Source organism: Maylandia zebra, linkage group LG15 (assembly GCF_041146795.1).
Source record: "Maylandia zebra isolate NMK-2024a linkage group LG15, Mzebra_GT3a, whole genome shotgun sequence".
In the NCBI taxonomy this organism is placed as follows: domain Eukaryota; kingdom Metazoa; phylum Chordata; class Actinopteri; order Cichliformes; family Cichlidae; genus Maylandia; species Maylandia zebra.
The window spans coordinates 40,557,623-40,693,406 of NC_135181.1; the positions used below are offsets into that span (position 1 = coordinate 40,557,623).

At 41.3% G+C, this 135,784-nt stretch overlaps 12 protein-coding genes and 1 long non-coding RNA gene across 20 annotated transcripts; 5 read left to right on the top strand and 8 right to left on the bottom strand.

Annotated features, from left to right (window-relative positions):
• The first annotated feature begins 4,490 nt into the window (after positions 1-4,490).
• On the top strand, positions 4,491-17,135 carry tomm70a (translocase of outer mitochondrial membrane 70 homolog A (S. cerevisiae)). Its single transcript, XM_076874455.1, has 12 exons — positions 4,491-4,844; positions 6,320-6,493; positions 6,948-7,074; positions 7,170-7,279; positions 7,372-7,520; positions 7,796-8,003; positions 8,266-8,400; positions 8,485-8,592; positions 9,644-9,760; positions 10,123-10,220; positions 10,316-10,438; positions 15,468-17,135. The coding sequence occupies exons 1-12, from the start codon at positions 4,611-4,613 to the stop codon at positions 15,619-15,621; spliced, it is 1,737 nt and encodes a 578-aa protein (XP_076730570.1). The 5' UTR covers positions 4,491-4,610; the 3' UTR covers positions 15,622-17,135.
• LOC106674580 (uncharacterized) lies at positions 11,268-15,150 on the bottom strand. Its single transcript, XR_013093276.1, has 4 exons — positions 14,352-15,150; positions 13,831-13,983; positions 13,382-13,469; positions 11,268-12,800 (listed from the first exon to the last, which is right to left on the bottom strand). It is a non-coding gene; the product is annotated as an uncharacterized LOC106674580 (long non-coding RNA).
• A 1,721-nt stretch (positions 17,136-18,856) lies between the features above and the next one.
• On the top strand, positions 18,857-35,127 carry tbc1d23 (TBC1 domain family, member 23). 2 transcript variants are annotated; one of them, XM_076874457.1, is made up of 19 exons: positions 18,857-18,947; positions 20,532-20,643; positions 22,775-22,880; positions 24,137-24,341; positions 24,425-24,548; positions 24,825-24,949; positions 25,027-25,073; positions 25,161-25,264; positions 25,366-25,488; positions 25,602-25,694; positions 25,778-25,948; positions 26,236-26,278; positions 26,669-26,775; positions 26,910-27,052; positions 27,423-27,467; positions 28,180-28,268; positions 28,392-28,527; positions 31,949-32,143; positions 32,254-35,127. In XM_076874457.1, the coding sequence occupies exons 1-19, from the start codon at positions 18,910-18,912 to the stop codon at positions 32,336-32,338; spliced, it is 2,091 nt and encodes a 696-aa protein (XP_076730572.1). In that variant the 5' UTR covers positions 18,857-18,909; the 3' UTR covers positions 32,339-35,127. The 2 variants fall into 2 exon arrangements, with proteins under 2 accessions (XP_076730572.1, XP_076730573.1); XM_076874458.1 differs by lacking the exon at positions 27,423-27,467.
• A 1,209-nt stretch (positions 35,128-36,336) lies between these two features.
• nit2 (nitrilase family, member 2) lies at positions 36,337-42,144 on the top strand. The gene is made up of 10 exons (XM_004561519.2): positions 36,337-36,427; positions 36,537-36,655; positions 36,993-37,113; positions 38,167-38,255; positions 38,333-38,426; positions 38,507-38,581; positions 38,661-38,739; positions 38,995-39,093; positions 40,144-40,199; positions 40,496-42,144. Exons 1-10 carry the CDS (start codon positions 36,400-36,402, stop codon positions 40,594-40,596), a joined length of 861 nt encoding a protein of 286 aa, XP_004561576.1. The 5' UTR covers positions 36,337-36,399; the 3' UTR covers positions 40,597-42,144.
• On the bottom strand, positions 41,064-48,677 carry LOC101479838 (T-lymphocyte activation antigen CD80). Of its 3 annotated transcripts, none has more exons than XM_076874459.1 (5): positions 48,540-48,677; positions 44,191-44,514; positions 43,168-43,446; positions 42,510-42,680; positions 41,064-41,315 (listed from the first exon to the last, which is right to left on the bottom strand). In XM_076874459.1, the coding sequence occupies exons 1-5, from the start codon at positions 48,565-48,567 to the stop codon at positions 41,242-41,244; spliced, it is 876 nt and encodes a 291-aa protein (XP_076730574.1). In that variant the 5' UTR covers positions 48,568-48,677; the 3' UTR covers positions 41,064-41,241. The 3 variants fall into 3 exon arrangements, with proteins under 3 accessions (XP_076730574.1, XP_004561575.3, XP_004561574.3); XM_004561518.4 differs by lacking the exon at positions 48,540-48,677 and adding an exon at positions 44,856-45,064; XM_004561517.4 differs by lacking the exon at positions 48,540-48,677 and adding an exon at positions 44,590-45,064.
• Positions 48,678-48,728: 51 nt separating this feature from the next.
• gtpbp6 (GTP binding protein 6 (putative)) lies at positions 48,729-54,375 on the top strand. Its single transcript, XM_004561523.3, has 10 exons — positions 48,729-49,128; positions 49,411-49,548; positions 49,626-49,696; positions 49,796-49,926; positions 50,029-50,099; positions 50,817-50,975; positions 51,090-51,298; positions 52,089-52,237; positions 52,386-52,538; positions 52,613-54,375. The coding sequence occupies exons 1-10, from the start codon at positions 48,729-48,731 to the stop codon at positions 52,737-52,739; spliced, it is 1,608 nt and encodes a 535-aa protein (XP_004561580.3). The 3' UTR covers positions 52,740-54,375.
• plcxd1.2 (phospholipase C, X domain containing 1, tandem duplicate 2) lies at positions 52,789-57,296 on the bottom strand. Of its 2 annotated transcripts, XM_014413725.3 has the most exons (6): positions 56,926-57,296; positions 55,697-55,833; positions 54,348-54,476; positions 53,865-54,020; positions 53,593-53,776; positions 52,789-53,522 (listed from the first exon to the last, which is right to left on the bottom strand). In XM_014413725.3, exons 1-6 carry the CDS (start codon positions 57,005-57,007, stop codon positions 53,257-53,259), a joined length of 954 nt encoding a protein of 317 aa, XP_014269211.3. In that variant the 5' UTR covers positions 57,008-57,296; the 3' UTR covers positions 52,789-53,256. The 2 variants fall into 2 exon arrangements, with proteins under 2 accessions (XP_014269211.3, XP_014269212.3); XM_014413726.3 differs by lacking the exon at positions 54,348-54,476 and having other exon boundaries at positions 56,926-57,293.
• Positions 57,297-59,177: 1,881 nt separating this feature from the next.
• zgc:113223 (tetraspanin-33) lies at positions 59,178-67,170 on the top strand. Its single transcript, XM_004561525.4, has 9 exons — positions 59,178-59,271; positions 60,249-60,405; positions 62,347-62,404; positions 63,433-63,557; positions 63,633-63,707; positions 63,782-63,877; positions 63,968-64,096; positions 65,745-65,906; positions 65,992-67,170. The coding sequence occupies exons 2-9, from the start codon at positions 60,349-60,351 to the stop codon at positions 66,130-66,132; spliced, it is 843 nt and encodes a 280-aa protein (XP_004561582.1). The 5' UTR covers positions 59,178-59,271; positions 60,249-60,348; the 3' UTR covers positions 66,133-67,170.
• A 5,275-nt stretch (positions 67,171-72,445) lies between these two features.
• Positions 72,446-100,360, bottom strand: slc1a8a (solute carrier family 1 member 8a). 2 transcript variants are annotated; one of them, XM_076874461.1, is made up of 12 exons: positions 100,057-100,123; positions 93,775-93,936; positions 86,825-86,904; positions 85,097-85,312; positions 83,111-83,153; positions 82,825-83,032; positions 79,225-79,324; positions 78,000-78,233; positions 77,656-77,850; positions 77,317-77,451; positions 77,118-77,220; positions 72,446-75,915 (listed from the first exon to the last, which is right to left on the bottom strand). In XM_076874461.1, the coding sequence occupies exons 3-12, from the start codon at positions 86,866-86,868 to the stop codon at positions 75,751-75,753; spliced, it is 1,443 nt and encodes a 480-aa protein (XP_076730576.1). In that variant the 5' UTR covers positions 86,869-86,904; positions 93,775-93,936; positions 100,057-100,123; the 3' UTR covers positions 72,446-75,750. The 2 variants fall into 2 exon arrangements, with proteins under 2 accessions (XP_076730576.1, XP_004561583.2); XM_004561526.5 differs by lacking the exon at positions 93,775-93,936 and having other exon boundaries at positions 100,057-100,360.
• Positions 100,361-101,516: 1,156 nt separating this feature from the next.
• Positions 101,517-102,703, bottom strand: LOC143412542 (uncharacterized). Its single transcript, XM_076873585.1, has 3 exons — positions 102,587-102,703; positions 102,126-102,412; positions 101,517-101,997 (listed from the first exon to the last, which is right to left on the bottom strand). Exons 1-3 carry the CDS (start codon positions 102,594-102,596, stop codon positions 101,983-101,985), a joined length of 312 nt encoding a protein of 103 aa, XP_076729700.1. The 5' UTR covers positions 102,597-102,703; the 3' UTR covers positions 101,517-101,982.
• Positions 102,704-103,714: 1,011 nt separating this feature from the next.
• LOC143412543 (uncharacterized) lies at positions 103,715-104,918 on the bottom strand. The gene is made up of 3 exons (XM_076873586.1): positions 104,786-104,918; positions 104,325-104,611; positions 103,715-104,198 (listed from the first exon to the last, which is right to left on the bottom strand). The coding sequence occupies exons 1-3, from the start codon at positions 104,793-104,795 to the stop codon at positions 103,869-103,871; spliced, it is 627 nt and encodes a 208-aa protein (XP_076729701.1). The 5' UTR covers positions 104,796-104,918; the 3' UTR covers positions 103,715-103,868.
• Positions 104,919-112,532: 7,614 nt separating this feature from the next.
• On the bottom strand, positions 112,533-113,736 carry LOC143412544 (uncharacterized). Its single transcript, XM_076873587.1, has 3 exons — positions 113,604-113,736; positions 113,143-113,429; positions 112,533-113,016 (listed from the first exon to the last, which is right to left on the bottom strand). Exons 1-3 carry the CDS (start codon positions 113,611-113,613, stop codon positions 112,687-112,689), a joined length of 627 nt encoding a protein of 208 aa, XP_076729702.1. The 5' UTR covers positions 113,614-113,736; the 3' UTR covers positions 112,533-112,686.
• A 12,573-nt stretch (positions 113,737-126,309) lies between these two features.
• On the bottom strand, positions 126,310-132,896 carry LOC101482634 (zinc transporter ZIP3). Of its 3 annotated transcripts, none has more exons than XM_004561527.4 (3): positions 132,798-132,896; positions 129,521-129,866; positions 126,310-129,226 (listed from the first exon to the last, which is right to left on the bottom strand). In XM_004561527.4, the coding sequence occupies exons 2-3, from the start codon at positions 129,725-129,727 to the stop codon at positions 128,480-128,482; spliced, it is 954 nt and encodes a 317-aa protein (XP_004561584.3). In that variant the 5' UTR covers positions 129,728-129,866; positions 132,798-132,896; the 3' UTR covers positions 126,310-128,479. The 3 variants fall into 3 exon arrangements, with proteins under 3 accessions (XP_004561584.3, XP_076730577.1, XP_076730578.1); XM_076874462.1 differs by having other exon boundaries at positions 129,521-129,830; positions 132,798-132,890; XM_076874463.1 differs by having other exon boundaries at positions 129,521-129,827; positions 132,798-132,878.
• Positions 132,897-135,784: the final 2,888 nt, after the last annotated feature.

Here is a 135,784-nt window from a genome sequence, read left to right on the forward strand (position 1 = left end):
CAGTAATAGTCACCTGCACACACAGATATCCCCCTAAAATAGCTAAAACTAAAAACAAACTAAAAACTACTTCCAAAAACATTCAGCTTTGATATTAATGAGTTTTTTGGGTTCATTGAGAACATGGTTGTTGTTCAATAATAACATTATTCCTCAAAAATACAACTTGCCTAATAATTCTGCACTCCCTGTATTGTTTGACTGATGGCCCTTAATATAAAGACTTCGGACTTTACGTTTCCCAATTTTTGCTTTAAGTTATTTTGTTAATTACATAATAATGTAACTAACCTAATAATGATCCTTATTGCTGTTTTAGAGAGGAGCAGTGCTTCAAAGGATAGCTGCAGATTTCTGTCAGAATCTGCAGATTATACAGTACAAATAAAATGTTCACGTTTCTCCAACGTTGTCTTCCCAGCAGTTTCACCGGATGGTCAGGAAGCGTTCGCGATGTCTTCTCGGGCACTTCACTGGCGCTGATAGTTGGCGTCTGTCTTGTGTCGGTGACGTAAAAGATGGATTTAATGCGACTTGACCATCAAACAGCAGTCGCTTTCTGAAACATCAGATATGTATCGGATTCAGCACCACATACGAAAGTGACCCAGATCGGATTTGTGCCGTTCACACTGTCACACCATGATCGGATATGGGTCGCAGAGGGTCAAAAAAATCGGATTTGATGCACTTTCGCCTGCAGTGTGAACGCAGCCTAACTGCCATTCCTTAACTGTGATTCCTCCCCTGAGCATCCCTCTGTTTTTATCCAGTTTTATGTAGACTGCACAGCTTTTCAACCTTAGTTATCACACAACACAGCCAACAAAGAAAGAAATGTGTCACTGCAAGTCAGAGGTGAAAGTTGAGCTGAGAAGACAAAGCGGTGCCATCCAGTCTCACGTTCAACATTCAGTCTGGATTGTAGAAACTACTTCCTCCCACATAGTGTGAGTCGGAGACTGTGCCACAATCAATTGTTTTTTGTGGGGTCTTTTATTATCATAGAATTAATTATTAATCTGAGAATGATGGTTATTTTAAACCCTATTTTTTCACATTTTCCTGCTGTGTACCTCTTACTTTAACCTCAGCAGCCCAAAGCAACCCCTTGTATTTCTTGTCTGATCAAATTGCACCATGTGGGACCTCTGTGACAGGGGACTTTTATCTAAAAGTTACATGTAAGAATCCTACATTCCAATTTACTTTATGAACAGTACAAAAGAATTAGCAATGAATTAAAAGTAAGTCACTAAATGTTAGAATTGGCTGGTTGGTGTGTGCTGAACAGGGCTGATACTTTATACATGCATGGCTTCATAAGACTGGTTGAAACAGGCAAAGTAACTGACATGTATGTTTACATTTACTGCATGTTTTACTTCTCAGAGTGAAAATGAAACGTTCACTTTTAGCAACTGCATTTTGCGCATGCTTTCAAAACTACTTAGATTTTTGTTTTGTAATGTAAAAGTATGAACACCACACTGTACACTGTATACAAGGTTGTATGCAAAAGAACTGCATTCCATACATGCGTGTAATTATTTTTAGTAAGTGCTGGGGAAGTATCAAAGGCTTGATTGTCAGACTAATAATTCATTTTTGTTGACTTAAAGTAAAACATCAAAGTGATTAAATTGATTAAAACAGCCTGTATAAGTGAAAAGATGTGTCACGAGTTTAAAATTGATCAGGTTTAAAAGTTGTACCAATGCACCACTGCAATGACCATATTATGTCTGCCAGACCCCCACGACCCCCACCTCCTTATTGTGATATTTTGCCTCAGGCTTTCTGCAGGTCTTTGGAAATACGTTTTTAACTCATTTTCAGTGCGGTCCTTGTCTCTGACCATGTCTTTTAATTGTTAAGCCCCTTCACACAAAACTAAGAACCATTCAAACATAAGGTACCTAACTCAAGGGATGAACTGGTGTTATGTCTACACATAAGACAACTTGCTAAAAAGAACTATACATAGTATCTTTAGGCACTTTTCTTCTTAGCAGCCTGTCACAAAACAATAAAACAAAACATAATTTGACCCCATTTCTTTAGTTGAATCGATGAAAATTACCGATATGAGGGCAGATGTGAAGGAACTATCAAGAGAAGTGGCAGTATATAAAAATGCATTTATAGCAGATGAACAGTATCTGAAAGTCATGTCTTTAAGCAATAGAAAACAAGCCAGATCTGAGGTCCAGATCCAGACAGGACCTGAGAGATGCATCTTGCAGTTGAGCCACTGTTTGCTGTAGTCTCATCAGAAATGATCTGAGTGGAAGGGAAACGGAGAAAAGGCCCCGGTATGTCAAACTGCACATAAACTTGACTAAAAATCAACAAAAGATGTTAACTACTCGGTTTGAATGATCGTTAATATGTAAGGAAGAGATCAGGAGAGCGGTACAACAGTAACTGGAAAACACAGTGGCGTCTTCTTTTTTTAGCGTGACAATTATTTCAAACACACAAAGCAACACTATCAGTCATGGATTCATCTCTACAGAGTCTGGACCTCAACGTTACTGAAGCAGTGTGGGATCTTGGCAGAGAGCAGAATAAAAGGCAGCAACATCCAAAGAAGAGCTTTGGATGTCCTTCAAGAACTGTTCCTGAAGACTACTTGGAGATATAACACAGTCGTAGTTTAACAGCTGATTATCTTCCATCTGCCATTACCAAGCCCAAACACCGGCTCTACAGTGGTGCCCTCTAGAGCTCAAACGCTCTGCTTACAAATAGTGTTTCTTTCTGAGGAGGTCGGATTTGTTAGTTTGTACGTAAACAAGATTGTTTTGGACACAATTAGCTTTGCCTGCAGCTCAGAAAAGATAAAAACAAGAACTGAGGGCTTGATTTTAAAAACAAAATGAGACATTAAAACACTGATTACAAAAAATGCATCATGGCATTATATCACACTAGCCATTGAAGTGTACATGTAAACACACACACACACCACAGATGGCTGAGCAGTTACTTTCTGGCAGATTTACTTAAACAATGGAAGGGTGGCCGTGCTCATCCACACCGTACCACCTTATTTAAGCTTCCAAAAATATATTTTGCAAACTTACAGCAATATTATACCGGATTAGTCTCTGCCATTCATGGTAAAAGTTGTCTGATCCACTCGTCATGAGCTCCTTAATTCTGATCTCTGTGACCTGTGAGCGGGATTAAAGAGACTGTCGACAAATACACGGTAAAGCTTAAAAGAGCTCAGCCATTTACACTGACGTGGCAAAAAACAGAGTCTCAAGTATCATAAAAGGGCTTAAAGAAGGCTTCTCTACAAAACTCAAGAAACTCTTGATAATAGAGGACCAAAAAGTTTTAAATGATACTCTCACATAGATAATGACTTTGTTTGAATAGTCCATGTTCTTTACAACTAAATGCACAGAAACAAATGCTAATTCAAATTTTAAATAATAAAGTTTCTCTCAAAATGAATCTTTGATGATGCTAAAAGGTAATAAATGCAGGTTTTTTGCTCCACTACAGTGGTGCTGATGTATAAATCAGTCATGCTGCAAAGGCAATTGAAAGCCCCAGTGGGGCAGTGCATTATAATGCACCTCCATATATTCAACAGCAAGTACAACAAAATTAAAATCTTAAAAAAAAGTTTTCAGATTTAAACAATAACAGAATGACTTCCTTGAAAAAGCTTTGAATCTGTAATAACAATCCCTATCAGTACAAATGCGTGTACTGATGTGCTTATTTAAAAAAGAAATCAAACTAGACTGGTGCAGGGGAAACATGTTTAAAGGGATTGAAGGAACTTCAGAGATGCACAGTACTCTGACACACATGTCAAACTCTGTGTGTGTGTGTGTGTGTGTGTGTGTGTGTGTGTGTGTGTGTGTGTGTGTGTGTGTTACTTGTAGCGTAAGTCCATACACAGAACAATAAGAGTTAACTGGGTCGCTCCTACTGCTGTTGTTGAACTGCTGATCTGCTGTGCACACTTCACCCACAGTACACAACAGAAGGGCACAAAACCCCTATTAAATATCAATCAGATTTCAAAACATTTAAAACAGTCAGCAGGGTACTGCTGCCTGCTGTGATACATCCTCTAACACTGGCTTCCTCTCACAAAACATCCAAGCTGACTGCTTGGATGCTCCAGACGTGACACGCTTTTTTTTAAAAAATGCTCCCAGACTGTAATCACTGGCAAGTAACACTGCTGCTATTTACATTAGCTCCCTCGCTGATAGCTAAAGTGTAGCGTAGCCATCACTGTTGATTGTTTATGAAGTCTTAATAATATAGCAGGCGTCGCTGTAATATCAGTCAACAAAGTGCTTGGTCCACGTGGTCAGTGGTTCATAACAAACCTCTCTGTTCTAGCCTACAAACTGCACTGGAAAGGCGGTAGCTGGTGGTCTGGAGATGTTTGGACTACAAATCGTCGATATAAGACTGCAACTACACTCAGCCCCGTGGGTTCCCCTTCTCTTAGTATCCCATGATTCCTTGGTGTCTGTGACCTCGCGGAGCACGGGAAGAAGAAGCCGAGCTCGGTCACGCTGTATGCAGGAGGTGGTGCTGCTGGCTGGTTAACTATTGCTCACTTGTACATCATGGCTGCTTCGAAGCCAGTCGAGCCGCAGTCTGGGACTGGACTACCCCGGTGGCAGCTGGCCCTGTTAGTGGGGGCTCCCATAGTACTCGGAGTCGGGGCGGTCTACCTATGGAACCGCAGCAGGACGAAGGAAAAGAAGGGGACCGGGGAGCGGAAAACACCTGAAGGCAGCGCCAGCCCCGTGCAGGGCCAGGACGGCGAATCTCGATCCGGCCGAGAGCAGGAGAGCATGGTGACGCTTCTGCCGCCCTCATTTCACTCTTACCACATTAGCATGATGGGTGTCCGTGCAGTGGGTACACTCTTCTGACTAACCGTGTCATTGCCATAAAAATACAGTCAAGGACATCGGACGTTACCGCCTCCAAGCAGCTGCTCTACCTCCGCAGTGCAAGGCCGGCAGCAGCCGGTCCACTGGAGCCAGATTAGCTTATGCTAATCGCTAGAGAGCTAGCACTCAAGCTAACAGTAGCTAGGTCAGCATGCCTGGCTGCAAATGTTTGCGTCAAAAGACTTGAAAAACGTCCGTATCTGACGCCAAAATTCCCGATGCTGAGCGGTAAAATAGATATCAACCACATGATAATAATAATTACCCGAAATGAGGTTTGAGTTTTGTAACTAATGTTTAGCTGGCTAAGGCTGCTTTCCCAGAAAGTGACGTTGGGCGGGGATGGTTCGAGTCTGTTTTAGGTAGAGACAGTGTAGCAGCCAAAGGTGACTGTCACCTCATTTACTCTCCACTGTCATGCATAATGTCCTCAGTGATGGGCTGTATTTGCTAAACAGTGTAATGAAGCCAGTGCGTTTTAAATAGATGTTAAACATTTTCGGTTTACTTTCTGTTACATGTACATCTTACTAAAGTTTTTACATGATCTTAAAACGGTGTGACACACATGGGTAGGACAATTCTAACTGAACTGGATGAAAGACCAACGTTTTATTAGGTAGATACAGAAGTTTCTGTTCTTAGTTCAGGAAAATCATCAGGACCTTAATAAAACACATGTTAAACTCTTTTGTTTTTGTAAAGTAGGATTTATTTACTTGAGCGAGAAATTCATTTTTGTTTATGAAATAGACGTAAATAACCAAAAAATGCACATATTTCTGTTAAGTATGCCTGTAAGCCATTCCTGGTTATGTGTATAATCAACCCTGATGTCTTTTTTGTGGTCATACTAAATATTTCGTACAAACTCTGTTTTTGCCTTACATACTTTGCTGCCACATATTTCCCAGTATAATATTAAGAAATTATGAGTGGCTCAAGACATGGCACAGGACCTACTGTGCCTTTCCAAAGGCCTCTAAAATGATCACACTAATTGCTCTCGACACAGTGTAAAAGTGTAGATAAGAGTTCTGTATTTATTCTAGCGAAAGGAAGCATCCAGGGTGAAATTACCAAGACTGCATGCTACTGAGGTTTTGGGTGAAATTAATTGCGTGTACTTAAAGTTTTTGGTTGTATGCTGGTGTATGGTGGGGAAAAGCATTTGTGCATGCAGTGCATAATCAGGCATTCAGTGTGCCCTTGGTGTCAATAATTACTGCAGCAGCTCACCAATTTGTTCGGCAAACCTCAGACTGTCGGTCAGTTGTTGCGTAGTTGTCATAAATTTTTTTTGTTTCCTTGGTCACGTTTCCAGTTTATTGGACAAATCAATAATTGTCCTTCTCTCTCTTTGTTTTTTCATTTAGAGTCCTTTGGATCGGGCCCAAGCATCTAAGAACAAAGGCAACAAGTACTTCAAAGCTGGAAAGTATGAAAACGCCATACAGTGCTACACAGAGGCCATTGCTCTGTGCCCCACAGAGCAGAAGTCGGATTTGTCAACGTTTTACCAGAACAGAGCTGCAGCCTACGAACAGCAGGTTGGCACAACATCCTGTAAACTATGCAGAAGTTGTTGTAGAGTTTAAAAATAATTAAAGGCACATTTTCAGAAGCATAATGTGTACACTGAGCTCCAGCTACCCCAGTTTAAGTGTTATTACTGTTCTCAGTTAGATATTGTCCCCAGAGATGTTCACTAGGTTAAGCTGGTTGGGTTGGACCTAAAATGGCTTTAGTTAAAAAGTCCTGCTGTTCTCACACCCTGATGACATGCTAAATGAAACAAACTGTGGTTTCTGTCGGCTCCTGCAGAAGCAAACGGTTCGTGTTCTTTGGACAAGATTGTGTTTGAGTCTTAACTTTCCTCTTTTATATTTGAGGATTTACCGCACAAAGTATCTCATTTTGTCTCAGCGAGAGGTTAAAGTGATCTCTCATTGAGACACAGCAGGGATGTTTCAAATTAAAACTTAACTGAACCTTTGATTTCAGATGAAGTGGACAGAGGTGGTACAGGATTGCAGTAAGGCTGTTGAGCTGAATCCACGCTATGTGAAGGCTCTGTTCAGGAGGGCTAAAGCTCTGGAGAGACTAGAAAACAGGAAGGAGTGTCTAGAGGGTGAGATGTTTTTATAAAAATGTTTGTTCCAAGTTTAACTTTTGAGGTGCAACTCTCATTGACAGTCTGCTGCGTTTTTCTCCTGTGATCTCCAGATGTCACAGCGGTGTGTATTCTCGAGGCCTTCCAGAACCAACAGAGCATGCTGCTAGCAGACAAGGTGCTAAAGCAGCTTGGGAAAGAGAAGGCCAAAGAGAAGTACAAGGTGTTTGTTCACTTTCAGACACTTTCAGTTTTCTTTGCCTTTATCTTCACATTGAACTTTTTTTTCTTTTTCCCAAAAACATTTTGTTGCAGAACCGTGAGCCAATGATGCCTTCGCCTCAGTTCATCAAGTCGTACTTTAGCTCCTTCACTGATGACATAATCTCCCAGCCTCTGCAGAAGGGGGAGAAGAAAGACGAAGACAAGGATAAGGAGGGCGAGGCAGCAGAGGTCTCAGAGAGGTTGGCATATCTTCTTAATCCAAACTTTTTTCATAACCTACGGTTTCTGTTGTTACAGAACAATGTAAAGAATCTGTAGCACTGTGTTTATTTATGGCACCATTCTTGAGAAGAATAATTCAAATCTAACCTGCATGTTGTCGCACGTATTTAGACTAACGAAAGCAGGCAGGCTTAATTAGACTAAAGTTGTCATGGTATGCTAATTTAAAAACTGGTGGTGTGTGCTCATTAGGAGACATTTCTGTAGGTAATAGTTTTCCCTATATGCTTAGCTCTGGGTACCTGAAGGCAAAACAGTACATGGAGGAGGAAAATTATGACAAAATCATCAGCGAATGCACCAAGGAGATCGAGTCAGGAGGAAGATACACCGCTGAGGCGCTGCTGCTGCGCGCCACCTTCTACCTTCTGATTGGAAACTCTACTGCTGCTCAGCCCGACTTGGATCGGGTCATCAACATGCAGGACGCCAACGTGAAGGTACAGACGATTTATTATTGGGGTATTTTGGTTGTTTGTGTGGAAAGACTAAAAAGTCAAATAACGGTCTCGGGTAATTTTATTGTACTTCTTGCAGAATTTTGCCTGACAAGCTAGGTTTTAACCAGAAGATGAATAGGCTTACCAAGTTGTGACTTTGGGAGCATGCCTGTTTTTTAGATCACATAATTTGTAAGCTCCAAAAACCATTTCTTTACAGGAGTCTTAAAAAGCCTTCTGTACTCTTATCTGAACTTTACAGCTGAGGGCCAATGCGCTGATCAAGCGTGGAAGCATGTACATGCAGCAGCAGCAGCCAATGCTCTCTACACAGGATTTCAACATGGCCGCAGAGATCGACACGCGGAACCCTGATGTGTATCATCACAGGGGGCAGGTACGAGTGAGGGTAAACTAGTAACCTGCTGTTGATTTGGTGTAATAACTGTTAACATCCAGTTATGCATGTATTCTCTCTCAGCTGAAGATCCTGCTCGACCAGGTGGATGAGGCAGTGGTAGACTTTGATCAGTGCATCCTGCTCAGGCCTGACTCTGCTCTGGCGCAGGCACAGAAGTGCTTTGCCCTTGTAAGTAACCAGATAAAGGCAAAGTTAAAAGCAGTGCGGCTCTTCATATGTAACAATGCACAGGTTCAACCACTATCTGAAACTATTCAAAAATCACAGAAGGTAAGATTGTTGGAGAGATCAGTCCACATCAGCACTGATTCAGAACTGGCACACACCAGCAGGGTGTAGGCAGAACTCCACAGGTCACCCTGCAGTCCCAAAGTGATGGTGACAAAATAAAAGGGACAACAAGACAGTGCAGGGTTCCTTAAGCCTTTAGACGGTGTGTCTGAGTAATCTACATATATAATATTATAAAGCAGCGGCCCCCAACCACCGGTCCGTGGCCTGGTCGTTTGGTACCGGACCGTGAGAGTTGAGGCTCGGGTGTGAAAGTTATGGTTTTCAGGGCTTTTATCGTTAACCCGGTTTCCCTGGGTCTAATCTCGTGTTGTAGTTGTGCGTCTTATTTTGAAAGAAATATTTACATATTACCATAGCGACCAGAGTACATTAAGGGGCAGAGAGGAGGATGTTACTCTCTGTGTTGTTGGTGCGTTTTAGGAGGACGCTGCTAATAAAGTTACACAATTACACAGTGAAGTCACGTTTATTATTATTGTAGTATTATTATCGTATCGTCTTATTTTGTTGTATTTATCCGCAACAGCTTAAAGGTCTGGCATTAAACCGTCCATGGCACAAAAGGTTGGGGAGCGCTGATATAAAGTCACAATAGAAGAGAGAATTTTAGGGTAACTTTTCCAAAATAGCAGGAATGGCTAACGGTATGAGGAGACCTGGAAGATATGCCAGAAGTCTTTGAAAGTTTGGATGCAAGTCATGTTTGAGATAAAGCCTGAAAAACCTGCTCTCTGGTCCTCAAGCATATCCCACTTTTCACTGATCACTTTCAGTTTCCTCTTAATGGTCTGAGCGTCCCAGTTCCTGCTGTCTGTAACTGCCTGATTTTGCCTTAAATGTTTAATTATTTCTATTCATTATATGATCATATGGTGATTTTTGTCTGTGCCATTTATCATTTTCATTTGACTCTTCTGTCCTTCAGTACAGACAAGCATATACTGGAAGTAATATTTCACAAATACAGACAGCCATGGATGGCTTTGAAGATGTTATCCGGAGGTTTCCAAAATGTGCAGAGGGCTACGCTCTCTACGCTCAGGTATGCTCGGCTGGAGATGGATATAAACAAAATGTGACAGGCTGTAGTGTTACATTAACACATGAAATAGAAATACCGTGTGTTTCTGTTCTGTTTTAATACTTGTTTGCAGTCTTCTATTTCTCTGTGATAGCTTATTGTAACAAAACTGCTTATCTTGATTTGGCCAACTCCTCATGATATGTATTCAAAATAGCCATAAATCCTTAACATTTCCCACATTTGCTTGGAAATGTGGTTAATATGTGCACTGATTTATTTTTAGTAATTTTGTGAAAGCATTATAATCCTGTTGGGATGGGAAAGTGTCGCTTTCATGCCTGGTGGGCACGTTTTTACCAGTCCTCCTGTGTACTTCTCAGGCTTTGACTGATCAGCAGCAATTTGGAAAAGCCGATGAAATGTACGACAAGTGTATTGAACTGGAACCAGACAATGCTACAACATATGTCCACAAGGGGTAAGGGTTTCTCCCCTGTTATGTGGCTATATTGATCCATATAATGTCTCTGATTTGTTTGTGTAAATGTGACATGTTGTTTGCTCTGTCTGCAGTTTGTTGCAGCTTCAGTGGAAACAGGATCTCGACTTGGGTCTCGACCTCATCAGTAAGGCAATTGAGATCGACAACAAATGTGATTTTGCCTATGAAACCATGGGAACCATTGAAGTTCAAAGGTGAGTCACACAGTATGTGAGTGTTTGTTCCCAGGGATGATTTCTCTGCTGCTTTGTAATGTTTTCACTTGTACAAAGATAAAAATGGTAGCATGCTGGTATTTCTGTCAGGATGTTTTTAGGAGTCCCATAGTGTGCATTTTTCTTCTTTATAAAACACTAAATGAGAGAAAGCAGTCAGCTGCTGCGCTTTGTGCTTTTGTGTTGCCCCTAAAGGAATATATTTGTACCATTTTGAACAGACTGGTTGAAGTGTTACAAACATCATGTTTGCGGTTTAAGGATCTGATTCTTACTTCAGGTGTGACAGGTTCCTGGGTCTGGATGAGCCCTTGTTAATGTTAGGAAAAGGAGGAATAGGAAATATTGTAATCGTGTAACCAGTCTGTCTCAATCTAGACTTGCCCGTGGTGGGAGGCTGTGGGCTGGGGTGGGCATCTTAGTATTCCCTCAACTTGCTCCCTGTAAATTGGGGCTTTTCACGATTGACAAGAGGTTTTTTTTGTTTTTTTTTCCCCCTGCACCTTTGGGTCAGGGAACGGGTGCTGACTGTCCTCTGCACTCGCCTAAACAACAGTTCAGCGTATCGGGAGCGCCTCAATGCTGAAGCTGCTGTACTGAGCTGTGGTCACAAGGTGTTTGGCGCCTGTCGTGGGCTGTCTGGCCCGTTGCTAGGAGCCATTCGATCTGTATACAGCCGTTGCAAGAGCTTGGTATGCTTAGCCGACAATAAGTCGAACTCATTCTTGGTGGGTGTTACTCTACCACGACTGCACTTTGTCACTGATTCTGTTCATGATCTTATGGACAGAATTTCTACACTGAAAAAAATATGTTGTTGGATTTACTTAATTCAATGGTGGACATTTGTTGCACACAGATGTTTTGCTTTGGCAGCAACTTAAACAATTGAGTTAAATTAACACAATTTATTCATGTTCAATAAACCTGTGCAATTTGTGTTGATAAAATGTGACTTAAACATGTTTTGATGAAGTAATTTGAGCTCTTGAAATATTTTAATCCTTCACAATTTTCTCACTTTATCCCAACACCATTCAATAACTTTTACCCAATACTACTTGGTCACTTAAATACTACATGTTATCTTCAAATTACATTTTGCTATTATATTCTAGTATCAAATACACAATTTTCAAATGGAGGCCTTATAACAGATTATATTGTTCTCTTCCAAGATGGTTGCTGGCATCCACCAGTAACCTTTCAAAACAAAATGTCTAATTTCACTGCATTGACAGTAGGTAAAGAATTAAACTGACATTACTCCACTACTGAATCTATATAAACCAACAGTTAAATAATGTCAGTTCTTCCGTGTTCTCTGGAATCAATCACAGCAAAGAAATTAGACTGTTTCTTTTGAAAAATGTTGGGAAAGAACAATACAAAACATTCTATTTAAGGCCTCTGACGTCAAGATTCAGTTAAACAACAATTATAACTAAACAATTTGAGGTAATGTTAGTTTCCATTAACATTAAATTAGGTTACTGAATTGGCAAACACCTTCCTATTAACATTACCCATTTTACCCCAATAACTAAAGAAATTAGCACTTGCAGGTCAAAACCTTTATTCAAGAGATGCAAAAATAACATTGATACAGTGACTGTCAAAAATTACGGCACTGATCATACTGTGACATCTTGGTTCAAAACAGCAAGCTTAGAAATATTCAACGTTCCTTACTTCAACTGAATGAAACTGAAAATACCATTTCACACGGCCCATATGGGATATTTAGACTGCATAACTGTTCATGCTACATCTCTTCACTAGTAAAAGAAAGAAAAAAATACAAAGAGAAATTTAAAAATGCTGCCAAACAGACAGAGAACTTGTACAGAGCAAAAGGAAAAACAAACAACAACAACAACAAAAAAACGGCTCGTCCTCATGGCAGTTGCAGTGTATATAAAAATGAACCCTGCGATCTGTTCCTGGAATTGAGCTTCAAAAATGCAGCAGAACAAGTGTGAGATTTAAATGTCTTCTCACCTAGAGCTGGTCACCTCACATGCATAACAGTGAGCTTCGTTGCAGGAGCAGTTTTGTCTTAGTTGTGAGCTTTTCTTGAGAGCTGAGTTGCTTCCAACTCCATTACCACCCTTTGAATCACCTCAAAAGTGTAGCAGAGTTGTGATGGGTAACTCATATTGAAGGAATAAAAAAGGTCCAAACAGCATGGCTACTGCAAAGGTCACGTTATCCGGATCTTGAAGAACTACTATACCCTCGATGATGATGCCAACGTCAGAAAAGTCATTGCCTGGTGCATCCTCTGGAGACAGATGTTCATTGTGGTTTTCTCAATCTGTGCAGTGGCCTCAGTCAAGTCCTGGTTAAAAACAAAACATTTCTTTAAGATTCCTTTTTAAACTCATCTCTTTTGAATCTACCAGTTCTAATGTTAGAGTAATTTAAACCAATGCAAGCAACATAGTAAATAGCTATAGCCAAAGAGTGGCCTGCCATGCTGCCATTCATGGTCTAACAAAGTTTCTAAGAGAGGGTGAAAAACATAATTTCAAATGCTTTACATTAGTTTTTCTTAGAAAGACACCGGCCCATCAGAAATCCAGGTTTTGTCACTCAGAAGATGTTAGAATTTAGACTTTCAGCCCCACAATTTGGTTAGCTGTTGGTCTTTTTTTTTTTTAAACAAAAGCTAATGTAAATATTGGTGGGATTTTCCTTTGTTCACTAGAATGACAAATTTAAAGTTTTTTCACACTGATGTGACCCCTAATACAGGGGTGGGGCCTCAAGGGCCGGCGGCTGAGTTCACTACCAGGCCTCATGTGAACTTCAAATTATTAAAGAGGACTACTGGTCCTAACTGGTCCAATGAGGATCAAGTGGATAACTAAATGCATTTTTAAATGTTGCAAAGCCACAATCTACTCATAAAACACTCACCATGAACTCCTGCACCAAGATGTTGCAATTGTCTTTCACACAGATGCGGAGCACTTTGATGAGACTCCCTTTGAGCATTAATGTCATCCTAAAGTATTATAACAAAGAAAACAGAGATTTGTGAACTTTTCAGTAGCACAGAAGAAAATGATCCCAGACCAAAACTTAAACCAGTCAACATGCAACACCAGCATCTACAAAGCAATATCAAAAGTTCCTGTTTGACATCAACTTTATGGATATATAGTTTCCAGAACATTAATTTTTTTTAAAAGATCAATTTTTCTCAGTGGGCCAGTAAATGCATGACGAAAATTATGGCATCCTTTCGGTGGAATCAGTACTCACAGGTAATAGTTGACTGTTTCAATGGATGCAGCATAAAAATCTTTTACTGACCTAATGCAATACATATACACTTTGTAGTTAAAGAATTTTAAAGTTCTTACTGTCATCATGGCAGCTACATCCTTTAGCTTTGTGCCCTGTTCCCCCGATCACTTTGCAAACACTTTCAGCAGACTGTCAGAGAGAAACTCAGCTCCGTCAGAAACCTTGACTGTAAAGGCATGGTTGGGATGCACTGGAATGCTGCATTTCATCTGAAATGACATAAAATTATTTTGAAATAACAGCAGGCACTGTGCTTGGTTAATAATCAGTAATGTTTTGTTGAATAAAAACTGTGTTTCCAGATCTTATGGGATTAAAAAAATGTTTATTTCTGATTTGCAACCCAAGAACCCACAAGTTACAACCTCATTTTAGTTCAAGTGTGCATTAATGTGAGTCCAGTAATCACCTTTCTGACAATACATACAGGTATAAGTTAAACCTATGGCAGATTTTGGATTTCTCAGTTGTATTAATAGGGTGGTCTATTTGAGTATGCATGCACCTAATAATTATAAAAAACCTATTATAATTAAGTTACAGAAACCTTAAGCGAAAATAGAATATACTTTCTTACCATAACACCTTGAACCCACAATCCATCAGCTGACTCCTGGTGAAATGCAGAATAGATGTGGTCTCTCAATGTGCATCAACAAAAACAAAAACAAAAACAAAAGGACAGCAGGTGAGGGCAGGAGGGGTAGGGATGTAAGCTAGCATAATGCCGCTGATGATATTAGCTAAAGCTGTTCAATGTCCAAAATCTCACTAACACCACGGTGCAGTAAATACACAATGTAACTGAAGAGTCAGTTGACAAATCTATTCACACAGAAAACCAAATTATGTTATGAGTGCCTCGTAATTAGGTTTAATGTGATATTACGGCTCTTGTGCCAAAGACAAATTCAAATGAAAAAGCGCCAATTCTTTGATAACAGATAAAACAGCAAATAAGCTAACGGCTCTTTTTTTAGCATGTTACATGGCGGCACTTTAGACGTTTAACTACATTTGGCTGAAATATGGTAAATATTAATTCAAAAAATCAAGACATACCAAAAAACGTAGAGTTGGCTGCTCGACTTGACTGAGATGGATGCATTTTTTAAACCACGATCCAAAGCCCGCGAGATGAAATCACGCGTGGTTTCACGAGATTTAACGTTGCTATCTTATTGACTTACTTCACCTGAACATGATATGAACAATTTAATACACCCTTTCTGCATATCATGTAGTTTTTACACTATATAGTTACATTTATCTTTAAAACATGAGGCAATTGTGTTAAATACATGCAAGATGCTTACATAAATCCAAGAGATGGCCAGTCCCTTTTTTTCAGTGTAGGTGTAGCCAAGTGAAGGAAGGCTTCTGCTTGGGCGGTCTCAGAATCTCATCTCTGCTTTTCTTAGATGATGTGGTTCTGTTGGCTTTAGCAGGTGGTGGCCTCCACCTCGCACTGCAGCAGTTCACAGCCAAGTGTGAAGCTGCAGCTCCACACTCGGCTTAGTTATCTTACATTATGGGACTCTTTTGGGAGTAAGATGATGCCTCCAAGAACTTAAAACTCTGATGACTGCTATGGAAACACAGTCCCTGGGAAAAAATTCCTGTGGTGGTAAAAATGATCAAATCTACACATTTTTCAAGTGCTTGGTATAACTGGAGTGTTTTCTTTTTACAGGGGCAATCTTGACAAGGCGATCGAGATGTTCAACAAAGCAATTAACCTAGCGAAGTCAGAGATGGAGATGGCCCACTTGTACTCGTTATGTGACGCCGCCTACGCCCAGACAGAAGTGGCGAGGAAGTACGGGCTGAAACCTCCGACTCTGTAACCGTTTTGCCAATGGATCGCCAATCTCAGTCTTCATTGTTGAATCTAACTGTGTTAAAAGTGCAACTGTCTGACTTCACTTTGATTTGTTAAAAAATAAATACTGGATGATATGGGGGGGAATTTGAAAAAAAGGACGAACCCTGAATATATACTGTTTACGTCACACTGAAGGGGATTATTTTCATGGAAACCAGATTTGTACTCAAAGTCAAACCGAGGCTATGATCCTGGTCTCTGGTAGACTCAGTGGTTTATCAGGATGTGGGGTGGCTGGGGTGGGGGGTGGATTTTAACCAACACCGCCCTTTATGCTGACACTTAATTCCACAATGGCGTCATTGTCAAACCTTTGCTTTTTATGGCTCAGAATGAAAATAAAGGTTGTCATTTATGGAGGGAAAGTGTAGATGAGTGAGACGTATACGTGTCAGAAGATGTAGAGAGAATTGAAATGTTCAGTCTGTTGAACCCACAAGGGTTTGGAGACACTTTTAAATCGACAGACAATACTGTGAGAGCTTTATAGTTCCAATGGACTGTTCACTTGTTACTTGATGCTGATCTAAAGTGTTTGTGTCCACCTACTCCCATATTGTAACATACAGTATCAGTTCTGAATGCAAGATTAAAATTATAGTCAAATGTACAATGTCTGTATTGAAATGCTGGAGTTGATCCCAGGATACAAGCCTACAGAGTTTAGGCAAAGTTTTTTTTCTTTCGTTTTAAATGGTGGGATTGCCTGTTTGCTTTTTTTATATACTTCGTGCAGCATGTTCACTTTATAAATTAATGTAAATGCAATGCTCGTGCTGTCTTGAACACTAGGAAAACCCTTTTTGAGGCTTTTGTTTTTTTGCAGAACACTGATTAGACAAACTTAGCCAACTTTGTTTTTAGTTTTTTTTCTTCTTTTTTTAAAAGAAGTTGCCTCTTGTGTCAGAAGGGTATTTAGTGGTTTTTCCCCAGCTCATGTAAATTGGGAAACCTGATTGTTTTTATAGTTTCTGTGATTTTTTTTTTTCTTCTTCATGCTACATTTCCTTTTACTTTTGACTGAATACTTAACACGGTGGTTTAATTCTAATTTGCTTTTTTCATCTCTCCTTTTCAAACAACCCGAGCCTTATTGTCTCCAGCCTATGCAGCTCTGAGAATCTCTTGGTACGGTGTGTGGTTTGGTTCTCAAGTAGCATCTGTGCACCACTGATGATTGTACGTCTGGAGCATTTTTAAAAAAAATGCAACAAAAAGCTCCCGTTCTCTGTGACATTCATTAGTCTCACCCCCAGTACACTATCACTGCATGTGTGGTGATGCCAAGGAACCAAATCATGCATTTTGAGCTGCAGCTGGTGAGACGGACTCCAACTAAAACCATATTTACTTAACCTTCAGAACATGGATGTGAACTAGATTTTGGCTGTTTGATATCACTGACATTCTGCATCTACCATACGTGTGGTGACCAAAGTGAAAGAATGAGTCCTAATAAAGTTATAATTCTTGGAATGAGTTTTACATCTGATCATTTCTGTTCACCCGGATTGTGCAGCACATTGTTTTTAAACCCCTGTAGTTAGAAACGAAATTTCGTTCTGATTATCTGAAACTTTGATAGAATTTTACAGTTTTTCTGATTTTCTTGCTAAGTAGCACACGTAAGTATTAAAGATATGTCTATTGAACAGACTATAGAGTCATTTCATAGTATTTCCTAAAAGGCCTCACAGCTGACCTTCCCAGATCTGTTTAATAGGAATTGTGCAAACTTTCCTGTGAGGGATTTTATGAAGACAGAGCTGTTTTTAGATCTTTTTCTGAGGGGCCATTTTAAAATTGCTAATCTATTAAAACACTTAAGCGTGACCTTTCAGATGCTTTAGGGTAAAGCTCTGGCACCATAAATATGAATGTGGACTCTTGGGACTGCTGCTCCATGACGAAGTTGAAACCCCTAAAATATTTGGATGTCTGACCACTGACAGCAGCTCCTGGATATCAGGACATCCTACTGATATTACATTGGATTGATAAAAAACATCACTGTGATATTTCCCCAGACAAGATATCCAATTTAACATTTCATTAAGAGCAACTTTCTGTTATTATTCGAGTCAAAATGTGTGATGGTGTTTGCTCTCTAATATGTATTTAAGTATACCAGTAATTATGTGCAGAAATATTTTAGGAACAGCTGTTTGGGAGGTAAGGATATAACAGTGAAGTAGTTTAATACTGACTTATGTTACAAACTCTGTATTAAATTTTCTATATTTCTTTATTGTGTAAAGCTGTGACAGCAACTTTGACAGTTTGCCAAGGATCTGGCTCCAGGTGTTGCAGATGCTGGCAAGAAAAAATATATATCTGTGAATGCATTGCTACTAAAATGAAAAGATGGGCAGCAGAATAAATAATATTTAACTATTAGTTCATTAGAAAAAAGAAATATTCATGTCGTCTGGTCTATATGTATTTGGGCATGACACAATTTTTGTAATTTTGTCTTGAAAATAGGTTTTATTTGCTTTGTTATTTGTTATAGAATAACAAGAGAACAGGCCTCACTTTTCCATGAAACAGAACCTAAGTCGACTGTACAATTACTGCTAATCCTCTGGCAATGGCTTTAATTTACAAACATTTCAAACAAGTCTTGATTGTTCAATTTAAAATCAGCTGTTGTGGTGCACACAAGGAAAACTATTTAAAAAACATGTTTACATTTATAACAATACTTACAACTATAATGTATATGCAAAGACTACCACACAAAATCTAAAAAACAAACTTAAGTTTCCATTTATGATTATCTGAAGTTAGGAAAATTTACATTCAAATAAAAATAACTGTCATTCACACGATCAGAGCCAAATGTATAACCTATTTGCATCGATTGCATATGTTTATGTTTTAAGTGAGATATAAAGAATTTCTGACTCCTGACTTTAGTGATGTGTCCCACACTTTCTCACACAAACACAAACTTTGACCCACGTTTAGGATCGTGTCACTGTGTGTAAATTGTTTCTTCATCACACAGGAAGGTTGTTGGGATTAAACTCTGAGGTCAGCACATGTTGATGATGTTTTCTGTTTTTCTCTGTTTGTTGATCAATTATTAACTTTTAGCGCCCAAAATCAAAGCAAACAAGTAGTTTTCTCATCAGTTTCTTATCGCACTTTGATTTCACTTGTCAATCTCGACCCCTCGTTGTTCGGTGACGTCACCGCGCATAACGCGCGTGTTGACGACATCTGACGTGTCTCCGTCAACACAACAATGGCGGATGCCGTGGAGGAAGCTCTTCGGGGCAGCTGGTGAGACAATTTGTTGTTCAGTCAATATTTTCGGAGCCTTTGTCTCGATTGTCAGACAGTCGCGTCGGATTTCTGTCGCAGATTTCCGTGTAAAGTAACTAAAGATGAGTTTTTGTGTTTAAAATAGTGTTGGAGTTTGGTGACGTTACTGCTTACCAGCTAGCCAGCTACATGACAATTAGCTAACCCGGTTCTGATAAATTAACGGTCGATAAATCTCAGACGGATAAAATAACAGCTCTTAAGTCTGTTCGGTGACGAAGTCTACATTTTTATCGGTTTCTCTGCCTCAGTGGGAAGTTTAGTAGCAATGTTAGCCGGACAGCTAATATTTAGGCGGACAGCCGCTTCCCTTTAATCTACCCCAGCCTCACTCTGTTGTTCCAGTTTTATTTTACTCTGAAATATAGAAAAGAGTTTATAGAAAAGTGCTGGTTATATCTAAAAACTTTTAAAGCAGCTGCCATTAAGATGGTTGGCATCGTGAAAGAGGTCTTCATGTGTCAGATTAAAGGAAAAACCTGAACGATAGACCAGCAGAGAGGGCTCTGGTAGCTCTGTTGGTGTGAATGGTGCGTGTCCATTCAGATCTATCGTGAAATGTTTCTACTTTGTTAAGAAAGACCTCTTCTGTGACACTGCCATTTGTCACAGTGCACGGGTCACTGAGGAGTTCCATGAGTATAAAAGTGACCTGGATTTTATACATATGTATAAATGTGTACATACAATCATCGGAGATTTTGAACAAATGCGTTAGACATTGTTCTTCTCCGGCTTCATCAAAACGTCAGATGAGGAAATATCTAAAAATGGTGTTCATCTCTTTGGAGATTTGGAGAACCAACACACAGATTCACAGGGAAGCTGTGAATGCCCCCTTTTATGATGTTGCTGTATTGTTTTCCTCTTGAGTTTGTCACCTGTCTGTATGCGGAGTTAAATTAACATGTATTTTAAAAAAAAGATTAAGATGTAAATTAAGAGCAATAAACAACACAGGGCATTTAGTAAAAGCTGACATAATTTACATAATTACACAGATGTGAATAATGATTGAGTTAAATATGAAGTTAATAATAATGCATGTTGTTAACCCTGTTGCCTCACAGCGAGAAAGTCATGGATTTGAATCCACCATCTGACCCTGTCTTTCTTTGAGTTTGCATGTTCTCTGTGTGATTACTACTCTCGCTTCACCAGTTAACTGCTGTTTCTAAATTGCCCATAGGTGTAAACATTGTCTGTATGTCTTTGTTAGCCTTGCGACAAACTAGCAACCTGTCTCTTGCTCTGTAACATACACTGCAGCCCCCTCGGGAAGATGGATGTATGAACTTAATAAAACGTAGTGCTGGACAGTACAGCACAATTTTGAAGATTGGCAGTTTTGTCGTTTATAGTGGTATTATTAGTAATAATATTGTTTCTGCATCAGTGAGCCTTTGCATGGGTTTACTCTGAACCTTGGTGTAATAATTTACCTTAAAATGAACTCTTCAAATCTTATGTTTTGTTTTCAGCCTATGAACTTTTATCTTTATATTTTGTGGGATTGTAACTGTGCCGTTCGTTACTCTTCAGGGACCAGGATCTCATTGACGCTCTTGACTCTGGTGGCTCAGACATGGAGATGGAGAGGGGCACCATCCAGGTCCAGGAGCAGTCAGCTGAACACAGGGCCAAGATGTGGAAGGTGAGAACGTTGCAGCAGTTAGATTGTGGTTTCAAACAGTTATTGGACATGTACAACATACTTTGTACGTCTGTGGACAGAAGGCAAGCATTCTTACGTTAAGGTGTGAGTAGACTGGATCATCCCTTATTGGCACACCCAAAGAAAAGACTTCAGTTATGTCTTACATCACATAACAAGAGTCAGTATTGTATGTCAAGCATGTGGATGACAATAATGATGCTACTTATAGGTGACTGACTCGTCTTGGCTTCGCATGCAAAATACCAGCCTGTGAAAAGACACGTCATCGGCTGCACCCAGTTGTAAAGCAGCTTTGAATGGGATGTTTATTGTGTCTGATAATAGGCTGTTTGATAATATCATTAGGAGACCTTTTAGTCACTGTGTAAAGTTCAGAGAGCCTTTAATTTTACACCTCATAAAATTGAATAATTTGGTTTATTATAAAAAAGTTCAAATAATGCTTAAAGTCAAATCAAACACAAAGTGTTTATCAGTGCAGGAGAGCAGATGCAAGATTTCTTTTTTCACTTTAGGAAAACCTTAAAAATGAGAATAAAGTAGGTGTAGTTTTGTTTGTGTCAAATTCTGAAAACATTCGGACCTAAAAGTAAAAATTTGCACTTTGCTCCATTAATCATCGTATAAGTCATAGACTATAAACTGAAATTCACTTGGGCCACACGTGAAATGACAAAAAATATCATGGGCCAGACATTTACATTTGATTGATATGTTATATAATAGTTATTTATTTTTAAAGCTAAGCACTCCATTTACCAAAACAAAGTAATGGATTCTGATTTTAAACAACCTGTTTCACAAGCCTGAATATAACAACTCTGTGGAGTGGGCGTCTGTTTTGTGATAGCACGTCTAAGCCATAATTCCTAGACCTCCTCCTCACCAGTCACTTTCTTTAGCTCCTCCGGGAGTCCTGGGTCTGCCTGAGGGTCATGTCCTAGTTGGACATGCCTAAAACATATGACATGTCCAGGAGGTATCCTGGTCAGATGCCCAGATTACCTCAAAAAGCTCCCCTAGAGCAGGAAAAAAGAAGAAAGCTCATTTCTACCATTTGTATCTGCAGTCTCATTCTGATCATAAGTGAGAGTGGGAACGCAGATTGACCAGTTAATCAACTGCATTCCCTTCATGGTCAGGTTTCTCTTTAACACAACACACTGGTACAACCTTCGCATCAAAGCAGATGCTGCAATCTGGAGCGTTCACTATGGTCTTCTCATTCCTGCAGCTTCAACTTGATAACTCTGTGGTTGTGTGTTTGAAAAAAAAGAAAAGAATGAAAAGTCTGTAATCGTGTGGTTTCCATGTTACAGCCTGGAGGTATGAAAATGACTGCTCATAAAAAATCTAAAGATATCAAATGAACTTTCAAAGTTGTCGGTGAGTAAATATGGCCTCCCTAAGGGAGACATGAAGAAACGTATCTTTATCACTTTGTTACTTTTCAAAACAAAAACAATTATTTGCTTTAGCTGCGTGCCACGTTCATTGAGATCTGGAGCCTGTTTTACCTGTTCATCGCTCTGCAGCTGTACTGGGGTAAACTGGAGCAGCGGTCTCCAACCTTTTTTGTGCCACGGACCGGTTTATGCCCGACAATATTTTCACAGACCGGCCTTTAAGGTGTCGCGGATAAATACAACAAAATAAAACTAGTACCGGTACCGAAAAAAAGAAGATTTATTCATAACACACGTGAAAAGGCCCAGGAAAACCGAGTTAACGATAAAAACGATAACAAAATAACGCTGAAAACCGATAAAAACCCTGAAAACCAGACATTTCACACCTGAGCCTCAACTCTCGCGGCCCGGTACCAAACGACTCACGGACCGGTACCGGTCCAAGGCCCGGGGGTTGGGGACCGCTGAACTAGAGGGTGCAGAGATTTTTTTTTTAAATTAATTTCGTTTTTTTTCTCTCAAAATGTTCCAAAAATAATATCAGCAGCTTCTACAGTATTTTCTTCATGTGTATGAATTTGTTGTCCATCAGTGCAGTGAGATTTTGGCCACTTATAGCAGATCAGTCTTTATTTCCTGAATGTCAGGTCTCCTTTTCTCCCCGTGCTCAGCACTGAATCCTTGTTTTGTTTTTGCAGATTGCTCTCAATGTCTCCGGAAAAGGCGACAGCCTGGCTTCCTGGGACGGTGTCCTCGATTTACCAGAACAGAAGCTCATTCATAACCGGAGTCAGCAGCTGATCGGTGAGTAAATGTCGGTGCCTCTGAATACGTTGACACAGTCCTGACTTTTGGATTTGCAGTGAGTTTCTCAAGTGTTTTCTGGCACATCCAACTTGAGAATAAATTTTTAGTTCAGTAAAAGTCAGTGCATTATTTGTGTCAGGAATTTTGCTCTATTTTGTTTTTTGGCTCCATATCTCAACATTTAAGATCCACTGGGTTTGGCTGGTGAGGTTAAGGGGCTAAAATTCAAGAAAAAAAAATTATAGGCTGTTTGAGTTTAAAGTTGGATATTTGTGGGGGAAAAACAAGCTCGGCTTAGATGAGATTTATTTTTAAAATTAGGGATAAAATTCACATATTTGAACTCTTTGGATTATTAACTCATAAAGCATGTTAGGTCTTATCTTTAAGTCAGAAAAGAAACTAAAAGCTCATTTTCATTAAATAGAGTTGCTCTGGACTAATAGCACTGGTCTCTGTGTGCAGCTGGCTCTGAGACGACCGTCTACAAAACACAAAGTATTTAGTAATAACATCGATCTGCTGTTTGCAGTTTATCTTATTGCAACTCTTGTCTGATATGATGCGCTGCTAATGGGCTGAATATGAGAGTTTGTGCCTGTGTGATGTTGGTGATCTACTGCTAAGACTTCTGAAGCCCTGATGATCCTCCAGAAATGTTATGTTTGGTTTAAAAATACTTTCTTTAAAGGTTTAAATCTTCTCCCTAATCTCAGTTTCCTATCATGTTCCTGTGAGTTTCCGATGCTGGTGTGGGAGGATACTAACGCTTCCTTGTTGTGGTAGCATTGTCCGCCCTCCATAATGCAAAAACGCCTCAGTGGAGCAGCACTCTTGCTGCTGAAGAGATGCAGAGGAGTTTATTTACCACTTCCTACATTAGATAGAAAAAACGGGGAGTTATACCATCGGGGTAGCCTCGTGAATCATCTAGCCTGCTCTAACTTTGTACTTTTTTCCCTTCTTGTTCAGTAGAATAGCTCCCCTCCCCTCCAGTCTTTGTCACACCCTCCTCTAATTTGAAATTCAAACCAAAAGTCCCGTCATTTATTTAAAGGAGTACGGAGCTGTGAGCATGAACGGCTGTCACAAGTTTAGATAATATGCTGACGTGAAACTATGGGGAGAGATTCAATTGAATAGAAATCTGATAATAATGACATCATTTAATGCATCAATAGGAAAAAAAAAACTTGACCTATTTGGAAAAGATAACTAAAACTGCCGACCCCCTCCGTGTGTCCCATGTTTAGACCAGCTGGCAGTGTCAGAGGAAGAGAGGAGTGAAATGGTGTCCGACGTTGAGTCAGTCATCACTTTCTACTGCAAGTCGCGTAACATCACTTTCACCCCTGAGCTCAGCTGGCCGCACCTGCTCAAACCGCTGCTGGGGCTTCATCTACCCCGGAGCGACCTCTACAACTGCTTCTATGCTATCATGAACAAATACATCCCTCGGTGAGTCATCTCAGCCTCCTTGTCCCCTTCACCCCACTCACACAGACCCGCAGGCTTTGACTGTAAAAGCTTTCCCGTTTCAGGGACTGTGTGCCCAAAGGCCGACCCTTCCACCTGTACAGACTACTGCTGCAGTATCACGAGCCAGAGCTGTGCTCGTTCTTGGACACCAAAAAGATCACACCAGACTCCTATGCCATCAACTGGGTATGTTGCCTCATGTTAAATAAGTTTTACAACATTTTTGCCCCATTTCAGAAAAAGATTCAGTCAAAAACAATTAACGGCATACAGCTTCAATTTTGGTGAAATAAAAGTTGGTACCAGCATTTTTACCCCTGCAGAAGTGATATTCGTTCACATACATTTACTCCATATTTTTTCATCAGCTATTCTCCACCTGTGCAGCTCTAGAGCTCAAGTAACACTGCTCTTCATGTGGCCATGGCAAACGATGCGTCTGTGTTTGTCTCTGTTCCACAGCTGGGTAGTCTGTTTTCAAGCCACTGCCTTCCTGAAGTTACCCAGACATTGTGGGACTCGTACCTCCAGCAGGCGGACCCTTTTCTCATCTTCTTTCTCATGCTTATCATCCTCGTCAATGCCAAGTATGCAGCCAGAAAGATAATCCAGCTCGTGGCTGTTTGTGCCAGCTCTGAAAGTTTGTTTTTGTTTGTATCCTCAGAGAGACCATACTTACACAAGAGGGAGAAAGCAAAGAGGACATTATCAGTGAGTTTGTTCCTCTCTTCTCATTTGTACAGTTTTTGAACGTCTTTTTAATGTAATTAAATGTGGGGAAAAAAAATGTCATCCCAGAAATGCTGGAAGCGTCTCCTTCTCTCCTGGAGTCTGAGGACATTGAAGACTTGTTTTCACTGGCCCAGTATTACCAGAGCAAAACCCCTCTGTCGCTCAGAAAGGTGAAGCAAATAAAAACTGAGCAGTGCTGAATATAAACAAAGAGACAACGGCAGCATCTAAAAAAACCTCATTGTTTGTTTCCCTTTGTCTGTTTCTGTAGATGAATCAGAATCTGTTTGGTAGCAGTTTGGTGGCTCTCAAAGAGGAGGACACTGACCTCAGTCAGGCATTGTGCCTCCCTGTGTCTGTCCCTGAAATCCTGCAGGCAAACCAGCTGCAGCAGGTCAGTGACACTTTGAGTGGGAAATTATTAACTGTTCTCAAGTTTGCCCTGTGAGTTTAAGGAAGAAAGAGGATGTGAGGAAACTGGACTTTTTCTTTTTTTTTTTTTTTTAGGATGGGGTACGTTTCTTCGTGGTGGATTGCCGGCCTGCAGAGCAGTACAATGCTGGCCATCTGTCCACAGCCTTCCACCTGGACTCAGACCTGGTGAGGGACAGGGGCTTTAGGGATTTGTTGAAAAATATATTTGCAGTAAACGAATATAAAACAAGCTTTATGTCTTCTTACAGATGCTCCAGAACCCATCTGAGTTTGCACTCTCTGTGAAGTCCCTCCTGGAGACACAGAAGCAGTCTTTAGAGTCGGGGTCCATCGCCAGCGGAGAGCACCTGTGCTTCATGGGCAGCGGGAGAGAAGAGGAAGACATGTACATGAACATGGTGTTGGCACATTTCCTGCAGGTGAGCTGTGAAAGCGGGATCCATATATAACGATTACAAACGTTTCCTTTAGATTTTTTCAAACTGTCAAAATCTCTGTTTGCTTATAAAATAAAATAAACGAAGCAGAAGCAGGAAAGTCATTATAATTCATGCTTTAAAAAAAGTAGTAATCACTGGAAGTTTTAACTGGAAAAATGAGAATTGTGTGACCTTGTTTGGCAAAACAAATGATTTTGTGATCTTTGTGTTGCAATATTATGGATGATATTCTAGCAGATCGGCTAATTTCAAGCTTTCTGTTACAGAAAAACAAAGAGTATGTCAGCATCGCAAAAGGAGGTTTTATGGGTGAGTAGGAAAATGACAATACTGACAAGCACATTAGTCTGCATACACACAGAGAAGTAATATGAACATGGAGAGGCCTATTTTTGCGTGTATGTGTAAGTTATAGTTTTTGTAATGGTTACATCGGTGAGGTGATGCAGCAGTGGCTGTCAGTGATTTGTCAGGATCTTGTTTGGACAAATCCATCATCATTTTTTAGCATGAAATAAAGTTAAAATACTATATTCATTTCTTGTACATATATGTATGTATATAGGGTAGATAGATAGAGAGAGATATGTTTCTGAGAAACTTGTACACATCCACATTTTTATATATCTGTCTTTTGGTCACAACTGCAGTACAGAAAATTGTGAAAGCTAAAATTCACAGAGACACGTGTACTTCCAGCTCTTCAGCAGCACCTGGTAGACATGAACGTCGAGGGGCTTGACTCCTCGTACGTCCACTGGATCGTCAGCACATCTGGATCTCACAGCAGCCTCAGCTCAGCTGATGTAAGAAGTCAGGGGAGCCAGCCAACCCCCTTTATCATAAAGGACATAAACATCACAATATGCTCCACACTGGAGGTGTTAAGAGAGATCTTCTGTCTGATGGCACGGATTGTTACATTTTTCCATGAATACAGGGAGAGTCTCTGAGCGGCCCTGGAGACAGCAAAGGTGTGAAGTCCCTGGTCAACAAAATGACATTTGCTCTCAAGTCCAAGTCGGTCAATGTTAAGGAGAAGATGATCAGCTTCATTGAGAATACCTCTGCCCCCGTCGACAGGTGAGAAACTAGTTCCTCAAAACATTCACCACTGAAGCTCACACTGCAACACACACTCTCAATTTTCTGTGTAAATCATACAGTTCGCTACAATAACAGAATGCAAATTAATATTATAACACTGAAAAAAAATCAAGTTTGTGATTCTTCTCACATATCAAATACTAAAAACCAAAGTACCAGAGCGCCTTCTGAGAGCCAACTGATCCCTCTTCAGATGAAATTCTACCAGAACAGTTCAAATTTACCGTTTTTTGACATCCTGCTAGTTTGGGTTTAGTGCATATTTACACCTGACTGAAAACACCATATTTGCTTTTCCATATTTCCTGTCATGAAATTAAGTTCCTTGTGCCTTATCCCATAATAGAATATCTTTCAATCTACCCTGGCCAGAGAAGGTGATTCCAGATCGGTAAGAGCTCCCAAACATCCAGATGTTTATCACTGGCATGCCCACTGGCTGTAGACCCGCACCACTCCCAGGATGTTTGGAGACTTTTAACGCATGCTTAGTATCAGCATCTCCGCCTACACCTGCCTACACTCATGTAACAACACCACACGTTCCCATACAGTACGGGCAGCAGGCTGTCTATGAGATACCGTTTCTTAGAATTTCTCTTCATGCTTTCACTAACAACATAAAACTGCTGTTTTGTCTGCACTGTCGGAGCTGCTCCAGCCTTTTAGGAAGCATTGAGTCATCTTTACATCCACAAGGTCGTCGTTTTCTAGTCTAACTCACCGAGGCCTTTGACTTCACCTTTGTTTGCTTGGAGATGCACTGAAAAGTCTGTCTTTCCATTTCATTATAGTTCTTTCAGATGATAGTCAGGGCTATGCAAAACCATAAAATAAACTATAATTTGCTTTAAATAGCCCTGAATATCATACAACCACTAATCTGTAACCCAGATGTCGAGCTAGAAATGTCTCGTTTAACCTCTTCCTTTTTGTATTTAACAGCACAACCTGTGGCAGTAGTGGGCTAATATTTTTTTTTACTGCAGGCTGGAGGTCTTCATGCCATTGATGTTTGTGTGCAAACTGTTTAATGCACTTAATGTATAATTATCTAGTGTGACTATAATGCTCTGACCTGCCTTGTTGCCCTCTGTAATCAGGCATGTGAGCAGCAGCGACCGCGTCGGCAAACCTTACCGGGGAGTGAAGCCTGTGTTCAGTATTGCTGATGAAGAAGAGTACGATACAGGTAAAATTACAGCTAACACAGATTACAATTAGAAGAGGGTATTATTTTGTGAAATATTTAAGCATTGTGAGGGCTTTTATTTTGAAGAACAAAATGATTACTTCCATCTGATCTTCCTGCCAGATGAGATAGACAGTTCCTCCATATCTGATGATGACCGGAAGGAGATTGTCAACATTCAGACCTGGATAAACAAACCTGATGTAAAACATCATATTCCATGTAACGAGGTGAAAGAAACGGGTCACATGTTCCCCAGGTAAGCTGTCAGTTTTGTTTAGGAAACGTTTTAAATGAGTACAGTGACCTTGAAGCATATTGCATGGCAGCCATAATAAGGGCAGGTTGAAGTCTTTAAATACTAAGGTAAGGTGCTTCACTGCTTCCTGAACATAGTTCCTGATTTTCAGAGGCTCCAAATTAATTGAACAAGCTAACATACGTTTAAATACAAGGATTGTTTTTAATAGTTGGATAAAGTCTGGAACCCATGAACATCAATAAATCCTGTGTTTCCTCTGCCACGCCTACCGCGTCTGCCTTCACTTGCTGCTTGTTTATGGGACTTTCTGCTTTCAGTTTTATCTTCAGTAACTGAAAAGAGATCACGTGACTGACTTGGCCATTTCTTTTCCTTCAGAAACTCTTGGGTTGGCTTTGCAGGAAGCTTTGGATCATTATCCATCTGCGCTATAAAATACCATCCCACATGTCTTGCTGCATTTGACTAAATTTGACAGCATTAATCGATAGGGCTGTTCGATATAACGATATATATCGGACGACGATATAAAAACGTCTATCGTTTCATTTTACGCTATCGTTTGTTTCGTGGTGTCGCAAAATAAACTGTTTACAGCAATATTTGTCATGGTTCTGATGGTCACTGTAGTGGCTATATTAATTTCTTAAAGTTCTCTCTTTCTCTTATATTTTATATAACCACACTGCTGACGGACAAGCGCCTGTTTTTATGCGTTGTCCTTAGCAACAACGACGGTAACACCTTCGCGTGTCCGCTTGTTTATGTTCCACGTAAACCTTTCACAATAAAGCTCAAGATCCCGTTGAGACTTTTCAAAATAAACTGAATCACATGAAAGAGCAGATTATTTACGGATGAGAAGTAAAAAAGAGCCGCCAGGTGCTAAAAAATAAACCTTAGACTCAAACGTTAGAACAGGCTTCTCCCCGCAGCACGCCGTGTAATAAATACTCACAAAGAAAATGGCGGCCGTTAAAACTTATGTCTAAAAATGTATCGTTTCATGCATCGGTTAAAACACTCGACTCCAGCTACATGACGCGCAGCTGGAAACACTTCACACAAGTCGAGCTGCCCGAGATTCACAGACTTTACAGAAAATGTTACATTTTTGTGATTTATATCGTTATCGGACGATAGATGTCTGATATCGGGATATGAGGTTTTGGTCGTATTGCACAGCCCTATTAATCGACTGAATATTAAGAAACTCATTGCAAGTGTCCTGGGAACTCTCAGGATTTTCAAAGTAAAGTGTATGTCTTTGCAAGAAGAGGAGAAAATGTGAATGACTAACATTTCTTGATAATTTAATTTTCTTCACTGAAATCGTGATGCTTCCCATTGAGGTGAAAGTATGTTTTTGGCTTCTTGAGCACAGTTTTTGACATCCTTCCCTGGGTGTCAAAATTCAAATTTTATTTGTCACGTACAGTCATACACAGTACGATATGCAGTGAAATGCTTACACAACTGCTCGTGACCTAAAGAAAAATGAAAAGGCTATGAATAAGATAGGAAATAAATATGAAAATTAAAAAGGGTAAATTTAACTAGGAAGGAATAAAATAAGATAAAATATATAAATTAAAGTTGAAAATAAAATAACTGTACAACAAAATACACAGTATAGAAATATATAAGAATGTATGAAGAAATATAAAAAAAACCAAAAAACACCCAGCACGCCCTTGCGGGCGGTTTATCCTTCAAGCTCGGGTCCTCTACCAGAGGCCTGGGAGCTTGAGGGTCCTGCGCAGTATCTTAGCTGTTCCCAGGACTGCGCTCTTCTGGACAGAGATCTCCGATGTTGTTCCCGGGATCTGCTGGAGCCACTCGCCTAGCTTGGGAGTCACCGCACCTAGTGCTCCGATTACCACGGGGACCACCGTTACCTTCACCCTCCACATCCTCTCGAGCTCTTCTCTGAGCCCTTGGTATTTCTCCAGCTTCTCGTGTTCCTTCTTCCTGATATTGCTGTCATTCGGAACCGCTACATCGATCACTACGGCTGTCTTCTTCTGTTTGTCTACCACCACTATGTCCGGTTGGTTAGCCACCACCATTTTGTCCGTCTGTATCTGGAAGTCCCACAGGATCTTAGCTCGGTCATTCTCCACCACCCTTGGGGGCATCTCCCATTTTGACCTCGGGACTTCCAGGTTATACTCGGCACAGATGTTCCTGTACACTATGCCGGCCACTTGGTTATGGCGTTCCATGTATGCCTTGCCTGCTAGCATCTTGCACCCTGCTGTTATGTGCTGGATTGTCTCTGGGGCATCTTTACACAGCCTGCACCTGGGGTCTTGCCTGGTGTGATAGACCCCAGCCTCTATGGATCTTGTACTCAGAGCTTGTTCTTGTGCTGCCATGATTAGTGCCTCTGTGCTGTCTTTCAGTCCAGCTTTGTCCAGCCACTGGTACCTATCACCTCCTCTATCTGCCGGTGGTACATACCGTGCAGGGGCCTGTCCTTCCATGATGGTTCCTCGTCTCCCTCCTCTTTCTTGGGTTTCTGCTGCCTGAGGTATTCACTGAGCACTCGGTCAGTTGGGGCCATCTTTGTGATGTATTCGTGGATGTTCGTTGTCTCATCCTGGACTGTGGTGCTGACACTCACCAGTCCCCGGCCCCCTTCCTTCCGCTTAGCGTACAGCCTCAGGGTGCTGGACTTGGGGTGAAACCCTCCATGCATGGTAAGGAGCTTTCTGTCTTTATGTCAGTGGCTTCTATCTCCTCCTTTGGCCAGCCTATTACCCCAGCAGGGTACCTGATCACAGCTTTTCTAGCGGCCTCTTCATGGTTCCCATTCGCCTGCGGGATCCCCAGGTACTGGCGAATACGAATGAAAAAAAATAATATATATATATATATATATATATATATATATATATATATATATATATATATATATATATATATATATATATATATATATATAAATAAATATAAAAAACACAATAACAGCAGCTGTGCAAGTATTAAATGGACGTGAAGAAATAATGTCCATGTTGTGCAATCCACATTATGTCTTGTGCAGTGCAAATATGCTTAAAGTGATTTAAGTGATGAAGTGAAAACAATGTCCAGAAAGTCCAGTGTGTGTGTAAGAACCATATGTGTGGGTCAGTACTGTGTGGTGGTGTGATTGAGAGACCGTATCGCCTGCGGGAAGAAGCTCCTCCTCAGTCTCTCTGTGTTGGTCTTCAGGGAGCGGAATCGCTTTCCTGACCTCAGCAGAGAGAACAGTCTGTTGTTGGGATGGCTGAGGTCCTTCACCATCTTCCTGGCCTTGGTCCAAGGGTGGACGAGTTTGGCTTCGATGTGCAATGAGAAACGAATAAACAAGCAAGCGCTGCGGCCACTTATTAAACATTAACTCCTAACACTGATTCTTCTTTTGTGTTTCCAGTCATTTGTTGATCACAGCCACTCACATGTACTGCCTGAGGGAGATCGCCACAAGGAAGGGCTTTGCTTACATCCAGTCCAGACAAGCGCTGAACTCAGTGGTGAAGATCACATCCAAAAAGAAGCACCCAGAGCTGATCACGTTCAAGTTTGGAACCAACAATTCAGCTGGAGTGGAGATTTCAGTGGTTGAGAGGTGCTTGTCTGCACGCAGATGAAAAACTAATCAGACATGAATTTTAAAGTAGTGGCTTTACGATTTATTAACATTTTCCCTTTCAGCTAATGTCTTTTTCTCTGTCTCAGATATTTGATTCCCAATGCGGGCGATGCCACGAAGGTCATCAAGCAGCAGATCATGAAAGTCCTGGATGCCCTGGAGAGCTCATAAATGGTGGTGGTGAGCTCGTTTTGGGAGATTAATACAAACTGTAGGAAGAGGCTCCGCCGGTGAAATCTACTCTCCCTCCTGGACAGATCCCAGTGCAGTGTTGACTGTGAAGCCCCGTGTGTCTGTCTTTGGGACATGTGGGCACACTGCTGACTGCAGACCTGTGAGCCAGGCTGCGAGTGTTGAAATATTTAGGTGCTCCGCTGTCATCCAACCATTATATTATACTTATTTAAAAAGAAATATTGGTTGTAGTGTATGTTCTTCTCTACTGTTAGTATAAAAGGGGATCTCATTACAGAGGAGCTCCACTCTGATGAGTTCCCGCTGGCCTTAACGTAGCGTACTGACCGACCAGTGGCGAACTTCTTTCATCCACACGTGACTGACCTTTTCTTTTCCACCTGAGCATTTTGATGATGACCCATTCTTTTGATGTGAGCAGTATTGAGTTTCTCGTAACATGTTGCGTAGATTTAACGATCATCTGGTCAGCATGAGTCAGCCAGCTCGGACATAACGATGCACACCCCCACCCCAGAAAAGCAGTACTGGCACATGAAGCAGATTTCCTACTGCAGTAACTGTTTTTGATAACTTTACTTTTCCAGCAGGCAGCCTTAAATATAAACTATTTGGCAGTTAGTTTATAAATATGTAATGTGTATATATATATTGTGTAAACTGCTCTGTATACAGACCTTTGCAATGTCATTTTGAAAGCATATCCTGAGAGAATATGCAGTGAAACTTGTAAACTTTGCCAGGTTTGAAGTTCCCCTTCTTTCTGATTTTCTGGTTTTATGAAAATTGATTAACCTCATCTCATAGCAGTCTGATGTAGCTCCCAGAAAGCCTTTCTGGACTACATTATGAGCACCTCAGTATTTTCTCGTCCCAGTCAGATTCACCATGTGAATGACATCCCCCGCTCCCCCGATGAGTAAATTATATCCAGAAGGCTGAAACATTAGGGAGAATGAAAACATCACACTAACGAGCTGCAGAGGTTTGAAAGGAATGGACCTGATATGCTCATTTGCAGCTCTATTTTTATTTTTGGATTCAACTAGAGTAGCTTTGCATGACTGGCAGTGCAGAATAATCCTTATTTATGTTGTCCTCCAGCTTCAGTTCATCTGTTGTCTAAAGTTCCTCCTCTTTTAAGGCAACTTGTATTCTGATTGGCCCCCGAACAGCACTGATGTGATCTCTTTGACATCATACAAGTCAAAGTGTGTAACCCCGAGCCCTGAGAGCAGTCGGAAGTCTGAGCTTGGGCTTATGGGGATTACGCGGACATAGCTGATGTGATTATTTGAAAGTGTGGCCATGTTTCATATGTTTAGTATTCGTGTATGACAGGAAATAAGTAAAAGCATATGAAGTCCACTTTAAAGACGGTTTTCACGGTGCACAAAAAGCTGATCTCATTTCTGACCCACATGAACAACTTTTCTGTCCACACAGAATAGAAGAGCAGCACAGGTGGTTCTCAAACTGTGGTGCACAGATCCACAGGTGATTATGACCAGGGGGGAAACATGGGGTTAATCCACCGTGGATGAGTATGATTTTTTTTTTTGAAAGTACAAAAGTAGACAAGAGTTTGGTGTGGTTGTGGTGACATTTATTTCACTAAAATTCAGATTAGATTTTTTTTTATTGCTATTGATCGTCTCATGTTTTTGAGTGGCAGGCGTGCTACAAAAAGTTTGAGAACCGCTGATGTGAAGTTATCACGACTACACTGATAAATGGGCCGCTGTTGACTTCTGATGGATGTTTCCCACTTACAGGCCCCAGTGTTCATCTGTGCTGTCACAGGATTTTTCGTGCTGACTTAATTTCCAAAGTGATGAAAAGCTTTAAAAAAATAAAAATTATTTTTACAGGGTGAAGATTTGTTTCCCTGGGAAAAAGGCAACATAAGAGGAAAAAGAAAAACGTCATCTATCAGCCAAATTTTTTTGTAACATCAGTATCCAATTTCATAATCGGTGCATCCATATTTATATATAAATATATATCTCTGTCTGTCTCATGTATTAGCTAAAACCATATACTGTGTTAAGCAGTCTGCAGTCCATACTGAGCAGTTTCAGTTTGCTTGCCACTGTTGCCTTCGGCCTCATGCCTGTGACGTGCGATATGGGCACCAGCAGTGGCGTGAAGATCCTCTAAAATCGCGGTTCTGTTCGTAGAGCGGTGGTGTTTAAGGTTCGGCTGAACGGTTTTATTTTGCATGCTTTAACAGCTCCACATGGGTGTCACACTAATGTGCGATTGGTCTGTTTCAGAATTGCCACGCCCCCCTCGATCGCCGTATCTTATTCTTTAGTCATGAAATCTGCTTGGACTCATTCTTGCTTTCTTCCTGCTTATTTATTTGCTTTGAAGTCTAGTTGTGTGTTCAGCCTCCCACAGAGACCTCCAGTGTGACAGTTGCAGTTTAAACTTCAGCCCAGAGGGCATTGGCCCCTTTCTCAGACTGAAAAGCACATTTAAACTATGAGCAAAGTAGAATTCAAGACAAAATCTGTTCCCGACCCTCCCTCCAGTCTGAAGCATTCCTGTGTAATCCATGCGTTGTTGTGCTTTTCTGATATTTTCCCATTGACTGGAACATCCTCGACTGGGAGTCTTTACATTCTCTGTAACATCACTGGATCAGGCTGTCAACCACTAGTCCAGAATGCAACATGTCTCAAATGTAATTTGCACCTTACTGTACTGCTGTTATTTTCTAAGCATTTCTGTTTTTAATAAATGGAGATTATTTGACTGCACGTTTGGACACACTCATTGTGAAACAGCATTTGACATGCAGTTGTGACCAAAGGTTTTTGGACATTAACTTTAATTTTTTCTGTACAGCAAAGTGGATTGTAAACAAGATGTGATTGAAGTGAAACTCTCAGCCTTAATTCAAGGCTTTAACAAAAGTATTGCAAAATAAAATATTAAACTACAGCCTTAAGATGAACAGTATCAAGTAGAAAGTACGTTATTTGCATTGAAAATATTGTCCAATAGAAGTAGAAGGTAATGTAATGTGAAATTACTTAAAGTACAAATACAATGAAACATTAAAAGTTTGTAAGCATGTATACTAAATTACCTTTCTCCGTGAGTCCTGCCTGTGCTGACTTTGTAAGACGTTGGTAAGTCAGTAAGACAGCAGGGGTGGGTGGTATGACCCCATGCCACCCCTCTGGACACGCCCCTGTTCTAACAACCTGGAGGAAAATTTCTCATCCTAATTTTTTTTGCTGTTTAAATCTTTGACTAAAAATTATTCAAAACCTGAACAAAATTAATTGTGGTTTTAATCATGGCCCACACTAATTTTTTCTTCATTTACTTTAGTATTATTCTGCAAAATATATTTTTCTTAGTTTATCATATTAGTCAAATAAGCAAAAAACAAGAAGCAAGCAAAAAGCAACTTATTTGTTTTATGTCCAGAGAAAAAACATTTAAAAATCTTAATCCTTTATATACTTCAAACAGGGTCACAGTCCTCCTTTTGAATATTTTTGTTTTTCCTTTCCTATATATAGCTTAGCTATTCTCTCTGCAGTGGAAGGTTTGACACTATTTGTGTACCCTGAGTAATCCCCCTATTTTTTAATCGCTGAGGTTCATTAATGCTAGTTCATCTTATTTTTTATTTTTTTTACTTGGAAATACATGTTATATTTAGGAACGTTATTACTGAGCAGAGCCACTGAGATCCTTACATCATTTTTATTGTTTATTAACCAGAAAAGTGAATAATAATGACGATCTTGTGCTGAATCGACCCACCCCCTGTGACGTTACACCGCCTTAAATCTTCACGTTTAACGACCTCAGTTTTTCATAAGCTTAAATTTATATTGTCAACTCACCTAAAAATAACACTTTCGATTTCAAAAACAGTCAATATTTTTTAGTACTCTTTATTTATTTTTTTATGTTAAATCAAGAAGGTCTCTTATTTTGAAAACCAATCCGCCACCCGGAATCACATGACCGGACTGTGGCGCGGTGTAGTGAGCAGATAGTCCTGTGTGTACATGTCTACTTTAGCCAAAGTCATGTCCAGTAAGTACAGAGGTCTCCGTGTTTCGCAGTTTAATGTTAAATCGCTGAGCGCGGTTTTGAAGCCTGCGGCTCTCCGTCACTCGCTGAAGTTCCGTGTTTGTTTCCTCAGAGTTCCGTCTGGCGGTGGTTCAGCTGCAGGTGAGCAGCGTCAAAGCAGACAACCTGAGCAGAGCCCGGAGGCTGGTGAGGGAGGCTGCAGGACAGGGCAGCAAAGTGGTGCTGCTACCGGTGAGGAGGAGGAGGAGGAAGGGCGCCTCACGGCTGCTTGTCAGCAGTCTGAAGTGCTTATTTTAAAATACAACCAACTAAACAAGCCAGTGTCCGGGGACAAATACAGCTGTAGATTTTATTTAAAAGACGTGTCCTCTGAGAGGACGGCGCTTTACCATTAACGCGGTGTCGTCTTTGTGTTTTTATGAACTGTTTGTTCCCTTTTCTGGACATCCGTTAGTGCAGGAATGAAATATTTCTAAAAAGTTCCCAGCACAGGACCCTCAGATGACCTGCCTTTTTGGACTGCTCAGATTTACCCTATGAGCTTATGATCTCCCTGTCGTTAACACAGGAATGCTTCAATTCTCCATATGGGACCAGCTTCTTCTCCAGATATGCCGAGAACATCCCAGGAGAATCCACCCAGGTGCTGTCGGAGGCAGCAAAGGAGAACGAGGTGTATCTGGTGGGAGGTGTGAAAGCACCCGTGGATTTAAAGCTATTACATAGAGTACATTAAAGTTCCCTTCTAATGTTACTGTAAAGGAGCTGATGATGCTTCATGTAGTTCAGCTACAGTAAGAGTTGTGTGTATCACGCTGTGGTGTTAGATCCTCAGAGTTAAAAGCTCACCAGTAGTAGAGTTGATATATAACTCCACTGTGTTTCCTGCTGTGGGTTGTCAAGACGATGTGGAAAATGTAATCTGTTTCTGGGTAAACTGTAGGAAAAATAGTGAGAACTTTGCATGTTTAACTCCTGGAAAACAGCTGCTCTGCTGCTTGCACTCTACCGTGTTTTATCCTCTAAGTGTTCCATCAGAAACCTTTTTAACAGATCCATCGCACTAACAAGCTCAAGGTTTCGTTTCACGAGGTCGGTGTATGTGCAAGTAATCCTATGAGATAAAATCTCAGGTTTAAGACTTTTTTTTAACTCTTGGATGAGTACGATGTCACAAAGACTGATCTCTGCTGTTCAAACCTTCTGTTTCCAAGAGGTGGCCAATCAGAAGAAAGGAGAGGGGAGGCGCTGGTCTCAGGCAGAGGATGGACTGATGGGCTTCACCACGGACAGTATAAAAATAGAAAAGGCGATCTGACCTGTTGAAGTCCTGTTTTTTTTTAAGCATTGAGTTGAAAGTTTTCTCCGTCGTCATGCTGGGTGCAAAGTACAGCAGGTGACGAGGTTTTACAGAATTCTCCCAAAGATTTATTTCTTTGGTTGTCGTGTCTCTTTCATGTGTCTCTGTCAGAGGATAAACACATGGAGATGGTAATGATCGTAACAGGGCCACTTGCCACCCAAGCGTGGTCATCGTTTAAGAAGATTGGGATAACTTTAAATCCAAGTTCAGTTCAAACTACTTTTCATTATGTCGATGTAGGTTTCCAGTTGTCCAGGTCATTGGGGTCTTAACTGAACCTTCTTTATGTTTGTGATGACATCCGTCTCTCTCGTCCAAGAGCCTTTTCATTTGAAACCTCTGGAGTTTTTAAGCTCTTACGACTCGTCATCATCCACAGGATCCATTCCCGAGGAGGATGGTGGGAAGTTGTACAACACCTGTACAGTGTTTGGCCCTGATGGAGAGATGATTCTTAAACACAGGAAGGTATGTGTGGGTCATATACAGTGTGTGGTCAGTTGCAGAGATGAATCCTCTTCATCTTTTTTCTTTCCTCCTCTAAGATTCACTTGTTTGACATCGACGTTCCCGGAAAAATCCGCTTCCAGGAATCTGAGACGCTGAGCCCGGGGAGCAGTTTATCGCTGTTTGACACACGTGAGCGACAGCCGCAGACTCTGGCTTTCTGCCTCGCAGTCTGGATGAGCATACATTGATCTGATGTGTTCCTCCTGCAGCGTTCTGCAAAGTGGGTGTTGGGATCTGCTATGACATGAGGTTCGCGGAGCTCGCCCAGCTCTACAGCAGGAAGGGTAAGCGTCTGAAAGGAGTGTTTAGATTTTGTTTTCCTGTGATGTACCAGAGCTGATTGGACTGCGCTTTTGTCCTCAGGCTGTCAGCTGCTGGTTTACCCCGGAGCCTTCAACATGACCACAGGCCCCGCCCACTGGGAGCTCCTGCAGAGGGGGAGGTCAGACTGAGGGTCATAGTCACCCACTCCCAAAAGAATAATTTACTGCAGACATGTTAGAGTCATCTTTCAGCCACATATCTGATCTGAGGGTTGAGCTTTCGTTAACCAGACATGTTACTTATAAGGCACAAGAACGCCTGAATGAACACAAGCTGAATAATAAACGCAGCATGACGAGAGCTCAGTGACTACAAACTGAGATCTGCTGCTGTTTAAATCTGCAACGAATCATTTTAATGTCTCTTTATGCAGGGCGCTTGATAATCAGGTGTATGTGGCCACAGCATCACCTGCCAGAGATGAAGCTGCCTCCTACGTGGCCTGGGGTCACAGCACCGTCGTGAACCCGTGGTAAGAAAATAAGATCAAAAATGCAGGGCGTGATAAGGCGGTTAAAGTTTTCAGAGGGACAACTTGAGGCCGTAAAAGTAGAAGAATTCAGGGTTTTAACAATGTAGAGCAGTTGGGGTGGAGTACAGATGTAGAATCAGCAAGCTGTTGTCAGAGTTTATCTCACTGCCGTCTCTGGGTAAGCTGAGGAACTCCAGTAGGAACAGTAGACAAACTTGAAAAGCAGCTTTTTTCAGACGCAAATTCATTGTAACTTTGTATTTCATGAGCTTTAAAAACTTTGTCACAAGGTTTAAATCCAGTGAAGCCTTCCTACGCTGAGCCGTTTATTGTTCGGATGCCATGCACACCATGTAAAGTGTAACTCGGGTAACAGGAGGCAGGTTAAATAGCCCACGGTGGTTTTTTGATTTGGATCTTGGCTGCTACACAAACGGCTTGAGGGAATATTTCACGTTGGCAGGCGCGACCAAAGAGCTTTAAAGTTCATCTGGGAATTTTGGCTTTTCCAGGTGTTTAGTTTCTTTCTGATGACTCCACCCCGTCGTGTTACCTGAACCTTCCTGCAGCTCCTCTGCTGTCATGTGTGGGTTTTGTTTGTCTGTCTGAGGAACAGACGTGTTTCTTTAAGCGGAGGTTGTGTGCTGGGAGCAGTTTGTTATCTTAACCTGTTCTACGGGCATCAGCTGCTGACGTCGAGTGAGTGTCACCAAGAGGTCTGAAGAGTTACTCATCAACTCTGAAAGTGTCGTCAGCTGAAAAGTGTCCAGCGACACGTCCCTGCCTGCCTGTGAAGAATCGACGGCTTACGTCATGACCGTACAAAACAGATGAAACTTAAAGCTTAACTGTGCGTTAGCATTTAAAGTTTTAATGTGTTTCCTGCAGGGAATCTATATGAATGTAAAATAAAAAACAACAACTAGCTCTTATAACATAGAATAAATTATTCAATACTTTTTTGTAAAAATGAAATAAGAAAATATCAACTGTGAGGAAGTTTAAAGGAGCGTTTCTTGTGCTGATTTGTGAATAATTCTGTTGTTACAGGGGGGAAGTCATTTCCAAGGCTGGACCAGAGGAAGCTGTTATTTATGCCGACATCGGTGAGGAAAAGCAGAAGTCTGCTTGTCTCTGTGGAATGTGAAAGTCATTTACAGTTATGTAATCTTTGATCAGCTGGTGAGGAAAGTGGAAAAATGAATTTCTGCTCTGAGAAGAAGTTTTAGTTCACTGCTTTAATGATTTCCTCTACAGAATAATACTAAAAAATGAAGACCTGACAATGTAAAACAGAGAAAGCATTTCAGTCTGGCACAGCAGCAGTTACTGCACAGTGCTCGTGTTTACTCTGCCGTTGCTGTGATTGTGTCTTCTCTCTAAATGTGTCGCGTGTTTTCAGACCTGCAGTATTTGGCCGACATCCGGCAGCAGATCCCGATCACATCTCAGCGTCGGGACGACCTCTACGCGGTGACGTCAGTGCAGGAAGGCTCGAGCTGAACTCTGAACCTCGGGTCCAGCTCTTCAAATCGAGCCAAAAGGATCCTGTAAAGTCTCATCCATGTGATTCTTGTTAAAGTGGATTGAAGAGAGAAGCAGGCCTGCAGCAGCTCGCTGTCTCGCTGTCCAGCAGAGGGAAACATGAGAATCACCTGGACAGTCGCTGATTGGCTGTTTTAAGATAACTTGAATGAAGAAACGTTGCATTAAAAGCTGTGACTTTTGTATCCAGTGCAGATCTAGTTAAAAGCTTTTTGATGAGCAGTGACTCATTTATCATTTCTGGTTACAGATGAATGGGAAGACTGGCCGCTTGTTTGTTTTCAGAGCTTTCTTTGTTTCTGAATCAGTGCTCAAGAATAAAAAAACAAACCTGAAATCCAATGCAGCTTTCTTCTACTGTGAAAGAAATATGAATTCACCTCTCGTACGCCTTATAGATCTATGAAGTAAAAGAGGGCTTGGTGTCATTTTGGAAGTCTTTATTAAATCTTCAAATAGGTTCAAAAAAAAAAAAACTAAAAACAACCACCAAGAATTGTTCTTGTACAGTATTTTAAAAACTGTATATTTAAATGGTAATTACAACAAACATATTTACACATCAGTGCTCTGTGGCTTCAGTTTTTTAAGTGACCGTCAGGCTCAAACATCCGTCTCCCTTTGTTCCTGGTTCATCAACTCGTCTTCCAACCTGAATTGATACCGTCTTTTGTATCCTGATGGTGACAAATAAACAAGTTACAAAAGCACAACAAACAACCTGACAGCTGTTATACTTTCTCTTGTTATGTGCCATATAAATACTTTTAAAAGTGGTGGATGCTCATATTAAACAGGTTTTATACAGTGAGGTCAGCTTGCATACAAGTGATTGCTGAGGGAAAAGCTCAGACTTCAGACTGCTCCAGGGTCTCCAAATCATCAGCTTAACAATGAGCTCTTTCAAATTGCATTTTACTCCAGTACAGTACAGACACTTCATTGGCTCCCACCACAGTATAAACTTCCCTTTAAAATTCCTTTTAATAGTTCATAAAACTCAATGGTTTGGGCCCCAGTACAGCAAGATGCCCTTAGATCAAAACTCAAAAGCTTTTGTGTTCACACAGGCTGCCATTCAGCAGCTCATCACTCATCCATTTTCTTTCTGTTATCCAATTCAGGGTCACGGAGGGCTGGAGCCAATCCCAGCTGACATAGGGTGAAAGGCAGGGAACACACAGACGTCACGGTCAGTTTAGAATCACCAGTTAACCTGATCCCATTAACTGCATGTCTTTGGACTGTGGGGGGAAGCCAGAGTACTCTGAGAGAACCCACACATGAACTCCACAAAGAAAGGCCCCAGGTGGGATTTTAACCCACGACCTTGCTATGAGGTGCTAATCACCGCATCACTGTGCCGCGCTCAACACTGTAGTTTTTCTGTAAAGTTTTATTTTGAAGTTTTCACTGCCTTAAGGTATTTTAAACCTTCACAGGTTTTTATGTGTTTATCATTAAGCACATTGAGTTTATGTATAAATAAATAAACTGCTCTAAACACTTGATGTCAGGTGTGATTTTCTACATCCAGCTCTGTGTGACGTCTTACAGAAGACGTTCCTAATGCTGTGATCTCAGGCACACGTCTTACAGCTCTATTAAAGGAGGCACAGATTTGCTTTGCAGCATGACAGCATGCTCAAACATTCATCCAGACTCATATAAAAATAGAAGCTAAGAGCCTCTTATCAGGGCATTTTTCCCAGTAGCAAAAACATAATTTCCATAATTTCTCCATAAAGTCCACCAAAAAAAACCAACTCCACAGGTTCCAGTCTAACGGCAAAGGCTGCAAATATTTGATTTAACTATTTGCACTATTTTCTATTAAATTCACTGATAAACAAACACATTGATCTGCTTACCTCTCCATTGTTGTTTGTGCTCTTCCTTCTTCCTCTTGTTTATTTTGTCCAGGTGGATCTGATACACCACTCCAGCTATCACCATGATCCCAACCACCACACACAGACCTGTGCTGAACATCCACATGGCCGACGATGCTCGATTCGTCACAGGCCTGGCCTCCACTCCATCTGAGCAATCATCAGGAAAAAACAATAGTAAAAATGTTTTCAGTGTGCCATAGAGCCAAGGCCAATAAATAAAGTGTAAATAAATAAATAACACCTGACTCCAAAAAAAACCTGCAATAAAAAAACACTAAAGAAGAAGATTTAAAATCCAAAGAGTCCAAATCCATAAACTGTATTTAAAAGATGTACATCGTCAAGGTGACTTTTAAAATTTTTGACTGATTGATTAACTGATTGATCCAAAAGTGATAAGATTTAAAAAACAAAACACAAAACTGTCTGTCTTTACATGTTAAACTAGAGCTTTCAAAAATTCAAAGATGATAAAAACTGGACTGGTTTGCTAATGTTAATTAATATCAAACCAGTCAGACACGTGACATTACCCAGTACAGGGAACCAGCTGATAGCAGAATTTGCTTAACTATGAGTTTCACAGATAAGGAGAATCGTGCTGCTGTGTCTGAACACTAATGACTGCACTTACAGGTTGACATCACGGTTTGGTTCATAGATTGGTTATCAATGATGCACGACACAATGGAGTCGTGGGAAATGTTGAGGGTCAAGTGGCTGGTGATGTTGTAGAGATTGTCTGGGAGTGATGTCATCTGAGTCCTCACCGACCCTGCGGGGGGCTCCTCGCTGTCGTTGATGAGCCAGTACACTGCAGGTGTGGGATAACCTCCAGTGGAGTGACACAGGAAGACCTTCTCATCGCCCTGCACTGCCTCTTCCTTCTCCAGCTTTGGGGTGCTGAAACTGGCTGCAAACATGTGTTGATTCTATATTTAGTAATATTTAGAATCTCTTTTCCTCCAGTAATTACATGAAATAAGCTGAGGGATTAGAGAAAGCATTAAGACATTACTCATCATGGAAACAATGCCTCCAACACTCCCACAATATGATTGTGAATGTTTTCATGCAGCAGTTTATTGTTTTTTATAGTCTTCTAACTACATATGGTACCTACAAATCATTACAGACACGTGTGGCATGTTATAAATGTGCAGGAGTTTTGCTGAAACACATCTGAACTGTTACAATTCAGGTGTTTATATGATAAGATCATCTACCAGTGATGTAAACAGGTGCAAACAAGCAACAAACGTGACCTTATATTATATTCAGAACTCTTTAAACTCTGACTCCCATCTGGACTCAGGCAAAGAGGGAAGAAGAATAAATAATGTCTGTAACTGTGTTGGTGCAAAGTTAAAAGAAAACACTCACTGCATTATATTGCAACGTATATTGAACTGGAACCTGAATGTTGTGTCTGTGCATGAATACAGAGACTTTGGTCACAAACACATCTAGAAAACGTTCAATTTTGTTAATTAAAAAATCCCTAAAATACAAAAAATAAGTGTCTTGTGCTTAAAATTTACGGCTTTTAATGTGTCCTCATTCCGACAAAATTTACAGCCATGGCTGCCACCAACCACCAGAGACTGGACTTCTAAATATCCTTCTTCTGCTTCCCCCTGAATCCCGCGGGACTTACCTGCTGTCCTGAGGCATGTGGTGCACAGCCTGGCGCTCTGATTCTTCCCTAACACCATGAAAAGGCTGTAAGACATTTGGTCTTCAACGGGACGAACCGCTGGCAGGTTTAAAGACACGTTTCCAGTCAGAGGAGCGTCAGCTGGGACTGCGACTCTGTTATTGCTCCATGTCTCCACACTTCCATCGGGCTTCCATACCGACCTGAGTACCAACTCACTGTCTCTCATCCACTCAATGGTGACATTCTCGGAGTTGACTAACTCAGGGAGAACGCAAGGCAGAGACATTGGCCGTCCCACGATCCCCAGAACACAACTGTCATCTGCACACAAAAAGGAGACACGCTATTTACTGTCATTATGTCACCGTGTGATCTGCAGACAGTCAGGCATCTTACCCAAACAGGCGCGCAAACTAAATAAACTCAACAGAAGTCCTGCGCGTAAAAGTGCCACCGGCGTCTCCGGATTTGGGCGCATCTGCGCACAAAAACTAGAAAATCTATCAACAGACGTTTTTCTCTTCAGCTTGGAAAAACAAAACTCGCTCATTTCTGCGTAATTCAAAAGTCAAACTTCACTTCCTCGTCCTCTGCTCGTTCCAACCCCGCGTACACCTCCGACCTCATTAATGTCAGTCATGCGGCGGCCTGTTGTGCCATACCTGCTCTCGCTGCCTCTCTGGCTCTCTCTCTCTTTCTCGCGTCTTTTCTGAGTTAAAAACGTGCAAAAATACCGCTGAAGGATTTAAAAATAAAACATAAAGTAGAAAAATAAAAAATCAAGCATAAATCTCGAGGACGGTTAGTTTCTGTCAGCAGTTTCATGTCAGGTAACACACACCCAAACATACGACACGAAACGTGATGACATCTGACTCTGTGACTCATTCACAGCATCTGGAGAAGAAGCTACAATCAAACTTCCTGTTATTGCGGTTACGTTCGTTTCATCCAGAGGAAACACAACGAGTTTGTGTTTCATTCTTTCACCTGATCGCGACTGTGAAACGGAGAGTATCATAAAAGTAAAAGTAGTCATTACTTAAGTACTGTACTCGGTTCTAAGGTACTTGTAGTTTACTTTCATTTTCTGCTAACTGAACGTGATGGACACGTTAATCTACACACAGTTATTAGCTAATCAAAAACATTATTCTGAAACTTGTCTCATTTTAATACTTGTGCCAGTAGATTACTTTGAGTGTTATTCAACCCCACTGGATGAAAGTACTTACTTAATATACTAAGTTTACTTATGAAGTTTTAATTTACTTTTAATTTATTTAAACAGATCTATCTTTGTTTTATTTCTGTTCTCCTCTGTACTTCTACTACTTTGGATGGAAATATTGCACTTTGTACTTCGTACCTTTTATTTAAAATCTTTGTTTATTGTTTAGGAAATTTCAAAATAAAAGTTTTTTTTGTTTAATTATCAAAGAAAGTATCAGCAGTATCCAAGCAGTTAAAAAAAAACCCCAAAAAACGTGATAAATACAAAAATTAGTCATTTTTATGAGTTTACATAATGACTTTTACTTTACTTGTGTCATTATTTACGACTTTTACTTCAGTAAAGAGTCTAAATACTTGTTTTATCACTTAAAACAGATAATCAGTATAAAATATTTGTGCAACATAATTTTTCATGTAAAATATCCATAATTAAGGCAAATGGTTTTAAATGAGCCCGGCAATTTTTCTGAACCAATTTTCTACACTTTATTTATTTTTACACTTCACTTCAACTCCATTGCAAAACAAAAAATCCTGGTAACACCATTTTGCCTAAATGAAAGTGTAAAGCCTGCTGTTTGTTCTAACATACTGTCTGTCACTTTAATCTGTAAACGACAGTATATAACTGCTGCTGTGTTTTTAGAAGCTTTGTGATTTTATTGGGAAAATACATGATTTCATATTTTATTTTAAAAATCTCATAGTGCAGTGAAAGCATTTCAAATTAAATGCAATTAGAGAAACAAAACTTTAAAAACATCAACAAATGAAATGTACATTCTGAGTGAAGCATTATTGTTATTATCTCACTTTCATATACCCAATTTGATCTTTCAGTTTATTATTTTATTAATACAGTTTTCTTCAGTTGTTATTGTGCAAGAATCATTTATACTGTGCATACTATAAACATATACATATATATACAGCAGTATAGGATGAAATCTGAAATAAAATGAAGCTACCTTCATGATATATATGTATGTATGTATGTATGTATGTATGTATGTATGTATGTATGTATGTATATGTATATATATATATATATATATATCATGAAGGTAACTACAATACGGCAGCAGGGATCAGTGAGATGCTTGGCTACAAGTTGAACAGCCACAAGGAGCAGTACCCTCCAAGGCTGAGATCAATGTAGCACGGAGGGAGGTTAGCCAACTATCGGAGTTGCAGAAAGGCGCGATGAGGAAGGTGCCTAAGAAGTACAGGAAGCTGTCCATACCTGATTCCTTGGAAACTGCCAAGCAATGACTCACAGCCTTGGCCAGCCGCTTGAGGAGGTACACCAGAGAGATAGAAGGCAGGAGAATAAACCAGCTGTTCCAAGGTGTACTCTCAGTGACAAGGGAACAATATGAGAACAGCACCACCAAGGCTGGAGGCAGAACAATACTGGAAGAGCATATGGGAGAAGGACGCAACCCATAACGGCAATGCTCAGTGGCTAGTGGATCTGAGGGCAGACCATAATGACCTCCCCAAACAGGGTCCAGTAACCATCACAGTGGCAGACATCCAAGAAAGGGTCTCCAGTATGAAGAGTTGGACAGCACCAGGGCCCGACATGGTTCACGCCTACTGGCTGAAGAAGCTGACTGCACTCCACGAGCGCCTGGCAGCATAAATGAACCAGCTGCTAGTTAACGAGAGACACCCGGAATGGCTAACCGAAGGTCAGACGGTCCTGATCCCCAAGGACCCCAAGAAGGGACCGGTCCCCTCCAACTACCGACCAATAACCTGCCTCAGTACTACATGGAAGCTCCTGTCAGGCATCATATCGGCTAAGATGAACAGGCACATGGGTCAATACATGAGCGGGACACAGAAAGGGATTGGCAAAAATACCAGAGGCGCAAAACACCAGCTACTGGCAGACCAAGCAGTCAGCCGAGACTGCAGGACCAGACTGACCAACCTGTGCACTGCCTGGATTGATTACAAGAAGGCCTATGACTCAATGCTCCACAGCTGGATACTGGAATGCCTAGAACTATATAAGATCAACAGGACCCTAAGAGCCTTCATCAGGAACTCAATGGGAATGTGGCAACACTGGAGGCCAACTCCAAGCCCATAGCACAAGTCACCATCAAGTGCGGGATCTACCAAGGAGATGCTCTGTCCCCACTGCTGTTCTGCATAGGCCTGAACCCCCTCAGTGAGATCATTAACAAGACTGGCTACGGATACCGACTACGGAACGGAGCAGTTGTCAGCCACCTCCTGTACATGGATGACATCAAGCTGTATGCCAAGAGTGAACGAGACATCGATTCACTGATCCACACTACCAGGCTATACAGCAATGACATTGGAATGTCGTTCGGACTGGAGAAGTGTAGTCGGGTGGTAACAAAGAGAGGGAAGGTAGTCAGAACTGAGGGGATTGAACTACCAGAAGGCAACATTGCAGACATAGAGGACAGTTACAAGTACCTGGGGATCCTGCAGGCGAATGGGAACTCCATTCGCTCCAGCAGATCCTGGGAACAACATCGGAGATCTCTGTCCAGAAGAGCGCAGTCCTAGGAACAGCTAACATACTGCTCAGGACCCTCAAGCTCCCAGGCCCCACATATATATATATGAACTCAAACTAAGTGAAAGTTAAATCGATGTTGCGCAGTAACGTTTTAGGGGGCGGAATAAATCACAATATTGTGAGTGAAATCAGCATACCTAAAAACACTGAATATAAATATTAAAACTGTGTTTTTAAATAACCTTAAACTCTTATTTTGACAATCAGCTGTGTTTTAGAAAATTGTGGAAACATAACTACAGAGGAAATGACGCAAACAGGAACTACTGGTAAGACATACTTACATCCCCGGGTTTAGTCTTCCAGGAAACGTTTTCTTCCAGACTGGATCAAAAAAAATCTTATTGCGCTATTTTTCAAGCGAATAATCTTAAATGTAAATGAGGTTTTATCCCATTCAGGTGTCTCTGTTTAGCTTAAAATCCTTTACTGACGGTAAATTTGTCGTTTAGTGCGAACTCATGGAGGAAATGCTAACTGGAAGGCAAAACGCGGGGACCAAAAAACCCAAAAGCCCCACGAAACTCAAAACACAGCTACTCACGGGCTGATCCTGGTGTCCTTTCGCTCATAATCAGTCATAGTCCAACTTTTTGTATATTTATTGAGATAAATTATGTTTTCTAAACCAAACAGGAAGTGTGATCTCTACAGGTGAGCCTGTAGAAGAACGACGTCAGCAGCGCGCGTGTGTGACCTGCGGTGATCCACGTTGTGTGAACTTCAGGGTTTGATGAGCTTCCTGACAGCCCTGAGGAGGATTAGCTCGTGGATGCCCGTCCTGCAGCGATCCTGCACGAGGAGCTGTCAGGTAGGGGCACGAGCCACCTGCAGACTGCTGCATACACCTGATCACGCACATGCAGTCAACACCTGTCAGCGGCAGAGAGGGGCAACTAGCCTGCAGACCAGGGCATTTGAGCTCTCCGCGTTCAGGCCGAAGAGCACAGATGACCTCGGCAGCAGCAACGGGTTTCATGAGGAGGGCGAGGATGAAGATTTCTTGGAGGACAGCGAGGTGGAGGAGCTGTTCCAGCAGCAGATTCCTGCAGGCATCGGAGAGGAACAGCACAGGGTGTTCATCGTCCACCCAGATGTGAAGTGGGGAAGCAGGAAACAGCATCTGACTACAGGTAACAGCACACACATGCTCAGATGAGCCAGATGGAAAAAGTAGATTTAAATGTATGTTTTTCCTTATTTTCTGACTAATGTAGGTGTCATATTAAACACTGCTAGAGCTCCACCCATGTGCTGTTTAAAGCTTCTGTTTGTGAGAGGCAGCCAAGAAGAAGAAAGTCTGGCAGGCTGCAGTGAGAGCATTTTTAAGGCAATTATCCTGAGCTATGATTGCTCTCCAAGAACAAAGATACACCAGTGGAGATTATCACAAGTTTGCACCGTTACATTTGCAGCTGAGCTGATGATGGCCGAGGCTGAGGGGCTTGTGAACACCTTGGAGAACTGGACTGTGGTGGACAAGATGATCCTCTCCACCAAGACTCCAGAGAAGAAGAGGATATTTGGGAAAGGGAACTTCCAGACTCTCACAGGTATGATCCACTCCGGTGAATCAGAAGGTCTAGACCAAGTGCTGCTTACATGTGAATTACCTGCTGTTTCCCTGCAGAGAGGATCAGGCAAACAGCAGGAATCACTGCTGTGTTCGTCAATGTTGAGCGTCTGACTCCTTTGTCTGAGGTGAGCATGTCTGAAAACTCTGGCTGTGTTGAATGAAAGGTTTCTTTTGTTGATGATTCTTTTTCTTCTTCTTTATTTTTCTTACTCATTTCTGTTTAGAGGGACTTTGAGGAAGTCTGGGGGGTCAAAGTGTTTGACAGATACTCAGTAGTCCTCCACATTTTCCGCTGCAACGCCAGAACCAAAGAAGCCAAGCTTCAGATCTCACTGGCAGAGATCCCTCTGTTAAGGTACCTTACACTGCTACCTGTGGGTGGCTTGTAAAATGTTTCAGTCTGTTATGATGATGCCTTCCTATCAGTGTTAAGTCACATTTGGTACGTTAATGGCAGATCACGGCTGAAAAATGAAATGGCAAACTTGGATCAACAGGGCGGAGGATCGAGATACATTGGCGGATCAGGTGATGCAGCATCCACAGTGGAAACGAGTCTACCTGTGTGTATAGATGTCTCTTTTTGATTGGTTGTTACCAATACTGTATATAAATCATGGACATAATATCTGGTTCTGAATCCATAAAGCCCTTACACCAATTACCCACATTGAAATAACTTATTTTATATTGTTTCCAGTTAATTAAAATAACTCTAATCTCTAATAGTATAATAAACTCTAATAGCTTTTTAATCTAAATCTAAATTTTATACCCCTGAGGCTGGCTGTGCATCTGCTCCCAGACCGAGGAGCTGTCACATGTAAGGTGGTAACCACTACACCATGGAGCTACCTTCTGCTTCACAAACCATGCCAGGACAATTTTAATAATATATGATCAGTTTTCTTCAATTTGGATCTGATACAGTTATATGTTCGTGCCATTATTGAGGCATGCATCTTATTCCCATATTTTGCAGTCTTTCTAACAGCCAGCAGGGGGCGTCAGGTCTGGTTTGAGCTTCAGCTTCAAACACAATTGGCTTTACAATCAATCTTATCGACCACTTTGTAACATCATGGTGGCTAAGTCCATCTTTTATATACAGTCTATTTGCAAAATAGGAAGTGAGCATTAGGCGCTCCTACGGTGGCTGTGTTTCCCGGCCAGATATTTGTATCAGTGATGAGCAGAAAGCCGTACTGCTGGGAAATGATGATATAAAGTCTCTGGTCCTTTCAGGAGAGACGCTGTACGAGATCCAGCAGAGGCTGTTGAAAGAGCGGGAGATAAAGATCCGCTTGGCGCTGGAAAGACTTCGGAAAAAGAGGCACCTCCTGCGATCTCAGCGCAGACACAGGGAGTTCCCCGTCGTCTCAGTGTTGGGATATACCAACTGTGGTGAGAGGCTGGAAACGTAGAAGACCAGTAAAAAAGCAGATTGTTTTCATATAAAGTGTTAAATGTTACAGCATCCACAACAGTGACACGTTTCTTCTGATTTCATCTGTCCAGGAAAAACGACTTTGATCAAAGCTCTGACGGGGGACACCGGCCTCCAGCCCAGAAACCAGCTTTTTGCCACACTGGACGTTACCGTCCATGCTGGCCAGCTGCCGAGTCACATGACCGTTCTGTATGTGGACACCATCGGCTTCCTGTCCCAGCTGCCCCACCAGCTCATCGATTCATTCGCTGCCACCCTGGAAGATATTAAGCATTCGGTACGTAGCAAACCGAGGTTTATCACACACTCGCTGCAGGAGTAAAACTAAGAACTAAAACGAGGTGTGAAAAACATTTTAGCGATCCAACATAAAAATCTAAACTTGGCGTAAACAATAAAAAATGAAACAGTTCAGGCTGTTGATACAGGAAAGGATGCTGCTTTCATTTTGTTCGTACCAAATTCTGTCCCTAACCTCTGAATGTCGCGGCCGACATCAAGCCATGTGTTTCCACTTGTCTGTTGTCCAGGTTTGGTGCCCTTGTGTGACTTTGGTTAACTGTTCGTGGCAGTCGAAGCAGCCACACCATCGTAAGCTTTAATTAAATTTAAATTCACCCCTGAATAAAAACTGTAGGGGCCAAGCCGACTTTTAACGTCTTTGTTGAAAGATTTTATTATGTTTATGTATAGAAGTACATTTCATTTGAGGTTCTCTAGATGTGTTTGCTCTTTGTACTAGAGAAGTTACACTGTGCAAAGCAAAGCTCTCTACCTTTGTATGTTATCTCTTCCACTCATGGGTCTGTGATCGTTATATGTTATCTCTTCTTGCATGTGACTGTGACGCAAACATGCTTGAGTATAAATAAAGGGTGGCAACTGCTGCGGAGTGTGAGTCTCCGTTTGAGCTCTCACCCGTGTGCACGTTAAACCTGCAAACCTGTCTGAGTGTCATTTATTCTGACCTGAGTTGCATTACAGGAAAACTCCTGACAGTCTTCTAACTGCTGTAAAGTTGCACATTTTAAAACGGGAGACTGTGGTTGTGTTTCTCATCATTTCAGGATCTTCTGATTCATGTTAGAGACATCAGCCATCCAGAGACAGCGAGTCAGAAGGTGAACGTGCTGAATGTCCTGAAGAACCTGCAAATGCCCGACAGGCTGATGAACTCCATGATAGAGGTCCACAATAAAACTGATCTCCTCACCAAGTAAGGGCAAAAACCAGCTCACCTACCACTGTCATCAGCACATATATACAGTAACTTCCATCAGGACCTGCTTATAATGTACTACGTTATTATTGGTATTATGGCTGACATCATATTTCTGACCTGTTTTGTTATGGTTGTCTCTCAGTTACGAGTCTGCAGAGCTCGCTGCTCTGCCTATATCAGCCCTGGAGGGGAGGGGCTTGGAACAGCTGAAGGAAGCAGTGGAGGAGGAGATCTTAAAGGCTACGGGGAAACAAATTTTAGATCTCAAAGTTAACCTGAGCTCTCCTCAGCTAAGGTGGGATTGTCTGTTACAGCGTATCATTTGGATCAATGGAGCACGTGTGGTAACATGTGTATGCTTTTCCACAGCTGGCTGTACAAAGAGGCCACCGTTCAGGACGTGCAGGTGGATGCAGACGAAGGTTCGGCCGTTGTCAAGGTCATCATCAGCACCGCTGCTCATGGGCGCTACAAGAAGCTGTTTGGAAGCAGATGAGAGGGGAGGAAGGGCGAGATAGCAGAAGTAAAAATGGACTGTACCTCAGTTAAAGAAAAGACTGCTTTTACTGTACAGTATGTTAAAATATATAATGATACAAATCTGTTACAATGTTTTCTTGTAAAAACTCAGATTGCACAAAGATTCAGATGCACAAATGACCCACGAGAGATAAAAGGCAAACTTCAGATGGCTCTAAATGCTCAGTTTCAGAGTTTCATCTCTTTCTACACACACCTGCTGTGAAAACCTTCTGCTTGCGACTGGCAGCAAGTCCGAAGAAAGTTGGCTAAAGGGGGAGGGGCTAAAACAGCTTGTTTTTATGGTAAACTGAGGGTTTCACGAAGCCACTCTAGTCGAGTATAGGAATAAAAAGGTTGTACTAAGCATAAAATGCCCTCATGAGTTGATGTTGAGGCAGACAGAAGTTACAGTTCTTTCAAGTCTTAGTGGAGACAAAAATTCACGTAAACTGTGAGACACCGAGGAACACAGGAAATGAGGTTTGGTGTGGCTAATAATGCTTTTTCATCTGTCTGGAGTTCTTCCGGCAAAGTTTTTGGTTCAGTGCAATCACGGCAGAGCAGAGCGGCAGTGAACCCACAAAGTCTCCCGCGATGATGTTGAGGCTCCCGGCGTCTGATCCGGGACTCTGTTCCTCAAGCCATGTCCTCAAATACTCCCAGTTGCTGTAGGTGAGCGTCCGCAGGGATTCCTTCTGGTTCTTGGTGATGTAATATCTGTCAGCTGTCAGGTTCAGGCCGGACACAAAGAAGCCCTCTGAGGAGAGAAAACGGAGTTTTTAGCCACTGACGCGCATACATATCTAATCTCTACAGTCCAAACTCACCTGGACGTCCCAGGTCTTTGTGCCAGTCCAAGTAAGTCATGACTCCATGTGCTCTGCGCTGGTTGGCCCACCAGTAAGGGACTGGAGGCCACAGCTCCTGATGTCTCACTGCAAGCTGGCATTCATAGGAGAGGATGACCTGGTAACCCGACGCCCACAGACTCCGCAAGGTCAGCGCCGATTCCTGTGGAGGACCAGCGGGCCACTCTTAAGTCCCGGTGCACCAGACATTTTTTGTACCATAAATCACCTGTGCAGAGAGACAAGCTCACCTTCTGGGGACACAGCTTAGAGCCAAACAGTTTCTTCAGGGACCAAATGAACGATTCGTGGCATTTGTCATCCATTCCTTCAAAATGGCTGCAAGCGAGGATAACGATCTCCTTCGGGTGAGCCTCGAGCCAAGCAGCAACAGACTCAAGTGTTTCCTGTTAAATAGGATACTCACTGTAACTACCAGAGGAGCCAGACTTACGCTTTTAAAAATAAACCGAACCCTTTAAGCTCTTTGTAGAAATCTCCACCTCTAAATAAACTGACATACAAAGAACTCCAGCAAAAACTGATAAAATCTGTACCAGCTGGTAAATGCTAATATTGTTTAAAAGACTTTCTGTTGCATCTCAAAATAATACAATCCAATAGAAATGAGATCTATTCAGGTGCAGCAGAACCTTGAACTTTGAAAAAAATTGTGCAGTAGTGATTTGTTTTTTCTAATAACACTAACTGTCAGGTGAAAGTGCTAAACTCACCAGTACGGTCACATGAGTGTATATGACGTGTGTGAAGTACAAGTCGCTGGACGAGTCGTTTGGTTTGTGTGCAACACGAAGGTCAAAGTACCGAATCCCCATTGAAAGCTGTTCTTCAATGGTTTTATCCTGACAGGAAAGAGGTCAACATGATTTCCTGATGGAGGCGTCACTGAAACCAGTCCTGGATTCAATGACCTCGTCATCAACACCACCTCCCATTTTTGCGTGCATTCATTTCAAACATTTTTTCGACTGACTAATTTCGGTTTACTCTACATGGTTCCATCCAGCTTACCTGTTTCAACCACATGCAAAGTACTTTATTTAACACTCATTTTCTACATCATAACCAGTTTAAACGATTTATCATTTGCGTTTAGATACAAATGATATATTTTTAATCAATAGTTCTTTTTCTCTAGATGTCCAGCACCGTGCCTGACAGTTGGCATGATGACCAAATATCTCCGCTTTGGTCTCCTAAGGACGCTGATCCAGAAATCTTGTGGATTGTTCAGATGCAGCTTTGCCATGTTCTTATAAGAGAGAAGGTTTCTCCTCCCAAACAGCCTTCAGCCTTTTTCTAATTTGTTATCCTGAACTTTAACGATTAACATGCTAACTGAGGCCTGTTGAGTGTGAGATGCAGCTCTTGGGCTTTCTGTCGTTTCTCTGAACATTGCAGGGTTTGACACTGACGGAAATTTGAAGGGATGTCCAGCTGTTGGCAGCTGTTTTGCATGTTTTTAACGTGGGAATAATCTGTCAACACTTGTCAACACACACCTGCATGTTCCAGGCCAGGAAACTGTCACAACTTCTGCTTTTACAGAGATACTCACGCATGCTGATGCTCAGTTGATAAAGTTCATTTGATTAGCTCGCACCTGGCAGGCACGTGGCCTTTTATTTCCTACAGCAGCAGTAACTGTGAAAAACAGTATCGCTGCACTTTTTCTGTTTTCTTGATTAGTTTTTTTAGACCTTGGCTCCTGAGCCCTGGTCTGTAAATACATTTGCAAAGCACACTGACTAGTTAAGAACTTTTTTGGCATATAAACAGCATTTTGTACTACAATCAATATTTGTACAGCAACACTGGATCACATGACTACTCACATGTGGAGTGTTTAAATGTATTTCTTCTCATTTTTGCTTTCTATCATCAACTTACAGTCTTTCTGTCTGCAGCCAACAACTTTTTTAAATAAGTATATTAAGAAGACCAAACAACCTGTTTAAACTTGGGACCGTCTCGTCTCAGCACCCATGGCACTGACTTCTCAGTTGTCCTCACACCTTTGCCGACATAGTGACAGCGCAGTGGTTGTATTTTCAGTGCCTACCTGTGTGGTGGCCCATCTAAAAATGGCCGGCCTTGTGAAGCAGCTAAAAACTCCATCCAGGAGCCGGAAAAAGTCCGACTCAGCCCTGACCAACGGGGAGTTTATGTCCAGGCAGTAACTCATGGCATCGTGGCTTCCTACAGGAACACATTTTAAAAGTAAAGAAACTGGTTTGTGGCGCAAGTTGCTTCAAAAAAATTCTTACTTGCTTGTTTATCTGATAAATGTTGACTTTGTTGTTTACTGTGTGTGATCATGACTGTTTTGTGTAACTGTAACAATCCCAGTCTGAATTGTTGTCCAGTGGTAAAAGAAGATCATTTACTTCAGTGAAAGTAACAATACCAGAGTGTAAAATATGTATGTAAATGTTGTATTTGTGAGTGAAAATATCAAAATAATATCAGAGAAATGTAATTAAATTAAAACAAAAAACAATGTTCCCAGTGAGAGGGGAGCCCCAAAGGTCAGGGTGACCAGGTCTAACTTCACACATCGAGTCCATTCTTTCAGTTTTGTAAAACTAAAAGAATAACAAACAACACAAGCAAAACGGCTCAGCTTCACATGAAAATGATTTTTCAAACAGGGTTTGAAGATGTCGGTGGTGGTGGTTGGTGAGGTCAACTGTTCAGTGTCGCTACAACAAAGGCCCGATGTCCTCTACACCTTAATCTGTTTCTCAGTAAAGGCCAGAAGCATCCAGCCAGCTGACAGCAATGATCTTTTGGGAGTGTGCATAGTTTAAAAACCAGAAAGGTGAGGCAGGGCTAACCCATCCAGTGACTTAAAAACAAACAATGAAACCTATGACGCGCTGCAGCCAGTGTGAAGTAGCCAAAACAGGGGAAATGTGGTCTGGTTTGCACACAGCCAAAAACAAATCTGTCTGTGAATATGCAGAGTTTTAAACCACAGAGATAACACATTTCTTACACTGCATATAAATAATAAAAATATAAAGTAGTTGTGAAATACGTTAGTGGAAGGAAAAGTCTAGTGTTGAAGTACACATGTAAAGTAGAATAAATAGTACTGACATAAAGTATTACCAGGTATTACTTCAATATTAAGTAAACGTATTTAGTGATTTTCCATTGGTAGATAATTGTAACACTGATGCTTTTGATATTTTTGTGTTTAAAGCGCCTTAAAACTTCAGGTGACTGTCAACATATTTAAACTGTGCGTCTATAAATTCACGAGGAATCCTAAATGTGCGAATGTACCTGGAATGGCCAGGTGTGTGAGAGGAACGTCCCACAGCTCTTCAGGTAAGGCTGACATCCAGTCCCGGCAGCTCGCATCCATGTCGCTCAGTCACTCACCGAGTTATTGATCCGGTAGATCTGTTTCGAGTGATCGATGCGGTTTTAATCCCCTGTGCGCTGATCTTTAAGCAAACAAGCTACTACATGAGACAGAGGAGGAGGGACTCAGGAAAAGCTTTAATTTCCTGGTTTCCACTGACAGCTCAGTCATATGTGGATCATTTAGGGACATTTGGAAAAGTCTCCGAAAACTTTCGTAGCAGCGGGTTTCTTTGAAGTCACCACGACTTCCCCAAACAGGAAGTTTTGAGCGACACGTCATTTTTATATTTGTCGGTCACTGTTTCTAAATCACTGTAGTTTTTTTTAATGGTGGACCAAGAGCCGCCCCGCTATTACTTACGGCAGTTCAGCCGTTGGCACAGCAGAGGGCGCTCGGGAGGTAAACTCAATGGCGCTAAACAGCGAAAATTATAATTGTTTTCTTGCTTTAAGACACCTTACACACATACAATAACAGTAGTCGACGAAAAGGTAAATAACACAAGACTCGTATTCTTTAGTTTTCCTACACGGAAGCAGATTTGGGCCATTAAAACGTCAATCTTCTTCTAATGCATGCTGATTGGTCCATTGGAGTGTTCAGCCTTGCATATCATCTGTTTCTCTCCCCAACCCTTTAGATTCACACATAGGAAGAATCTGTCTAACAAACCACAGTAAAAGTAATAAGAATATCCGTGCTTTGTTCCAGACAGAATCTCTAACTATCCCACATGTGGTCTCTTATTGGAATTCCTTTGTCAGTGACATTAACTGGAAAAGAGTATGGTCAATTCCTAACAAGTATCTGGTAACGAATAAAGTGAAGGAAGTCTCATTTAAAATACTGCATAAATTTTATCCTGCTAATCATTACATGACAAAGTTCAAAAGGGACATAAATGTGAGCTGTGGATTTTGTGGAAGCCATCCTGAGACTGTGCAGCACCTCTGGATCTGTTCATACACTGGAACATTTTGGAAAGACTTCAGTAGATTCATTGCTGGACATCTCTATAAAGACTTTACTGTGAAACGGGAAAATGTTGTATTTTGTTTCTTTCGAAGGCTGTGACGTCCCAAATACCAAAACTGTACTCGAGACCGGGAAATAAATAATAATTATTAAATGAATGAATAAATAAATCAATAATGGCGCTAACAGGCTTCACAGGATCCACCAAATTTGCATTAAAACCCGCGTACAGCACGAAATTTGCATTATTGGGCCACAGCTTGACGGCACCGTTCACCCCGGTGTTTGTAGGAAACAGCGCGTTCACAAAGTAGTTTTTTCTGTGCCGTTTTTATTTTATTGCAGTCACCAGGCCCTGCCAGGTTCCAGCTGCTGCATAACTGTAGTAAAAATCAAATTCTATTAATAACTCAAACAAGAAAAATGGCACAAACCTCTCAGCGGGTACTGAACCATAAATGTTAAATATTAGAGCACTCACACCTCAGCACATGGTTTTCCTAAGCGGTCTGTGCCTTTTATGATGCCAGGTAATAGCAACATAAAAGGTCTCATTTAAGTGTTTGTTTTGTTGACTTGCCTGGTTCAAGGTTACTGAGTCACTGCACCACCTTGTGGTCTAAACGGGCATTACACAAAGCGCATTTCAGCCCCACAACTTCATGTTTTGAACATGAAACTGTAGCAGTGATTTGTTTGAAATTTGTTCATCGCTTTAGTGAATTTGGTTTGAAACTATTTTAAATACATTAATTTACAATAGGTACCTTTTAAAATAAAAATCCATGGTATTCCTAAGAATGATCATTTGTGACACACATGACACGCATGTGTAGTGTGACACAGATGAGACCCAGATCTTGTAAAATGTATTAATACATCTTTTTAAAATTAACTTCAGATAATGTTTTCTTACATATGTGTCTGCAATATTGTTGTGATTTGGCGCTATATAAATAAAATTGAATTGAATTCAATATGACTGTATGTGGGAGTTATCATGAGGACAAGTTACTACTGAGGGTAAATCTTTTCCCACATGTGTCCCGTGGCCTTCTCACTGATGTGGGTTCTCATCTCGGCTTGTAGTTCAGAGTTACAGCAGAATCTTTTCTGATGTTTTGCGTGAACATCTGATGAGATCTTTGTGGATTTTCATGCAGCATGTTAGTTTATTGCTTTCACCAAATTTCTTTCTCAAAAAAATTGCAGAACTATGGCTTCCTGTTTGTGTGGACTCTCTGGGACCTCCTGTTCCAGACTGGAGTTCCTTTCGGGTCATACAGGTGAGAAGTGGGAACTTTCTCTTCCTTACAGGCGTGTTGCTGTGGGAGTTCTTAAAAAAAAGACAGAGAAATACATGATTAAAAACACAAATCTGGACAAATATATTTTAAATGAAATCTGGGAGCCCTGTTGTTCTGCACACAGTTTTGTTTGCAAAGCTCACAATGAGCTTTATGAGTAATCATAATTTTATGAACCCTTACTAGCAATACTGTGGCTTTGGGTGATGCATGGGTTTAACTGCTAAGTGTCCAGATGTTCTTGCCAGCATCCATATATGCACAATACCTGTTCATTTGAACTTTGATGAGCCTGTATTTTTTTTTTTTAATCCATGACTGTAGAGCAGGGAGGTGTAATTGGAAGGTAGGTGGTTCAAACCCTGGCTGCTCTGGTCAAAGTATCCTAACCCCCCCAAAAAAGCACAGAAAAAGTCCATTTACTATTACATAATCTCTTCAGCCTGTGTCCTGAGTCTGCAGCTGTGTGCCCAAAACACCTCACCTAGCAGGCGTGCAGGGGGCCTTCTAGCTGCTTCTTTTGATATGGATTAGTCCCAGCTCTACTTTGAGTCAGCATCCTGCTCATACCCTCAGCTGCCCATAAAAACCGTGAACAAATAAACCCCATGTTTCCAAAACACAAAATAAAATAAAAAACGTGAACTCTTGATTTTATTTTGCATCTCATGAGCCAGTTGTAACAGAACACACAATGAATGAAGTGAGTGGAGAAAAGTTATTTTAACTAATTTGTTTCCACAGGGAAACCAGCGTGACACAGACGGATGATATGAGCTAACTCTCCTGCTATGTTTCTTTCTTTGAAATCGCAAAGCTGTGATTCTAGAAGTTCACTGAATTCACAAAAGTTAAAGATTATTTGGAGACATCAAATCATAAACAGAAGGGGCTGTCTCCAAAAAGGTGAGACACAGTGGATGAGATTAGAAAGTGACAGATGTCTCCTCCCTCAGCAGCAGGAATGCCTCAGCAGGCCGACACATGTCCTGCTTTAGTCTCAGTGGATAACAAGCCTCCGACAGTCTGACAGAACAACAGCACTGCTGAGAGGACATGAGAGGATACCGAGGCGTTAAGTACACCTTATTCATCTTCTGCTACTTCTTTTGGGTGAGTCTCTCCCATTTTAAGCAATTTATTGTTTAAAAAAAATGTAGCATCATACTTTCATTAGTGCGTGATAGTAACAAGCCTGTTGCATAATAGTGACTAAATGCCTCAGTTGCACCATAACAGAGGAAGAAGATGAGCTACAAACAGCATTTTAATATTTAATATTAACTCATTTATCCTTCTGATTTTATTTAGATATGTTGGATTTAACAGTGAAGAAAAGCCAGTATCAGAGAAACATGCTCTCTCTCTCTGTTAGTACCCTTACTGCAGCAGTTTGGATCAGCGAGTTTTTAGGGCAGCTTGATAATAATAAACTACAACAATTGTCCAACCTAGAAGTAATAAATCCATCAGCTACTTTTTCAGCGCCACTCTGAGACAGGATGTTTCCATCTTTAAAGATATTTTGCAAATGCAAGAAAGCAGTCCTACACTGTTTAATGTGCAAATATTTAACAAATCCAACATTACTGGAAGCCAAATCAATGCCACCTAAAGTAAGTATCTGGATTCTAAGAGTTTTAGGGCCAGAGTGGCAGCTCCCAGATGGCTAAGCTCCTCATCCTTCCTGTAATGGAAAGGCCAGCCACCCTTTAGAGGACGCTCATTTCCGCTGCTTGTATCCGTGATTTCTTCACCCTTTTCTGGGTGAGGACCATGACCTCAGAGTTGGAGGTTCACCCAGCAGGGAAATTACTGTAGTTTAACTAGCTGGTGTTTGTCATCTGGCTTCATGAATAGAAACTGGGTATCATCTGCATAGCAATACAAATCTATGCTGTGCCTTTAAATGATGCGGATTTCAATCATCAATAATCTCTAGCAGGGGAGGGCTTCTTTCCCATGAAGGCCAGAAAGATGGCGTGTACAGAAAGTAACAAAGGAGGTACTCTGTAAAAATAACCAGTTATTTTTCATATGTCAGGCGTAGAGATGGACATTGCCAGCATGCTAGCAGATATCTGCTACTCAGTGCTAAATGACATACAAATAGTAGAACTTCACTCAACAAAACCGGAGCACACACTTCCTGGTCTGTTATCACAACTGAACACTGTTAGTATTTAGCTGTCAGCTAAAGAAGCCACATCTTAACAGTGCAAACTTTATTATAAGATTAATTTTTTTTTTTTCACAGTTATCCAAGTGGCCTTTAGAGGAACTGCAGGTTTTGATGCTTCCACAATGGCTTCGTTTTTCAGCCCTAGAAGCTGTAGCTTGCTCCCGGGCAGGCTTCCAGAAGCTGGCCAATCAAAATGAAAGTGGGCTCTTAGGGAGGCATTTAAAGAAAGAGGAGGCCAAAACGGGTTGTTTCACAGAGAGGATGAAGTGAGGGGCTGTGTGAAGGGCCAGGATAACAACCACACTGATACACTTTATATTTAAGACGATGTTTTCCAATAAAACCATCTCTGTTCTGTCAAGTATTTTTAGAACAGTTTCAGAGATAATCTCCATTTATACTTACATTCTCACCATACACAAAACGGCATGTATGTGCTGGTAAACAGGAAGCAATAGAAAATACTGCAGAGGAAGAACAATAGCAGAAAGTAAGAGCAGAAATGTGTCTTCTTGGACCGATAGTGAGATGGAACGTAAAGCAGGGGAAACTTTGGACTGGGGCCTGTTTCAAAGTAAACATGGTGGCATACTCGGGAGGCACTGCGAGTGTGACATCCATCGCCAGCAGAAGCCACAACAATGTGAAAACAATATGTCAGTTGAACTGCTCTGGTCTAATCTGTGGGACTGATAAGACCCAATCAGGATGCAAATCTAGGTGTTCATGTCGTCATGTCCAAGTGGGCTTCGTCTCATCCAGGCTAAGCCACAGTCACAGAAATGAAAATGATGTTAATTCCAGTGACAGTAGAGCTAGTTACAGCTGTTCCTCTGTTTTAATGAAATCTGCGTTTCTCTGCCACTTTGCAGGTTGTGAGTGCCATACTTACAGCAGTGGGGATCTATGCTAAGATCGCCAGAGAGAAAGGTGGGTTAGTTTAGTCCACTTTGAATTATTGATTTTTTCCTGGCATTATTAAAAAATGAAAGGAATTTAAGCCTAATTTCTCTGCATTTTGTCTGAATGTTATCTTTATTGTGCACAGTCAAGATTGTATGAAGGTTTGTCTCAGCTTTGTTTTGTCTAATTCTCACATATAGATATCTGGTAGCTATCTCTAGATGAGTCATAGGGTGGGTGGAACCAGGCTACGACCTGGACAGGTTGCCAGTCTACTGCAGGTACAACACAGAGTCTGACAACCATTCACACTCAGATTCATACATGTGGCCAATTTCGAATCACCTTCCATGTTTTGGACTGTGGGAGGAAGTTGATCAAGTTGTCATGGAAACAGTGTGAGAGTGTAACGAGTACAGACCCTACCAGTCTCTTGATATGTAAAATATTAATTACTGATGCCAGGGTTATAAAATCTGTCCACACAGTCACTTTGTGAAGATTCAAACTAATTAAGCAAAGATTTGTTTTATGGATTGTGAAAGTCTCCAAGTCGGTGGTCCTGGAATAACGACTGTATGTATGTCGGGTAATCAAAACAAGGCTTGTTGATCACATTCCTGAGGATGAGCCACAAAGTTATTCAGACATGTTTCAACGTTTACTCGCTCTTGTGTTATCACTGATGTTGAGGTGAATGTTGGCTCGTTCACGAACCTCTGGAAAACAACTGGGATTTAGACCCGGTCAAAGCACTGAGGCAGACTTTGTGAAGGACTTTTCCAGGATTCCCAAAATGACCTTTTGGGTTCCAGGGTCCATTTTGGAATCAGGTTTAAGTCGGGGTAAGTTCTGCTAACAATAGGTAAGCGAGGACATTTAGCCATGTCTTCACTTTTGGAAAGACCTTAAAAGAGATTTTTCAAGGACTTGGGTTTCGGGTCCGTGTTATGATCATCTTTAAGTCAGGATAAGGGTCCTGGAAATCCATTATATCCACAAACATAGAAGTGCAAACATATACTGTGTGTGTGTGTGTGTATGTGTGTGTATAGATGTGGTTGACACCCTGACGGTTGATCCCGCTCTACTGTTGATCGTCGTCGGCTCTGTGATGTTCCTCATCACGTTCCTCGGATGTTTCGGGGCGCTGCGTAACACCATCTGCTTGCTGAAGATGGTATGTCAGTGTGCTGGTTTTTATCTTGTTCTGACTCTGGCCGTCTGTTCTAATCAGCTCCTATTTGTCCTGCAGTTTGTGGGACTCCTGGTGGCCATTTTACTCTTGCAGATCGCAGCTGCATTCGTGGGATACTTTTTCACTGATACGGTAACAAGACGTCGAGAAATCGTACTAAACCGAAGCAGTAAACAAACCAACGTGACAGTTCTCTTGTTTTTCAGGTGATGGAGAGAACTGAGAGGCTGATGATGAAGGCAATTGAACGATACAGGGAGGACCAAGACCTGGAGAACGCCATTGACTTCATCCAGAAGAAGGTGGAGACGAGTTTTAAGAGTCAGTAATCTTTTTTGTTCTTTCTTTTTTACTGTTGTGATGACTGTGCTTCTGCTTCACTGTGATTGCAGTTCCAGTGCTGTGGAGTTGAAAGCTATAAAAACTGGTCCCGTAACGCCTACTTTGAGTGTTCGGACACCAACCCGAGTCTGGAGGCCTGTGGAGTTCCCTTCTCCTGCTGCATTCGCTTGCAGAACCAGGTCAGAACCAGTCAGTGAGCCAGTCCTGGATGTGTTTGGGATGCCTCAGGTGTACCAAGGCTGTTCCATTCTTTACTTAAGTAGAAATACAGATACTTGTGTTTAAAAAACACTCTAGTAAAAGCTGAAGTACTGAATCTCCTTCTTTACTCAAGTAAAGGTGAAAAAGCTCTGAAATGTTCTCAAAGCAAGAAAGTAAAAAGTAGCTCCTAAGGACAGTTCTAGCATGGATGTTTATGCAAAAGCAACTGAACCCTGCGCTGTATTAATATAATAATAATAATAAAATAATATTATACATGATAATACAAATGTTCAAATCTAAATTCGGTTATGTAGGACACAAGAGTGACTTCTTCAGTTGCCTCAATAATGGCGTCGTTGTAAATGGTAAGTTTTCCTCTTCATCTAAACAGCTGGGAGCGGCTGTAGTGGCTCCACGTGGGGAAAAGAGTCACAGCTAACAATCATTTCTAATGTGAACTCAGATTTTCTTTGTGTTCAGGCTGTGATCAGCTGACCTGCTGGTCTTTGTGGATTTATAATTGAATTTAACAGGATGTAAGCAGATGTTTCATGAGCTGATTTCCCTTTCCTTCACTAACAGTATGCTGTATTTTGTCTTTACACTAAATCAGTGTAAACGGTTTAACGTCAGAAAATATTTTCACGGACCGGCCTTTAAGGTGTCGCGGATAAATACAACAAAATAAAATGATGCGACCGAGACAAACTGTGGTGTTTTGTAAATATAAGAATAAATATTAATTCACTGTGTAACTTTATTAGCAGCGTCCTCCTGAAATGCACCAACAACACTGAGAGTAACATCCTCCTCTCTGCCCCTTAATGCACTCTGGTCGCTATGGTAACGCGTAAATATTTCTTTCAAAATAAGACACAACTGCAACACGAGAAAGACCCAGGGAAACCGAGTTAACGATAAAAACCCTGAAAACCATAAATTTCACACCCGAGCCTCGACCCCCAGGCCCGGTCCGTGGCCCGGGGGTTGGGGACCGCTGCACTAAATCATATACAGTTGGTATAACGGTGGAATTCAGTGAATTAATCTAAGCATCATCAGCTTAAATGCAAATGAATCTCTGCTACACTCGACGTGACTCAACACTGGCCATGAGAACGACAGCCACTGTGTTTGTGGGATTTGAAATTATTTGCCACCTAAAGTCGTTCCTCCCTTTATGCTTACTCTTTTCAGTAGCTGCAGATCCTTTAAGGTACACCTTTTAGGTAGCGTCCTTGTGGAGAGCTAGCACTGGAGGCATTCTTAAAAAAGTCAAAGAAGATCACAGGAGACACACCTATGGTATCAAATTTAAATGAGCTTTTCAGAAAATTTGACGGTCAGAGGTCAAGTTTTCTGAAAATCTTGTGAATACGATTACTCGAGGACAAAATTGTAAAATTATACCGTAGGTGTGTCTACTCGGAGACTGGGAGGCAGCGATGGCTGTTTCCAGTTCAGCTCACACCCTGTTTGATGGGCAGGATGAAACAAGATGAGCTGAAACTATTGATACAGGTGAACGTTGAATCCATGCACAAATTAACTTCTTGTCCATGCTGGTGTTCAGTGCATCAAAGCCCTTTTTGTGTTACCTTAAGCAGCTTCTTTCTTTTGCAGACTGTACTGAACACCATGTGTGGTTATGGGATGCAGCAGCTGGAGGAGAAACTGGCCCGTCAAGACATATTCACCATCGGCTGCCTGGATAAAATTGTCTGGTGGGCCAAACACAATCTGCTTCTGGTGGCTGGTCTGACCGCCGGCCTGCTGCTGCTCGAGGTAACACTAGTGAACGTTTGGCTGCAAAAAACCCTCTGAAGTCACTGACAGCAGTTTCTGATCTTTGGTGTGTTTCCTTGAGCAGGTCTGCATGATAGCTTTGGCTGCTGTTCAGATCTGCTGGATAAAAAACGTCCTACAGCGACAGGAAAGAAAAGCAGCTCAAAGCAAATCGCAGAGGAAGGAGAGCCTCTGGTTTCCTCCTTTTGCAGAGTTTGATGATTAATAAAACCCTTTGTTGAGAAAGTGGGGGATGCTGTGTTTACACTGTGAATTTATAGGTTTGAGCTGTGGATTTGAGGTTTGTACAGTGGGTGAACGCATCGATGCTGGGCTCCAGGAGGCAGTTGAAATACTACCTCGTGTAAAGCCCTGAAACTCAGTTTTGTCATTTTTATGTAGCGCTCAGTGTTTCTCTTGCTGCCGTTCTACTAAACAGAATTTATAATTCACCAAAAAGATCTGAGTTAGTCAAAACATGACATGAACAGATATGTTTTTTATAATGTGAAAATGTTTCATTATCATATCATGTGCAAGCTGTTCTTTGGTCAGTGAAATAAGTCAGTCAGCCTCGTTCTGTCCAGTGTGAAGGCTTGTAAAGCTTAAAGTAAGCATAGTTAATGCTGTGAAAGCCTAATGTATTTCTAAAGCTATCCAAGTACATTTGTCGCTCAGCCCCACTCTCCTGGCTGACTAATCTCCCCGACCTCCTGATGCCTGCGTTGCATGTTTATCAGCCAGGAGACTGAAGTTTGCGTCCTGTTTGTGGGACCTTCTGCAGCCTTTCATCCCACTTGCTGTTTTGTTTTCAGCCGCCTGCACTAAAAGCTACTCGCTTTGGGCTTGTGACTCTGGATGCAATGTGACCCTTTACACTGAGGAATGACAAACGCCAAAGGACACCTTGTGCATAACTGAAGCACACCTGCTGCTTTAATAAATATTCATCATGCTACAGCCCAGCAATGAGAATGACCTGCATTTGACATGGGAAAAGAATGTGTTGGCTGTTTGGGATCTATAAACAAGAAATGAATGAACATTGAAAGAATATTATGTGCTTACAAAACTAACTAAAGTCTTTATTTTGATCTGTGTTTATTTGGTTTAATTTGCCAATAGATCCGGCCTGGGGAAGCTTTGGTGTAAAGAGACTGCAGAGCATGTGTCTGTGATTGTGTTTGTACTGTTTTATTATGAAACTGTTCTGAACCCTTTATATCCTATAATGTGATAAATAAAATACATATTGTGATAGAAATAGATTTTAAAAAAAAAGAGCTAAATTAACAAAAACTCTAAAAGCTGTGTTTGTCTGCACGTCTGCTATTAGCTGTTCAAACAGACCAACCTCTCCCGTCAGGTTGCCAATCTATTGCTGGACTAACCCAGAGAGACAAACATTCACATCTATGGCCAGTTTAGGACAACCAGTTAACCTAACCCCATGCATGTATCTGGAACTCATGCAGACAAACTCCAAACAGAAAGGCCCCAGCTAACCACTGGATTTAAACACCAGGCCTGTGCAGCTTGCCATCCCACTGCCTTACCTAAGTTTTACCATATTACCATAAATTATTATTGTATGAAAAGGCTGCTGCTGAATGACATCAACTATTTCTAAATACCTGCAGAGATGGCGTGCTTACATGCTATTGGGGTGGCTGCAGCTCAGGAGGTAAAGCAAGTCGTTTATTAATTGGTTAGATGGAAAGTACTTACAGTGTAAACTGAACTTTGCTGTTTGCTTTGAGTTTCAACTTAAATATTAACAGAGAGCTCTTGTTTGTGTCTACATTAGGATAAGGGTTGGGTCTCTCAGCAGGGCCAGAGGTGTATATTGTGAAATTATACAACAATACATATCAGGCCATGTTGCAGAGAGAGTAAGCTACTGAAGTACTTTACCAAACCGGAATGAATTATGTGCAATATATTACATTTATGAGTAGAAATTCCAATACTGCTGTGGTTAGTACTCAAACGCTGCTGTGTATCAGTATATTGGTGTTTCCAGATGGTTCTGCGTTTTTCCCTCAGATGGGAGAGTGTGATTGTTGCAGTTTATCTCTAAGATTGAAGCATCCTTGCCTTTAAGTATTAAGCACTGTAGCTGCCTCCACCAGTGTGTGAATGTGAGAGTGAATGAATAGTGGTATTGTAAAGCGCTTTGGGTGCCTTGAAAAGCGCTGTATAAATCCAATCCATTATTATTATTATTATTATTATTAAGCACCTCGAGGTGACTGTTGTTGTGAATAAAATGAAGCTGAACTGATGTGAACTGAATTGGACACAAAATACACTCCTGGAAACAGGTAGTCATGGCAACAAAGACAAAAACAGTGAAACAAGAAAACAGAGAAGGAAGCTGTGTGAAAAAGCAGGACACTATCCCCTCTTCTTCTTTTTTTTTTTTAGTGAAAAATGTGTATTTTTAAAATCCTGAATAAGCATAATAAACCTGGTGTGAATACATTCTCACATCAGAGCCTCGTACTTTGATTATTTATCTACTTTCAATATTTTTATATTTTCTTTCATTAAAAAAGTTACCACATGTAAAATGATTTTAACTGGTACAAGCAATAAGAATAAAAGTAAATAAAAATAAAATGTGTGCATTATTCACAGGGTTACATGCAAAACTGTCATTATTTGTACCTTTGTTGTATATGGAGGGTCAGAAGTGGCAAAATGAATTGAAAAAAAAAATACATAATTTAATAATTAATTAACTGTGTCAATGATTAATTAAAAATGTAATAAATAAATAATTAATTAAATGTGTCAATAGTTAAATACAATTTGAAATAAATTTTAAAAAGTGTTTTTTAAATGTTTTAAATCAAATGAATGGGCATGTAATTAATTATTGAAATATTTATTCAATTAATCAATTCTAATTTTAATGAATGAATGAAACATTTAATTAATTATTAAATTGCGTATTTAATTAATTCATTTTGTCACTCCTGGCCCTCCACAGTTGTACAGATTAAACATGTTATACAACTGCTGGGGTATAATGACCATCTGAGGTGCTTTTAAAGTCTTTAAAAAATGATTACGATTTTGTAAGAAGCTGATTCTGTTATTAGAACATACTCTTTTATAAATGTTCATTCCTGTTTCATACTTTGTAAAACCTGCACTGACTCTATTCCACACTGGTGTTTCCAACCAAACAATGATCTGATTGGACTGGATTCAGTCCTTCGTGCATTTCAGTCTCTGTTCCTCTAGTGCCCCCTGCAGGCTGCATTGTAAATTCGAAACTTGGACAGCAATCACACCAGTGACCAATCTCGTTATCTTGCTAGAAGTCTCATCCTGAGTTACAGAGTTGCAACAAGGCTTGGCATCTTTTAATTTCATTTAATTATTGCTAAGCTAAAACCTCTGAACATCAGGTCATTTTACAACGTGCCCATCTGCTCTGAAAGATTTGCATGCTAAGTAAAACTTACAAAGCTAAGAGACCCCCCTGGTAAACCTGCCTAATCCCTGTTGTTCTTCCCAAACTAATTAAGTCTTCATAGTACCTTTAATCTGTGGTGGATTATTAGCTAAGGCACCTGCAGTTGCATGTCGTTGGACGGATTCAGTCCCGTGGCTCTCACACTTGCTTTACTGGATTAATGGCTGCAGTGCTTTGTGCAGGTAAAAATAACTGCAGTATCGAGCTGCAGCAATGACGTCCCTTTACTGTCCAACCTGCACACTAAAAAACTGCAATTACTATCAGTGTTCTACTAAAAGCCATAATTCATTGTACACCGGCTGGCCACTTTATTAGGTATACTGTTATATATACTGCAATCATATGGCAGCAAAGCAATGCAGTATTGTTTAAATGCCACAGCCTACCTTGGTTTTGTTGTCACTCATGGCATGTCTTTATGACCACAGTGTATTCATCTTAAGTTCAGCACAAAAACAAAGGGAAAATTGCATTTGGTGAATTGTTTATTTGTTGTAACAATGCTTAGATCGTTGGATCCTGTTTATTTCCCCTTAAAATATGCTACATTTGTAAGAAAAATCCACTGGTGGGTTGAGCAGCAGAGTTGAGTGGGCTGCACCCATGAAAAACTTCCATTGCCAAACAGATTATTCTGCTGTGGAGTTGATTGTGACGTTTGTGGTTTATTGAATTAGATGATTGAAATCTGCAGAAACAAGCAATTTAACAATTCATTTATTTGATAAACTGTGGCCTCAGTAGCGTGTGGAAGAACACACAGGCACAGCAGCCTGGCACCTCCTCATGCTGCTCACCAGCATGGTCATAAAGATGGCATCCCATTCTTCAATCAGCATTTACTGTAAATCAGCTGTTGTGTTTGAGTAAGCTGTTTGACATTAGCAGATAAATATTTGGCAAGTTTTCCATTGCTGCATTTTTCAATCTGCCACAAAGTGATTCTGGCACACTGTCGGGCAACTTAGTAAGAGAAAGCAGTCCTCTACTCACACAGTATAGTCGTGTCCAAATTCATGGGCTGCATCCTCCTGAGGACCCGGCCTTTGTGGTCTACGTGGGCCTCAGAAGGTCGGGTAGGCCGGAAGTAAACGACCGTGAAATTGGACGGTCTAGCCTTCAGATTAGCGTCACCGCTGTCTCGGTGGAGTTTAATAAACTCGGCTGTCTTCTGCTTGCTATCTAAAATATAACAGGACACTGGAGTAAACGCTCGACCGTCTCACACTTCTGTTTAATCAGTTTTCTGTTTGACTTTATTCAGTTGTGCGAAAACCACCCGGGGGATTAATAAAGTTTTATTTTATCTAATCTAATCTAATCACTTTAATCTCAGCCAAACCAATTTACTCACGAACAAATAAAACACTGAAAAAAGCCCAACAATAACATTTTTAGGTTGTCGAAGTGAATTATATATTACGTTTAAACCGAGTAGCCAAAGTCCGCAGCGATCTGAAAATGATGTGCCGGGAGTTGTGCCATTCTCGGCGGCTATCGCTATCGAGCTGGTGGGTAACAGACGTCTCCGAAAACATCGAAGCACTTTTGGAAATATGTGGTGTCTTGATAAACCGAGCAGATATTTGATGTTTACACAGCTACTTTCTCACCTGAAAATATGTTAAAAGTTTATTTTGTGACCCAGAAAGATGAATAAGAGTAATTTTAAAACTTAGTAGCGGCCGCCATTGCTGGAAACTGGAGTTTGGCTGGGCCGCGCTATGAATTCTGGGATATGATGGGCCACGAAGGACACACCCGACCCATCCTTCAAATTCGGGGAAAAGGAGGACGCATTTGTCAGCTGCATTCGGAGGAGTCTACAAATTTGGACAGCCTTCGGCGCGTCGCTGTGACGTAATCGGTCTACAAACGCGGCCTCAGGAGGACGCAGCCCATGAATTTGGACACGACCTGTATAGTGTGAGTGGGGTCCTGCTGACTTCATCATTAGTCTAACCTCAGATTCAGGAGAAACATTGTGGTTTTTATCCTGGTTACAGAATGCTGGATCAGGTCTCTCTCCTTTCAAAGATATTTGAAGGTGCATCTGGGTTCTCATGGGTTTTGTGAACTTGGTGAAGAGAAGGTGATCAGTTGCATCCCTCCTTTGTGAGGTGCTTTGGCTGTGTGGGTTGTCTGACTTGTTCCCACAAGCCATTTAGTCGGAGTACAACCATTGCAAGAGCTTGGGCCGCATTGTCAACAATAAGTTGGACAATAAGTATTGGGTTAGGGTTAGGATAGGACTCTGCCACGGCTGCCCTTCGTCACCAAGTTTATAATTTTTATGAACAAAATAAAAGGTAATTGTGTCCCTACGCTCACCTACGGTCACAAGTTGTGGGTAGTGACTGGAAGAAGGACATTGTAGATACTAAAAGGTGGGGATGAGTTTTCTTCAAAGGGTGGCTGGCCTTTCTATAGCCCTTCCACTAGTACCTACTGGGCCCGGCGTGACTCAATTCTTTTTTTTAGGGCTTTCCATTATTTGGTAGCACCTGGTACCAGGTACCTTTTTAGTACCTACTGCTCTGGGTTCCAAGTGAAGCATGCCACTGAAAATGTGACGTCAACAGACTGCATACTGCCGATAGGTCAGTCAGTGGCACGAAGGAGCAGCTCCTTCACAAAAATCAAAACTGCCCTTTTTGAAAGCACAGGAGAGAAATGGCTTCACACAAAGCAACATGTCAGTGCACACGTTTACCACGTTTAGCAGCAGGTATAGCACCGTCTCAATGTTTTCATTTGCTGTGTTGTTTGTGTTACATACAAATGACATCACTGGACTTTCAGCGCCATAGCTATAACGGCCCCATGCACTCTGAGGCTGCACTCGCTCTGCTAGGACGCTGTCCCTGTAACCTGATCCTGAATAAGTCAAAAAAGATGGATGGAGGTCAAGTTCTGCAAGTCTGGAAGTTCTGGCTTTCCATTCATTGCAGGATATTTTTGACTCACTTTGACATATGTACAGAAATATCCTCATGAAAAAGAATTTATGTATATATTAACATGTATTTATTTTAAAAACAAACAAACATAAATGACAAATAACACACCATGTAAAAAAACACAAGTGTCATACAACAAGATGCATTTTGATGAAGACAAAATTTCAGTAAAACTTCAGTAAAAGTTGAAAATGCTAGCGTTTGTTGGGCTGATGGTGTGTGTTGGCAGAAGAACAATGAGGTTAACAGTATTTACAGTTGTGGTCTGAAGTTTACATTCACTCACCATGGGCATTATTGCCATGGTAACACTGAGCTTTTAATGGTTTTTAGTGCTGTTCTTTTCCCAGAGTGGAATAATTGAACATTATACCTTTAATGACTTAAAAAAAATCATAATTGGGTCTAGATCAGGGGTGGGCAATCTCAGTCTACGAGGGCCGGTGTCCTGCAGGTTTTAGATGTGTCCTCGAACCAACACAGCTGATTTAAATGGTTAAATTAGCTCCTCAACATGTCCTGAAGTTCTCCAGAGGCCTGGTAACGAACTAATCATGTGATTCAGGTGTGTTGACCCAAGGTGAGATCTAAAACCTGCAGGACACCGGCCCTCGTGGACTGAGAATGCCCACCCCTGGCCTCGATGTTTATATATAGAATCAATACTGTATATACATGTACTAACTTAGTTCCTTAAGTTACTGGTGCTGGATTTATCCCTATGATGTATTGTATGTAACTTCTTACCACAACTGTAGATTAAGGCAGGTCCACATTTTCACATTTAACTCAAACAAACAAACAAACAAACAAACAAACAAACAAACAAACAAACAAACAAACAAACAAACAAACAAACAAACAAACAAACAAACAAACAAACAAACAAACAAACAAACAAACAAACAAACAAACAAACAAACAAACAAAAAGCTACTTTAAAACAGAGACATTCAGGGGCACTTCAAGCAGTTTAAAGAGCTGTATCTCAACCACTGAACATCAACTCATGCAGCATACAAATCTTTAATCTTTCCTTTAATTTCTCCATCTCACTTTTAGCCCTGAAGATAAATAGTCAATATTTCATTCTATTTTTATTTTCAGTACAGACTCCCAAACTCAAGGTAATATACACAGCTAAGAAGTACTGGAAAGGTTAGAAAAGTACATAATTAGAAAACATTAATAACACTATTATTGTGTCAGAATTTCCAGGGATCCATATTGTTTAGATTGATGAATTTCTGACATTCGGACCTGGAAATATTATTGTGAAGACAAACACAACAACAAACACAACATGCAACTGACAACGTTGTGCTCTCAGAATACCAATTTCTACATACCAGTTACTTATTGTTGTGCTTTTAATTTAATATAGACATATGTATTTTATAGAGTTGGGTGTTTTGAAACGTGTTGATTGTTGTGCTGAGACGTAACTTTTACGTTAAAGGCAGTTATTCTCCATATCTGCCTTGTGTTGCAGTTTTTACAGTTTGACTACCATCTGGTGAGTAGCTTTTGAGTGTTTGCATATAATCTCATGTCTTACATGCAAACTATGGGTAACAAACTATGGGTAACAAACTATGGGTAATCTGCTAGCAACCAAAGCCATCACAAGGAGGCTTTTGGTACAGCACCCTCTTCGTGACCCATTTTATCCATTCACACCGATTCACACAAGCACTTTTTCTATGTAAATGCTTTCTATCTGTCACACATTCATACTCTGATGGATGCATCAGAGAGCAACTTGCCCAAGGATATTTGACATATTGACTGGAGCAGATGGAGATCCAACTACCAACCTTTCAATTTGTAGCTGACATCCAAATTTTTCCCTTGCAACTGTTGGTTGCATCTTGAGCTACATAAGCATGACGTCACTCAGCACGTAGCCAGTATTGGTATCTTCATCACGCCAACTCAGATGACATGAGTTGTTGTATTACATAGAAGACATATAGCACATACAGTACATCTTAGTGGTTCAGAAAAGCCTTGTCAACTATGTTTTGTCACTGAGGATGGAGTGTGAGCATCAGCTATGCACAAACTTGAGCCCCATAATGCTGATTTTGCTATAGATTATGCAGAGCTCCTTTCATTAATCCTTACAAGTGAATTAGTAAATTGAGAGCACTTATTTGTGGTGTGCTTTTCAGATCTCCTGGCCTTAACAGAAAGTTGGTTTTGTGGCTCCAGAGGCTTCTGATAAATCACTGAAAGTAACCAATTCTGAATGTTTAGTAGACCCAGAATTAAATTAAAATCTGTTCACATTAGCTGCAACTGTCATCGACAAAATTCCACAAATCCACACAGCACTTTGTTTACCTTTGCAATATTCAAGTGAAAAAACAAAAAACAAAAAGAAGAAAATAATGCACCTCGACTTTGCATGAAGTCAGTGAGAACGCATGCCAGCATGCTACTGTATACAAAGGAATCAGAAGAAGGTTGACTCTACAAGAGGAAGAGCACTTGAATTTGTTCATTACACTTTAACCCTTCACCCAGTGTGTGCACCGAGCATCAGCCAATCAGATCGCAGTCCAGTGTCTTGCCAGTGGAAACAGCTCCATGTTTCCACTGGCAACATCAGGAACTGGATTTCTTATATGAAACCGGAATAAAACGAACTTCTCCTGAAAGGAAAACTCATTTTACCTGCAGTTACAAACAATAATAATAAAAACAATAGTTTGACATTTAGGTGGCTTTAATTCGTGACATGTGACACCCAGTCATTCTAACCACATGGTGGCTATGATCAGCACAGCAACACAAACCCATTTATTTCAGCCACAGTGGACCAAAATAAGCCGATGCAATAAAGCCTGCAATTCCTGTAGCTGGAGGGCTTCTTTTAAAGGGACCCTGTCTGCTTTTTCTTGTTTTCTGTCCTGCATTCACTGCTGCAGTCTCTGATGTTATTAAATGTAAAAGTAATCCCAGTGAACAAAAAGTGCCAGCTTCAGACTGCTCTGTGCTGTTCATGAGCACTGGGTGCTGCCCCTCTGCAGGCTTCCAGAAAGTGCCTAATCAGATGAATGTGGGCTTATGCCCAGGCCTGAAAGAGACAGGAGCTTTTTTGAGACAACAGATGAGTTGAGGGGTTGCTGGAGTGCTGAAAATGAGAACAATAGAGGCTGCTGAAATGTGTTACCTCACACATTTCTTGTCCTTAATGAGCAAGAGAAGCTCCGAAATAAGCAGTCCAGTTTTGGCCACCTCCACCTCAAGTTAGCTTAATCAAGCTGACACCAAGAAGGAGGTTCCTGTATAGAATTAATCTCTTCTTAACAATCCTGTTCAGATGGCACTATGAGGTCTCACAGACCCAGTTGGACCTTTGCAAGGTGAGTTGCTCCACTCTCTCCATTCACACCTGGCAGATGTTGTAGTAGACTGTGTGTGCATTCATCTGGCTCACCGAGTCACCCGTCAAATCAAACGTGCAGTCTTTGTGTGTGTGCATCTCCGTCATTGGCACATCGACCGTGTTGGAGTTTTTGTGCGGAGTCTGCGTCCCATAGGACGGCGCAGGCTGCAGATGAAGTGCAAAAACATGTTAGCCTCTTACTGCAGCAAGATCAGCATGCTTAATCAGCAAACTAGCTACGACCAGTTAGCCCCTGCTTTGAGTTTCATTGCTAATCTAGATTAACTAACTTCAACTTCATTCAGAACACAGAAAAGAACATCTGCCTTCTCACAAAGAGGTGTTTGAAGCAACAAAACAACTCAAGAAATGTTGATCAGTGCTGGTAAGTTGACAGAAACAGCTTCTGGTGTGCTATTAACAGACTGTTCTTCCTGGCAACATGGAGCACTGAGTTCAGTAGATATGGGAGGAGCTAGTCTGAGGCTCAGGATGACAGTAGGAGCTTTAATCCTTTGTAGTTGTTGGTCCAATCTGAACACACCTACTGCTGTAATCGTATTATGTCCATAGACATGAATGAAGAAACAGGTCACAGGCTCAGGTTTATAGTCATCAGGTACATACAGAGATATGTGGTCAGTAAAGTTGGTCATATAAAGACAGTCATATAAATGGAACATGTCCCAAACCCTCTAATAAAGGTAAAAGTCCCATAAATACAACGATGAGACACAAATGTTTTTGAATTTGCTGATTTGAGTGAATTTGCTGTTGGGAGTTTTTAAGTATTTTCTATTCAAAACAAACTCTAAACAGTTTGCACATCACTACGTTCTGTTATATTACCCTATTACACAGCATTTCTTTTTAAATTAATCTTTTTTAGAAACAGGATCATACTAATATACAGTTGTGGTCAAAGGTTTACATCCGCTAATCACAGGAACAAATTTCATGGTCATTTTGGGCTTTCTGTTAATTTTTTGAACTGTTCTTTTTCCAGAATGGGATGCTTGTACAGCATCCATCTTTCAGCCTTGGATTATCTCTAACATTAGGCCAGTACAAGAAGAAACAGGCCCAGCCTGATATATGTACATATGATCACTTAAATACTTTAATAAGAGGTGCTGAATGTTCGACAGTGTCTTTTGACTTGACAAGGCCAAGGTCTACAAACTTCTCACATGATAAACATGATTTGTAGTTTTTGCTGGACAGCACTCACTGGACTGACCAATTCTTCCAAGAGGAGTGATACTTTGCCATTGTTCATAGCATCGGTCAATTCAAAGAGTGCTGTCAAGCAAATCCTTTCATGCTGGCAAATAGAAACTACCAGCTGTAATCGATCATGGTTTTACCTTTCCTGCTGTGCTCAGGGGAAAGTCTTTCCGACAGAGGTGCGCAATGATTCCTGCTGCAAGGGCGTCACCAAGAACGTTGATCATGGTACGAAACCTGTCACTGCAGAGAGAAGGAAAGACAAAATGCCACAAGACCACCTCACCAAGGACTGATTCCATCCTTTGAAACCTGTGATTTTCCATAATCAGTACTTACAGGATCCAATCAATGGCTACGATTAGTGTGATGTCATCTGGTGGCAGGCCTACTGATGTGAGTACGATTACCATGGTAACCAGACCAGCCTGAGGAATCCCAGCTGCTCCAATACTGGCGGCTGTAGCTGTGATACTGGAAGACGGGGAGACATGAGGAGAGTTAGAGATCAAAACTGAAAGAACATGAGCAGACAGCAGGCTTCTTCAATGTTTATTATGTATTTTCATAAAGTTTTAAAAGGCTCCACTGGCTACAGGAGAGTATAATCTGTGTCTCCCATGCACACAGACTGGTTCTGTACAGATAAAGTGAAAGTAACTGTTTGTCTCATTTTACCTGATGGTGACCAATTGGCCAAAGTCCAGCTCGTAGTCATTAACCTGAGCAATAAAGATGGCTGCCACTGCCTCATAGAGAGCTGTCCCATCCATGTTGATAGTGGCACCCACTGGGAGAACAAAACGAGCGATCTGCCGGTCCACATGACAGTTTTCCAGCAAACACTTCATGGTGATAGGCAGTGTGGCAGAGCTGTGGACAGGTGGCATTCAAACAAAAGCTTAATAGGCCCATATTCTGTTTCGTATCTTCACTCCTCAGTTAGCGTTTAGCATATTTGCTATGAACCTTTCCAGGACTAACTAACTGAAGCGTAGGAAGCAGGTTAAAGTAGGGCTGACCTGGAGGAGGTTGCCAGGGCGATGACCAAGGCCTGCAGGAGGCCACGGATATAGCTGAAGGGGTTCTTCCTGGTGAGAAGGAAGTAGAAGAGAGGAAGGAGGACAAGTCCATGAACAAAGAGCCCGGTGAGCACAGTAACACCGTACCAGCCCAACTTCTTCCCCAGTGTGCTCGGATCCTGCATGTCCAGGATCTTCCCCGCCACCAAAAAGATAATCCCAAATGGAAAATACCTGGAAGAACAGAACATCATTATGAATCCTATAAGAGCTAAACGTGAAGTTTGTCTCTGAAGCTTAAGGCAAAACTTAAATGTTTTACATTCATTCCTTTCATGTTCATTTCACATATTTTTCATATATACCTTGTTCTTGAGTGGAGTTCAGATATCATTAGTTTGTTTAGAATTATGAACATAGATTTCTTGAAGTCCACTGAGCATTATTTTAGAAAATTTGATCGGGTTTTGCAAGAAAGAGTTACTATATTAAAATAACTCGCAAAATATTTTTCAATTTAAAAAATGTAGAAAAAAAACAGCCTCTCCCATTTAAGATCATCTTCTCAGGAACCTCGTAACTGTTCTTCTCCCATTTTTTGATCATTCCTTAGAAGTCCTGTACTGTTGGTGAGAATGGTTCTGGTTACGGGTGCTCTCACCAACAGTAGCATTCTTTGAGGGTTGATTCAGACTTAGGTGTATACATGCATACAGAATAAAACCTGTAGAGCTGCATCTGTTTGTGTTGAGCGTTAAGGTTTTAAAGCCTTGCTACAGTTTTAAATCTCCTCGTATTTGGTATTTGTCTTGACAGTTGACACATATGACCACAAAAACACAGCTAGTTAAGAATATAATAAAGAAAATATACACAATGCGTGTTGTTGTGACTATTTTCCACCCAGTGGGATTTGTTTTTGTGGTTTAGTTTAATTAAGCTCACCTTTGTTGGGATAGTGAGATTCATTTTCAGTAATGTGAATACCAGTACAGTCAAATGAATCAGTCACTACAAGCTTTCATGGCTCATTTACAAAGCCAACCATGCACTTTTGATTCAAACACAGGTGTAGAAAGCTGCAATTGTAACATAGGCTCTGCATGGCATTGTTCAACCCCTCAAATTCAAACTGAGAGTCTGCACATCAGTTTGTCAATTTGAAGTTATTGTGGGGGTAAACAGACCCCTAGCTGTATGACTGTACTCTGAGTTTTCATCTCACCAAACAGCAGCGTTGATGATCTTCATGACACACTCGTTGATGCACTGACAGACATTGATCAGTGGGACTCCTCGCTCTCCCATCCTGCCCAGCAACAAACCTGCAGCACACATAAACACTGATTATGCTTGCGTTTCTATGCAAGCTTCAGCTCTGTAAATGTTATCACAGACTTTGCCCATAAATGAGGGAGGTCTGGAATGGTGGGAAAACCATCACAGACTGCGGAGAAGGCAAACGAACTCAACAACTTCTTCAACAGGTTTGACCAGCACACAACCCCCCCACCCTCACCTTTACCTACAGAGCCCTCTCCCCACTCTCCTACCTCCCTCGCTTCCCCCCCTTCCTGGCACTATGACACACCAACTCTGAATTATGCCACATTCAGAAGTTTGCAGATGACACGGCCATCATGGGGTGTATCTGGGATGATCGGAAAGAGGAGTACAGCAGTGTGGTGAGGAACTTTGTCACATGGAGTCACACAAACCACCTGCAACTCAACACCTCAAAGACTTAGGTGTGGACTTCGGGAGGTCCAGAGCAGGGCCACTGCCAGTTCAGAGGGGGAGGAGGTGGAGGTGGTCAACAAGTACAAGTACCTCGGGCTGTTTTTTGCACCTGTACAAAAAAGCCCAAAGCCGACTGTACTTCCTCAGGAGGCTGAGGTCTTTTAACATCTGCAGGAAGCTCCTGAGGATGTTTTACCAGTCGGTGGTTGCTGGAGTCCTTTTCTATGCTGTGGTGTGCTGGGGGAGCAGCACAGCAAAGAGGGACTCATCCAGGCTGGAGAAACTGATCAGGAAGGCTAGCTCTGTGGTCGGCATGAAGCTGGACACTCTGGTGACAGTGGCAGAGAAAAGGACACTAAAGAAGCTGCTGGACATTATGGACAATGCTGGGCATCCTCTGCACACGGCCATTAACAACCAGAAGAGTCTGTTCAGTGACAGGTTGCTTCTCCCCAAGACAAGAACTAACAGACTTAAAAACTCCTTTGTCCCACACGCCATCAGACTGTTTAACTCCTCTCTGGAGGGGAGAGGGAGGGGACACAGGAGGACAAAGGAGGGGGGGACAACTAAGCTGTAGTGCCTTTCACTGTGAAATACTTTTTGTTAATGGGGTGACCGTGGCTCAGGGGGTTGGGAAGCGCATCTGTAACCAGAAGGTCGCCGGTTCGATCCCCGTACTCTCTGTCCTGGTCGTTGTGTCCTTGGGCAAGACACTTCACCTACCGCCTACTGGTGTTGGCCAGAAGGGCTGATGGCGCGATATGGCAGCCTCGCTTCTGTGGCTACAACCGTAGCTGCCTCCACCAGTGAGGGAATGCGAGAGTGAATGAATAGTGGCATTGTAAAGCGCTTTGGGTGCCTTGAAAAGCGTTATATAAATCCAATCCATTATTATTATTATCCAACAATGCAATAGACTTCAATACTTGAAATGTGCAATTCCCTTGTATTCTTATTCCTATTTATTCTATTTATCCCTTTTGTATACTCTGTATATGCATATATATGTCTCTGTATTTATATATGTGTATATATGGTATATTTCTGCTCACACTCTGTAACTTCTGTTGGTGCTGTGCTATTGGAAACCGAATTTCCCGGAGGAACCCACTTGAGGGATTAATATAGTTTTATCTAATCTATCTACACCCCCATCACCATCAACGGCGCTGCTGTGGAGAGAGTGAGCAGCTTCCACTTCCTTGGTGTACATCTGGCTGAGGATCTTACGTGGTCAGTACACACAAACAAAACAGTGAAGAAGGCGCAGCAGCGCCTCTTCTTTCTCAGGAGACTGAAAAGATTCGGCATGAGCCCCCGCATCCTCAGGACCTTCTATCGCTGTGCCATTGAGAGCATCCTCACTGGATGCATCACCACCTGGTATGGCAACAGCACCACCTACAACTGCAAAGCTCTCCAGCGAGTAGTGCGGTGCTCTGAACGGATAATTGGAGGTGAGCTTCCCTCCCTCCAAGACATCTACAGGAAGCGCTGCCTGAGGAAAGCGGGGAGGATCATCAAGGACTCCAGTCACCCCAGCCATAAACTGTTCAGACTACTTCCATCAGGAAGGAGGTTCTGCAGCATCCGGTCCCGTACCAGCAGACTGAGAGACAGCTTCTTCCATCAGGCCATCAGACTGCTGAACACGTCATAGACACCTCAGCTTCACTACTGGAACTTCAACATTATGCACTCCATACTGTACAGTAATGCCACTGTTTTGCACATCTCAACCAACTCTGTATATCCATCCATTCACTTCCGCTTATCCTTTTCAGGGTCGCGGGGGGCGCTGGAGCCTATCCCAGCTGTCATAGGGCGAGAGGCGGGGTACACCCTGGACAGGTCGCCAGTCTGTCGCAGGGCCGACACACAGGGACAAACAACCATTCGCGCTCACATTCACACCTAGTGGCAATTTGGATTATCCAATTAACCTATCCCCACAAGCTGCATGTCTTTGGACGGTGGGAGGAAGCCGGAGTACCCGGAGGGAACCCACGCAAACACGGGGAGAACATGCAAACTCCACACAGAAAGACCCCGGCCTGATGGTGGAATTGAACTCAGGACCTTCTTGCTGTGCGGCAACAGTGCTAACCACCGTGCCACCAACTCTGCATATTTTTTATATATTTTATTTTATTGTTTACTCTATTTAATTTGTAAAATATGTATACACACACACACACACACACACACACACACACACACACACACACACACACACGTAGAAAAACATATTTTGTATACACATCCAGTACTATTATATATTGTACATATATTTATTAGTTTCAGATGTAGCCATTCTTATATTTTGCTTGTTTTACATTATTGTATTTTGCACAACTCTGTTGCTTGTGAAGCTCGCACACAAGAATTTCACTCACATGTGCTGTACCAGTGTATCTGCACATGTGATGTGACGATAAAAGTGATTTTATTTGATTTGATCTAATCAAAATTAAGAAAAATTGGTCTTGACTGGTTCATCACACAACCTGAAAGTGGAACTATTGTGTTTTCCTTATTGTCTGTCACACTTGCTCGTGCTCATGCACATATTAAAAAAGAAGTAATCTCTCCAAGCCAAAAGAATAGACTTCACCGTGCTCTGATTATTCAGTTTCAGACAGTTTTTTTCAGTTCTGGGACCCATATAATGTCATATAAAGAGAATATCTTATAACATTAGTTTGTTATATAACAAAATAGCAGTTTCTGTCATATCTCAGGCTTCTGTGCCTGAGATATGACAGAAACTGCTCAGTTTAGAAAAAAAGATTCAAGGGTTACTCTTAGTAGGCTTTCAAGCAGAAAAGAGTTAAAGGGCCTCACAGCAGGAAAAGCTTGTTTCACAAGGTGGATGAACTTAGGGGCTACACTATAGAAGTATGAATAAAGATTATTTTTAACTGTCAATCATTCAAACAATATTCTAGTGGAGTCCAAAAAGAAATGAACAGGTCATTTCTGATCAGGTCATTTCTGGTTACAAAAACCAACATGTTGGCAGTTAAAACGCTAATGATGAGGTTTCAAAATTTATGATGTTACCAAGCCCGATCCCACTCACCCATAGTTGCAGAGAAGATAACGATGCCAAGGACATTCATCTGCTGGCTGCTGCCTGGACTTGTCTTGTATATGACATCTGGAGGAGGAGTCAGCTCGAGGTACACCATGCGCCCTTTGGGGTCATTGTCATCAGGGATCACATAGACAAAGTTGGGCTGAATTGTTTTGGTTGGGACTTTGAGGATGGGAATCAGGTCTGTTTTGTACTGAAGAAAGAAAATCATATTTAGTTACAGGATTCAAGCTTGTAGCATTAAAGAAACAACACGATTCTGTTGTCTTACCTGTTGAAATGTGGCCTCAATTAGATTGGAAGGAACCATGTTTCTGTGATAAACAAATTACATCGTTAGCTTTAAACAAACAAACAAACAAACTCCTCCCACCCGCTGCCTCTTCTGCATAGGAGGAGCCTAAGTTTCCTCCATGTTGTTCTTTTGTTCTTATTAATTTTTTATTTTGGAATAAATTTTATTTAGTAGCACGACTTGGGTGGCTCTTCTACAGGATGACTGTCTGCACCCTTTGCTGGGAGGGGTTCATCACCTCAGGAGGTAAACAATCCAACGAATCCTTCCAACATGGGAGTGACTTTCAAACATGGCACGAGAGCTTGGTCTGCCAACGTGCCACAGCAGAGATCATGCACCGCCACTGACTTGGTTAATCTATCACTTATCCCTGCAGGATTACTAAAAATATACTGATCAGCCCTGCACTCTAATTGGATTTGTGTGTGTGAGAGAAGAAGAGAGAGTGTGTGTTGGTTTTCTATGTTTTGTTGACCTCAGTTCAGCTGAACATGTCAGAGTGGATGTGCATCTCTAATACCCAAAACAAACTGTAAAGCTGTGTGCACGTTTCTATGCTGCTGTGCACCAATCCTCATTTCTCTGAATCTCACAGAGGCCACAGAGATGCAACAAGCACAATTACAGGACATGTACCAAAGTGAAATAAACCAGAATTATCCTTTTGATGTGTTTTCCTCCAAACCAGCACAACCGAGGTTCATGGAAATTTTGTTGTTGTTTAGAGGAAAAGCCTGGCACATTTAGTTTCTGCACATTCTCCAAGTTAAGTGTGAAACTTTTTACGAACTACACAGCAAAACAGAATGAGATTCAGCACACTGAATACAGCGTTTGTATTTTTGATAATCTTGTATTTGTTAGGAGTTGGGTTCTGGTTATGTGGTGTTTGAGTCACTGAACCTGGCACACCTGTTACTCGTCAGCTGCATTCTTCAGAAGTGTTCCCGACAGAAGACTAGTGTCGGAGTATTGACGTTTTTGGAGTCTGTAATTCTGCCCCTGCCTGCTGGAGCCGTTGGATTATTTCTGGTGACTGTCAGGAGTTTTGTTTCCTCCCCAGGATTTCGCCTCGTCTGGTTTGTTTCCGTCTGGAGGCTTATAAACAGTACCAAATCGAGGGCACTACCTGTGTGTGTTTCCGTCACCTGCACGTCCTGGCTCCGCGTCCCCATTCATACGCTATTGTACATACTTGTAAAACCTCCTCATCACAGTAAATAAACTGTCTTCACCACAACTCTGCTCCCTGCGTCCATCTGCATTTGCCATAACAGTATTTTTGTTCTGTATTCTGTGCATTATAGTCTTCTGGTTATAGTGTTATTTTCACATTCCTGGACTTACGATGACCTTGGTTTTTGTGCTGTCAGTTTCCTGATTCCTGATTTATTGATCCTTTTTCTGTCTCCCCAGTTTTGTCCCTGTGTCCGTCCCGTCTCTCTGTGTCCTATCTCCACCGTAGTCTGATTTCCCTTTTTTACTAAGTTTGTACGTTCATGTGTTACGTTCAGTTTTTGCTTCCTCTGGCTTGTTATTTTGATTTTGTTGTGCTGTGTTCCCCAGCCATGTCCACTCTGTCCTAGTCTCCTCATGTGTATTTGAACCCTCAGTCTGCTTCTGTTCTTTGCTGTTTCCTCTCTTATCCCTTATGCTGTGTGCTCATCTGTCTGTATGTTTCTCCACTAGACCTAGTTTCTCAGTCAGTTTGCTCCTGCCCTGCTCTGTCATTGTGTTTTATTAACCAGTCAGTTGCCAGCTAATAAAAGCTGTGTTTTAGGTTCAGCCTGTGTCACAAGTCCTGCATTGGGGTCCTCTTCCTTCCTTCCTTTTTTTTAGCATTTACTTTCACTTTTTCTTTTACAGTTTGCTCTTTCAAACACAGAGAACAATTATCACCACACAAATAACTGGCAGGGACCCTTCCAGAGTCTCCAGCTGACTTTTGACCTGTCACACCTGATGAGGTCGAGGAGGGCATCAGCCGAGGTCATGACAGGCCCGCCACCCAGCCGGTTGCTCTCCATCTCTGTGCCCACACCTGGTTTGATGATGATCACGAGAAAGATGCCGACCACTACAGCGATGAAGGTGGTCCAGAGGTAGTATGTGACGGTGAGGACACCCATTCGGCAACATGCCTTCGACTCCATCGATGATAGACCCGACATTAAACTGCACAGCAAGGCAAGGACAGAGGGGGATTTAGAAAATAGTCTGGATCCATCAACAGAGAGGATACACAACTACGCCATAGTGCTGACTGAGAGGTACTGAATAAGAAAATCTATAACAGATCTCTGCTTCTTCAGACTATTTGTTTTAAAACCAGTTTGGGGACATATCTAACAGCAGAATCCTGTTCTGCTGTTAGAAAACTACTCTGTACTTACTACCTTAGAAAAGACTGAAATGTTACTGATAGAAAGCCATGGACACAGTTATTTTTGTGGGTGGTCTTATTGCGTAGATTTGATGCTGGGAGGAGACACAAATCACACTGAGGTTGTTTGAGGACGGCCATGAAAGTCTGTGTCAAGTCAAATATGTGGAGCTATCCATGTTTTTCTTTTAGAGGATTTACCCTTCTAGTTGAAAATTTATGGAGGATAATCTTTAAATCACTCATATGAATAAAGTCCACGAGTCCTGTCATTGGACTGGACTTTGATTTATGTTATAAGTGTCATAAGTGTGAGAATCAGTATCTCGAGGCAAAACTTTCCAAATAAATATGCTGTTAATATGCCTTTGTTTGATATTTTTATACACATAATTTATGGATTTTCTTTAATAATGTGGGTGAGGAAACATATGTGGTAACACACAGACAAAAATGTGGTCCCACTGTAAACACCTGCTGGTAGATTTAGTCTCAATTAGAAGGCCAACTGGACTGTTCCTAACAAACAGGTAAAGTACTGCATGTTTAACTGAAATAACTGTAATAATAATAACAACAACAATAATAGTTTAACACAACTGGCACAGTTCATGTTTAACGTCATAGATACACTCTCTGAGGAGCGCAAAGCTGACCTGCAGAAAAACAACACACAGGAAATACAGCAAGCTCAAATGAAGTGGGATGATCCTTTAAGGTGCTTTTGTTAAAACAAGAGCTTTAACATCACAGCCTTCTAAATCTAAGAGTTCTATAGGGGGCTTTTCTCTTCTCACGGGTTCATATGGCCAGAGTTTCAAATAATGAGATCAGCCTCTGTACAAGTAATCCCTGCAAGCCACAAACTCAGGCTTCAGACTGTTCTAAAGGTCGCATCCTTAAATGTGCATCTATGGTTGTGAACAGAGAAGCTCCACTAACCGGCTTCTTCAACCTTTGGGTTGAAGACGTTTGAGAGGAGCATCTTATCAGAAGAAAGTTATATTCAAGGGGGAGGAGCTAAAATAGCTTATTTCCAATGTTTCAGACAGAGGGTGAACTTAGGGTCTGCACTAAGGCCCAGCATAAAAAATAATTATTTGATTGGGACTATTTCTCACAGCCCATGTGCATGACTGGATGGATTATTTGAATCATACAAAGCTACTCTAGTACAAGAATACAAAACAGTCCACTTTAAGGAAATCTAACTGCACCCTACAGAATGCAGACTGTTGCAAAGCCTCATGGTTCTGATTACAGTGATTTTCCTTGTCATACTGTGTGTCGGTACTTTGACCCACCTGGACGTGATGAGAGGAAGGATGAGCATCTTCAGCATCCTCATCAGCAGCTCACCAGGAAAAGAAAAGTAGATCTTGGCCTGTAGAGACAAAAACAATCACTTTAAAAAAAAAAATAACAAAGGTTTTCATTTGTAATCTGTTAGACTTAAAATGTTCATTTAAGGTCTTAAATCCAGCTCTTTGTAACAGTTTAAACAGATTTTATTCATTTACATTTGATAAGTTGAATCACATGAATTTCTCTGAACGTTTTAACCAAGAGATTAATGTAAAAGAAATCGATTAACAAAGCTTAAAGTTTTGTTTCATGGCCTTAAACTTTTAGTTGGAACAAAACTTTGGACAGATTTTATGGAGAGCCACAGATTGGTCATAGACCCACAGAGGGCGACGCGCTGAACATGACGCACATCGTGCTGAATCACTGAAAACTTCATAAACTCAGTGCACATAACGGATAATTACAACATGCCATTTGTCCACACAGAAACTCTGGGTCCATGTTTAAAAAGATATGACGTTTTTAGATAATTGAATCTGACAGGAGTTCCATATACAGTGGGGCAAAAAAGTATTTAGTCAGCCACCGATTGTGCAAGTTCCTCCACCTAAAATGATGACAGAGGTCAGTAATTTGCACCAGAGGTACACTTCAACTGTGAGAGACAGAATGTGAAAAATAAATCCATGAATTCACATGGTAGGATTTGTAAAGAATTTATTCGTTAATCAGGGTGGAAAATAAGTATTTGGTCAATAACAAAAATACAACTCAATACTTTGTAACATAACCTTTGTTGGCAATAACAGAGGTCAAACGTTTACTATAGGTCTTTACCAGGTTTGCACACACAGTAGCTGGTATTTTGGCCCATTCCTCCATGCAGATCTTCTCGAGAGCAGTGATGTTTTGGGGCTGTCGCCGAGCAACGCGGACTTTCAACTCCCGCCACAGATTTTCTATGGGGTTGAGGTCTGGAGACTGGCTAGGCCACTCCAGGACTTTCAAATGCTTCTTACGGAGCCACTCCTTTGTTGCCCGGGCGGTGTGTTTTGGATCATTGTCATGTTGGAAGACCCAGCCTCGTTTCATCTTCAAAGTTCTCACTGATGGAAGGAGGTTTTGGCTCAAAATCTCACGATACATGGCCCCATTCATTCTGTCCTTAACACGGATCAGTCGTCCTGTCCCCTTGGCAGAAAAACAGCCCCATAGCATGATGTTTCCACCCCCATGCTTCACAGTAGGTATGGTGTTCTTGGGATGCAACTCAGTATTCTTCTTCCTCCAAACACGACGAGTTGAGTTTATACCAAAAAGTTCTACTTTGGTTTCATCTGACCACATGACATTCTCCCAATCCTCTGCTGTATCATCCATGTGCTCTCTGGCAAACTTCAGACGGGCCTGGACATGCACTGGCTTCAGCAGCGGAACACGTCTGGCACTGCGGGATTTGATTCCCTGCCGTTGTAGTGTGTTACTGATGGTGACCTTTGTTACTTTGGTCCCAGCTCTCTGCAGGTCATTCACCAGGTCCCCCCGTGTGGTTCTGGGATCTTTGCTCACCGTTCTCATGATCATTTTGACCCCACGGGATGAGATCTTGCGTGGAGCCCCAGATCGAGGGAGATTATCAGTGGTCTTGTATGTCTTCCATTTTCTGATGATTGCTCCCACAGTTGATTTTTTCACACCAAGCTGCTTGCCTATTGTAGATTCACTCTTCCCAGTCTGGTGCAGGTCTACAATACTTTTCCTGGTGTCCTTCGAAAGCTCTTTGGTCTTGGCCATGGCGGAGTTTGGAGTCTGACTGTTTGAGGCTGTGGACAGGTGTCTTTTATACAGATGATGAGTTCAAACAGGTGCCATTCATACAGGTAACGAGTGGGGGACAGAAAAGCTTCTTACAGAAGACGTTACAGGTCTGTGAGAGCCAGAGATTTTCCTTGTTTGAGGTGACCAAATACTTATTTTCCACCCTGATTTACCAATAAATTCTTTACAAATCCTACCATGTGGATTCATGGATTTTTTTTTCACATTCTGTCTCTCACAGTTGAAGTGTACCTCTGGTGCAAATTACTGACCTCTGTCATCATTTTAAGTGGGGGAACTTGCACAATCGGTGGCTGACTAAATACTTTTTTGCCCCACTGTATTTCCATTAAATAATGTTAGCATGCAAGTCTGAAATGTGTTTTCACAGAATTACAGCACAACCTGGTTTCCAATCCTCCACGGAGATTTCAGTTTCCAAATTCTCAATCCAAGCATTTATCTTACATTCACTTTGTCTGATACACAGAGAAAATATTCAGTGAGAAGCAGTTGTCTGTTTGAAAATGCCTCGTTGCTGCCAGAGGTCAGAAGATGATAAGATATAATAACCACTAATTACAACCAAAGTATGTGAATCAAGCCTTAAAGCAGATGAGCTACAGCAGCAGGTAAGAATGCAAAGTGGACACTGAAAACCACACAGGCTCACCTAAACGGCACTAAAGAAAATTGGAAAACATCTTGCCTGGTCTGATGAGTCTTCATTTCTGGTGCAACATTTGGAAGGTAGAATTAGAGTTTGGTGTTAACAGCTTGAAAGCATGGTTCTAACCTGCCTACAAACAGCTTATACCGGATGTGGAGGTGTCATAGTGAGCAGATTCTTGTCAGACTTTTGGTGCTTTAGTACCAACTGAGGATCATTGACATGCCTGACATGCCACAGCCTGACTGACCTCCACAGTCACCAGATCTCAGTCCAGTGGAGCACCATCGGGACGTGGTGGTACATGAGATTTCAATCATGGACGTAGAGCTGACAAATCTGGAGCAACTTTGTGATGCTATAATGTCTAATAATGTCTCTCTGGACCAAAATCTCTGAGGAAGTGAGGACCTTCCAGCACCTTGTTGAATCTATGCCACAAAGAATTAATGAAGCACTGAAAGCAAAAAAAGTGGTCCTAACAGGAACTATCAAGGTGTAACTAATTAAGTGGCCAGTGAGCTATATACTGTTATGGTATATGTTTTCATCTTATTGATTTTAATTCTTTTTATTTGATTATATTATCCCTCTGTTGAGCATTTTGGCAGACACTTGATGTCCTTTAAATGTGCTATTTAAATAAAGATGACTTGACTGTAAGCTCTTATGAACAGGTTCTGATGAAAATTTGAGAGTCTCGACAAACACAAGATAATGTTCGCCGAACACTACACGTTATTGATTATGTTAAGAAAAAATAAAATTCAGATGGCCCTTATGAGCTTAGATGCAGAAAAGGCCTTTGATCGGGTTAATTGGGAATTTTTATACAAAGTCATGGGTAAATTCGGATTCCATCAATCGTTTATCAGGATTATACAAGCATTATATAAATCACCAAGGGCAAGAATTAAAGTTAACGGGGCGCTTTCGAATGTTTTTAACCTACAGAGAGGGACACGTCAGGGTTGTCCTCTAAGCCCCTCACTCTTCGCTCTCTTCATAGAGGCCCTGAGTCAAAGGGTGACACAAAGCAATACTATCACTGGAGTCAAGATTAGGGGTCGAGAGCACAAGATTTCCTTGTTTGCTGACGATATTTTGATTTATTTGACAAATCCAAACACTACTCTTCCCAAGCTATTGTCACTTCTGGAGATCTTTAGTTCAATATCAGGTTATAAACGAAATATATCGAAGACTCAGATATTAACTTTTAATTATGAGCCCAATTATGAAATTAAGGCTAAAGCCAATTTGAAATGGGAGACGGAGCAGATGAAGTATCTTGGAGTAAATATTACTAAAGATCTGTCTAAGATATACAATGCAAACTTTAATCCTTTAAGTTATAAAATAAATGAGGATATTAAAAGATGGAATTTATTACCATTTTTAAATTTTGAATCACGTATAGATACAGTTAAAATGAATATCTTGCCTAGGATGCTCTACCTGTTCCAAACACTCCCTGTAGAAATAACTGACAAACAATTTCGGGAATGGGACAAAATAATCTCTAGGTTTATATGGCAGGGGAAAAAACCACGGATTAAGTACCAAACTATTCAGTTGGCTAAAGACAAAGGAGGGTTGGGGTTCCCATGTTTGAAAGACTATTATATTTCTGCTCAATTGAGGACATTAGTGTGTTGGTGTAATGTAGATTATCAAGCGAGATGGAAAGAACTAGAACTAGAAACAGTGACCCTAAAAGATTCTCCAATTCAGGCAATTCTAGGGGATGTGACACTTATTAAAAAACAAATTCATCAAGGAAGCCAATGGATTAACCTACCTTTAAAACTCTGGTTACAATTTCTTAATAAGAATGATTGGATTGAAGAGGTTAGGATTTTAAGATGGTGCGCTTTTGACAGTGATTTTTTACCTAATGAATTAGACGTAAGATATAAAAAATGGTCTGGACAAGGTTTAACGGCATATTGTATGTTTTACGATAAGGGAATTCTTAGGGACTTCCAATCAATAAAAGATCAATACCAGTTAAGTAAAACGGACTTTTTTAGGTTCTTACAAATTAGGCATCATATAATCATCATATAATCATCATCTATATAATTTTATACCTAAGAGAACAGATCTTTTTTCTTTACCTGTTCTGAGTATATTTGTCAAGGCTTATCAGGCTGACACAGGCCTTAAGGTGATTTCAAGATTGTACAAGGGTATACAAGAGGTTAAGAAGTGGAATACTACCTACATCAAAAAAAAAAATGGGAAAGCGAAACAAATATAGCAATATCAGATAACATTTGGTATGAGCAGTGCGCTTTTCAGTGGAGAATTTCTAGTTCTAATACATGGAGATGTTACGGTTGGAAGAGTATCTGTAGGTTTTTTATTACCCCTGCACAAAGTAAATATTATTTTAATCACTCTAATTGCTGGAGAAATTGTGGGGCCCAAGGAGTAAAACATTTCCATCTGTTCTGGTCTTGCCCAAGGATCAACATTTTTTGGGTATTGATCCACTCTGAGTTGCAGATTATTTTTGGTAAGCAGCTTCCCTTTAATTGGGACGAACTTTTGTTTGGATATTTATACTCAGTAAATGTAGATAAAATGTTTAAGCAGTTGTATGGTATCCTGAGTTTGGCTGCCCGTAAAATTATTACCAAGAAATGGCTTAGTGTGAAAATTCCATCACTGGGTGATTGGCATGAGACTGTACATGGGATGTTTAAAATGGAAAGAATTACCTTCATTAAAAGACTCCAGTTTGATATATTTAGTGAAATTTGGGGTAAATGGAAACACTACATCCGGTTAAGGAGACCCGATCTTGTTTGAATCTCTGTAACTATATATGCCACATTTTTGAATCGTTATGTGTTTATATGTATATGTTAGTATGTATGAGACTACAAGTGAACACATATGTAAGTAGGTATGTGTATGTAAGCCTAAGAATATGGGTGTGTGAGTGAATATGTGCGTGTGAGTACATACACACTAGAGGGTACACCCGTCTGGGTTTTTTTTTCTTTTTTTTTTCTTTTTTTTTATTTTTATTCTACGTCTGTTTTTGATTCTATGTTTATTTTGGATTATTTGTGTTTATATAGGTTGTTTAATAAAAAGAGAGTAACAAAAAAAAAAGAAAATTTGAGAGTCTTTATCAGAAATCAAACACATCAGGTCCTCAATTCGGTCTCATCTGTTATAGACAAATAAAATTTAAACACCAAATAGTAACAACAACAACAACATGTCTGTGAAGGTTCTCAGTCATCCAGGTCATCGTAGTCTAAGAAGCTTGCAAAGAAAAGCGTCTGGACTTCTTTAAGTTGCTTGAAGACGTTTCACCTCTCATCCGAGAAGCTTCTTCAGTTCTAAGGTCAAATGGTGGAGAGTCCCAGATATAAACCTAGTGGGAGTTTCCCCCCACAGAGGGACAAAAGGACCCCTGATGATCCTCTAATCGCCTGAGCCAAGGTGTGAAACTGGGTGTGGGTCCCAATCAGCCAAAGTTTCGGGTGAGTTCATTGTGAAACCTGGCCCCACCTTATCATGTGATGTCCTGAGGTCAGATGGCCCAGGATGTGAGTGGGCGTTAAGGCGTCTGGGAAGGATCTCAAAACTGGATTATAGATGGCAGAGAGTTGGTGTCGTAAGCCCCGCCTCTGTTCAAAGATGGTCGCTCACAGTGGACATAAATGGCTTCTTTCACTCCTCTTTCAAACCATCTGTCCTCTCTGTCCAAAATGTGAACATAGGCATCCTCGAAAGAGTGACCTTTGACCTCTAGATGCAGATGGACTGCTGAGTCTTGTCCTGTGGAGGTGGCTCTTCTGTGTTGTGCCATGCGCTTGTGAAGTGGCTGTTTGGGCTCTCCAATGTAGAGGTCTGAGCATTCCTCGCTGCACTGTACAGCATACACCACATTGTTAAGTCTGTGTTTTGTCGTTTTGTCTTTCGGGTGAACCAGTTTCTGTCTGAGTGTGTTGCTGGGTCTGAAATGCACCGGGATGTCGTGCTTGGGTTTAAATCTGGGACTCTCCACCATTTGACCTTAGAACTGAAGAAGCTTCTCGGATGAGAGGTGAAACATCTTCAAGTAACTTAAAGAAGTGCAGATGCTTTTCTTTGCAATTTCCTTAGACAACAACAACAAAAACAACAACAATATGCATTAAAATAAAATAATCTTTCTTTTTACAGCCATTAAAATATGGCATCATGCCTCATGTTCTATCATTTAACACAAAGGACAGAAGTTTATCATTCAGTCAGGATTTGTGAAAGTTTGCACCACATAAACGGAGCTTCCAGCAAGGAATTCATCGGCCTCAATATTTATGATCACACTGCTGCCTTTTATTGATACTTGGTTACTTAATTACTTATTCATGATTATTTAGTGTATTTATCTTTCAGAATGATGGATTGGCCTCTTTGTGTATTATCTCTATCTAGCTGACTGAGACTGACTGAGAAAGAACAGGAGAGTCACTGAGTGGTCCAGCTGTAATCGGCCGGGGTGACTTTAGTCTGGCTGAGAGGGATCAATTCTTCACAGGCTCTGAAGTGCATGTGCTCATAGGTCACAGTTTTACTTCACATAACCGAGTAGTTTCGTTGGGTTTTCTGAATCTGCAGACACACAGATTGACAGTGATGGAGATTAAAATCACATCAACATTTTCAGATTAAGTTAATCTCAGTTAACTTTAAAATCTTTGTTTGATTTGTGAAACAGGACACAGAGGTGTCATTCTGATCATGCTTGCAACAATTAATGTAAACAGTTTTATTTCTCATCTGTAACTTTAATCTTTCTAGATGAACATTTTTAACCGAGTTGGTTTTATTTATTAACATTATATTAGAAGAGTATAATTAGTAACTGTTAAACAATCGCTTAAGAACTTATCCTATGATTTCGTGTTGAAATGTAAAAACTGATGAAAAAAAGATGAATGAAAAAAACTCATGTTGTATTCTGAATATAAAAATAACCAACAGTGATCAAAGGAAGCCATTATTATTATGTTTATACTAGAGATGGACCGATCCGATATTACGTATCGGTATTGGTCCGATACTGACCTAAATTACTGGATCGGATATCGGAGAAAAATAAAAAATGTAATCCGATCCATTAAATATCACGAAAGCACCTCACAAAACTTGCCACACACCGTAACTCGCCTCAGAACGTTAGCACGTCGGAGCAGTATGCATCACGTGATAGAGCGGCTGTGGCATGCGGGACCTGTTGGTGGTCTGGTTGAGCATGTGGAGCTTCGCTAGCAACCCGGCATTTCATCTCCGACAAAGTTTTCCCGAGAGAAGTAAAGCAAGTGTGTAAGTCCATCTCTGAATGTTTGTAAAGCATTCCCACGTTAAGCTTAACAAGCGACTGCCTCTCCTGCTGCTACTTCAATCGTGAAACTGCTTAATGATCAGCTGATCGGCTTTTCTGTCGCGAGTCCGTCTCTCTTGTTTGTTTTTGGCCCACTTTGCACCAGAAAGAGGAAACCTGAACAACAGCAGCATGTTTAAGCTTGATAAGCTGTTGTTAGAATGTATTTAATATTACTTTCTACTCGAGGATCTTTTTCTACGTAGCTGACGCTGGTAACTGTGCAGGGGCGGATCTAGCAAAGTTTAGCCAGGGGGGCCGATAGGGCATTAACTGGGAAAGGGGGCACAAAGACATACTTTTCTTTCTTATTCTCATTTAAAATGTCTAGCTTTTAATAAATAATTATCTGACACCCAAAGTTTTAATTTGATGTAAAAGGAATAGAAGTCAATTACTGTATATAGTAACTATTAAGTCTAATATACCCTAGTAAGCTATAGTACTTTTTCCTTTGGGAAGGTACCATCTGTGCAGTCTGCAATTTTGTTGAAGAAAGATGTTGAATCTATTTAATATTTCTTGAAAAATAATTGATTTCTGTGCATTTTTTTTCACACTGCATCAAATTAAGGTTGATTACGTCGATTAAGCATCATGAGGTGGCGCGTGAGGGGTGGTTCCCTATTTTTTATTTATTTATTTTTGTTGCTGGGAGTTGGAGCCCTATTAGTTAGGTTGCTTAATATTTACGCTAAGTACTAAATAAAATAAAATACCAGAATAGGGAGGATGGTGTAGGTTTGAGTTTATTAGATTGATCAGTATTGCTGAACTATGAAATATTTTTTTTTGCATACAGGTATAACAGAATAGCTTTAGTGTAGTTGTTGTTTTAAACTTGAGTATGAACTTATACAAAATGCAGCAAGATATTTAAAAAAAAACAGTTTTGTTGATTAAAAAACACTATATCGGATTCATATCGGTATCGGCAGATATCCAAATTTATGATATCGGTATCGGTATCGGACATAAAAAAGTGGTATCGTGCCATCTCTAGTTTATACTATCATAGAGTGTTTTGGTTATATTTACAGTAAGATGCTCAGAGGCTGCACAAACAGCTTTGTTTTAACTGTTTCTTTTAAAAGCTCAGAGAGAAGGAGCCCTCTGAGAGCATGAGAGGCACTCCTTACATGGACGGATTAACGTTGGTGGATTTGGACTGGCTGCTCTTAAAGCTCTGTGACACTGTTTTTCTTCAACTACAGGGTATCCTCCAGAGAATTAAAAGGCCAGAGACCTCTACATTTCTTGAAAAAGTTCCCCTCAACATGGAAACTTAACAGACCAGTTTTGCTGAAATTAAGTGGCACTGCATATCCTGCATATCCTGCATATCTGCATATCTGCATCTCTGAAACTGCACGGTGCTCGATTTATCTGTAATCCTATGAGTATCAGGTTGAAATGTAAAAACAGCTATTTATTATGCTAAGTACATTAAGCTTTGCAACCAGACATGCTCAAACTCCTTCAAATACAAAATGAAATATTCTATTTGATATATGTCCTCAATATAATGGATTGCACTTATGTAGCGCTTTTCGAGACCCTCAAAGCGCTTTACAATGCCACTATTCATTCACTCTCACATTCACACGCTGGTGGAGGCAGCTACAGTTGTAGCCACAGCTGCCCTGGGGCAGACTGGGGCAGAAGCGAGGCTGCTGGACACTGGCGCCATCAGTGGCCAACACCAGTAGGCGGTAGGGTGAAGTGTCTTGCCCAAGACATCAAAACAGTTTGATCATCTTTGCTCTGCAGCAGGAGATTTGCTGTTTAAGTGTAAACACATATCTGGATAATTAGCTTCTGATACAAACTGTAGTTTTCCCTTTTATCTCTCTTTGGTGTGTTTAACAGTAAGAACTCATTGGACAATGTAAAAACGAATCTTGTTATGAAATGACATTTGTTTAAGTTTATTTTTTAAACGTTCATATAGTTCTTCACAGAGCTGACCGGAACCATTACCTGTGCTGGGTTAACATGTTACAAAGTAACTTGTTACTGTTATCCATAATTACGTTACAGTTACAGTTATATTGACACTTGTGTTATAAAGCTTCCTAAGTTATCTGCATGCTGCATATAGAAAGCATAAAAGGACAGAAAAACTTCATTCTTCTGTTAGAGAAATTTGGGGTTTTGCAAGCATCTGCAGAGATACTGTGCAATCAAGAAGCTAGGCAACACCCCAGAGTGATGTCACAGCTGAGTCATTTGGGAAATGCAGTAATGTAACACATTACTGCATTAAATTTAATAATCACATTACAGTTACAAGTATGTTGTTGTTGTGTTACACAGGTTCTGATCAGGAGATCAGGAGATATGATCAGAAAGAAACATCAATCATGCCTTTGTCAGCTACCAGCTGACTTCAGTTTCTGTGCAAAGAAAAAAAAACTTTTGAAATGAAGCCATAGACACTACTTTTACTTTCAATGCACAAAAGGCCAAGGGCGCGATGGTGAAGAGCAAGCTGCGTCCAGGACAGAAGCAACTGCGTTTATACTACTAACACACACGGGCTCCTTGCAAGCTGCACAGACAGCATATTTACACAAAACTAAAGTGCTGAGTGTGTGTCGACCCCAGGCCAGCAGACAGAGCCCAAACTGAAGGCAACAGAAGCAAGGACGAGCCTTTCTGCCTCTTCATGTTGCTACAGTAGAATCGCTGCAGTGACTTCTTTGAAGTCCCTTTGAGCATGTAATAATGTTGTTGGGATGTTGTTATGAGTAATTCTTGAGAGTAATTCAGTAATATATATAATACAGATCTTTTAAAAAAGAAGGAATAATTTAAAATACATTACTTTTTTTCTTAGAGTGCCCCAACACTGGGTTTGTACAAGAAAATGTGAGTGAAATGTAAACCATAAATTCAAGTGTCACATTTTTACTACGTTTAGTTTCATTAAAACAGTGATTAAAGAAACCTAAACCTAACTGGACTAAACTATCCAAACGCTGGAACTGACAACTTTTCTCTCTTTCTTACCTTCAGCTGTGTCCTTCACTCTCCTTAATGAGAGATATATAATCCAGTAAGCAAGAAAATTTTGATATGAACTAGAAACTAAGAAGCACAACCTATATTACTATGTTGCTAATCAATCACATATAAAAACTGTCCTTTATTTCTCCCCAGAGATGCTCTGTTGGGTTCAGGCCTGGACTTGTGGTGGGTTTCATTCTGGATCTAGCCTGGCCTGGACTTTCAGTTTTCCTGAAGCCTGTCTTTTTCTTTCTTGTTTACAGTAATGACTGTGTCAAATTCCCTGTGAATTATTCTTCAGGTTTGTCACACTTTTTTAAAAAAAATCTGGTTCTTCTTGTAGAACATAGCAAACTTGGCAGTGCTGGAGAAGTATAGTTGCTGCACATTATCACTTTTCATGCCCCTTCAGAGACTTAGGCTGTAAATAAAGAGTTATCTTGTTGAAATGTAAATGCTGAAATGTTTTTAAAATCAGGATTTATTTTCCTACATCCATCTTTCCCTCTCTAATAGTGGGTCTCCCATTTGCTGCTGCAAAAGAACGATCACCACCACAGAAGCCTACAACAATGATGTCTTCTGTAAAGTTCACCAGTCTTCGTAAAGGAACTCTGGATCTCATTGAAGGTGTGCGAAAGGGTCGTGAGGTGACTGTTTTTGGCACTATTTAATTAAAACTGAACTGAATTCAAGGAAACTGATTCAGTTCATTTCACTGTTATAGTGCCAGTTTACACCAGCAGTCAGTTACCAACGTAGTCTTTACACTCTGATTTTAAATTCAATTTTGGCTTAAATAGGGATCAAAGGAAGAGAAACCAGTACGGGAGAAGTCCCTGTCAGTACTCACAGCAGTATTCTAGATCAACTGAAAGGAGCTTTTAATAATAATGAATTACAATAGTACAGTCTAGAAATAAAAAACGCATAACTAGCGAGTTTTCAGCATCACTCAAAGACAACATGTTTGTCTTTGAGTGATGCACTAACTAAACATCACAAATAATAGAAGATATAATAGCAGAGAGCCCTACATGCTACTTTAATATGTGTGTTAAAGGACGTGTCCTGGGCATAAGCAACTCCAAGATTCTTCAAAGTGTTACTGGGGCCTTATAAATATAATAACTCCAGTTTTACCTGAATTCAGCAAATTAGAGGTAATCCAGGCCTTTGTGTTTTTAAGACATTCCTGCAATTCAACTAGTTCATTTGTATCTTCATAGATAAAGTATCATCTGCATAGCAATGAAAATGTATGTTTTCTAATAATATTGTGTAAGGGAAGCCTGTATAATATGTGTGTCATTTAAACAATAATGGTTCCAGCACAGAACCCTGAGGGACTCCTTAACTAACTTTTGCGTGCAGAGCTTTTCTCATTTACATGCAAACTGGAGTCTATTAAACAGACATGATTTCATTTAATGGAAGACTTAATTTCTGTAGCAAAATAAAGTAGTTTGTATCCGCAATCTCGTTCTTTCAGTCACTACCCACAGCTCATGACCACGGGTGAAGGTAGGGACATGGATTGATGGGTAATTTGAGGACTTTGCTTTTACACTCAGCTCTCTCTTCATCACGATGGACCGGTACAGCGTCCGCATCACTGCAGCTGCAGCACCAATCCGTCTGTCGAGCTCCCGTCACTCGTGAACAAGACCCCGAGATACTTGAACTCCTCCACTGGAGTTTAGGAGAAGTGGAGGAGAAGACTCCAACCTTTGTATTAAAATATCAAAAGTTCAGCAGTTTTTTTTCAGTTTTTTGATTTATCTTCTTTTTTATGTTATTATATGTTGTTAATTTGGTAACTCTTCCATCCCTCTCTGCTACTGTGTGTTTTGCATACTTTTTACTTAATTCCACAAAAAATATATAAAATAAACAGAAAACAAAACAAAACCAACCAAACAAACCAAAAAAAAGTAATCAACACAGAAGCTGAAATTTAAATGTAAAAAGATATATCGCAATAAATCGAGGCACGAAGCAACGTAAAGACATTTGAAATAAAAATATCAACACAAAGCTTTAGGTTATTTTAAATATTACCTTCAGCTTCACAGGAAAATGTAAACATAGAAGCTGAAATTTTACATCCTAACAGAGTGTTTAAAGGCAGCTACTGAGCAGAAAGCTGAGAGAAGTAATTAACAGGAAAAGTGTTGGACAGTATCAATACAGGAGCTTAAAGGTGAGCTCCTGGCAGCACCACTGAAGGTGACTTAACAGGATATTTGAAGGAAAGAAGCCCAGTCGACATAATGACGTGATGTAAATGTGAAGCTGAGAGTTTAATGGCATGCTGTTTGCTGTAAGGTGAACAGTACCTGTGTAGACATCTGACTTCCTCTCAACATAAAGCCTAGCGTGCAGCCGGTGATCACAGAGATGACTGACAGCGTGAGCAGCCCATTCCTCTTAAAGAAATTCTTCACCGTCCTCAGGTCCCCCTTCACTGTCTTCAGGAGGAAAGTCTTCATTTGGTCCCCCATCGTCTTCTCTGCATTTCCAGGCGCGTACGGGCTGCTGTCAGAGCGCACCTCCTCCTCAACGTTCGGTAACAGAAGTTCCTCCATACCTGTGAAGATCTGAGTGTTTATATGTGTGGCTGGCAGGCAGACAAACCTGTGAGACCCAACCCTTTCCACTAAAGGATTAAATGATCACTGATCAGCAACAAGGTAGCTCTGCAGACAGCCTGCAGACTTACAGGACTAAGAGGCTTAAAGAGGTGGAGGAAATATCACAGGCCTTTGGCCTCTGGTCCTGCTGCTAGACTCAATCGTGTTGTTGTTGTTTCGGTTTTACACCTTTTGGCAAAAGAGTCTGGGTGAGCATGGGTCAGAGGAACCTTCAGCGAAAAGCTGCTGGACTCTCAATAAGCTTTCACTTTGAAGTCTCAAATCAGGGTCAGGGTGACTGCACGTGACGGAAGGAAATGTTAATGAACCTGTTGGTCAATGAATCTTCATTAACAACTATATTTACTCCAGAGTTCAGTCTCGATTTCTTTAGTCGGACGTTTAACATTCACATGCACCTACGTTTTTTTTAAGGCCCAAATCTTTCGAACACATTTATAAATCAAGAGGCTTCATTTTGTCTTAAGACAGGAGGCCACTTTATTAGCAAACATCTAATCAGCCAATCACATGGCAGCAACCCAATGCTTTTAAGTGCTGAAGTTTAAGCCAAGCATCATGTTGTGAAGAAAGAAAAAACAAACAAACACTGTTCTCAAAGTTTGTGTGCTTTTGCAGTTTTTTAGTTGGAGCTCTTGGAGTTTAGATTATGTAGAATCCCCATGAGAGTAAACTGGTAGGTGTTTTTCCAGTAGCAGGACCTGCAGTCTGTGGGTTTAAGGGTTGAGCTGAGAACAGCAGTGGGCCCTGGATCTCTCTGAGCTTCTATGAAACTTGCTGATTGCTTTTAAAAGTCTAAAAAAAAAGTCATCTTTTAAACTCGCTTCTTGGTGACTTTTTCTGTTTTGATGTTCTACCATTTTTGTTGTGAAGCAGTTCGTGATATTTATCTTGAAACATGCTATATAATAAAACTTTGACTTTACTTTAGTTAATACACAAGAACAAGCATAGTGCAGCAGATATTTTATTCATTAATTGTGAACTTAAACAGAGAGTATTACAGTAATTCAGAGACAAAATGTTAACAATACAAAGATGTTAACAGTGTACTTCGCGCTGTAACGGCCATAAAGGACATTTTATAGATGGACAGACATTTTGCTTTGAGTGAGAAACAGCAATAAGAATCTAAAGGCACTGACTGAACAAAGCTCAGTTTTTATTGCAGTGCAGAACTGGTGAAGAAGAGTATGTTCTTCACATGCACTATGTTAGACATGAAAAGCAGAGGGCAGTAGAGGCACATTAACTCTAACCAGTTGAAAGCAAGAAGGTTTATTATTAACTGCTCCTGTTTCATTCAAGTGAAGACGCAAAAAAGTCATGCTTGTTGTTCATTTGCTGGCGGAAGAGTTTGTTTGCCAGTTCCTTCTGTTCTGGTGTGGTCAGATACTTGTCGAGCAGCTCTTTATAGTGCTGTTCTGGGTGGCCGTACATGTTGGACATCTTCCAGGTGAAGTAGGCGTTGCAGCAGTTCTCGTTGAGCTGATTGGCTAGCCACAGCCACAGCCTGGAGCAGGGAAGCAGAGCCACGGCAAAGTAAATGGGATCCTGATTCTCCATGATGTCTTTGTAATCAGACAAGTACTTTTTCATGGCAGGGGTTGGTTAATGATTGACACACTCTGTGGATGTGACAAGTAGATTTAATTATTGACACAGGTTAAATATAAATTGTAGCAATGACTTCAAAACAGTAACATTCCAGTTAAATAGAGAAATGTTAAAGGAGGTTGCTGAAGGTTTCTTACATTGAGGTTAAATTCCTTTAACGTGCTTTCAGCATACGTCTTGTAGCTTTCACACCTATCCTCCATGAAATCGTGGAGGTCCTCGGGGACCTCGACTTTGTTTCTCATCTCATCCAACATGTCTGTGACCACCACCAGATAGTTGATGTCTTGGATTATGAATTTGACATAGTTGTCTGCCTGCAGGTCTCCAAGCTGCATGTGCTGTAGAAACGGTGTATGCAGCGTGTGCTCAGCAATGTCCTGGTTACTGACCCACAGGTATTCATAGACATCAATGTTATTAACTGTGGGGGAGAATTTTAAACAGAATTAACCGAAATTCACATTTGCAACTACGTTACAACACATTTATAACCGAAACAGCCACTTCATGTTTTGACAGTTATTTTCTTTTTGTCTGTTTTGAGGGTTTTTGCAGTTTTTCAGTGAGCAGATTGAAATATAAAGACATTTCTTACCTGATTCCATCTCAACGTATCACTCGGACGCTGCAGCACAGTCACACAGCAGGAAGCTTCTTCAAAGGTTAAGAATGTCAGACTGATACTGCATTCACAGTTTTGGTGAGTGGGTGTTTTGTAAACTGGTGTAATTTAATACATTTTCACTTCATGTTCTAACTCGTTAGATGAGTCTTCTTTCCTTTATTTAACAATGTAGTTACACAAGAGAAGGGAAAAAGTCACACTGGTTAGACCTGTTTCAAATTCAAATCAAATTCAAATTTGTATTTGTCACGTACACAGTCATACACAGTACGATATGCAGTGAAATGCTTGGACAACTGCTCGTGACCTAAAGAAAAAAAAAAGGAAAGGGCTATGAATAAGATAGGAAATAAATATGAAAAATTAAAGTGTAAATTTAACTAGGAAGGAATAAAATATAAAAAATTAAGGTTAAAAATGAAATAGGAGGCCACTTTATTAGCAAACATCTAATCAGCCAATCACATGGCAGCAACCCAATGCTTTTAAGTGCTGAAGTTTAAGACAAGCATCTTGTTGTGAAGAAAGAAAAAACAAACAAACACTGTTCTCAAAGTTTTTGTGCTTTTGCAGTTTTTTAGTTGGAGCTCTTGGAGTTTAGATTATGTAGAGTCCCCATGAGAGTAAACTGGTAGGTGTTTTTCCAGTAGCAGGACCTGCAGTCTGTGGGTTTAAGGGTTGAGCTGAGAACAGCAGTGGGCCCTGGATCTCTCTGAGCTTCTATGAAACTTGCTGATTGCTTTTAAAAGTCTAAAAAAAGTCATCTTTTAAACTCGCTTCTTGGTGACTTTTTCTGTTTTGATGTTCTACCATTTTTGTTGTGAAGCAGTTCGTGATATTTATCTTGAAACATGCTATATAATAAAACTTTGACTTTACTTTAGTTAATACACAAGAACAAGCACAGTGCAGCAGATATTTTATTCATTAATTGTGAACTTAAACAGAGAGTATTACAGTAATTCAGAGACAAAATGTTAACAATACAAAGATGTTAACAGTGTACTTCGCGCTGTAACGGCCATAAAGGACATTTTATAGATAGACAGACATTTTGCTTTGAGTGAGAAACAGCAATAAGAATCTAAAGGCACCGACTGAACAAAGCTCAGTTTTTATTGCAGTGCAGAACTGGTGAAGAAGAGTATGTTCTTCACATGCACTATGTTAGACATGAAAAGCAGAGGGCAGTAGAGGCACATTAACTCTAACCAGTTGAAAGCAAGAAGGTTTATTATTAACTGCTCCTGTTTCATTCAAGTGAAGACGCAAAAAAGTCATGCTCGTTGTTCATTTGCTGGCGGAAGAGTTTGTTTGCCAGTTCCTTCTGTTCTGGTGTGGTCAGATACTTGTCGAGCAGCTCTTTATAGTGCTGTTCTGGGTGGCCGTACATGTTGGACATCTTCCAGGTGAAGTAGGCGTTGCAGCAGTTCTCGTTGAGCTGATTGGCTAGCCACAGCCACAGCCTGGAGCAGGGAAGCAGAGCCACGGCAAAGTAAATGGGATCCTGATTCTCCATGATGTCTTTGTAATCAGACAAGTACTTTTTCATGGCAGGGGTTGGGTTAATGTTTGACACACTCTGTGGATGTGACAAGTAGATTTAATTATTGACACAGGTTAAATATAAATTGTAGCAATGACTTCAAAACAGTAACATTCCAGTTAAATAGAGAAATGTTAAAGGAGGTTGCTGAAGGTTTCTTACATTGAGGTTAAATTCCTTTAACGTGCTTTCAGCATACGTCTTGTAGCTTTCACACCTATCCTCCATGAAATCGTGGAGGTCCTCGGGGACCTCGACTTTGTTTCTCATCTCATCCAACATGTCTGTGACCACCACCAGATAGTTGATGTCTTGGATTATGAATTTGACATAGTTGTCTGCCTGCAGGTCTCCAAGCTGCATGTGCTGTAGAAACGGTGTATGCAGCGTGTGCTCAGCAATGTCCTGGTTACTGACCCACAGGTATTCATAGACATCAATGTTATTAACTGTGGGGGAGAATTTTAAACAGAATTAACCGAAATTCACATTTGCAACTACGTTACAACACATTTATAACCGAAACAGCCACTTCATGTTTTGACAGTTATTTTCTTTTTGTCTGTTTTGAGGGTTTTTGCAGTTTTTCAGTGAGCAGATTGAAATATAAAGACATTTCTTACCTGATTCCATCTCAACGTATCACTCGGACGCTGCAGCACAGTCACACAGCAGGAAGCTTCTTCAAAGGTTAAGAATGTCAGACTGATACTGGATTCACAGTTTTGGTGAGTGGGTGTTTCCTAAACTGTGGTGTAATTTAATACATTTTCACTTCATGTTCTAACACCTTAGATGAGTCTTCTTTTCTTTTCAAGGTTCAAGGTTCAGGTTCAAGGTTCTTTATTTGTCACATGCATAGTTATACAAGTATAACACACAGTGAAATGTAGCCTGACACGCTCCTCGACATGTGCAAAAATTGGGGGGGGGGGGGGGGGGGGGGGGTGTATATATATATATATATATATACACACATATAGTATATACACTGGGTGAATGTGCAGTAGTAGCAGCAAGCAGGTGAATTCTGTACATTAATATGAATAGATATCTGACTATTTTACAGGATAGACAATATAAACATATTTAAAATTAAAGGAATTTGAAATGTACATTGTGCCTGGGTTTAGAGTGTCTGGAAGAGTCCTGTCTCAGTCAATTATAGATGATGTGAGCGGGCGGGTGTGTGTGTTTAGGGCACGGATGGCTTGGGGATAGAAGCTCCTCTTGAGTCTCTCTGTCCTTGCCCGGATGATGCGGAACCTTCTACCAGATTGCAGAAGTTGGAACAGTTTGTTGCCAGGATGGGACGGGTCCTTCAGTATCTGCTCTGCTCTAGTCCGGCATCTCCTGGTATAGGTGTCCTGAAGCGGGGGGAGAGCAATCCTGCAGCAGCGTTCTGCTGTACGGATCACTCTCTGGAGAGCTTTTTGGTCCTTCACACAGCTGTTCCCAAACCACAATGTGATGTTCTGTGTGAGGATGCTCTCCACAGCGCCTGTATAGAAAATCCTGAGGATCTTTTATTTCACAATGTAGTTACACAAGAGAAGGGAAAAAGTCACACTGGTTAGACCTGTTTCAGTTGTTTAGCTCCCATCCTGTCAGCATCAGCACTCTTTTACCAAAGCGTTAAGCCGAAGTTTTCGAAAAGTGTGACTTTTGTCAGAAAGCTTGACGGGTTGGCTAAGGCTATGTCCACACTAGCCCGGATAGATTTGAAAATGGCGGTTTCGTCTGAAAACGCTCTGGGTCCACACTAGCAAAGACGCAGGAGGTGAAAGGGATGGCTTCGCAGTATACTGCAAAACAAGCTCAAACCACCCACCTACAGTGGGGCAAAAAAGTATTTAGTCAGCCACCGATTGTGCAAGTTCCCCCACCTAAAATGATGACAGAGGTCAGTAATTTGCACCAGAGGTACACTTCAACTGTGAGAGACAGAATGCGAAAAAAAAAATCCATGAATCCACATGGTAGGATTTGTAAAGAATTTATTCGTAAATCAGGGTGGAAAATAAGTATTTGGTCACCTCAAACAAGGAAAATCTCTGGCTCTCACAGACCTGTAACGTCTTCTGTAAGAAGTTTTTCTGTCCCCCACTCGTTACCTGTATGAATGGCACCTGTTTGAACTCATCATCTGTATAAAAGACACCTGTCCACAGCCTCAAACAGTCAGACTCCAAACTCCGCCATGGCCAAGACCAAAGAGCTTTCGAAGGACACCAGGAAAAGTATTGTAGACCTGCACCAGACTGGGAAGAGTGAATCTACAATAGGCAAGCAGCTTGGTGTGAAAAAATCAACTGTGGGAGCAATCATCAGAAAATGGAAGACATACAAGACCACTGATAATCTCCCTCGATCTGGGGCTCCACGCAAGATCTCATCCCGTGGGGTCAAAATGATCATGAGAACGGTGAGCAAAGATCCCAGAACCACACGGGGGGACCTGGTGAATGACCTGCAGAGAGCTGGGACCAAAGTAACAAAGGTCACCATCAGTAACACACTACAACGGCAGGGAATCAAATCCCGCAGTGCCAGACGTGTTCCGCTGCTGAAGCCAGTGCATGTCCAGGCCCGTCTGAAGTTTGCCAGAGAGCACATGGATGATACAGCAGAGGATTGGGAGAATGTCATGTGGTCAGATGAAACCAAAGTAGAACTTTTTGGTATAAACTCAACTCGTGGTGTTTGGAGGAAGAAGAATACTGAGTTGCATCCCAAGAACACCATACCTACTGTGAAGCATGGGGGTGGAAACATCATGCTATGGGGCTGTTTTTCTGCCAAGGGGACAGGACGACTGATCCGTGTTAAGGACAGAATGAATGGGGCCATGTATCGTGAGATTTTGAGCCAAAACCTCCTTCCATCAGTGAGAACTTTGAAGATGAAACGAGGCTGGGTCTTCCAACATGACAATGATCCAAAACACACCGCCCGGGCAACAAAGGAGTGGCTCCGTAAGAAGCATTTGAAAGTCCTGGAGTGGCCTAGCCAGTCTCCAGACCTCAACCCCATAGAAAATCTGTGGCGGGAGTTGAAAGTCCGTGTTGCTCGGCGACAGCCCCAAAACATCACTGCTCTCGAGAAGATCTGCATGGAGGAATGGGCCAAAATACCAGCTACTGTGTGTGCAAACCTGGTAAAGACCTATAGTAAACGTTTGACCTCTGTTATTGCCAACAAAGGTTATGTTACAAAGTATTGAGTTGTATTTTTGTTATTGACCAAATACTTATTTTCCACCCTGATTTACCAATAAATTCTTTACAAATCCTACCATGTGGATTCATGGATTTTTTTTTCACATTCTGTCTCTCACAGTTGAAGTGTACCTCTGGTGCAAATTACTGACCTCTGTCATCATTTTAGGTGGGGGAACTTGCACAATCGGTGGCTGACTAAATACTTTTTTGCCCCACTGTATCTGATATGCAATATCCTCTTAGTACAATAAACTTAAGAGGATATTGCACCTCATACCAACTGTCAACGTGCAGGTGTTTGTGCTCATACGCTGTGTTTGGTTTTCATCAAATGCGGTGTTTTTGCATTATAGCCAAACATCACTTTGGTCTTCTGTAACAAGGAAATTGTTCCAGAAATCTTGTGTTTGTTCAGATGCAACTTTGCCAACCTAAGCGATGCTGCCATGTTCTATATAGAGAAACCTGTGGAGTTTGAGATGCAGCTCTTCCATGTTTTGCAGTTTCTCTGAGCATTGCACGGCCTGAGCTATGGCTGAATTTACATCTACTCCTGGCGATGTGTTAACACACACCTGAATGCTCCAGACCAGCAAACTGGCAAAACTTTTGCTTTCATGGAGGCGTTCATGCTCGCTGATGATCAGTTATCGAATGTATTTGATTAGCAGCATCGTGCTGCTATTTGCTCTCTACTTCCCATGGAAGCAGTAAGGGTGCACTGAAGGTTTTACAGGCCAGTCCTTTGTTTTTCATGACTGCAGTCACCTGATTTCCTCTTTAACCTTTGTCTACTCATGTCCTTCAAAAAGTTTACAATTTCTAAGCCAGTTTTTTTGTTCTGTGCAGCTGCGTTGCTTTTGTCATGTATTATGCATTTAACCGCTGGGCATGGTGGTGGGAATGGGCATAGAGTCGGCCCAGACGCTGGCGGGCAGCATAGTGTCCGTGGTGCTGCAGGGACTCGCTGCCGGAACCTTCCTGTTTGTTACCTTCTTTGAGATCCTCACCCGGGAGCTGGAGGAGAAACAGGACCGGCTGCTCAAAGTGCTTTTCCTCATCATCGGCTACGCCGCACTCGCTGCTCTCGTCTTCATCAAGTGGTGACAGACACCCAGCGATGCCAAACTACACTAAGAGTTCACTTTAATGAAGCAATCAGTTGTGAGAGGCGGGAACATGTGGCGTTTCTATTTGCAGTTTTAAACAGGAAATTACTCTAAAATCAGACTTTTGCCCCTGAAGGACGGATGAGTTCATTTATGTGTTTAATAACTAATATCTGTAAGTGGCTGCAGTGAGACTGCTGCTGCTGCACATCTGGAGCTGTAATATAAGGACACTTCAAATTTCCTTACAGCTACTTTATAGTCTATAACAAACCATTTATGATATTTGTAGGCTGCTTGGAGATGCTAAACAAAGGGGCTTAAAATGTTTTTAACTTATTTTTATAAACCTTTCCGTTACAGTGATTGAATCTCGCATTAGAAACTGCAGGTTGAAGGGGGCGACTGCTACATAGGGCTAGCGCTGCATTCACATATATGTGGGGTAACCAAAAAGTTCCAGGAATGAGCCCCTAAAAATAAAAAGCCGTCACTGATTTACATGTAAGGTCATCTTCTTGGGCACTTCTAGACCGTTTTCAAGGCAGCAGCTATTTTTAGATTGCTTCATGAAAGCCCTGCTAGGTCCTGTTGTACTAAGCTTCCTCTGTCTCCTTCACTGTGTCGACATAAGCCAGAACTGTTTTTAATTTGTGGGAAGCTGAAAAGTGCAAATCTGGTGGTCTGTTAATGTGGAAAAAGGGGTCAGAACAGGGCTTCCAGCAAGACATCTAAAAATAGCTGCTCTGCTAAACACTACCTGGATGTGTCTGAGATGATGACATTGACCAAGAGATTGTTTCATATTAAATATGGTCGGGTTGTTTTTATTTTATAGACTCGTTCTCAGGCCTTTTTGGTCATACCTCATAAGGTAGTATGTAATACCTGACTTCTCAGGATTCCATCTCACTGATATTGTTCCTAACATCTAGCATCCTCCCAGTTTTAGGTCATTTGTTTCTACATAGTTTCAGGCCTAAACGTCAGTTTTTATTTATTAGAGACAGGAGTGGTTCTTACGTTTATGAAACGCTACATCCTGGACGGCTCTTCTCCAAACTCCGAGTGAAGTCGATTCTTGCCGCTCCACCTATCTGTAAATTGCGAATACAAATGCTTGTCCTCCATTTCTTATTGTCTGTGACATCAGGAAAGTGATGTCACTGATGATGATCAGCTGATTAGCTTTTTCAACATAGTGTGAAGTGAATTTTTCACAGAAGTTTTGTGGATACGCATTCACATTTTCGCTTTGTCCAATCTTACTTCTGCCAATCTGCATCTTTACACAGACTTTGCATGTAACAAACAAAGTCTATGCAGAGAGAGACTTTAAAGTTGTGATTCTCAAACGATGAATGACCATGAAAAACAACTTTATTTTAGGAAAAAAGTGTTTTCTGATGCTGCTCGCTGACCTTTTTTAATTCATCTCCTATCCTTTTTAACCCTCACCCATAAAAGGCTGGTGAGCTGTTGTTTGCAAATACAATAACTCGAGAACAAGGCTTGGTCGGCTTTTCTGAAAATCACCTGTGATTTAAAACTTTATACCATAGGAGGCTATGAGGAGGAGGCTGAGGTGGTGGCCCCCACATTATTTTTTATTGGTGATCTTTGTTGTTGTTGCGCTATGAGAAGCACTGCTGTAGAGAGATTCAGGTTTTCATACAAACTGGGAGACCAACTCAAACATTTGGATGTCAAGAAGACGACAGAGGTGCAGTATCAGCGCGCGGGGATGTTACTGATGATGCAAGCCGAACACGTCCATGTTTATAGTTTTATTTACTATTCGTCTACTCAGTAACAAGCTAAAGCCTTTAGCTTAGAGGACTCAGAAACGGAATCAGAGTTGTCCTGCTCTCCTAGCCTAGAGCTGTGAGCCAAAGGTGAATCCCAGATATTTTCTGTTAGTTTGTCAAAGCTCTTCAGTTTCTCTGTTGTTTTTACATTCCTGCTGTATTCTCAGAAATGCCCACACAAACACACTGGAGCCTTTTAGCTGCTTTTTCTTTCTTCATGTGTTCATATTGAGATCTGGATCAGGTTTGTATTTATGATTGTTTTTGCCATCTTGTCTTGATGTCATTAATATGTTTTGCAAGGTGATTTTTTGTGTGTGTATTAGTTGGAAATAAACTGATTACTATCTGATACATCCATTTACGGCTTTGTGTTTGTTGTTTCACTCAGACTGTAGTCTGAACTTAGCCTAGGGCCTGTGCTATGAACCAGGTTTGGCATACCCAGGATATCACCACCATACGGTTTGCTGATAGCAGATTCGAAAACAAAGAGGTTAAATGCATAATACATGACAAAAGCAACGCAGCTGCACAGAACAAAAAAACTGGCTTAGAAATTGTAAACTTTTTGAAGGACATGAGTAGACAAAGGTTAAAGAGGAAATCAGGTGACTGCAGTCATGAAAAACAAAGGACTGGCCTGTAAAACCTTCAGTGCACCCTTACTGCTTCCATGGGAAGTAGAGAGCAAATAGCAGCACGATGCTGCTAATCAAATACATTCGATAACTGATCATCAGCGAGCATGAACGCCTCCATGAAAGCAAAAGTTTTGCCAGTTTGCTGGTCTGGAGCATTCAGGTGTGTGTTAACACATCGCCAGGAGTAGATGTAAATTCAGCCATAGCTCAGGCCGTGCAATGCTCAGAGAAACTGCAAAACATGGAAGAGCTGCATCTCAAACTCCACAGGTTTCTCTATATAGAACATGGCAGCATTGCTTAGGTTGGCAAAGTTGCATCTGAACAAACACAAGATTTCTGGAACAATTTCCTTGTTACAGAAGACCAAAGTGATGTTTGGCTATAATGCAAAAACACTGTTTTGAGGGTTTTTGCAGTTTTTCAGTGAGCAGATTGAAATATAAAGACATTTCTTACCTGATTCCATCTCAACGTATCACTCAGACGCTGCAGCACAGTCACACAGCAGGAAGCTTCTTCAAAGGTTAAGAATGTCAGACTGATACTGCATTCACAGTTTTGGTGAGTGGGTGTTTTGTAAACTGGTGTAATTTAATACATTTTCACTTCATGTTCTAACTCGTTAGATGAGTCTTCTTTTCCTTTATTTAACAATGTAGTTACACAAGAGAAGGGAAAAAGTCACACTGGTTAGACCTGTTTCAAATTCAAATCAAATTCAAATTTGTATTTGTCACGTACACAGTCATACACAGTACGATATGCAGTGAAATGCTTGGACAACTGCTCGTGACCTAAAGAAAAAAAAAAGGAAAGGGCTATGAATAAGATAGGAAATAAATATGAAAAATTAAAGTGTAAATTTAACTAGGAAGGAATAAAATATAAAAAATTAAGGTTAAAAATGAAATAGGAGGCCACTTTATTAGCAAACATCTAATCAGCCAATCACATGGCAGCAACCCAATGCTTTTAAGTGCTGAAGTTTAAGACAAGCATCTTGTTGTGAAGAAAGAAAAAACAAACAAACACTGTTCTCAAAGTTTTTGTGCTTTTGCAGTTTTTTAGTTGGAGCTCTTGGAGTTTAGATTATGTAGAATCCCCATGAGAGTAAACTGGTAGGTGTTTTTCCAGTAGCAGGACCTGCAGTCTGTGGGTTTAAGGGTTGAGCTGAGAACAGCAGTGGGCCCTGGATCTCTCTGAGCTTCTATGAAACTTGCTGATTGCTTTTAAAAGTCTAAAAAAAGTCATCTTTTAAACTCGCTTCTTGGTGACTTTTTCTGTTTTGATGTTCTACCATTTTTGTTGTGAAGCAGTTCGTGATATTTATCTTGAAACATGCTATATAATAAAACTTTGACTTTACTTTAGTTAATACACAAGAACAAGCACAGTGCAGCAGATATTTTATTCATTAATTGTGAACTTAAACAGAGAGTATTACAGTAATTCAGAGACAAAATGTTAACAATACAAAGATGTTAACAGTGTACTTCGCGCTGTAACGGCCATAAAGGACATTTTATAGATAGACAGACATTTTGCTTTGAGTGAGAAACAGCAATAAGAATCTAAAGGCACCGACTGAACAAAGCTCAGTTTTTATTGCAGTGCAGAACTGGTGAAGAAGAGTATGTTCTTCACATGCACTATGTTAGACATGAAAAGCAGAGGGCAGTAGAGGCACATTAACTCTAACCAGTTGAAAGCAAGAAGGTTTATTATTAACTGCTCCTGTTTCATTCAAGTGAAGACGCAAAAAAGTCATGCTCGTTGTTCATTTGCTGGCGGAAGAGTTTGTTTGCCAGTTCCTTCTGTTCTGGTGTGGTCAGATACTTGTCGAGCAGCTCTTTATAGTGCTGTTCTGGGTGGCCGTACATGTTGGACATCTTCCAGGTGAAGTAGGCGTTGCAGCAGTTCTCGTTGAGCTGATTGGCTAGCCACAGCCACAGCCTGGAGCAGGGAAGCAGAGCCACGGCAAAGTAAATGGGATCCTGATTCTCCATGATGTCTTTGTAATCAGACAAGTACTTTTTCATGGCAGGGGTTGGGTTAATGTTTGACACACTCTGTGGATGTGACAAGTAGATTTAATTATTGACACAGGTTAAATATAAATTGTAGCAATGACTTCAAAACAGTAACATTCCAGTTAAATAGAGAAATGTTAAAGGAGGTTGCTGAAGGTTTCTTACATTGAGGTTAAATTCCTTTAACGTGCTTTCAGCATACGTCTTGTAGCTTTCACACCTATCCTCCATGAAATCGTGGAGGTCCTCGGGGACCTCGACTTTGTTTCTCATCTCATCCAACATGTCTGTGACCACCACCAGATAGTTGATGTCTTGGATTATGAATTTGACATAGTTGTCTGCCTGCAGGTCTCCAAGCTGCATGTGCTGTAGAAACGGTGTATGCAGCGTGTGCTCAGCAATGTCCTGGTTACTGACCCACAGGTATTCATAGACATCAATGTTATTAACTGTGGGGGAGAATTTTAAACAGAATTAACCGAAATTCACATTTGCAACTACGTTACAACACATTTATAACCGAAACAGCCACTTCATGTTTTGACAGTTATTTTCTTTTTGTCTGTTTTGAGGGTTTTTGCAGTTTTTCAGTGAGCAGATTGAAATATAAAGACATTTCTTACCTGATTCCATCTCAACGTATCACTCGGACGCTGCAGCACAGTCACACAGCAGGAAGCTTCTTCAAAGGTTAAGAATGTCAGACTGATACTGGATTCACAGTTTTGGTGAGTGGGTGTTTCCTAAACTGTGGTGTAATTTAATACATTTTCACTTCATGTTCTAACACCTTAGATGAGTCTTCTTTTCTTTTCAAGGTTCAAGGTTCAGGTTCAAGGTTCTTTATTTGTCACATGCATAGTTATACAAGTATAACACACAGTGAAATGTAGCCTGACACGCTCCTCGACATGTGCAAAAATTGGGGGGGGGGGGGGTGTATATATATATATATATATATACACACATATAGTATATACACTGGGTGAATGTGCAGTAGTAGCAGCAAGCAGGTGAATTCTGTACATTAATATGAATAGATATCTGACTATTTTACAGGATAGACAATATAAACATATTTAAAATTAAAGGAATTTGAAATGTACATTGTGCCTGGGTTTAGAGTGTCTGGAAGAGTCCTGTCTCAGTCAATTATAGATGATGTGAGCGGGCGGGTGTGTGTGTTTAGGGCACGGATGGCTTGGGGATAGAAGCTCCTCTTGAGTCTCTCTGTCCTTGCCCGGATGATGCGGAACCTTCTACCAGATTGCAGAAGTTGGAACAGTTTGTTGCCAGGATGGGACGGGTCCTTCAGTATCTGCTCTGCTCTAGTCCGGCATCTCCTGGTATAGGTGTCCTGAAGCGGGGGGAGAGCAATCCTGCAGCAGCGTTCTGCTGTACGGATCACTCTCTGGAGAGCTTTTTGGTCCTTCACACAGCTGTTCCCAAACCACAATGTGATGTTCTGTGTGAGGATGCTCTCCACAGCGCCTGTATAGAAAATCCTGAGGATCTTTTATTTCACAATGTAGTTACACAAGAGAAGGGAAAAAGTCACACTGGTTAGACCTGTTTCAGTTGTTTAGCTCCCATCCTGTCAGCATCAGCACTCTTTTACCAAAGCGTTAAGCCGAAGTTTTCGAAAAGTGTGACTTTTGTCAGAAAGCTTGACGGGTTGGCTAAGGCTATGTCCACACTAGCCCGGATAGATTTGAAAATGGCGGTTTCGTCTGAAAACGCTCTGGGTCCACACTAGCAAAGACGCAGGAGGTGAAAGGGATGGCTTCGCAGTATACTGCAAAACAAGCTCAAACCACCCACCTACAGTGGGGCAAAAAAGTATTTAGTCAGCCACCGATTGTGCAAGTTCCCCCACTTAAAATGATGACAGAGGTCAGTAATTTGCACCAGAGGTACACTTCAACTGTGAGAGACAGAATGCGAAAAAAAAAATCCATGAATCCACATGGTAGGATTTGTAAAGAATTTATTCGTAAATCAGGGTGGAAAATAAGTATTTGGTCACCTCAAACAAGGAAAATCTCTGGCTCTCACAGACCTGTAACGTCTTCTGTAAGAAGTTTTTCTGTCCCCCACTCGTTACCTGTATGAATGGCACCTGTTTGAACTCATCATCTGTATAAAAGACACCTGTCCACAGCCTCAAACAGTCAGACTCCAAACTCCGCCATGGCCAAGACCAAAGAGCTTTCGAAGGACACCAGGAAAAGTATTGTAGACCTGCACCAGACTGGGAAGAGTGAATCTACAATAGGCAAGCAGCTTGGTGTGAAAAAATCAACTGTGGGAGCAATCATCAGAAAATGGAAGACATACAAGACCACTGATAATCTCCCTCGATCTGGGGCTCCACGCAAGATCTCATCCCGTGGGGTCAAAATGATCATGAGAACGGTGAGCAAAGATCCCAGAACCACACGGGGGGACCTGGTGAATGACCTGCAGAGAGCTGGGACCAAAGTAACAAAGGTCACCATCAGTAACACACTACAACGGCAGGGAATCAAATCCCGCAGTGCCAGACGTGTTCCGCTGCTGAAGCCAGTGCATGTCCAGGCCCGTCTGAAGTTTGCCAGAGAGCACATGGATGATACAGCAGAGGATTGGGAGAATGTCATGTGGTCAGATGAAACCAAAGTAGAACTTTTTGGTATAAACTCAACTCGTGGTGTTTGGAGGAAGAAGAATACTGAGTTGCATCCCAAGAACACCATACCTACTGTGAAGCATGGGGGTGGAAACATCATGCTATGGGGCTGTTTTTCTGCCAAGGGGACAGGACGACTGATCCGTGTTAAGGACAGAATGAATGGGGCCATGTATCGTGAGATTTTGAGCCAAAACCTCCTTCCATCAGTGAGAACTTTGAAGATGAAACGAGGCTGGGTCTTCCAACATGACAGTGATCCAAAACACACCGCCCAGGCAACAAAGGAGTGGCTCCGTAAGAAGCATTTGAAAGTCCTGGAGTGGCCTAGCCAGTCTCCAGACCTCAACCCCATAGAAAATCTGTGGCGGGAGTTGAAAGTCCGTGTTGCTCGGCGACAGCCCCAAAACATCACTGCTCTCGAGAAGATCTGCATGGAGGAATGGGCCAAAATACCAGCTACTGTGTGTGCAAACCTGGTAAAGACCTATAGTAAACGTTTGACCTCTGTTATTGCCAACAAAGGTTATGTTACAAAGTATTGAGTTGTATTTTTGTTATTGACCAAATACTTATTTTCCACCCTGATTTACCAATAAATTCTTTACAAATCCTACCATGTGGATTCATGGATTTTTTTTTCACATTCTGTCTCTCACAGTTGAAGTGTACCTCTGGTGCAAATTACTGACCTCTGTCATCATTTTAGGTGGGGGAACTTGCACAATCGGTGGCTGACTAAATACTTTTTTGCCCCACTGTATCTGATATGCAATATCCTCTTAGTACAATAAACTTAAGAGGATATTGCACCTCATACCAACTGTCAACGTGCAGGTGTTTGTGCTCATACGCTGTGTTTGGTTTTCATCAAATGCGGTGTTTTTGCATTATAGCCAAACATCACTTTGGTCTTCTGTAACAAGGAAATTGTTCCAGAAATCTTGTGTTTGTTCAGATGCAACTTTGCCAACCTAAGCGATGCTGCCATGTTCTATATAGAGAAACCTGTGGAGTTTGAGATGCAGCTCTTCCATGTTTTGCAGTTTCTCTGAGCATTGCACGGCCTGAGCTATGGCTGAATTTACATCTACTCCTGGCGATGTGTTAACACACACCTGAATGCTCCAGACCAGCAAACTGGCAAAACTTTTGCTTTCATGGAGGCGTTCATGCTCGCTGATGATCAGTTATCGAATGTATTTGATTAGCAGCATCGTGCTGCTATTTGCTCTCTACTTCCCATGGAAGCAGTAAGGGTGCACTGAAGGTTTTACAGGCCAGTCCTTTGTTTTTCATGACTGCAGTCACCTGATTTCCTCTTTAACCTTTGTCTACTCATGTCCTTCAAAAAGTTTACAATTTCTAAGCCAGTTTTTTTGTTCTGTGCAGCTGCGTTGCTTTTGTCATGTATTATGCATTTAACCGCTGGGCATGGTGGTGGGAATGGGCATAGAGTCGGCCCAGACGCTGGCGGGCAGCATAGTGTCCGTGGTGCTGCAGGGACTCGCTGCCGGAACCTTCCTGTTTGTTACCTTCTTTGAGATCCTCACCCGGGAGCTGGAGGAGAAACAGGACCGGCTGCTCAAAGTGCTTTTCCTCATCATCGGCTACGCCGCACTCGCTGCTCTCGTCTTCATCAAGTGGTGACAGACACCCAGCGATGCCAAACTACACTAAGAGTTCACTTTAATGAAGCAATCAGTTGTGAGAGGCGGGAACATGTGGCGTTTCTATTTGCAGTTTTAAACAGGAAATTACTCTAAAATCAGACTTTTGCCCCTGAAGGACGGATGAGTTCATTTATGTGTTTAATAACTAATATCTGTAAGTGGCTGCAGTGAGACTGCTGCTGCTGCACATCTGGAGCTGTAATATAAGGACACTTCAAATTTCCTTACAGCTACTTTATAGTCTATAACAAACCATTTATGATATTTGTAGGCTGCTTGGAGATGCTAAACAAAGGGGCTTAAAATGTTTTTAACTTATTTTTATAAACCTTTCCGTTACAGTGATTGAATCTCGCATTAGAAACTGCAGGTTGAAGGGGGCGACTGCTACATAGGGCTAGCGCTGCATTCACATATATGTGGGGTAACCAAAAAGTTCCAGGAATGAGCCCCTAAAAATAAAAAGCCGTCACTGATTTACATGTAAGGTCATCTTCTTGGGCACTTCTAGACCGTTTTCAAGGCAGCAGCTATTTTTAGATTGCTTCATGAAAGCCCTGCTAGGTCCTGTTGTACTAAGCTTCCTCTGTCTCCTTCACTGTGTCGACATAAGCCAGAACTGTTTTTAATTTGTGGGAAGCTGAAAAGTGCAAATCTGGTGGTCTGTTAATGTGGAAAAAGGGGTCAGAACAGGGCTTCCAGCAAGACATCTAAAAATAGCTGCTCTGCTAAACACTACCTGGATGTGTCTGAGATGATGACATTGACCAAGAGATTGTTTCATATTAAATATGGTCGGGTTGTTTTTATTTTATAGACTCGTTCTCAGGCCTTTTTGGTCATACCTCATAAGGTAGTATGTAATACCTGACTTCTCAGGATTCCATCTCACTGATATTGTTCCTAACATCTAGCATCCTCCCAGTTTTAGGTCATTTGTTTCTACATAGTTTCAGGCCTAAACGTCAGTTTTTATTTATTAGAGACAGGAGTGGTTCTTACGTTTATGAAACGCTACATCCTGGACGGCTCTTCTCCAAACTCCGAGTGAAGTCGATTCTTGCCGCTCCACCTATCTGTAAATTGCGAATACAAATGCTTGTCCTCCATTTCTTATTGTCTGTGACATCAGGAAAGTGATGTCACTGATGATGATCAGCTGATTAGCTTTTTCAACATAGTGTGAAGTGAATTTTTCACAGAAGTTTTGTGGATACGCATTCACATTTTCGCTTTGTCCAATCTTACTTCTGCCAATCTGCATCTTTACACAGACTTTGCATGTAACAAACAAAGTCTATGCAGAGAGAGACTTTAAAGTTGTGATTCTCAAACGATGAATGACCATGAAAAACAACTTTATTTTAGGAAAAAAGTGTTTTCTGATGCTGCTCGCTGACCTTTTTTAATTCATCTCCTATCCTTTTTAACCCTCACCCATAAAAGGCTGGTGAGCTGTTGTTTGCAAATACAATAACTCGAGAACAAGGCTTGGTCGGCTTTTCTGAAAATCACCTGTGATTTAAAACTTTATACCATAGGAGGCTATGAGGAGGAGGCTGAGGTGGTGGCCCCCACATTATTTTTTATTGGTGATCTTTGTTGTTGTTGCGCTATGAGAAGCACTGCTGTAGAGAGATTCAGGTTTTCATACAAACTGGGAGACCAACTCAAACATTTGGATGTCAAGAAGACGACAGAGGTGCAGTATCAGCGCGCGGGGATGTTACTGATGATGCAAGCCGAACACGTCCATGTTTATAGTTTTATTTACTATTCGTCTACTCAGTAACAAGCTAAAGCCTTTAGCTTAGAGGACTCAGAAACGGAATCAGAGTTGTCCTGCTCTCCTAGCCTAGAGCTGTGAGCCAAAGGTGAATCCCAGATATTTTCTGTTAGTTTGTCAAAGCTCTTCAGTTTCTCTGTTGTTTTTACATTCCTGCTGTATTCTCAGAAATGCCCACACAAACACACTGGAGCCTTTTAGCTGCTTTTTCTTTCTTCATGTGTTCATATTGAGATCTGGATCAGGTTTGTATTTATGATTGTTTTTGCCATCTTGTCTTGATGTCATTAATATGTTTTGCAAGGTGATTTTTTGTGTGTGTATTAGTTGGAAATAAACTGATTACTATCTGATACATCCATTTACGGCTTTGTGTTTGTTGTTTCACTCAGACTGTAGTCTGAACTTAGCCTAGGGCCTGTGCTATGAACCAGGTTTGGCATACCCAGGATATCACCACCATACGGTTTGCTGATAGCAGATTCGAAAACAAAGAGGTTAAATGCATAATACATGACAAAAGCAACGCAGCTGCACAGAACAAAAAAACTGGCTTAGAAATTGTAAACTTTTTGAAGGACATGAGTAGACAAAGGTTAAAGAGGAAATCAGGTGACTGCAGTCATGAAAAACAAAGGACTGGCCTGTAAAACCTTCAGTGCACCCTTACTGCTTCCATGGGAAGTAGAGAGCAAATAGCAGCACGATGCTGCTAATCAAATACATTCGATAACTGATCATCAGCGAGCATGAACGCCTCCATGAAAGCAAAAGTTTTGCCAGTTTGCTGGTCTGGAGCATTCAGGTGTGTGTTAACACATCGCCAGGAGTAGATGTAAATTCAGCCATAGCTCAGGCCGTGCAATGCTCAGAGAAACTGCAAAACATGGAAGAGCTGCATCTCAAACTCCACAGGTTTCTCTATATAGAACATGGCAGCATTGCTTAGGTTGGCAAAGTTGCATCTGAACAAACACAAGATTTCTGGAACAATTTCCTTGTTACAGAAGACCAAAGTGATGTTTGGCTATAATGCAAAAACACCGCATTTGATGAAAACCAAACACAGCGTATGAGCACAAACACCTGCACGTTGACAGTTGGTATGAGGTGCAATATCCTCTTAAGTTTATTGTACTAAGAGGATATTGCATATCAGATACAGTGGGGCAAAAAAGTATTTAGTCAGCCACCGATTGTGCAAGTTCCTCCACCTAAAATGATGACAGAGGTCAGTAATTTGCACCAGAGGTACACTTCAACTGTGAGAGACAGAATGTGAAAAAAAAAATCCATGAATCCACATGGTAGGATTTGTAAAGAATTTATTGGTAAATCAGGGTGGAAAATAAGTATTTGGTCAATAACAAAAATACAACTCAATACTTTGTAACATAACCTTTGTTGGCAATAACAGAGGTGTTAAGATTCAAAAATTGAGAAAGGGTACAAGAGGTGATCGAAAAATAACCACACTGGTCCGGCCGGGTGAAGTCAAACGAAGATTTTAATTCACACGTGGGAAGATCACTGGAAACAGCAATTGATCTTCGACTTACTAAGGCACAAACAATTATTTTATAACATCAGGGTTTGTTTACTGACGCCCCTTCATGCGTCACCGGTACATTTTATACATAGATCAGATCAACATCACCATGACTTTTCACCCAGAAAATCATCTTCTATTTTCATGGCTTGTACTTTCCGTTCTTGTCTCAAAGTGAATTGTTCCTCTTTCTTGTCGAGACATAACTAATCTCTCCTCTAAATAAGTCTAACTAATATGTGTGTATGTGTTGACCTCACATGCTCTTTGTGTCACCTCTTCACCTCCTACTGTCTGTGTCTCGTCCTCAAATGCTCTTTCTCAATTCACCTGTTGCACTTCTGACCTTTCACTAGACCAGACGCTCACTGAGACTATGTGTATGTCTTCTACTAAATAAATGTTTTAACCAAGAACCTCTACTAAAACCTTAATATAAAATGACCTGATATAAGTGTTTTGTAAGCATGTATTGCAATTCCTTCTATGTTCTAGTTTTCCCTCAGCATGTATCACCTGAACAGTCACGTCAGTGAGGCTTAAGACCTTTAAAGAACCTGAACATCAACTCAAATAAGCACAGATATGCAATATGTATAAAATAGTTATAACTGCACCTGGAATACAAAATTAATATAATAACTTGTATGCATAAACATCTTAAGGCCATCTTAAAGCTATCTGTTACATTGTTAAAGCAATGATCATACTGCAGATTATATTATACTGGTCAAATACTTTTCTATTCATCCCCACAATCCCCCTTTCGACCTCTGGCACACCAGAGGTCGATACATAGGTTGTTGTTCACTCCTCAGTCCACTCGACTACTTCCAGATCCATCATCGGCATCATGGACATAGGGGCCACCGCCCCAGGGTCCACTGCCTTTACAATCACCTTCTCTATCAACCTTCGGGCACAAGGAATGAGACAACAACCACAGGTCACCAAAATACCCACCAATACAGATAGAGACAACATAATTGACAGAGCAAGCCCCTTCCACTTTCCGAACACTGAGGTCATCCAGCTCTCCAGCGGGTTGTCAATTCCCGAGTGGTCATGCATGGTCCTAGAGAGACTCTTTAGCCCCTCCAAGGCTCGCGTCACCGAGCCATCTGGGGCAGTGTTATTCGGGATAAAAGTACAACACTGATCACCGAACATCGCACAAACCCCCCCTTTTTCCGCCAATAACATATCAAGGGCCATTCTATTTTGGACTCCCATTAATGAGGTCGGACCCATCTGCTCCGCTAACCCTTCCATCCCGTCTCTGGTAAGGTTAGAGAGCCTCAGCAAATTATAGTGAAGATAATTAATTCTGTCTACATTTTTGTTCGGGGTCACTGGAAAAAGAGCAGAAATTATTGGAAGATTCTCAAAACCCGCAGCTATTTGGTCTACGAGTTTATATTCATTCGGAACTCCTCTGGGGACCCCTACTGAGTCAATCCAGGTTGGCGAGTTCAGCCTAGGGTCATAAGCGTGTGTTCCCTCAATCCCGCTTTTGGACAGGATATGTCTCTTCCGCCTAGCTGCCAATGTGCGTGTGTTGTGCTGTGGAATGTTTTTTACCTGATTTCCAATTAGCATAAGAGGTGCTCCTAGTCTCACCATCGCGCACGTCCCCACACTTCCCAGAGGAACACGAGCCAAAAGAGTCTTGTGCCCACAATAATAATAAAGTCCACTTCTAGCCCAAGTCCCAATTAAAGTGTTGGGATCACTTACATTGTTTGTGGTTCTTCCCGTCTGGGTAACAGCGCACCAACTTGAGTCGATTTCCCCCACGTTATATATTACTTTATCTGTGGAGAACTTAAAACACGTATAATTACCTTTTTTCGGCAAAAATGGTCCTACCTTTGTCCACTTATCAACTGGAGGAAACAAACTGGATAACACAGTACAGTCTCCAGTACTCACCGCTCCTCTAGTCATTCGCAACATGCAATCATAACCCCACTTGTCCTCCGGATGGAGTGGAGCGGGCTCTGTGAACAACCGTGGTCTAGCAGAGGCACAAGCAACACAATTGGATACCTCTTGTTCCCTAGCATTTAGAGCCATCCAGTCCAGCCAGAGATTACTGTCACTGAACCCAGTGGCGCGCTCAATTAAATCCTGAGGCTTCAGTCTAGTGTAGTCCACCGCCAGGACTCGCCTATCCTTTAGTTCCTGTTCCTCTGGTACCACATATGACGGCCCATTTCCCCTTTTTCCTGTAGAATTTACAACAGCGTTTATTTGGTTGTTAATCATGTGTATTTCCTTTTCTTCTCTAACTGGCTCTACGGGATTTACGGGATTAGCCTTTTCAAGAAAGTTAATTTTAATTAACCCCTTCGGGTCAGTTCCCACAGTCTCCACACCCAAGACTAAATACAAAGAGTTTTTACGCCGCCAGTTGCCCAGTGACATAGTCAAAGGATTCTTAGATGGACTATAATCTCTTTGGAGTTTTAACACGTTCTCTGACCCTTGTCCTGACGTTTCCCCATTTTCCCCAGTGTAACCCTTTACCTGATTCCAGTTCCGACACCAGTTTGCAAAGGGCCTACTCCCTCTTCCACAATGTGTACTTACTGCATAATCCCAACAAACCCACACATTATATCCTCTCCAACTACTATCTTATCCTTCACACTTTAAAACATCGCATAAATCAAAGGTGAATGAAGTTGTGGACCCATTAACATAGTTCAACTCTAAACCACCATATGTACTCAGGCACTCATCCCTTTTACCCGAAACCTCACGTTTTGATCTCCTTTTTAGCCCTGTTTCAATAAACGGTTTCTCTTTTGGTGCTGGATTCAACTGGCCCCAGTGTTCAGACAGTTCGCGGGGGCCTCCCTGCAAAATATAAACAAGCAAACATAGGGCCGTTATCAATATCATCACAGTCATCAAACTAACAATCACAAGCAACATTTTAATCAATCCTCTCTCCTCACGAATCTCCGGTTCGCGGGATGGCATTGTGTTATGTATATTTGTACTTAGCATAAATTTTAAAACTTTGTTTCTGTTTTCCTCTTTCCCTTTTTTACTCTTTTTATTTGAACCACCCCTTTTCAAACTCTCAATTTGTTACCACTCCTTTCTGTAGGCGCGGCGATCTCCTCCTAGGCTGCTCTTCTTTCTTCGGCCTTCCAGGTGGACTACTGGTCGGCCCGTTGCACAGGTGAAGAGGTTTATTCTGCCTCTGTTCCTTGACACCTGCGTTCTTTGAAGACGAATTTTCCTCCACCAAGCTCTCGTGTGCGGGTGCACACTGCGACCAGTGGTACCAGGTGTCGCCTTTCCCTTTCAGCTGGACTGCTGTAGCCGTCCGGGCGGTCACCTCATACGGACCAGTCCAGCGGGGCTCCTTCCACTTTCGCTTAATGACCTTTAGCCACACTGCCTTTGCGTCCGGGACCTCTCCGTTCCCCGTGGGTCTCTCACAAGTGACCTGTTTTGTAAAGCTGGACACAAGAGCTTTCAACTCATTAAAATATTCTGCATGAGACCTGTTGCTTGTCCTGGGCTGCTCCACCGGGACCACTGTCCAGGGTGCTGGAAACTGTCTCCCAGTCAGCAGCTCATAAGGGGTGAAACCTGTGGATTGGTTAACAGAACATCTTATGGTCATCAAAGCAATGGGCAGGGCTGCAACCCAATTTAGCCCTGTCTGCGCACAAAATTGAGAAAGGGTACAAGAGGTGATGAATAGAAAAGTATTTGACCAGTATAATATAATCTGCAGTATGATCATTGCTTTAACAATGTAACAGATAGCTTTAAGATGGCCTTAAGATGTTTATGCATACAAGTTATTATATTAATTTTGTATTCCAGGTGCAGTTATAACTATTTTATACATATTGCATATCTGTGCTTATTTGAGTTGATGTTCAGGTTCTTTAAAGGTCTTAAGCCTCACTGACGTGACTGTTCAGGTGATCCATGCTGAGGGAAAACTAGAACATAGAAGGAATTGCAATACATGCTTACAAAACACTTATATCAGGTCATTTTATATTAAGGTTTTAGTAGAGGTTCTTGGTTAAAACATTTATTTAGTAGAAGACATACACATAGTCTCAGTGAGCGTCTGGTCTAGTGAAAGGTCAGAAGTGCAACAGGTGAATTGAGAAAGAGCATTTGAGGACGAGACACAGACAGTAGGAGGTGAAGAGGTGACACAAAGAGCATGTGAGGTCAACACATACACACATATTAGTTAGACTTATTTAGAGGAGAGATTAGTTATGTCTCGACAAGAAAGAGGAACAATTCACTTTGAGACAAGAACGGAAAGTACAAGCCATGAAAATAGAAGATGATTTTCTGGGTGAAAAGTCATGGTGATGTTGATCTGATCTATGTATAAAATGTACCGGTGACGCATGAAGGGGCGTCAGTAAACAAACCCTGATGTTATAAAATAATTGTTTGTGCCTTAGTAAGTCGAAGATCAATTGCTGTTTCCAGTGATCTTCCCACGTGTGAATTAAAATCTTCGTTTGACTTCACCCGGCCGGACCAGTGTGGTTATTTTTCGATCACCTCTTGTACCCTTTCTCAATTTTTGAATCTTAACACCTCTGTTATTGCCAACAAAGGTTATGTTACAAAGTATTGAGTTGTATTTTTGTTATTGACCAAATACTTATTTTCCACCCTGATTTACCAATAAATTCTTTACAAATCCTACCATGTGGATTCATGGATTTTTTTTTCACATTCTGTCTCTCACAGTTGAAGTGTACCTCTGGTGCAAATTACTGACCTCTGTCATCATTTTAGGTGGGGGAACTTGCACAATCGGTGGCTGACTAAATACTTTTTTGCCCCACTGTATCTGATATGCAATATCCTCTTAGTACAATAAACTTAAGAGGATATTGCACCTCATACCAACTGTCAACGTGCAGGTGTTTGTGCTCATACGCTGTGTTTGGTTTTCATCAAATGCGGTGTTTTTGCATTATAGCCAAACATCACTTTGGTCTTCTGTAACAAGGAAATTGTTCCAGAAATCTTGTGTTTGTTCAGATGCAACTTTGCCAACCTAAGCGATGCTGCCATGTTCTATATAGAGAAACCTGTGGAGTTTGAGATGCAGCTCTTCCATGTTTTGCAGTTTCTCTGAGCATTGCACGGCCTGAGCTATGGCTGAATTTACATCTACTCCTGGCGATGTGTTAACACACACCTGAATGCTCCAGACCAGCAAACTGGCAAAACTTTTGCTTTCATGGAGGCGTTCATGCTCGCTGATGATCAGTTATCGAATGTATTTGATTAGCAGCATCGTGCTGCTATTTGCTCTCTACTTCCCATGGAAGCAGTAAGGGTGCACTGAAGGTTTTACAGGCCAGTCCTTTGTTTTTCATGACTGCAGTCACCTGATTTCCTCTTTAACCTTTGTCTACTCATGTCCTTCAAAAAGTTTACAATTTCTAAGCCAGTTTTTTTGTTCTGTGCAGCTGCGTTGCTTTTGTCATGTATTATGCATTTAACCTCTTTGTTTTCGAATCTGCTATCAGCAAACCGTATGGTGGTGATATCCTGGGTATGCCAAACCTGGTTCATAGCACAGGCCCTAGGCTAAGTTCAGACTACAGTCTGAGTGAAACAACAAACACAAAGCCGTAAATGGATGTATCAGATAGTAATCAGTTTATTTCCAACTAATACACACACAAAAAATCACCTTGCAAAACATATTAATGACATCAAGACAAGATGGCAAAAACAATCATAAATACAAACCTGATCCAGATCTCAATATGAACACATGAAGAAAGAAAAAGCAGCTAAAAGGCTCCAGTGTGTTTGTGTGGGCATTTCTGAGAATACAGCAGGAATGTAAAAACAGAAGAGAAACTGAAGAGCTTTGACAAACTAACAGAAAATATCTGGGATTCACCTTTGGCTCACAGCTCTAGGCTAGGAGAGCAGGACAACTCTGATTCCGTTTCTGAGTCCTCTAAGCTAAAGGCTTTAGCTTGTTACTGAGTAGACGAATAGTAAATAAAACTATAAACATGGACGTGTTCGGCTTGCATCATCAGTAACATCCCCGCGCGCTGATACTGCACCTCTGTCGTCTTCTTGACATCCAAATGTTTGAGTTGGTCTCCCAGTTTGTATGAAAACCTGAATCTCTCTACAGCAGTGCTTCTCATAGCGCAACAACAACAAAGATCACCAATAAAAAATAATGTGGGGGCCACCACCTCAGCCTCCTCCTCATAGCCTCCTATGGTATAAAGTTTTAAATCACAGGTGATTTTCAGAAAAGCCGACCAAGCCTTGTTCTCGAGTTATTGTATTTGCAAACAACAGCTCACCAGCCTTTTATGGGTGAGGGTTAAAAAGGATAGGAGATGAATTAAAAAAGGTCAGCGAGCAGCATCAGAAAACACTTTTTTCCTAAAATAAAGTTGTTTTTCATGGTCATTCATCGTTTGAGAATCACAACTTTAAAGTCTCTCTCTGCATAGACTTTGTTTGTTACATGCAAAGTCTGTGTAAAGATGCAGATTGGCAGAAGTAAGATTGGACAAAGCGAAAATGTGAATGCGTATCCACAAAACTTCTGTGAAAAATTCACTTCACACTATGTTGAAAAAGCTAATCAGCTGATCATCATCAGTGACATCACTTTCCTGATGTCACAGACAATAAGAAATGGAGGACAAGCATTTGTATTCGCAATTTACAGATAGGTGGAGCGGCAAGAATCGACTTCACTCGGAGTTTGGAGAAGAAACGTCCAGGATGTAGCGTTTCATAAACGTAAGAACCACTCCTGTCTCTAATAAATAAAAACTGACGTTTAGGCCTGAAACTATGTAGAAACAAATGACCTAAAACTGGGAGGATGCTAGATGTTAGGAACAATATCAGTGAGATGGAATCCTGAGAAGTCAGGTATTACATACTACCTTATGAGGTATGACCAAAAAGGCCTGAGAACGAGTCTATAAAATAAAAACAACCCGACCATATTTAATATGAAACAATCTCTTGGTCAATGTCATCATCTCAGACACATCCAGGTAGTGTTTAGCAGAGCAGCTATTTTTAGATGTCTTGCTGGAAGCCCTGTTCTGACCCCTTTTTCCACATTAACAGACCACCAGATTTGCACTTTTCAGCTTCCCACAAATTAAAAACAGTTCTGGCTTATGTCGACACAGTGAAGGAGACAGAGGAAGCTTAGTACAACAGGACCTAGCAGGGCTTTCATGAAGCAATCTAAAAATAGCTGCTGCCTTGAAAACGGTCTAGAAGTGCCCAAGAAGATGACCTTACATGTAAATCAGTGACGGCTTTTTATTTTTAGGGGCTCATTCCTGGAACTTTTTGGTTACCCCACATATATGTGAATGCAGCGCTAGCCCTATGTAGCAGTCGCCCCCTTCAACCTGCAGTTTCTAATGCGAGATTCAATCACTGTAACGGAAAGGTTTATAAAAATAAGTTAAAAACATTTTAAGCCCCTTTGTTTAGCATCTCCAAGCAGCCTACAAATATCATAAATGGTTTGTTATAGACTATAAAGTAGCTGTAAGGAAATTTGAAGTGTCCTTATATTACGGCTCCAGATGTGCAGCAGCAGCAGTCTCACTGCAGCCACTTACAGATATTAGTTATTAAACACATAAATGAACTCATCCGTCCTTCAGGGGCAAAAGTCTGATTTTAGAGTAATTTCCTGTTTAAAACTGCAAATAGAAACGCCACATGTTCCCGCCTCTCACAACTGATTGCTTCATTAAAGTGAACTCTTAGTGTAGTTTGGCATCGCTGGGTGTCTGTCACCACTTGATGAAGACGAGAGCAGCGAGTGCGGCGTAGCCGATGATGAGGAAAAGCACTTTGAGCAGCCGGTCCTGTTTCTCCTCCAGCTCCCGGGTGAGGATCTCAAAGAAGGTAACAAACAGGAAGGTTCCGGCAGCGAGTCCCTGCAGCACCACGGACACTATGCTGCCCGCCAGCGTCTGGGCCGACTCTATGCCCATTCCCACCACCATGCCCAGCGGAATCATCATGCTGACTGTCACACCCAGCTTGGTGGCGTCCTTCATGCCGAGAGATGCCTTAGCTACGCTCACCCCAAGGGCGATGGCTGCCAGTGTCTCATGCACAGCCACGCCCAGAAAGAGGCTGCCCAGCTTGGCCCCGTCCTCCTGCAGGCCGAGCGCCAGGCCCTCGAATGCGGAGTGTGCGGACAGAGCGAGGACCAAGCTGACCAGCCGCAGAGGACCCGCCCCCGCCAGCTCGGCCGGGTTGAAGTGTCCGTGGTGGTGGCCGTGGGAGCGGTGACCGCCGTTGCTCGGTGAGCCCCGTGCTGAGGAGATAAAAGGGGTATCATACTCAGAGTCGCTGCCGGCCTCGGAGCCGCCGGCGTTGAAAGTCTCGAGGTCGATGAAGGATGGCTTCTCCTTCCTGAAGGTGAGGACAGCCTGCTCTATAAAGACGGTGAGGAAGAAGCCGAGCATCATCATTGTTTCAGCCAGAGGATAATCGCTGCTGATCTTCAGCTGCTGGAACACATCGACCACCTGAAGGCGCAAAACGAAAACCACAACAATAAGCAGATAAAACTTCATCGTTATCTTAGTATTCTGAAACAGGACATCCTGAGGGAGCAGTTGCTATGAAATACCAATGACAACACAAACCATCAGAGCAAAGTCTTTGCTCTGGTGAGAACATAAGTTACAAAATGAACTTTGTGTTTTGTTTAATCAGACTAAGACTTGAAAGTAGAGACTGAGCCCATGAACTCATCTGGAAAGTTTGGCTTCACTTTTAAGAATGCAAAGTATGTGCAAGGTGAGAGGATGTGTGTTTACCTTATCTCTGACAGTAGGAAGCAGAGCATTGAAGCATGTTGCGAGGAACACGCCCCCTCCAAATGAATTGCACAGAGACAATGGCCTCCTGTATCTCTGTGCTCTATCACAGTCAACGAGCAGGAGACGTACTGGGACCAGCACACCAGCCAGCATAAGGCCGAACAAGCCCAGCAGGCCAAGCAGCTTGGCCACCAGGATCTGCATCCTGATGCTTCAGAGACACTAGAGCGAACGGAGCGGTGAACACAAAGTCATCTCCTGTCTGCTGCTTCTGATGGGCTTTACTGGAGCTGCTGGGACATCTCTGCTGGTTTTAGTGGAGGAGACACAGGCAGATGTTGGTCTAAACACAAGAAATAAACACGTTGCACTGGTCTGTGCTGGAAGAATGCATCTAAAGATTATGACCGACAAATATCCCCCATATATATTTCACATCTTTCTTATACCTTAATTGGGGTGTTCATCTTTCTTTCTTTAGTTCAATGAGTCAGTTTAGTATCAGGACATTCATGTAACATTAAGTCAGCTAAACAGAGACGAATTAAACATGTTACTAACAGCAAACTATTATAAAATTATAAAATGGATTTTCTTTCAATTAAAAAGCAATACAGAAGTTTGACATTTTATAGAGGAAGGTCAGAGGTCAAAGCCAGAGCCCCTGAGCAAGATGAAGTTACAGGTTAACCGGTGTTGAATTCAGTAAATGTTCTCATTTCCATCATTATTTTCCATGGCACCTGGTTTCATTCTGACCAGCTTTTAGCCAGAGACTTCCTGTTTCAATCATCAGAGATGAGCTCTGCAGTTGTTCTTTGTACCGCTCCCTTACAAAGAAACCATGAAATAAACAAAATGTCAGCAGGTCCAATCTTGTCATTATTAGTACAACATTAAATCCACCATTTCAAATCATTTTAAATAAGTTATGCATCATTTATAGAACAATGCTAATTTTTCTGTTTAGGTGTTCAGACAAAGTCAGCCACGTGTTCTAGCGGAGTACATTCATTAGAATGATTAGAATTTAAATAAATGCTCCTGTTCACGTGTATTAATACTACTTTACTATTACATTGTTATGACATGAGGTTCAGTTAGATTTGCACAAAAACAGAAAAGTCCTTCAAAGACCTGCTTTTTAATTTCACAGCTTAAATACATTCAGCCGTATTTTTCACTTTTATTTGAGTAAATAAGTTGAATCTGTATTTCATCTTCTACCAGTTTAAAAAAAAATACAAGTATCTGTACTTCTAAATGAGTGAAGAATGTACGTAATTATACCATATGGGGAACATATAAAAATATAGAGTTTATGCATTACCACCACCTGGAAGTCGATATTTTTGCATATTAATATAATTTTAACTCTTATATCAAATCTTATATTAACTTTCGAACACTTTATGTACACCCCAACTTACACTACCATTAAACTAATCAGAAGTATAGTACAGTGAAAATAAAACTGAAATTTAATTTACTTGAGAGTTTCTTTGTAATGGAGCAACACAAAAAACAGCTGCAGAGGTCATCTCTTATGTACTGAACAGGGAACAGGAAGTCTCTGGCTAAAATCTGGTTGGATGAATCCAGGTGCAGATGTATCACAGCTTAATCTGGTTGGTTTGTTAGAGTCTGCATTGTTCTTTTGTGAGACAATGCCAACAGTTAAATACCTTTTTGGTGCCTTTGGAGTTTATTTCCTGGTTTGTCATTATTTCCTCCTAAAACATCAGGTGTATGATACACCCGTTTTATCCTCATCAGTTAATCTGGATCACCGGCACTGTGCCAAAAACGTGACTGTCTGTCACAAAAGTATTGCTGACATTTCTATACGTTTTCTATGTTTAATGCTGTATTATTACTTATTTTGGTAAACAGGCTGACATCAACAGGATTTACAAAGGGGTTATATGTATAACAAAGAAATAACCTGTTTTGAAAGACTGTAATATTGTACCTACTTTGTATTCTACATTAATTTTAATTCAGCCCTATTTGGGTTCCTAAAATCCTTCCATAGAACTGCTTTGTTACATTTGTCGCCATTCCTGCTGCACTCTTGGCCACATGTTTTACTTTTTAATCTCAATCTCAATGAGAATTATCACCTGAGTTGTCGCCTTAACACCAAATAGCAAATATGAAACAGTGGCTTTGCAGGTCACCTAAAGCAGGGGTGTCAAACTCAAATACACAGTGGGCCAAAATTCAAAACTGGAACAAAGTCGCGGGCTAACGTTAATATTTATTGAAATATATTTATTCCTCCAGATATAGGAATGAATCTTTTCTTATGGACTCAAACACATTTTGCTAAAAAACTGAATATGGAACAAGCAAAGCTTAATACTAAACAAAATATATATTAGCTGTATAATACCAGTAGGCCAGCTCTGATAGTAATTTGGTATGGCTTCGCGGGCCAAATGTAATTAGGCTGTGGGCCAAATTTGGCCCGCGGGCCAGAGTTTGACACCTATGACCTAAAGCAACACCTGAGTTTAGACACCACTCGTGCTATTAATACATTAACTATTATCAAATATCGAATTTACAAACTTAAATATAGCGTTTCGGAAAAACTGTTACTGAGGGAAAAATGATCTGAATGTTAGGTCATTTGTATTGTCATATGTAATCAGAAGGTGGATTTTCATTAGTTTGTGGCAGCCATTAAAACGCGTTGTTGTCGCCTTTGACACAGTTACTACCTTTAGTCAGAACACAAACACCGCGAGCTCTCCCATTGTGGAGATTACCCCATTCACCGGTTTTCTGTCCCACTGGTTTTATCCGTTTTTTATTTGTTATATTAATATATAATATGATGCGGGAGAAAAACATGTCAAACCACCAAGCGGAAATACATGCTACTTCCGGTGGGTAATTTCATAATAAGACAACTGGGTCCTCCTTTACGTCTGACAGTCTAATCAATTTGTATTTATTATTGTAATTCAGCGTCACAACTTGTAATCACGTCTTTGGTCCCATTTCATCAAGTGTGTAATACAAAGATGAAAGTTTACACAAGGCAAATAACCGCACTGTTTCCGTGCGAAAACTGTCTAACAGCGGCTAACTTGACGCTAGCATTAGCTTTCTGTCATTTGTTCATGGGGGGCTAAAGAGGCTAACAAACCGGTGTGGCGCTCAGGTAGGGAAAGCAGTTGTTTTCCTTTGCTGTTCACGCTTAACAGCGGCTTTAGCTCCGAAACAACAAGATAAACCGCAAATATCACTCAAACACCGTGTTTACCTGTTAGAACATCCGCTCTCATCTACTGCAGGTGCACAATAATACTTCCGCGTTTACATCACGCAACGCAACCCCCCCGGGCGTGATGACGTAGTCCACAAACAGGGTGACGTGCAGCGTCCTGGCGTGACAAAGGATGGAGACGCACGACCCCTGAAAGGACCAGCCGAAGGAAAATTGTTTTAACGGATTTTTAAGTATGATTTTTTTTTCCTGTCCATACATTTTTTTTAACATATTCCGTTATATGAAAAATATTCAAATTTGATATACGTGTAATTTCTTTAAGGTTTTCAAAAGTGCTAAATATTGTGTCGACCATGTTGTTATTGTTTTCGATTGGTGTGAAATTAGGTTAAGAGTAGTTATTGAATAAACTGGACTTCCTCTTTTTTCTTTTTATTCCTTTGAGTCATGAGAAATGGCCAAACTCTGCCATTCCTACTTCGGGTTTCCTTCTCACTATAATTTCTCCCCTCATAAATGTGTATGTTTTCCTGTAAATATATATTTCTTTCAATATTTTTTTTTAAGTCAACCCATCTTACATTTGACACTTAATTAATTAAATCATCTAGTCCAGTGTTTTACTGGACTCAGTATTCTTCTACTTTTGGAACCAGCGTTTTCTGTTTTTTCTGGCTCTTGATTTGTCTTCTTGTGACTTTTTTTATTCATCCATCCATCCATCCATCCATCTTCATCCGCTTTGTCCGGGGCCGGGACGCGGGGGCAGCAGCCTAAGCAAAGAGTCCCAGACCTCCCTCTCCCCAGCCACCTCCTCCAGCTTATCCGGGGGAATACCAAGGCGTTCCCAGGCCAGCCGAGAGATGTAATCTCTCCAGCGTGTCCTGGGTCTGCCCCGGGGCCTCCTCCCGGTGGGACATGCCTGGAACACCTCACCCAGGAGGCGCCCAGGGGGCATCCTTGTCAGATGCCCGAACCACCTCAGCTGGCTCCTTTCGATGTGGAGCAGCAGCTGCTCTACTCTGAGCCCCTCCCGGATGGCCGAACTTCTCACCCTATCTCTAAGGGAGAGGCCAGCCACCCTTCGGAGGAAGCTCATTTCTGCCGCTTGTATCCGCGATCTCGTTCTTTCGGTCACTACCCACAGCTCGTGGCCATAGGTGAGGGTAGGGACGTAGATCGACCGGTAAATTGAGAGCTTCGCTTTTACACTCAGCTCCCTCTTCACCACGACGGACCGGTGCAGCGTCTGCATTACTGCAGCTGCAGCCCCAATCCGTCTGTCGATCTCCGGCTCCCTTCTCCCATCACTCGCGAACAAGACCCCGAGATACTTGAACTCCTCCACTTGGGGCAGTAACTCATCTAGGGCTGCCACAAACGATTATTTTGATAGTCGACTAGTCACCGATTATTTCTGCGATTAGTCGACTAATCAGATCATCATCCATTGGATGTAAAACGTACAGCTTATTGCACCAGCAGCATCTGCTCTTATATAACTATCATTAGCTTACAGCTTTAAGTGTTTAAGGTCTGTGCTAACTAAAAATAAAGACAAGATGATAGTTTATTACATTTTAATGAAATTTGCAGATTGTTTCGGTGAAGTTTAATAAACTCCTTGCTTTCTAAAATATAACAGGACACCGGAGTAAATTCTCCAGCATCTCACACTTCTGATGATCAGCTGTCTGCTTGACATTTATTCAGCTGTGTAAAAATTATAACTTTAATCTCAGCCAAACAGGAACAAATAAAATACTGAAAAAAGCCAAACAATAACATTTTTAAGTTATCTAAGTGACTTATATATCATGTTTAACCTGAGTAGCGAAAGACTGCGGTGGGTTTGAAAACGATTTGCTGGGAGTCCGGTGTTCTCACGGCTCTAGTTAGCCTAGCCCCCGGCTAGCTATCGAGCTAGTGGGTAACAGACGTCTCCGAAAACGTCGGAGCGCTTTTGAAAATATGCGGTGTCTTGATAAACTGAGCAGATATTTGAGGTTTGCACAGCTACATTCTCGCCTGAAAATATGTTAAACGTTTATTTTGTGACCCAGAAAGAATAATAAGAGTAATATTAAAACTAACTAGCTGCCGCCATTGTTGGAAACTAAGCTGGGCTGCGCTATGAATTCTGGGACACAGCTGCTGCTTCTTCTTCTTCGGGGTTTAACGGCAGCTGGCATCCTTGTACATGCAGTGCTGCCATCTTCTGTTTCAGTCCGTTATTACACTCTTAAATCCTGCTACTTATTCCTGCGTCTCTTGGGATCTTACAAAGCTTCAAACGACGCGTCGACTATTAAATCAGTCGTCGACGATTTTGATAGTCGATGTAATCGTGACTAGTCGACTAATCGTGGCAGCCCTAAACTCATCCCCGACCCGGAGTGGGCACTCCACCCTTTTCCGGCTGAGAACCATAACCTCAGATTTGGAGGTGCTGATCCTCATTCCCGCTGCTTCACACTCGGCTGCGAACCGTTCCAGTGCGAGCTGGAGGCCCTCACCCGATGAAGCCAACAGAACCACATCATCTGCAAAAATCAGAGATGAGATTCTGAGGCCACCAAAGCGAAAGCCCTCCGCCACTTGGCTGCGCTTAGAAATCCTGTCCATAAAAATTATGAACAGAACCGGCGACAAAGGGCAGCCCTGGCGGAGCCCATCACCCACCGGGAACGAGTCCGACTTATTGCCGGCAATGCGAACCAAGCTCTTGCAACGGTTGTATAGGGATCGAATGGCCCGTTGCAATGGGCCAGACACCCCATATTCCCGCAACACCTCCCACAGGACACCCCGAGGGACACGGTCGAATGCCTTCTCCAAGTCCACAAAACACATGTAGACTGGTTGGGCAAACTCCCATGTACCCCAAGTATCCTGGAGAGGATAAAGAGCTGGTCCAGTGTTCCGCGACCAGGACAAAAACCGCATTGTTCCTCCTGTATCCGAGGTTCGACTAGCGGACGAACTCTCCTTTCCAGCACCCTGGCATAGACTTTCCCAGG

Coding starts and splice junctions, on each gene's coding strand:
- LOC101482634 (XM_004561527.4), bottom strand. CDS start 129,727: ATGCAGATCCTGGTGGCCAAGCTGCTTGGCCTGCTGGGCTTGTTCGGC. Junction 129,227..129,520: donor TTCCTACTGTCAGAGATAAG/GTAAACACACAT, acceptor TTGCGCCTTCAG/GTGGTCGATGTGTTCCAGCA.
- LOC143412544 (XM_076873587.1), bottom strand. Junction 113,017..113,142: donor TAAAGGAATTTAACCTCAAT/GTAAGAAACCTT, acceptor TCACATCCACAG/AGTGTGTCAAACATTAACCC.
- gtpbp6 (XM_004561523.3), top strand. CDS start 48,729: ATGAGCTTCCTGACAGCCCTGAGGAGGATTAGCTCGTGGATGCCCGTC. Junction 49,129..49,410: donor GAAACAGCATCTGACTACAG/GTAACAGCACAC, acceptor TTACATTTGCAG/CTGAGCTGATGATGGCCGAG. Junction 52,539..52,612: donor CTGAGCTCTCCTCAGCTAAG/GTGGGATTGTCT, acceptor GCTTTTCCACAG/CTGGCTGTACAAAGAGGCCA.
- nit2 (XM_004561519.2), top strand. CDS start 36,400: ATGTCTACTTTAGCCAAAGTCATGTCCA. Junction 38,582..38,660: donor CCAGCTCTACAGCAGGAAGG/GTAAGCGTCTGA, acceptor TTTTGTCCTCAG/GCTGTCAGCTGCTGGTTTAC. Junction 38,740..38,994: donor GAGCTCCTGCAGAGGGGGAG/GTCAGACTGAGG, acceptor CTCTTTATGCAG/GGCGCTTGATAATCAGGTGT.
- zgc:113223 (XM_004561525.4), top strand. CDS start 60,349: ATGAGAGGATACCGAGGCGTTAAGTACACCTTATTCATCTTCTGCTAC. Junction 62,405..63,432: donor TAAGATCGCCAGAGAGAAAG/GTGGGTTAGTTT, acceptor GTGTGTGTATAG/ATGTGGTTGACACCCTGACG. Junction 64,097..65,744: donor GCATTCGCTTGCAGAACCAG/GTCAGAACCAGT, acceptor TTTCTTTTGCAG/ACTGTACTGAACACCATGTG.
- plcxd1.2 (XM_014413725.3), bottom strand. CDS start 57,007: ATGGATGCGAGCTGCCGGGACTGGATGTCAGCCTTACCTGAAGAGCTG. Junction 55,834..56,925: donor CACACACCTGGCCATTCCAG/GTACATTCGCAC, acceptor GTGTTCCTGTAG/GAAGCCACGATGCCATGAGT. Junction 54,021..54,347: donor ACACTCATGTGACCGTACTG/GTGAGTTTAGCA, acceptor CCTATTTAACAG/GAAACACTTGAGTCTGTTGC.
- tbc1d23 (XM_076874457.1), top strand. CDS start 18,910: ATGGCGGATGCCGTGGAGGAAGCTCTTCGGGGCAGCTG. Junction 24,950..25,026: donor ATCATCCTCGTCAATGCCAA/GTATGCAGCCAG, acceptor TTGTATCCTCAG/AGAGACCATACTTACACAAG. Junction 26,279..26,668: donor CGCAAAAGGAGGTTTTATGG/GTGAGTAGGAAA, acceptor GTGTACTTCCAG/CTCTTCAGCAGCACCTGGTA.
- slc1a8a (XM_004561526.5), bottom strand. CDS start 100,305: ATGGAGGAACTTCTGTTACCGAACGTTGAGGAGGAGGTGCGCTCTGAC. Junction 83,154..85,096: donor GCCCTCCTCGACCTCATCAG/GTGTGACAGGTC, acceptor TGTTTATCACAG/AAACATGGTTCCTTCCAATC. Junction 77,851..77,999: donor GCCCTGGCAACCTCCTCCAG/GTCAGCCCTACT, acceptor ACCTGTCCACAG/CTCTGCCACACTGCCTATCA.
- tomm70a (XM_076874455.1), top strand. CDS start 4,611: ATGGCTGCTTCGAAGCCAGTCGAGCCGCAGTCTGGGACTGGACTACCC. Junction 8,004..8,265: donor TGCAGGACGCCAACGTGAAG/GTACAGACGATT, acceptor TGAACTTTACAG/CTGAGGGCCAATGCGCTGAT. Junction 10,221..10,315: donor ACAACATATGTCCACAAGGG/GTAAGGGTTTCT, acceptor CTCTGTCTGCAG/TTTGTTGCAGCTTCAGTGGA.
- LOC101479838 (XM_004561517.4), bottom strand. CDS start 44,743: ATGAGCGAGTTTTGTTTTTCCAAGCTGAAGAGAAAAACGTCTGTTGAT. Junction 44,515..44,589: donor TAGTTTGCGCGCCTGTTTGG/GTAAGATGCCTG, acceptor TTTTGTGTGCAG/ATGACAGTTGTGTTCTGGGG. Junction 41,316..42,509: donor GCACAAACAACAATGGAGAG/GTAAGCAGATCA, acceptor TGTCACCATCAG/GATACAAAAGACGGTATCAA.
- LOC143412543 (XM_076873586.1), bottom strand. Junction 104,199..104,324: donor TAAAGGAATTTAACCTCAAT/GTAAGAAACCTT, acceptor TCACATCCACAG/AGTGTGTCAAACATTAACCC.